The sequence below is a fragment of the Mangifera indica genome, unplaced genomic scaffold, assembly GCF_011075055.1.
Source record: "Mangifera indica cultivar Alphonso unplaced genomic scaffold, CATAS_Mindica_2.1 Un_0030, whole genome shotgun sequence".
In the NCBI taxonomy this organism is placed as follows: domain Eukaryota; kingdom Viridiplantae; phylum Streptophyta; class Magnoliopsida; order Sapindales; family Anacardiaceae; genus Mangifera; species Mangifera indica.
This window is the reverse complement of record NW_025401122.1, coordinates 85,190-218,996: the sequence shown is the minus strand read 5'-3', so window position 1 is coordinate 218,996 and position 133,807 is coordinate 85,190. Positions and strand designations below refer to the sequence as shown.

The following is a 133,807-nucleotide window of genomic DNA, read 5'->3' as shown; positions in this document are numbered from 1 at the left end:
GAGTGCTATTTATAGCTTGTTGGAAAGATCTTTGAATCCTCTTTTCAATGATATATATCTTGTATGAATTAGAAACCGTTTGGGCTATTAAATTGTATGAAAAAGAAGGCTGCCCTGCTAAATGACTGTTTTGTGAACAGTATTTCGTAGTTTTGGGTAGGAAAGAAAGAAAGGAAAGGAAAGGAAAGGAAAGAAAGGAGAAAGAAAGAAAGAAAAAAAAAAGAAGAAAAGAAAAAGAAAGAAAAGCAAGAAAAGGAATTTGGGGCTCAAGATTTAGGGGTCGTCCTAAGAGTAATATCTGGTGAGTTATGAATAAATTTAAATGGAAGCAAAATTAGTAAGATATAAGACCCGCATGCATGCTATAAACTATGAGAGGACACTTTACACTACACCGCCCGTAGTAAGGCACGTCCGCAGTATGATACATCCGTAATCGGACATAGACCCCTAGTAGGGTCCGCTCGCAGTAGAGCATGCTCGCAGTAGAGCTTACTTCATATTCAGAAATAGTGTAGTGAAAGAAAGAGAGCTCGAGCTTAGAAAAGTGTCAAATCCCTATAGTTAACTTCCAGAAAGTATCAAATAGACACCAGATGGGACAAAGTATGACCTAAATAGTAAAGAATGAACTAGATTACTCTCTTAATCTCTTATAGAGGTTAGGATGTGAGGTTGAGTCCCGAAAGTGAGTTAGGACAGGAAAAGAGATAATTTACTTGATTCTTTCCCCTTACTGAGTGTTCTTATCACTCACTCCCTTTTCTTTCTTGATTGTAGGTACAGGTGATCGAGGTAGCTGCGAGGCAGGGTCAGATCAATGCAGGTAGATCCGGCTGAAGCAGGTTATTTCTAGTTTATATTATATGCATACAGTGGCATGTTCTTGTCGACTTTGGACTTTTTGAGATTATGGAACAGTTGCATATGATTACTCCCTGTTTTCAGATGCTTTCAAATGAGTTTTCATATGAGTATATATATCTTTTATTCACTTTCAGATTTTCAATTTTCTTGGAATACTTCCTAAACACTTTTAATGATGCGTTTATTTTAAAGTATTTTTAAAAAGAAAAAAAATAGACGCTCCGAATATTAATTCGTAACATTTCTCCTTCGGTGGGTAGTACTTCTAGGGAGGGATGTTACATTTGGTTTGACTATGACTAGAATTTGAGTTGATAATTATGATACCCTTGAGCAAATTTCACATCAGTAGAGTATGAGGAAGATGCTAAGTTTGTTTATACTCTGTTTATATATCTCACATTAGTTAGGAATGAAAGGATTTAATTAGTTAAATAGTCTGCGAGTTCCTTAAACAGTTAAAATACGTTTTGAGTTGCAAAACCCATAAACAAAATCATGTTGAATTGTGTTCAAAAGTATACAATATCTTGACAGTAGATCAGACTATTGGATCAGAGATGTTACAAATAGTATCAGAGTGACTTTATGTGTCCTTTTGAACGATAGTAGGGCAAACCTCAGCGAGGACGTTGAGTCCCCTTTCATTGAGTCCTGTAAGGGGGGTAATCTATCTATGTATCCTATATTGGATAGGGATGAGAGAATTGGATTGATTAAATAGCTTATGAACTCCTTAAACTATCAAGATGCAAAGCGCAAAACCCAAAAACAAAATTATGATAAATTATGTGTCCAAAATAGATAATATCTTAATAGTAGATTATACTATTATACTAAAGATGTTACAATAATATGAATTGATGACGAGTGTTGTGGCTGAGATAATGACTTGGTTTTGTTTAGATGGTGATGTAGTGTATTTTATGTGTATGAATTTAATATGATAAGAATTGGTGATAATATTTGGAAAATTGATCAGTAATGTAAGTTTTGGATGTTATGAGAGGTTATTTTCTATCCTAAAATGTGTAGGTATGATCCCAGTTAGTATATATGGAAATAGAAAAAAAAATGGTTTGTGAATTATATATGTATAATACGATGAATAATAAAAAATACGTGTATAAAAAACAGTTCTTAAAATTTGCAAATGGGAAAAAATATGAAATGTGTACATACGGTATTAATACGGTATATCATCAATAATATGTTTTTAAAAATATAATAATATAATAATAATTTTAGTACTTTTCACGAATCTCTAATTGAAAATTGATATAACAATTCAAATTTAAAGTATTTAATTAAATATTATACTTAATATAACATAATACATAATCAAAATTCTTTGTATCATAAGTAACGTACCAATCAATTAGAAAAAAACAAACAAATTAATTAGTTTAAATTTCATATTTTAGATCAGAGTGAATCTTTGTATACACTATAGAGAAAGAAAAACGTAAAATTAGGGTTGTGAGTTAAAAAATAAATGTTGTTGGGTTTTTTAAAATGGAAGTGGCATTTTTGTAAATAATTGAAAATAAAAAAGACAATTTTGTATTTTAAATTAAGCAAAAAATTTAAAAATATAGTAAAAACATGATAAATGTACAATACGGCATAATTCGTGTTTAAAACAGGAAAAATATAAAATATGTATTAAATATATTTTAGATTAAAAAATTATTTTAAATATATTTAATACATAAATAATATAAAAATATAAATAATACATATATTTACTATCTTAAGGTACGTAAGTGATTGAAATTTAGTTATTTGGCTTATTATTTCAGGTTTTTGGATCGATATCATAACAGATTTTACCCAACATTGGGAAGAATGTCAATAATCTAACACAAAAATCTATATGTTGTGGCACAAGTCACCCAGCATTTTGTTGAATAACTATTAGACATAGTCGACAACTATATCTACATATTTGACACAGTGTTTTCCTATAGGCATGCAAGGCACATATTAGATTGATTCCCCATATTGGAAATGGCCATGAACAAGTTATTATGTTTAGCTCTTGAGGCCCTAGGCAGTAAATATGGGAACAAGAAAAAGGAGAAATTATATTAAATACCCATTTTACCTTTTTATTAAGCAAAAATGTCAATTTTTTCTATTCTTAAGTAAAAGTGCTCATTTTTCCTATTTCTAAGCAAAAATACTCTAATTTTTTTTTTAAAATACCAAAATTACCCTTCACCACACTATATAAACTTTTTCACTCTCACTTTCATTACATACACTTTTCATATCACTTAAACACTTACTTTTACTCTCATTTTTACTTAATATCAATTACTACGGATTTATTTGGAAGAAAAAAGTTCGTATTTCTTAATTTGAATAAAAAAATCGATTTGTGTAAAAAAATATTTATATGAATCTTAACTCAGAATTTTATTTATTTATTAAATCTAGTTTGTATGTCATGTAAAGGTGGTATTTAGATATTTGATAATAATTTAAGGGTTAAATAAAATGTTAGATAATTATAGGGGGTTAAATGAAAAAATATGAGTTGACATATCATAAACCGACAAATATTGAAAAACGGAAATGAAATTTATAATTTACACGTAAAAATAACCTAAAATGTGATAAACCAAAAATCACTGAAAAATATGAAAAGAACGAGTTGAAATATACTAGAATAATAAGAATCGAAAAATGTCAATAATAAAAAAATACTCAAAAATCACTCAAAAATGGATATGAATTTTGAAAACTACACGTTCAAATAGCTTAGAACTAGAAAACTGAAAAATCGATCTAAAATTTCGTAATTGTATTATAAAACGTGTCTAAAAAAACACAAAACTAAAGAGACATATGTCAAATTTGAAAACTATTATCAAAAAAGTCTAGCCCATTCATAAACCAACTCAAAATTATAAAAACCAAAAATCCTAAATTTGGTAAAACAAAAAAATTGTGTAATTCATATTGAAACAGTTTTATTTGGGCCTCCAAATTGGGCATAATCGGCAAAGTTGATTGTTGTTATAGAGCTCGAAATGAGCTTCGCGTTGATATATTACAGGCCCCGTAACTCTTCCCAGATCAAAAGTTCTGACCGTTCAAAGTCTGTATGCGCATAGGTCCAATATTTTTCCTTTGCCCCTTATCAATGTTCTAATCTCTTACAGACTCTATAGTTTAAAAAAAGTCAATTTCCACCCAACCCACGGTTTTCATGGACTGCCCCACAATTCAGTGTAAAATTTCTCATGGACCACCGTGGAGATCTAACCCATTTTTCGTTGATATATTACAGGCTCCCGTGAGAGATTACCGTAGCACTGGTAGATCTAACCCATTTTCCGACAAAAAATCGTTATTTCAGCCTCCAATTTCAACACAAATCAAATTTACACATCCAATAACACAAAACCCCTCAAGAAATTTAAGTAAAACAACCAATAATCAAAATATTTTATGCATTGTTCAAAATCGACTAAAAATTCAAACCTCAAAATCCCTCTAAAATCTCAATACTTCTAACAATAAATTGATTCAAACAAAAAGTGGAATCATGTATTATCCTTATTTTTCATTTTCGGTTACCGAAAAATACGAAAAGTCAATGAAAAAGACGAAAACCCGTTGCACTGTGGGAGATCCGAATTTTTTATGAATTTTAATAGTAAATCCATGGGAAATATGAGGTTTATATATATGGGTAATTTGATTATTTCCCAAATTGAGCGCATTTTTGCTTAATCCTTAGAGTTTTGGATAATTTTCTTAACACCTTTTAGTTGTAGGCATTTATTATAATTTCCCAAGACAAAAAAGGTAGGGAAATCATATATGTATAACAAGGTAAATGGTAAAAAATGCGTTTGAAAAAAAATAATCATAAAATTTGGATATAAAAAAATACGAAACGTATATATAGGGATTTAATATGGGATATCGTTAATAATACATTTTTTAAAATACAACAATACCAAACATAATTTCAATATTTTTGATGGATTTTTTGGTTAACAATTTAAATGTAAAATATATAATTAATTATTAAACTAATATAACATAATATATAATCAAGATTTAATCATCATAAAAATTTTTGGATGAGATTAAGGATTTAAATGACAAAAAATTGAGTTTTTTATTTTATATAGTTATGGTATTACGGTAATTAATTAAAAATATAAGAGATATTTTTGTACTTTAAAAAATTCATAAAAAAACAGAAAACATAAAAAAGACAAAATATGTGTTTTATACGGAAACATATAAAACACGCATTTAATACATTTTAGGTTCAAAAATTTAGAACGACGTGTTTAAAATTTCAAACATATGACATTGTTATAGATGGATGGTCAGCTATGTAGCGCAAAAACGAAATTGTAGAAAAGTCAAAATGCGAAAATGAAAACATCAAAATGTATTTTTTTTAAAATGTAGGAAACGGAAACATAGGGAACATACAAATATTAAAAATATAGAAGTTATTTTATAAATACCAGTTTTTTTAAGAAAAAAAATATAATAACATATATTTTAAAAAAAAATACAAGAATGACATACTTTTTCCACTTCTAAGAATTATTTACAAACCTAAATTAATTTAAATAAAATTCAAATCAATTAACATTACAAAATATATTCAACTTTTAAATTAAAAAATAAAAATACATTGCTTCAAATTAAATAAATAAAATTATAAGCCTAAATTGAGTTCCCTGTCTAAGTGAATATAACGGCCAACACCAAATCATAGATACCGATCCCAAAGAATATAAACAAAATATACGATAAGAAAAAAGAGAAACAAATAGAATCAATAGTTTATGCTCATGAAGCAAACAGTAAGGTAATGCACGTCAAACTTATGAATGCACAGTAAGGAAGAATTGATGAAGCCGTCCAAGATGAACAAGACAGGATTTGAGAACTAATGAAGCCGTTGATGCACTAATGAAGCCGAAGACGCGTTCGTCAAGACTTCAAGACACTGGGGACAATCAGAATTTGAGATGCTGGCGGCGGAGAGATTCGTGACAGCAATGGAAAGGAGATGGTTAAGTTAAGAGTTATGTACTATCTGATTTCTGCATAAAAGGAGAACGAAATTTTGTTCCCTTATTATAGTAAGAAAAGTGTTTCTGCAACAAAAACGTTTTTCTTATTTTTTATAAATTACTGAAATGGCCCAAAATGTTTTGTTCCGATTTCAAACTGTTTCGGAAATGTTTTGCCATTTCAAAAACGAAGACATTTTCGAAACATGGAAATGCACCATGCTGTAAGTTTCCGTGCTTCCTAGATGGCCAGTATTATCCTTGGTGGATGGATTTTTTCGCTAGAAATTGCCCCCAACATGACTTTCCACATATTCCTTTGTGGAACTTACAAAGGATATAGATTGTTTCATTACTGTCAACACATTGTAATAACAGAGAGTTGTAGCCTTACTTTTACAATCTATAGTTGGTTAGTGTGTAACGGCAAAACTTAGTACAAGGAGTTCTACTTTTTGTATCAGGAAGTGTTCCATCTTCGAGTTATAAGGCTATATGATCCATCCAAAAGGACTAATAAATAACCAGTAAGGCATCTGGGGTGGAAGCCGCAATGTTGGGTGCCTCTAGGTATTTTACAGGAACATCATTAAGGATCTTTGCATCTTTGGCGGATGCTAAACTTGCTTGGGTATCAATGGACCCAAGCCCAACCCTATATATATTAGGTCGGGTGATGGGCTTTATGAATTTTGTGGGCTAACCCAACCCGAAAACTTATTATTATACAGACCTTAGACCAGGCCCAGCGCATCAGCTCAGTCGGCTGGGCCAGTCTACCCTAGTGTGAACCCTTTAAAAATACGTGCGCATGTGTTACGCTCATTGCATTTCTATGTATAAAAAACACTGTAAAGCCAAATTATATGCAGGCTCCCAGCTAAGCAATAAGTTCTATGGTATTTAAGGCGCTGCAAACTGAGAATGACAACTAAAATTGTAGAAATGGCATACAACACTGGCACCAAAAAATTAATAGTTTTACAGAATCACAAACCTCCGGTAAGGTACTACCCTATGGGCAGCTCAAAATTAGGCTTATCTTTCCCAATTCTAATTACCCTAGACCCTACTTATAAATGGTGTAAGGCACACTGACTAGCAAAAAATATTTAAAAAAAAAGAACAACACAGCACATCTGGCTGTTCGGGATTCTCATACATTATTAAGTTGAAATGGAAATATATAAAATCAACAAATCACGGATGGTTCTCGTGGAACTTGAACCCGGGATTCTTGTGCATCATGAAGTTGTAATGGAATATATAAAACCTGCAAATTACTGATGGTTCTGGTGGAACATGAACCCACAGGATAATTGTGTGGGAAAATAATAGCTCATAAAACAATAGAAATGTGAAGAGACCAGGAACTTCTATATCTTGGCATTCTGGCTTTGTTTCTCGCGATTTTCCTCCACAAGTTTTTGAAACTCTTTCTCACTTGTGGCAATTAAACGTTTAACAATGTCAAAGGTAGTGAGCCTAATGCTGAAGTAAGAAAGGGAATAAACAGTGTATTAGGGTAATGGGAGTAAAAGTAACAACAATGAAACTGGAAATAGAAAAGGAGAAATCAGATCATTTATGCCATAAGTATGCTTGGCTCTTTCTCTGCAATGAACACTAAATTTTCACAACTTCAATAGACATCCTATGACATGCACTTACATGATTCACATAACCTGGAATGCACATACCCTCAAAGATGGAGCTATGATAAAAAATGATTACAAACACAACTTAACTTATAAGCTAATTATATGACATGATATAACCAATGTGAAAAGAGAATCACAGAGCAAAGCACAAAATGATTGAACATGCATGTCTATGGAATATCTGAGTTTGGCATCAATAATAATTACTTCCCCATCTTATGATTAAAATAGACCTAAATCAACATGTTTTAGAGGAAGTCATGCAAGGCATTCTTAACTGCAACCAAGAGACCAAAAAATAAATAAATAAAAATTGGCTTGGAGATTACCTAATTTTAAATAGAAGGGTTATTACAAAGAAGGATTTGATGGGTATCAAAATTAAAATAATGCAACGGAATGAATGTGAACCTGCTGTTTGGTAGGGTTTTTAATGCATTTGGCAAAAAACCCCTGTACAGGCCAATAACTCCATCTCGTGCAATAATACCTTCATAAATAAGAAAAAGTTAGATACGAATGAATAATCTAGGCATAAAACTATTAATCTCCCACAAAGAAATGTGAAATGGAGGACAAGGCACCAAAAAGTTCAACAAATTATTGATGATTATAACATATATTCTTGAATGAAATCCAAGCAATAACCCCTCTATCATGCCTGAGTTTTGGCATACATCTTACAAAAGCTAGGATTACATGTAAAATTGGGAGGGGAATTTTCAGGATAAAACAACATGCAGCAGCCCATTTGGTTGCTCAAGGACTGAACAAGAAACAAACAACATAAATAAAACAAATATTCAGTGACAAGACAGCACAAAAATTATAATTTGAAAAGCTTGATCTCAAATCCATAAGATCAAACTGACTAAAAAAGTGGTATCCATTCAGCACGTTATGAGGAATAAAGAACAGTAAGACTCATTGACTCATCTTCATTTTAACCTAATCTTTGCTAACTATTAATATAAGTTTACAGAGTCATGCCTAACCATTTGCCTTTACCATACAATTGCATTCTAAGTGGCAAATCCAATTTCACATTTACCATTTGACTCTGCTAATTTCTAGCCAAAAATGTATCCCACGGAAAAGAGTTAGATTCCAGTGTCCCTAATAAAAGAATTAGCTTCAATTCCAAAGCTAAACCATTATACGTCATTAGAAAGAAATAAAAAACTACAATCTGTGGGTCCTGTCCATTGCTCTCAAAACAATATTTTAGAACTTTTGATAGTAAACACACTTATTGATCTCTAACGCCTATATGATGTTGCTGGTTTCATATTTGAGACAATGACAATAATGAAAACGCCATTAACTGACCTGTAAAAGCATCCAAAACGGACTTGTAAGGTGTACCCTTCATTTGCATCTGTCTTCTAATTGTGTCCAAAGGATAGCATGTGAGTGTGGCAACACCAGCTGAAACAACAGCAGTTAGTAGGGATGATTGAGCCTTTTGTTGGTATTTCTCAGGCAAAGCCTTCTTCACCCTGTCATTTACAAAAAGATAGAATACACATTATTATAGCTGTAGATCGTCTTGTTTGTATCACCTTCAGTAATATGCCTTAGGAAACAGTTATTATTGAACTCACAAGTCAAAAATGCAGAAGTTCACAGCAATGTATGGGGCTATTCCAATAAGAGCAGGTCCAAGCCCATAATAGAATGATGCAAATCCTTCCTCTCGCAACATGTTCAAGGCTACCTGGAAGTAATAAATTCTTATCCATTTTCTTATTAATGAGGTAATGAGGATCAAAATATAAACAATGCAAGCAGGTCCAGTATACCTCAGACATAGTTCGATACCCTGGCTCTACTGCTAAACGCAATCTCAAGACATCTAAGGGATATGTTACCTAGGCAGAGACAAACAGACATCAATGTCAAGGTTACAAGAGCAAATGACTAAGCATGAGAAAAGAGTGCTATGAAAGACAAATCCCGAGAAAAGGGAAATAAGTACTCTCAGAAGATTTTAGAAGCAGAATGCCCCTTATGTTTGAAAAGAAGATCTTTTTTTTATTCAAAAAATTATTAGGAGAAACAAGTAAATTCCAATAAGAAGCAATTTTATGGACTACAATCAAGCAAGACCTTATACAACATTATTACTCACAAAAGTGGATGTCATGCCTGCACAAGCACCTGCTGCAAGCCTCCCAATCACAGAGAGCTGACCATCCTTATCCTTAAAAAGTTTCTGAAAATGAAGTGTGAAACATCAAAGTAAAATCATATTGCATAAAGAGAATTAAATAAAACATGTAAAACTGTAAAAAATTTCTTTAAGCCATTGTCACTATTACCTTGTAAGTTTCATAAGCAAAGAGCTGAACTGCACTATAAGGTATAATTCGTATAATCTGAACCATCATAGTAAAATTCTACCTTAAAACTCAAGAAAATCGTCAATACATAATTAAACAAAAAATGACATAGGTGAAGGACCTGAGGGAGGTTTCCTTTCCAGTATCCTTTAATTCCTTCTTCCTTTGCTATCAAAACTATGGCCTGCAGCCATTTTAAAACCATCATTATAATAAATAACCAGAAGACATCAAATCGTTTACATCTCATGCAATACCTCCGACCAATATGCATTGAATCTCTCATACTTATGAAACACTCTCAATGCAGCCAAGAATATTCCATCTCCATGGCCATACATACCTCAATGAAACCAATCGCCTTCTTAGCACCTTCTTGCCCGGCTCTTACCCCATGAGTCTGTAAAAAACTAATTACATATAAGCAGTTATCAAAATTTCCATTGAACTAGTAAACACATTATGAGACCTGACAATTCTGGCATGAAATTATCTCACTTTGCAGGAATAAAAGACCTAACAGAAGTCACATAATAAGACCAGACAGCGCCGTTTCGAGCGAAATTCTAATTGCAAGAAATGTAAGAAACACGTGAAAAAGCTCAAAAGTAATAAACATAAATAAGACCTGCATAAGTAGCTTGATACGGTCAAGCGGAGCCGTGACGGTTTTGGCGGCAGCTCCAGCGACGGCACCAGCCGCAAAAATCGCGACGTCTCTCGGCACGTAAGCGAGTGAAGCTAGAGGATGCTTGGCGAGCTGAGCTGGAGTAGGCTCGCACTCCTTTCGACTTTGCTTCTCCGCCAGTGCAAGACAAGCAAAATTATCAACCCTAACTTTACCTCCACCACCACAACCAGCTCTACCAGCATGATTGACTGTCCAAATAAGCCGGGCGTCGGTTCTCCACAACGGTTTATACTCCGGCGTCGTATCGATCCAGCTAAACTGACAGACTTTGAGGTTCGGGATGCTACGGAATGTTACAACGGCTGGCTCTTCTCTCATGGCTTAAGCGGAATTTTGAAATTTAGGAAGGGGCACGGAGGAGATAAGGTGTTCAGGTCGTTACAGGGAGACAAAGAGAGCGAAACGGAAAGAAAAAGGGGATCTTTCAATTTTCTTACACTTAAGCCCTGAATCTTTTCTGATCTTGTGTGTATCGGTCCATGCCAAAGAAACTGAGTGTCGGTTATGCTGCGTGGATTTTTTAGATTTCTCCGCAGAGTTTCTTTATTTGTGTATGTTACTTAGAGATAGAAATTTCGGTCCAATTTTAAGGGTTTTGACCTTTTTCTGACTTTAATAAGAAAGAAATTCTCCGATAGAAAGAGAAAAAAGGTCAAGACAAAGATAAAAAAATCTTTATAATCAAAGATAAGGATACATATGTTCATTCCCCGTCCTACCCCCTTCTTGCCTTGCCCCAATCTCTCTCGCTTATATTAATATATTTACTGAAAATGTTAATATATTTGTATAGTTTTAAATTATTTATATTTTTAAAATTTATTTAAGTTTTTATTATATAATATATTATATTTGTGATATTTGAAATAGTAGATTGATTTTAATTTTATGTAATTTTGTTATTTAATATATTTATATTGTGTTTCAAATATATAATAAGAGGATTTTTCCTTACAAATATATAAAGGGGATTTTTTCCATAAGAATAGGGAAAATTTTTTTCTTTATAAGATAAGACGGGGAATCATTTTTATTCCTGCAACGAAAAAGTGGATGGGAATTGAGATCCCCAATCCCTTGCCAGACTGTCCCCATTGCCATCCTTAATAGATGTTGACTTATTAGATCAGATTTATATTGAAAAGTAGCATTATATGTATATATATGTATATGTATATATATGTATATATATATATATATACACACACAAAAGATAAATTTTATTTACAAGCAATAATATATTATTATTATTATTATTTTATCTTTTAATATAAAATCAATTAATTATATAGAAAAATATCATCATTTTTATATATAAATTTATATATATACATTTATTAATATTAGAAAGACTAAAATTATATATACCTAGAAAAAAATATTAATTTATCTATTAAAAATAATAATACGTAAATTAATAATAATGTGTGGGTGAATGGTATATTTAATTTAAAATTATTTATATAAAAATTTATTTTTGGAATTTAGTATATAAATTAATGATAATTATTACACAAAGTAATGTTTACACAAAACTTTGTTAGTTACAACTGAATTGTAACATCTTTTTCTAGAAATACTATTATTCGAAAAAGAAATATTAGGAATTGATATCTGGAATGATTATTTTAAAGTAAATTTTTAAAATGAATTTGTCATTAAAAGTGTTCAAAAATTATTCTAAGAAAACTAATCAAATTTAATTCAAAAATTATTCTAAGAAAACTAATCAAATTTAATCAAAATGGAATACGTTTAACACTCCGCCACAATTATAGTAAGAGCTTTTAAAGTCATAATTAGAGATAGAAGTTGATAAGTCAATTGCATCAAGAGAGAGAGTGTCGAAGAGAAACGCTAGGTTAATGTTGCTAGCCACAAGTAAACGTTAGCTCAACATTTCTCTTTGAGGTGTTCTATCTCCTGATGCAATAGACTTCTTAGCTTTTGTCTCCAATTATAGCTTCAAGAGCTCCCACTATAATTGCGAAGGAGTGTTAAACATATTTTTATTTGATTTTATTCAAATGATATTTGATTTTGATTTGTTATTTATTATTTTTTGTAACACCCCTCTTTGGAAACATATCCCTAACGGAGATTATCCCAAAAGGATGTGTCACGTGTAGACAAAAACTTAAATTAAAACATTCATTTAATGTAGATGAATGAGTAATACCATATATTTATTAAAATTAAATTAGCGTGCCAAAATATATCTAAAAAATGAGTTTAACAATTACAAATAAAATTATTTTTCTCAGTGTGCATAAATATTAATTAAGAAAATGAAATAACAATAGCCAAATTTGTAACTCAATGTGCTGATCCACCTACCTTCTCGTTTGCCCCACTGTCTCTTCTACCTGCAAAATATAGAGCAAAAAATACCATGAGTATGAAAACTTAGTAGGTTCTTATAGTTTCGATAGTATTTTTTGCTAACTTTTTCTTTTAACAGAGTCTCATTGTCAAAATGCGCCTCGAACGCAATAGTTGAACACTCATCTCAAGTCTCCTTTTACGGGCATCCGTCTCATATGCATACCAAGTTTAGCACCCATCTCAGGTATTTTATGTAACCATAACTAAGATGGGTATCCATCTTAGATGCTACTTATCTCCCTATATCATAATGAATCATTTCTATTTCATTTTTCAAAATTAAGACATCTTATCAATCAATCCGTGTATTTTTAATGTCATGACGTTTTATCAATTAGCATTTGACACGATTTACCCATGATTATACAAAACTATACCCACGTTTTCAGATCCAATCTACTGCAATCCCTTACAAACTGTACACTTGTTCCCATTAAAAAAACATATTTCATGTAGTGACCGTACACTTGTTCCCTCAGTAGCACGGAAACGTATTTTCTTAAAAAAGTAGAAAACATAAACGTGGAGAAACATGTAAATATAAAAAATATAAGGTTTTTTTTTATAAATATGAAATTTTTATAAAAAATACAATAACCTATATTTTAATTAAAAATATACAACAATTGATTTTTTCCAACCAATTTAAAAGAACATATAACAAAATAATTTTATACCAAAAATAAATTACAAATTCAAGTTCTTGAAACATTTATGTATAAATTAAATCAATACTTATATATTCATCTTTTAAAATGGAAAATAAACATGTATATAAATCAATATATTTTATCAAAATATAAATAAATCAACCTACAAATTCAATATTATTTCATCAAAATAATAATTTCCAAGGGTCAATATCAAAGTCATCAAATAAAATATAATGAAAAAAATTTTAAAAATAGTAAAATATTTATTGTATTTTCTCTTTTAGAATTAAAATTTTCCTTACCAGTAACATAATCCATTAATAATTAACTCAAATTTAGTATCACCAACAATTTGCTAGAATTTATCAAAAAAATCAACCAAATCACATAAATCACCGATTATTCTTCTTGACAGCTTACTACACAACTGAAATAAAAACACAAATTGAAAACATAAATAAATTAATTTAATTATAGGAAAACTTTTATCTATAAATAATATTCAAATCAAACAAGAATAACTAAATTACAGACTATAAAATTATTCAATTAAATTATATAAAATCAAATATTCAATAATTATTAATAAAATAAATTATGGATTATAATTACAAATTATATTCATGATATATATATATATATTGCAAAAATTAACCAAATTGCATTGATATAATATACATACATATATATATATATATATATATATATATATATATATATATATAAAAGGGGGAATAGAGCATATAAAATAATTTAATATTTTAAAATATATTTTATAATAAATTAGAATTCAAACATTGATACATTTAGAAGAAAATATGTATTGACTGAGATATGTAAAATCTTCGAGCAAACGACAGGTTAATAGAGTATATATATAATAATTTAATATATATATTATAATAAAATAAAAGTCTTGGAAAAAATCTTGGAAAGCTAACAAATGTACTTGCCGCCCTGTATTCGTCATGTTTATAAAATCCCATTAGCCTGACAAATCTTGTCAAGATATGAAATCTTAGAAAACTAACAAATCTGGAAGAGACATGCAGAATTATAATCTTGCGGATAGAGATGCATTAAATTAAAATTTATATAAACTAATTTATGTCATAGCAAGGTAAGAAAACGCACACTTTTTTCATAGAATTTTCTTTCTTCCAATCACTGTTTAGAGAAGAAGAAGACGCCAGGAGATTGACAGTAAAAAAGAGAAGAAGATGCCTAGTAGATTGACGGCAAAAGAGATTGATAGCAAAGAAGAGAAGACGCCCAGAAGACTATTAAGCACAAAAAACTATTTTTGTTATTTATTTTCAAAATCCTTTCAGAATGCAGGTATGTATAGGAAACTCTTTCTGTTAAAGAAACGCGTTTCCTTTTTATCTAAAATTACCGAAACAACCTCAAAATGTTTCGTACCAGTTTCGAACTGTTTCGAAAACCGAAACATTTCGGATTCGTGGAAACGCACCGTGCTTCTTAGCTTGTTCCGTATTTCACGTGGTGCAGGTGCACCTTAAGTAAGGTGGGTGCGCTTGCACCTTTTTAATAGAAAATGCTTTGTGGTGCAGGTGCACCGTAGCTTACATGGGTGAACCTGCACCCTACATATTAGTAGGTGCACATGGCACGCCACTTTTCAAAACAGAAGCGTCGCATGCCCGACAGCTTCCTAGCTGGCGGTCAAGCACGCCGCGCTCGGTGGTGGGGCGGGCACCGGCGAGGGCGCAAGACGTCTGGCGTGCACGCAACACACTTAGAGTGCCCACTGCACATTTCGACGTGCATGTTGTGCGTCGTCCGACGTGGGCGGCACGTCTGGAGGCTCTTCACAGCGCTGAAGGGTGTTTCACTCATGCCACCGCCACACCTCTCCAACGCTCGATAGCTCAACATGAAAGAGCCGCGAAACACCGCCATAAATTTTCACAGTATATATATACATACCAACCACGTTACACTATGCAAACATCTCCCCTTTTTATTCAATCAACAGCTTACGTGCACATTACAGCAATACACAGGCAATTTATACAATCCAAACCACACACACACACACATATATATCTAAACCAGATTAAAATAGTGCAAAGAATTGGGGGTTTATTTGCCTACCTCTCTTCCGACGATGTTGATGATCTTCGCGTGACAACGATTTCTCTGACGACTTCCTTCCGTGGCCGGTGTACTGAAGGCTCCGCCCTCTTTCCTTCTGCGTGAATGGGTGCCAAAGTATTACAAGTCTGGAAAAAAAAATAAGTATTTTAAAGTTCCGCGAATGGTTTGCTAATTTTGGCTCTCTGGAAGTTGTGTGAAAGGTAAATGGTTTTGCGGAAATGGGGTCTCAATGTTGGCCAAAACGTGATGGGCACCAGCAGCTCCCCTAATATGTCTCTCTGGTTTCTTTTAAAATCTCCTTTGGCTTTGGAAGGAAGGAGATAATTTCACAGATGTGCCAGCTCCTTGCATGGCTAATGGATGTATCCTAGTGAATTATTATTATTATTTTTCCTTCTTTTCCTATGCAGTTTCCTGTCTTGGCCGCAGTTTTTTATACATACATACATACATACATACATACATACATACACATATATATAGAACGCACGACATACACAATTTCTCTTAAGACGGGCACATGCACATATTTAAACTAAGATTTGAGCAAATACACGTAGCATTGAATAATAGGAAATCGATCAGAATACCCTTTACATTCATGTAGGGATATTACATTTTTTCTATTTCATATTATAAGGATTCTAATTTAGATTACCTTATAATACTATATATTATACAATGTTTCATCAATAATATTAATTCTGCTTATAATTCAATTCATAATTCTACAAGAAGAAAGCAAAGAGACAGTGAAGGGATCACAGAAGTTATTGTCATGGTGGCCTAAAAAAGTCCTCTTATGATCAGAGAGAAGATTTCAGAGCTTCCATGGTTGAAATGATATTGGCAAACCGGATTGAAGAAGCCAAAGATCTTCGAAGCCTGTTGAATAATTATACGTTTATGAATTCCCAAGATTTTTTAGTTTGTATAACCTAAAAAACGTTTTAACAATTTAAAAAGTTCACAAATTATTAAAATAGTCTTATATAAATATCTCAAAGATGTGAGATGCCCATACTACATACTTAACATATCTTTCGTATTTTTTCATTGTAAGATTTTCATGGGATGTTACAACATGAACCAGTTTTGCAAAAATTTAAAAAACCATTTATTTCTAATTCGTGTTATTATAAGTTATCAATTATTTTTTATCTTTATTATACTTTTATCATCATTTATCTTATATATACTTTCAATCATATATATTTATATTATTTTTTACAATTAGAATTGACAACTACTTTGTCTATGAATCACGATTTATAAGGATCCTTAATATATAAACATATTATTCATTTACCACCTTTGTTTTATTTATGACTTTGTGCTCATTGAGAAAAAGTTATAATATTTTTCCCAATGACTATATAAATGTATTAGCTTTATCTTTATCAAGGATTAAGCATATCAACTGCTTCACTATTAAAATATTGTAATTGTACCTTTTAATTAGACACATAATCTATCATAGTTTAGCTTTTAAGCTTTAAGATCCAAAATATATTTTGATAACTGAAAAACTCATAAACTAATATATCAGTCTTATTTTAGTTTCTCAAAAAATATGTGATGTTTATAAATATCCAATATATCTCTCATATTTTGTTAATGAGAGATTTGTTCTGGGATATTATAACGTAACCCAATTTTTGGTAAATCCAAATAACTATTTATTTTTAATTCATTTGATTTTAAGTTATTAATCTTCCATTATTATTATTATACTTTCATCATAGTATAATAAGAATTAACTTATTTTTTATTATATTTTTCCTATTAGAACAATGAGTTTTATCAATTATTTAAACAAAGTAGCGATGCATCTTCATTTTCATTTACAAGAATAGACCTAGTTCCTAAAATATAAAAATACATATAATGCTTTAATTTTATTTTACTTAAAGAGCAGAATTTTTATTTATTTATTTATTGAAAAAATTAAACTTTTAGATTTTTCTATATAATAGACTAAACTTTCAATCTTTTTTTATTAAATATACCAAATAAATAGAATTAATATTATTTGTTTTGTTTTAAAATTAAGATGATTAGTTCAAAAATTTCAATAGAAAAAAGTTTTACACACACACAAATATAAATATAAATATATATATAATCAGATAGAGGCAACTAATAATGATATATTAAATCATTTTTTTATTGAAAATATTAAACTTTTAAATTATTTTATTATTAAAATAGTTAAACATTTACTATTTTATATTGAATATATTAAATTAATTATTTTGTTTTTAAAACAAAACAAAAGAAAAAATACTAATTATGTTTCTTCAGTACCTTTAGTAAGATATACTAAAAATTTGATTATTTTAATAGAAAAATCTAAATGTTGGGCTTCTTCAATAGGAAAATCTAATATTTCAATCTTTTTGAATTAAAAAAGTGATACATGAATACTTATAAATATTACAATTAAACTATGTGCACTTGATTTTAAAACTCTAATTACCTAAAATAATGTACCTATTCGCATGATTATAAGTTATCAATAACCTTTTATTTTTATTATACTTTCATAATCATTTATCTTATATATACTTTCAATCATATATATCATATATATATATATATATATATATATATATATATATATATATATATATATATATATATTGCTTTTTATAATTAGAATTGGTGACTACTTGGTTTATAAAACACGATGTATGAGGATCCTTAATATATAAACACATTATTCATTTACCACCTTTGCTTTATTTATGAGTTTGTGTTCACTGTCTCAAATACTTGGATAAAAAGTTATGTCTTTCCCAATGAGTATACGTACTTTAGCTTTATCTTTATCAACAATTAAACATATCAACTGATTCACTATTAAAATATTGTAATTTTACTCTTTAATTAGACACATAATCTATCATAGTTTAACTTTTAACTTTTATAATTTAAAACACGTTTTGATAATTAAATAACTTATAAACTAATAAATCAGTCTTATTTTAATTTTTCAAGTAATATGTGATGTTTATACATATCTAATATATCTCTTATACTTTGTCAATGGAAGATTTGTTTGAGAACAATATTACATAGCCCAATTTTAGTTAAAACTAAATAATTATTTATTTCTAATTTATTTAATTATAAATTATCAATATTCTTTTATCTTTATTATAATTTTATCATAGTAAAATAAGAATTAACTTTATCTTTACTATATTCTTATCATTAGTACAATAAGCTTTACAAATTATTTAAGCAAAGTAATGATCTTTCTTCATTTACAAGGATTGAACTAGTTCCTTTGTATATCCTTCTTCATCTTTATTTAAGTAAAGTAATTATCCTTCTTCATCTTCATTTATAAGGACAGAACTAGTTCATTTATCCAATAATAAGCAAAATAATATCACTTTAACAATTATTTGATATGACTCAAATTCAACTTAGTTTTTGAAACAAAGTGACACTCCCAACTTAAGTTCAGATTAAATTTAACTAAATGAATTTAAATCAAACAGAACAAAACCGACTTTTAAGACAAAACTAGTTTGGTTGACATCTCAACAAATGATTAAGGATTAACTCAAGACTAGAGTCTATTCAAGGTGGACAAATAGAGACTAATATGCATTGAAAACAATTTAATTACAATACTAAGATATTGTAATTGTACCATTTAATTAGACAAATAATCTATCATAGTTTAGCTTTTAAGTTTTATAATTCAAAATATGTTTTAACAATTAAATAATCTCATTTTAGTTTCTCAAGTAATATGTGATGTTTATACATATCTAATATATCTCTTATGCTATGTCAATGAGAGATTTGTTTTAGGATAATATAACATAGCCCAATTTTAGTTAAAACTAAATAATTATTTATTTCTAATTCATTTAATTATAAGTTATCAATATTCTTTTATCTTTATTATAATTTTATCATAGTATAATAAGAATTAACTTTATCTTTATTATATTCTTATCATTAGTACAATGAGCTTTACAAATTATTTAAACAAATTAATGATACTTCTTTATCTTCGTTTGTAAGAATAGAACTAGTTTCTTTGTATGCCAAAACACATCTAACGTTTTAATTTTAATTTATTAAAGAATCGAACTTTTTTTTTTTATTAAAAGAAACAAACTTTTAGATTTTTTTTATATAATGAACTAAATTTTTAATATTTTATATTGAATATACCAAATAAACAGAATCAATATTATTTGTTTTGTTTTAAAATTAAGATGATTAGTTTGGAAATTTTAATAGAAAAAAGAATATACATATATATATATATATATATATATATATATATAAAGATCACTTAGAGGCACCTAATAATGATATATTAAATTATTTTTTTATTGAAAGCACTAAACTCATATATTTTTTTCTCAAAATGGTTGACCATTCAGAATTTATTATTAAAATGATTAAACATTTATGATTTTCTATTGAATGTATCAAACTAATTACTTTATTTACGAAACAAAACAAAATAAAGAATATTAATTATATTTGTTCAATATTTTCAATAAGATATTTTGAAAGTTTAATCATTTTAATAGGAAAATCTAAATGTTGGGCTTCCCAATGTGTGATGTATATATATGCCCACTATATTTCTCATATTTTGTCAATGAGAGATTTGTTTTGGGATATTATAACGTTACCCAATTTTAAGTAAATCCAAATAACTATTTATTTTTAATTTATTTAATTATAAATTATAAATTTTCTTTTATCATTATTGTACTTTTAACATGGAAAAATAAAAATTATCTTTATCTTTATTTTATTCTTACTATTAGTACTCTGAGCTTTATCAATTATTTAAGCAAATTAATGATACTTCTTCATTTTCAATTATAAGAACAAGACTGATTCCTTTATATATAAGAACACATCTAACACTTCATATATATATATATATATATATATATATATATATATATATATATATATATATATATATATATATATATATTATATTCCTACTATTAGTACACTGAGCTTTATCAATTATTTAAGCAAAGTAATGATATTTCTTCGTTTTCAGTTATAAGAATAAGACTGATTCCTTTATATATAAGAACACATTTAACACTTTGTGTGTGTATATATATATATATATATATATATATATATATATATATATATATATATATATATATATATATTGCAAATCCTATCATTTATATTAGTTAGGGATATCCCACATGTACTTCTTCACCCATTAATCTTGTTTTTCTTTCATTACATTGTGCAAATCCTACAGCCTACAGTCCAAGCATTCATCATTTTCTATTCCATTATCACTCATTCACTCCATAATTCCATTCAACAAAAAAGTTTTCCTCATTCAAATCAACAGTGTTTCGGTAATCTGCATCACAGTCGGTATTCTTACTATTGTTGTGGAAGTTTGTTAGCAATTAACCATACTTTTCTTAGAGCTCTTATCTCTCATTATTTTATAAATTCATATAGTTATCATAATTTATAAGAATATAAAATAATACTTATAGTCATAATTATTAAATATTTTATCATACGTTTGAGTATATATTTGTATAAATACTTAAACAACTTTGTGCATAAGAGACTCAAAATCTAAATGCAACAACAATTTTGTTAATACCATTACTATTAACTTGAATTAAAGCAATTTTATTTGATAAAATATGGTTTTATATCAAAATATTTTGTATGCATCTTAATTTGGTATGTCTATATTTTTGTGTATTATTTTATAATAAATTGTGTTATTTCTTAACATTTGATAAAATGTATTGTTTTACTATAAATCATATTGTTGTATGTTGTGTTTTGATAGAATTTTACTTGTTACATAGTTTGGGTTATTTCAGGCCGCACTACAATAAAAATTCAATTTAGGGACAATTTTAATTTTGTCCCAAAATATTATTTTTAGGGACAAAATTAAGATTTCGTCCCTAAATGATTATTTTAGGGGATGAAATTTTAATGTCATCCGTAATATATTAAAATTTATTTTTAAAGACATTTTTAATATTGTTCCAAAATGATAATTTTAGAGATGATTTTATTTTTGTTCTAGAATAATAATTCTAGACATTTTTAAATGAGTTTTGTAGCTTTAAAACCTATTTGAACTGTCGGTTCATGATCTAGTTGGTCTAACCAACCGGTCCAGTCCGACTGTAAACCATGCTTATAAATATGATAATTAAACTTTGTATACTTAATTTTGAGACTTTAATAATCTAAAATTATGTATCATTATGTGATTAAATAATTTTAATATTATTTATTCCTATAATAACATAAAACACTCGATTAAATACTAAAAAATGAATATTATGAATGATTTTAATATTATTTATTCACATAATAATATAAAATACTCCATTAAATACTAAAAAATGAATACTGGGAAATTACATGCGCATAATACTTAGAAATATTATTATCTCTCTATATGATAATTAAACTTTGTATACTTGATTTTGAGACTTTAATAATCTAAAATTATGTATTATTATGTGATTAAATAATTTTAATATTATTTATTCCTATAATAACATAAAACACTCGATTAAATACTAAAAAATGAATATTATGAATGATTTTAATATTATTTATTCAAATAATAATATAAAATACTCCATTAAATACTAAAAAATGAATACTGGGAAATTACATGCGCATAATACTTAGAAATATTATTATCTCTCTATATCTACTTAATTTTGTTGAAATATTATTAACATAGTATCCAATGCTAAAACTCTTTTTTATAAGACAAAATTTAAAGCTATTTTTGGTAATCTCAGCGAATCTTTCATTAATTTTGCTTTTCCTGCATCTACGGGAGCAATTGAACGGAGAAGACGAGATGGGCAGTAAAACTGATTTATTCGATCTTTATCGGGCAGCCCTGCAGCTCGATTGGGAATTTCTGCAGCGTTTCTACATGAAAAATGTTGATTTGCTGGTACGTCCTCTAACGGCCGCCAGGGACAATGCATTTCACTTAGCAGTGTTCAGCAAAACAGAAGAACCGCTTCAATCTCTACTTAATTTATCCGAAAAAGATCCTAAGGTGAAATATGGGTTTTTAGAGCAGAATGGCTGCGGGAACACACCTCTTCATGAGGCTGCAGCCAATGGGAACCTGGAGGCCGTAAAGGCCTCGGTCGAATATTATAGTAAGCTCCCCAAGGAAGATATTAATGTATATAAAACTGAGGATGTGCGCCCCGGGGAAGTTGAAAAAGATCAAAATAAGAATGAGCTCCTTGAGGCTGTGAACATGAAAGCTGAAACCCCGCTGTTTAAAGCTGCTGCATTTGGGAGAATAGAAGTGGTGAAGTTTTTAGCTTCAAAATCATTAGAAAATATAGAACAAGGAGTAGAACGGAAAGGAGTAACAAAGCTTAAAAGCGTTCACTACCAAAATCAACTCATTGCATTTGGTGCCACCGAAGGAAAAACATTTGTGAAAGTGCCTGATGCCTCCATTCTGCACGTTGCCATCACAGGACGCCACTTTGGTCTGTGTCTCTGCCCACCTAGCCTCTTTACTTTTGCTTTGACATGATATATTCAACTGATATTTGATGTGCTAAGTTCTTTCCAAATTTTCTCAGATACGGCTCTATTTTTACTGAAACTGGATGAATCGTTAGCAACACTCAAGGACCTAAATGGCAGGACCTCTCTTCGCCTACTAGCAACCATGCCCTGAGCTTTCAAAAGTGAATATCGATGGGAGACATGGATCCACGGTGTCTTGTATTTCTGTAAGTATGTTTTCCACCTTTCTATAATTCTATTATAGAAAATGTATGCATAAGGATATGTTAAAAAGGACCTTTTAATTTGTATATATCTTATTGATTGATTCCTATGTTGGAAATTTCCTAATGTGGGCTAACATTAATTGTGGTTTTGGTTTAATAAAACCTGGTAATTGAATAATTCAATGTCAGTTTACAAATGAGCTCAAGTAATCAATAAAGATACCCCTAATACACTTAAAAGTTATGATCTAGGTGGACAATATAAATGTGGGTATTGAGGTTTATTAGACTTTGATAGAGATAAATTAACCTACTATAAATTGGCAAGGTCCTTGGTCCAAAACCTAATACAACATGAATGCGGTATAGCTTATCTATACAACGTTGTCATTCATGGAGGTTTATGGAGTAGAAAACCAAGTCATGATCTAGATAGGTAATTCAGGTGATTTCCAAAGGTTTTTCATTTCAAATTGTATAGAGATTCATGTATTTCTAAAACTCTAAAATTTAATTCAGTATTTTATAATCTATGTGTAGATCTTAAAATTATAGTTGTTTGATTTATTTTATTTTATTCAATTTATGCAAAATAAATCTTATATGTGGTATCAAAACAATACGCATTAGGGTATGAAATCTGAATTTGGGAATTAAACTCTGAAATTATATTTTGAAAACCCTAAAGCTAGTGTTTTAAATGTTTTTTTGCCTACCTCTCTTCCGACACTGTCGACGATCTTCACGTGACAACAATTTCTCTGACGACTTCCTTCCCTGGCCGGTGTACTGAAGGCTCCGTCCTCTTTCCTTCTGCGTGAATGGGTGCCAAGGTATTACAAGTCTGGAAAAAAAATAAGTATTTTAAAGTTCCACGAATGGTTTGTCAATTTTGGCTCTCTGGAAGTTGTGTGAAAGGTAAATGGTTTTGCGGAAATGGGATCTCAATGTTGGCCAAAACGTGATGGGCACCAGCAGCTCCCCTAATATGTCTCTCTGGTTTCTTTTAAAATCTCCTTTGGCTTTGGAAGGAAGGAGATAATTTTACAGATGTGCCAGCCCCTTGCATGGCTAATGGATATATCCTAGTCAATTATTATTATTATTTTTCCTTCTTTTCCTACGCAGTTTCCTCTCTTGGCCGCAGTTATATATATATATCTCCAAACGCACGACATACAGAATTTCTCTTAATACGGGCACATGCACATATTTAAACTAAGATTTGAGCAAATTCACGTAGCATTGAATAATAGGAAATCGATCAAAATACCCTTTACATTTACGTAGAGATATTACATTTTTCCTATTTCATAGGATTAGAATTCTAGTTTAGACTACCTTGTAATACTATATATTATACAATGTTTCATCAATAATATTAATTCTGCTTATAATTCAATTCATAATTCTATAAGAAGAAAGCAAAGAGACAGTGAAGGGATCACAGAAGTTATTGTCATGGTAGCCATGAAAAAGTCCTCTTATGATTAGAGAGAAGATTTCAGAGCTTCCATGGTTGAGATGATATTGGCAAACCGGATTGAAGAAGCCAAAGAACTTCGAAGCCTGTTGAATAATTATACGTTTATGAATTCCAAGGATTATCATGGGATTACACTTGAGGCTTTTTATGAGGTTTGTAGTAGTTTGTTTTCATATTGTAAATACCATTGAGAATATTTTTGAAATTAGTTTAGAAATTATAGCCTTATTATTCAATAAGAATGCATGATTGTGAGAATATTATTACCAATCTTCTAATTATAGCTCAAAGAATGACCTTATGTATAGTTTCAATCCAATTTGTACTAATTTGCCTTCTATAATAAGAATAGATGACTACTTTGTTTATAAAGCACGACACATAGAGATCCCAAACCTGTGAGCAAGTAAGATAAGAATTTTAACATATGTGAGCATATTACTCATTTACCACCCTTGCTTTGCTTAGGGTTTGTGTTCACGGTGGTCTCATAGAAGTTATAACACATTTCCCAAAAAATGTGTAGTTTAGTGTTATCTTTGTTAAGGAATGAAGCATATTTACAACCTCACTCTTAAGAGTTTTTCCATTTTAGATATATAATCCATCACAATTTTATTTTTAGTTTGTATAACCTAAAAAACATCTTAACAATTTAAAAAGTTCACAAATTATTGAAACAGTCTTATATTAACATCTCAAACTGATGTGAGATGTCCATACTACATACTCAACATATCTTTCGTATTTTTTCATTGTAAGATTTTTCATGGGATGTTACAACATAAACCAGTTTTGCAAAAATTTGAAAAACCGTTTATTTCTAATTCGTGTTATTATAAGTTATCAATCATTTTTTTTATCTTTATTATACTTTTATCATCATTTATCTGATATATACTTTCATATATATATATATATATATATATATATATATATATATATATATATATATATATATATATATATATATTTATTTATTTATATTATTTTTTACAATTAGAATTGGTGACTATTTTGTCTATGAATTACGATTTATAAGGATCCTTAATATATAAACATATTATTCATTTATCACCTTTGCGTTATTTATGACTTTGTGCTCACTGTCTCAAATACTTGGAGAAAAAGCTATAATATTTTTCCCGATGACTATATAAATGTGTTAGCTTTATCTTTATCAGGGATTAAACATATCAACTGATTCACTATTAAGATATTGTAATTATACCTTTTAATTAGACATATAATCTATCATAGTTTAGCTTTTCAGCTTTAAGATCCAAAGTATATTTTGACAACTGAAAAATTTATAAACTAATAAATCAGTTTTATTTTAGTTTCTCAAACCATATGTGATGTTTATATATACCCAATATATCTCTCATGTTTTGTCAATGGGAGATTTGTTTTGGGATGATATAATGTAACCCAATTTTTGGTAAATCCAAATAACTATTTATTTCTAATTCATTTGATTTTAAACTATTAATCTTCCATTATCATTATTATACTTTTATCATAGTAAAATAAGAATTAATGTTATTTTTATTATATTTTTCCTATTAGTACAATGTGTTTTATCAATTATTTAAGTAAAGTAGCGATACATCTTTATTTTTATTTACAAGAATAGAACTAGTTCCTAAAATATAAAAATATATTTAACGCTTTAATTTTATTTTACTAAAAGAGCAGAATTTTCATTTATTTTTTTATTGAAAAAATTAAAATTTTAGATTTTTCTATATAATAGACTAATCTTTCAATATATTCTATTAAATATATTAAATAAATAGAATTAATATTATTTGTTTTGTTTTAAAATTAAGATGATTAGTTCAAAAATTTCAATAGAAAAAAGTTTTACACACACACATACATACATACATACATACATACATACATACATACATACATACATACATATACATATATATATAATATCGGTTAGAGGAACTTAATAATGATATATTAAATCATTTTTTTATTGAAAATGCTAAACTTTTAAATTATTTTATTAAAATAGTCGAACTGTCCGATTTTATTATTAAAATAGTTAAACATTTACAATTTTAAATTGAATGTATTAAATTAATTATTTTGTTTTTAAAACAAAATAAAATAAAGAATACTAATTATGTTTCTTCAGTACCTTTAATAAGATATACTAAAAGTTTGATCATTTTAATAGAAAAATCTAAATGTTGGGCTTCTTCAATATGAAAATCTAATATTTCAATCTTTTTGAATTAAAAAAGTGATACGTGAATACTTATAAATATTACAATTAAACTATATGCACTTGATTTTAAAACTCTAATTATCTAAAATAATGTGTTATAATATGATTAAGTGATTTTAGTATTACCTATTCGCACGATTATAAGTTATCAATAATCTTTTATTTTTATTATACTTTCATCACCATTTATCTTATATATACTTTCAATCATATATATCAAATATATTTATATTGCTTTCATTCACATGAGTGAGTGACTACTTGGTTTATAAAACACGGTGTATGAGGATCCTTAATATATAAACACATTATTCACTTACAACCTTTGCTTTATTTATGAGTTTGTGTTCACTGTCTCAAATACTTGGATACAAAGTTATAATGTCTTTCCCAATGAATATATGTACTTTAGCTTTATCTTTATCGGTGATTAAATATATCAACTGATTCACTATTAAAATATTGTAATTTTACCCTTTAATTAGACACATAATCTATCATAGTTTAACTTTTAAGTTTTATAATTCAAAATATGATTTAACAATTAAATAACTCATAAACTAATAAATTAGTCTTATTTTAGTTTCTCGAGTAATGTGTGATGTTTATATATATCCAATACATCTCTTATACTTTGTCCATGAGAGATTTGTTTTAGGATAACATAATATAGCCCAATTTTAGTTAAATCTAAATAACTATTTATTTATAATGTATTTGATTATAAGTGATCAATATTCTTTTATCATTATTATAACTTTATCATAGTAAAAGAGAAATTAACTTTATCTTTATTATATTCTTACTATTAGTACAATGAGTTTTACAAATTATTTAAGCAAAGTGATGATACTTATTCATCTTCATTTATAAGAATAGAACTAGTTTCTTTGTATATCAGAGTACATCTAACGTTTTAATTTTATATTATTAAAAGAATCGAACTTCTATTTTTTTATTAAAAAAACAAACTTTTAGATTTTTTTTTATAGAATAAATTAAATTTTCAATATATTCTATTGAATATACCAAACAAACATAATTAATATTATTTGTTTTGTTTTAAAATTAAGATGAGTAGTTTGGAAATGTATACATATATAAAATCAATTAGAGACACCTAATAATGATATATTAAATTGTTTTTTCAATCGAAAGCACTAAACTTATAATTTTTTTTATTAAAATGGTCAAACATTCCGAATTTATTATTAAAATGATTAAACATTTGTTATTTTCTATTGAATGTATCAAACTAATTACTTTATTTATAAAACAAAACAAAATAAAGAATACTAATTATGTTTGTTCAATACTTTCAATAAGATATATTGAAAGTTTGATTATTTTAATAGAAAAATTTAAATGTTGGGCTTCCCAATATGTAATGTATATACATACCTAATATATTTCTCATACTTTATTGATGAGAGATTTGTTTTGAGATAATATAACATAACCCAATTTTAGGTAAATTCAAATAACTATTTATTTCTAATTCATTTGATTATAAGTTATCAATCTTCTTTTATTATTATTATACTTTTAATATGGTAAAATAAAAATAAATTTTATCTTTATTATATTCTTTCTATTAGTATAATGAGTTTTATTAATTATATAAGTAAAGTAATGATACCTTTTTTTCTTCATTTATAAGTATGGAACGCATCTAATACTTTACACACACATACACACACACACACACGTATATGTAGAGCAAATCCTATAATTTATGTTAGAGATATCCCACATGTACTTGACCCATTAATCTTCTTTTTCTTTCATTACATTGTACAAATCCTACAGCCTACAGTCCGTACAAATCCCACATACATTATTAATTTTTTTAATCGTTATTGTACTTTTAACATGAAAAAACAAAAATCAACTTTCTCTTTATTATATTCTTATTATTAATATATTAAGCTTTATTAATTATTTAAACAAAGTAATGATACTTCTTCACCTTTAATTACAAGGATAGAATTAATTCTTTCATATATAAAAACACATCTAACACTTCATATATATATATATATATATATATATATATAATGCAAATCCTATAATTTATATTAGAGATATCCCACATGTACTTCAGCTATTAATCTTCTTTTTCTTTCATTACATTGTGCAAGTCCTACAGCCTACAGTCCAAGCATTCATCATTTTCTATTCCATTATCACTAATTCACTCCACAATTCCACTCAACAAAAAGGTTTCCCTCGTTCGAATCAGCACCAAAATCGACGCCAATAAATCGATTTTACCAACACATTGTTTCGGTAAGCTGCATCATAATCAGGTTGGTTTTAGTATATGATTTATTATTATTATGATTATTGAAAATTTGAGTTCAATTAATTTGCTATGCACATTTGGTTTACATATACTGTTGTGAAAGTTTGTTTGCACTTGGCCTTTCTTTTCTTGGAGCTGTTATCTCTCATTATTTTACAAATTCATATAGTTATCGTAATTTAGAAGAATATAAAATAATAATCATAGTTGTAATTATTAAATATTTGATCATACTTTCACGTATATATTCATATAGATATTGAATATTTTACTCATCCTAATTCGTTATACAAAATTATTGAATATTTTATTCTAATTCAACATGTATGTTTATGAAGATATTTTTATAACTATCTTTTTGGCATGTTAAACTAATTTTTAGTTCATTAAATATTTAATTAATTGTTTCTTCTTGATTTGTATAATATATATTCACGTGCATATGGTAATGATTATAGATAAAACTTATTTTTATTTTTAATTAAAGCATTTCAACCTCGTATTCTTTTTTAATACTTCTACAACTTTGTGCATATAAGTCTTGTTATGGTTACCAAGACTTCCAAAGTACTTCATTTTTTTCTTTTCTTATTTTGTCTTCCAAAACTCCTTCAATTCCTTTCTTTTTCTTCATAAAACAAAATAAAACACCCTGAAAAAGGCTGACTTTTGGAATGGACGGGAGAAGATGATGGAAAAGGCATAAATTCTCCTTTTTGTCTTTTCTCTCTTTAGATATATATAAACTTTTTAATTAATTAATTAATATATATATATATATATATATATATATATATATATATATATATATATATATACACACACACACACACATACACATGTGAACATATATATTTAAAACTAGAAATATCTTAAAATAAGGCCAAAAAATATAAATGCCTATAGAATGTATCTAGGGGTATTACATGAATTCAATCTAAAGAAATTTAAGTTTAATAAGATATACTGAAAGTTTGATTATTTTAATAGAGCAATCTAAATGTTGGGCTTTCCAATGTGTGATGTATATATATACCCAATATATTTCTCATGTTTTGTCAACGAGAGATTTGTTTTGGGATGTTATAACATTACCCAATTTTTAGTAAATCCAAATAACTATTTATTTCTAATTCATTTGATTATAAGTTATTAATCTTCTTTTATCATTATTATACTTTTATCATAGTAAAATAAGAATTAACTTTATCTTTATTATATTCTTACCATTATTACAATGAGTTTTATCGGTTATATAAGTAAAGTAATGATGCTTCTTCATCTTTATTTATAAGGATCGAACTAATTTATTTTTATATAAAAACACATCAACACTTCATATATATATATATATATATATATATATATATATATATATATATATATATATATATATATTGTCAATCCTATCATTTATATTAGAGATCCTGTCATTATCTCTGTGTTTTAGTGTTTTAGTTTTTGCTAAAATCTTCTATATTTCAATGCTTAATTTCTGTCCACTAATAGTTGAAGTCTGTTCTTTAAGCTCTGAGCAATCTAGTGTCAGCATATGTGTCCACTAATAGTTAAGTTCTGAGTAATCTAGATTTCAATGTTTAATTATTTGTACTAATTTTAGTCAGTCTCAACCAATTACTTTCACATTTTTTATGAACAACTTGCCAAGTAAAGAATTTTTTCGCTGAACTGACTAGTAGCCCAAAATTTGTATTAGGCAGTACCTAATGGAATGAAGGGACAACACATAATTCTCTCTGTTTATCTAATTGACATATTAACAGTAGTTAAATATTATCTCCTTAAGCTAAGACATCTACCATCTTCGATTTGGTTTGGCCTTTATATATCGATCATACAGCAACCTAAGAGAGTTTCTTGCTATATCATTTTTTTACAATATCTTGTGTGGTTGTAAGCGTATCTTGCTATATCATTTTTTTAGAATAAGCAAGGTGATATGTTAATTCATTTTTTGTTATTTTACTTTGCAGGGATAAGGTCTTCAAACAATAAAAGATTCTTAGGTGAGTTCTTATTCTGATGATCCAGTTGCAACATGCAGAAAGGTTTGCTTGAATTATTCTATTGAGTTGATTATGACAGATTAGCTTGTCCGTTTTATTCAGTTTTAACATATATGACCTATATCAAAATATCATTGTTGAATCCAGTGTCTGTATTTTATGTCATATTGCTCACCTCCAATTTACCATTTTGGTTTTTAATTTCTTCCATGACCTTTAGGTTGTTTCTCTGATTTTAACATCTCTGCTTCAGCAAATTATGAGGGAACTTTGAAACTAAAGACACTGAACCAAATTGCAATAATTATTTATGGTGATGTGTTTTTCTTGGTATTTTGAATTTGAGGTTAGGTGATTGATTTATAATGTTTTAGGAACAAATATTTTTGAAAGCAATCAAATTAAGCTTTGTCTGCTGTTTGACTGATTCTATGTTAACCAATTTGAATCTTGGTTTTTTTTTTTTTTTTCTCTCTTCCTCCTATTGAAGAACATGGCAACCTTTTAAAGCATGAAATGAAGATACACCGTTTCCCGAGTTTCTATGGGTGCTTTGTTACAGAGTTTTGTTGTCAGTTTAACATTTATGTTGCTACCTCAGAAATTGATATGCTAATGTTACTTATACCAGGAATATTTTTATGGCCTCACTAACAATCTCTCCCCATATGCTAATGTTGCAAATTTCAGTGATTTGCTTGTCTACAAAATTGGTGGCGGACCACAGGCACCTAGTTCAGCTCTACCAGCTGGTGCAGATCCTGTTGCCAACCCTCTGATATTAGTGCTTGTGAATATTGACCAGGATTCGTTGCATTCAGTTCTTGCTATTTCTAATGCCAAAGAACCTGATCAACTTCCCTTAAGGTACTTGCTGCATAGTGGAATGGTAAATCCCTCTAGGTATTATAGTAATTGCCCTGACCAGGATATAAGAAAAAGAAACATTTTGGTATCTATTATCTTTTGTTCTATGTTCATAATGAGATAATGTGCATAATTACTGTGCAATTACTAAGCCTACAATGAATTGGCGCATAAAAGAAAAGTTAATACTATGGTTATTCTCAGCTTATTTGGTATTCTTTTATAATGGTAAAAACAAACTTTGCTGATATGAAGAATGGAATAATTTACCATGTCCTTTTACTGTTTTGTTTTAACTTCTTAACATGTGATTGCTTATATGCCACGGGCTGAACATGTTAGAGCTGAAAGGGATTTGCTTGCTGAATGTGGCAGTCACTGCATTGTGAAACACTTTTATTCCTTTATAGATGCTGAGTACTTGTATTAATTATGGAATATCTGCCTGGTGGGGACATTGATGATTTTGCTGATGAGAGAAGAGACCTTGATTGAAACTGTGGCTAGATTTTACATTGGTCAGAGTGTGCTGGCCATAGAATCTATTCATAAGCACAATTACCATCGCAGGCCTGTATTTTCCTGTGGTAATACAAGATAGTGATATAATTAGACATTTATAAAGTTATATTATTTTGCTAGTAGAAATTAATTAATTTTTTTAATACAATTGTAATACTAACCATTTACAATGTTATTAGTTGATCTATAATAGTAATGATTTGATATGATTAATAATTTTTAATTGAATTGTTCAATTTCAAGGATTAATATAATTATTAATTTTAATTTATAATTGAAATTCTCATCAAATTCACAATATAAACAAGAACGGAAATTCTTGATCGTGATTTACAATATAATCAAAGATGAAATTTTTTATCCATGGTTTATAACACAGTTAGGGACATACAAAAATGTCCTCAATTCACCATTTAATTAAGGGCAAAAAATTTTGTTTCTAGTTCATCATACAATTATGGACAAAAAAAAATTGTCCCAAATTCTTTACACAATTAAAGGCAAAAAATTTGGTCACTAGTTCATTATACAATTAAAGATGAAAAATTTTGTTTCTAATTAATTGCACAATCAAAGACAAAAAATTTTGTCCCCAATTCACTGTACAATCAAAGATAAAATTTTGACTCTAATTCATTATACACTCAAAGAAGAAAAAAATTGTCCCAATTCAATGCATAGTCAATAACTAAAAATTTTGTCCAATTCATTGTACAATCAAGGTAGAACAATTTTGTCCCTAAATGTGTGTTTTTTGGGATAAAAGTTAATTCATTTATGGACAAAAAAATTTGTCCTAAAATATGTATAATTTTATGATGAAATATCATTTCATTCTTAATGATGGTTATTAAAGACTATTTCTTTTTTCATGAGTCTTACTTTTTGGTAATGCACATTTTTTGACGATTTGATCTTTTGTCTCAATTAATTTTTTGGGATGAATTTATGACTTTATGGTACAAAAATTTTTGTCATGTTTTATGAAATTTATTGTAGTGTTGGGTCAAGTCAACATAAAAATATTTTAGTTCAGTTTAAGGTTGAAGTTTTTTTATATGATTTTATTTCTAATTGGGTTAGGGCTTAAGGTCTTTAATTCGAAACCTGAATTGACATGATATGAATACGATCAGATGATATGAATTGTAAGGTCTATTCAATATCTTTAATAAGATATACTGAAAGTTTAATCATTTTAATAGGAAAATCTAAATGTTGGGCATCTTTAATAGGCAAATCTAATATTTCAGTCATTTTGAATTAAAAAAGTGATTTATGAATACTTATAAACAAGGGTTTAAAAACCAGATCAAATGATGAATCGTTTTGAGGTCTGGTTTTGATTGAATCGGTCAAACTATTTTAACCAATCGATCGAATTGGATTTTTAATTTTGTATAAGAATCTGAAAAATTCACAATATATAATAATAATAGTATGTGTTATAAATCTAATTAAACAATATGAAAGATAATTGAAGTAAAAGAAAAAATTGAGAGAAAGGTGAACAATTGAGAGGAGAGGAAGAGATTTTATATATTCAGGATGAAGAGAATATGTAATACAAATGAAGAAAGGTAGGGGCGTATTTATAGGAAATGAGTCATTGCCCTTAGCCCATGTTTTGGACTCTCGCTATTTTACATTAAATGCTTTCACACTCTTTAGACCAAAATTTCTTCTCACGTGGTGGAAAATTCACCTTCTGTAACACTCTTCTTTGGATTTCTATCACTTACAAATAATTATATTAACCTTGCTAAGAAAAAATCTAATGGATAAAAACCAAAGTAAAGGAACATAAATATTTAATATTCTGTAAGTTAGTGTTGGATATTTTTAAACTGCCTCGTTAAAAACCTTACTAGCAAAACCCAGTGAGACAAAAACTAGTGAAGAAAAAAAGAGTACAGTACACATTTTGTCCAAAATATGATAAACTTAAAAAATTTGCCTCATGAATGCTCCCCCTTTTTGTAGTGAGATTAATTTGGTTGTTTGTTGAGTTGTCACATACCGATGTTATATACTAACTTCTCAAATGTTGATGTCAGTAGTGTCTTGGTGAACAAGTCTATAAGATTTTTACTGGATCTTATTTGTTTGACATTAATTTTTCTGCTCTATTGGAGTTCATGGGTATAAAGAACTTCGGTGAGATATGTTTAGTTCTATCTCCTTTGATGTATCCACCTCTAATTTAGGTAATACATGCTACATTGTCTTCATATAATATGGAAATAGTGTCTGTTATAGAAGGAAGACTACATGCATTCTGGATATGATGAATGATAGACTGTAACTATATACGTTCTCGATTGGCTTCAGGAGAGCTAAGATCTTTGAATGATTTGAAGACGCTGCAACTAAGGTTTGTTTCTTAGAGCACCATGGTATTGCAGTGTCATTATAGGTAAAAACATATCTCATTTGTGAACGAGCGTTATGAGGGTCAGAAAGATAACCAGTATTTGCATATCCAATCAAACTAGGATTTTTAGGAGATTTGATAAAATAAAATAATCTCAAATCTCTAATTCCACATAAGTAACAGAGTATATATTTGATTCTGTTCTAGTGGTGACGGGTTGGTGTAGAGTTAAATCGGACCAATAAATTAACTATAAAGGATATATCTGGTCTAGTGTATTGGGCCAAATATAATAAGACTTCAACGGTATTAAGATACGATACTTTAGAACCGAGTATCTTTTCATCTTTTTCTATAGGACGAAATGGGTCTTTTTTCAAATTGAGAGACCAAACAACTATTAGGATACTCAAAGGATAAGCCTTATCCATATTAAAACGTTTTAATAATTTTTTGATATATATTGATTGATGGATAAATATTTCATTTGAATTATGCTCGATCTGTAAGCCAAGACAATATTTTGTTTTCTTCCAAATCCTTCATCTCAAATTATTTTTTCAGGTATTCAGTAATTTTTGAAAGTTCTTCAGGAGTCCCAATTAAATTTATGTCATTAATATAAACTGTTATAATGACATATCCCAGTTCTGACATTTTGATAAAGACACATAAACATATAGGGTTATTCATAAAGCCTTTTTTTTAAATATTCACAGAGGTGATTGTACCACATACGTCCGAATTGTTTTAATCCGTATAATGATCTTTGTAATTTAATTAAGTACATGCATTTTAAATTGACCCTTTTTGCTTTAGACAATTATATCCTTTAGGGAGTCTCATATAAATTTGAGTGTCCAAATTTTTATACAAATAAATAGTAACTATGTCCATTAGACGCATATCTAGTTCTTCAGAGACTATTAAACTAATTAAATATCTTAATGTGATTATATCTATCATAGGTATATATGTTTCATTAAAGTCTTATATCGGACCTTGGAAAAAGCCTTGGCTACAAGTTTGATTTTATTTTTTGCATTTCTTTTTTTCATAAATACTCATTTATATCAAACGAGTTATATGTCTTGACGTGTTGGAACTACAAACCTAAACACTTAACGTTTTGCTAGAGAAGTTAATTTTGCTCGAATTGTTTCTTCTCATTTAGGCCAATAATCTCTTTGTTTGTACTTAACCATAATACGCGGTTTAAAATCATCATCATTCAGTATTTCAGTAGCTACTACAAATGAAAATATATCATCAATTATAACTGTTTCATAATTCCATATCTCTCGTGTATGTGCATAATTTAAAGATATTTCAATATTCTTATTTTCCTGCTCTTTAGGATTTTTTACCACTTTAGAGGTTTGTGTTACTTCAGGGGCTTAAGTTTCTTCAGGGATCATAACCTCTTCTGGAGGAACATTAGAGAGTGTGAATTTTTTATTTATTTTAGGATCATCATGATTGATATTAGTTTGATTATTTATCTTTCTTTTTTAAGGAACAGTGTTCTTCGATTTAACATATCTACCACGCTTCTAGAATGTAGTAGAATGATCAGTCACAACTCGAATGAACTGTTTAACAGTCACATATTAGCAGCTGAAACATGTGATCTTATTACTTTTATCGTATTTATAAATACATCAGGTATTTGGTTGGCAAAAATTTGTAAATGTACTTTTAGATGTGTTGCACTTCAGTTTCACTTTTAGATGTGCGAGGATCTAAATAAGACATGGTAGATACATACTAAGTAAATTCATGTTTAACTTCAGGAGACGTTTTCTTTTTCTCTTAAAGATGAGAATATTGTCTCATCAAAGTGACAATCTATAAATTGTGCAGTAAAAAGATCACCTGTTAATGGTTTCAGATAACTGATAACGGATGGTCAATTATATCCAACATTAATTCTCAAACGACATTGGGATCCTATTTTTATATATTGAGAAGACATAATAGATACATATACAACATAACCAAATATTCTCAAATGAGATATATTAGGTTGGTGATAAAAAGAAGGTCACAAGCGAATTAATATTGCAGTATGTAATATATCATGTCCCCACATAGAAATAAGTAATTGACTTTTTAGTAACAAAATACGTGCAATTGCCTAGAGTCATTTGATAAGAGACTCAACTAATCTAATTTATGTGGACATACAACACTGGATATTCAACCTCAATCTTCAAAGACATGCAATAATCATCAAATATTTTGAATGTAAATTCACCAACATTATCTAGCCGTATTGATTGGGCCAAATAACCAGTGAAATATACCTTTAATTTGATAATTTACGCCAACAGTTTAGTAAATACAACATTTCGAGTAGACAATAAACAAACATAAGATCATCGTGCAAATGCATTAATTAAAACCATAAAATATCGAAATAATCCACTTGGTCGATGAATAGGTCCACATATGCCCCCTTGAATATTTTGTAGAAATGATTAAATTCAACTTCAATTTTGGAAGGAGATAGTTTTATTACTAATTTGCCTTGAAAACAAGTAGTGCATAGTTTTTCATTAGACAATAAAATTTTATGATTTTTTAATGTATGTCTATGTGAATTTTTAATAATCCTATATATCATTATAGATATTGGGTGACCTAAATGATCATGTCGAAACATAAATGCTTTTGGATCAAAGAATTGTTGATTCGATATAACGTAGGTTTCAATTGCCTTTATAATTGTAAAATATGATTCAGATGATATAGCAGACAATTTTTCTAGTATAAGCCTTCTTCCGAAGGCATTATTTGTTATACAGATGAATTTTATATCATTTTCATTCATGAGTTCAAGATGATATCATTTTTTTATATCTTTAAAACTAAATAGATTTTTTCTGGATCTATTTGAATATAATGCATCATTGATGCTAATTTAGTCTCATTTTTCAACATAATTATGGCTTTTTTAAAGCCTTTAATCAGATTGATTAATCCTGATATAATATTTACTTTAGCTTCAATCAATGCTAAAATTAAGAAAAATTTCTGTTTTTTGAGAATTATGTGCATTGTTGTACTATCCACCAAACACATTCTCCCTCATCAACTTTTAAAGTCAACGCTTCAATTTTGGGGTCCATTTCCTTTCATTTAAAAATTACGTTAGTCATAACGTACACAAAATATTGAAAGGAAGAAGAATATAATTATACAATACAAAATAATATTCATGACTCTAAAATAACTATATATGATGAATTTTAATTACAAAAATCTTGAACATCCCTATCACTATTCAAGTAACCCATATTTTTATTCTTTGAAAGAGGATTTGAAACATCAAAATTTATTAGATTAACAAGATCTAACTTATCAAAAAGTAAATTCTTATGGGTGCTTAATATAGATCTACTTAATGTTTGTTTGTACTACAGGTACACAACCAATGACATTTATAACCACACCTATTGTTTTGTGGTTTACTCTGCATTATAGTTTATTTCTTTTTTAGTTTTAGTCCACTTCTGGTGGTGTAACTGATATCTTCTATTATAATCATCTTTGAATAAAAAATTATTTCTCACATTCATAATAACTACTTTTGGTAGTTGCATCACTTCAGGGAATGATACAATACTTGTGAGGATAATCTTAGTCATACCCATGATAATTATTTCTAATAGTTATGTTCACTTAAGAAAATGATGTAACATTTATGGGGTAAGTTTGATGGTTTTTCATTAATGAAAAAAACATTAATTCAGAATTTTTTTTCTCGATTTTGCTACTATAGGAGCATAAAATAAAATGTGGAGAATATTTTATCTTCCACATTTAGGAAAAGATTCTGAACATTACAGAGTTATACTAAATTACAGAGTCATTGGGAGTATTACTGACATCTGATGTTCAAATCGATCTTTTAAATTTCTCCACAAATTTAATGGATTTATTATTATATCTATATTTCTACTTGTAATCCTTCAAGGATATGACGCCAAAAAATAATAGTCTTGTATTTGTCCTTTTGAGATATTTTATTTAATCAATTTTTCAAGACTCATAAATTGTAGGTGGAGAATTATGTAAAAAACCGATTTAATATTATCCATCCAATTTTAGGAACTTCAGGTTCAAATATTGTAATATTTATAAAACTTCTAGTTTTATAGACAATATATATAAGCTAATTTTTGAAACTTTAAGTGCAAATATTATCTCATATTTATAAAATAACTGATTTTGTATGAGAAATATTATGATTAATTTTTAGAAACTTCAGATTCATATATTATCTCATATTTACAAAGCTTCTGGTTTTGTAATTAGTATTCATAATATTATAATATGTATTATGATTATATTTTGGACTTCAAGTTCATATTTTTCACAATTTATGCAAATTTTAGGTTGTCAAGGTGATATAATTATTCTGAAATAATTATTATATTTTGAGACTTCAGACCCATATATATATTCTCACGATTTTACAAACTTCAGGTTGTAAATCAAATATAATTATTATAATAAAAATAAAGATTCAAATAAATAAAGATTCACATAAATAAATATTCAAATAAATTGAATACAATTACTATAATAAAAATAAATATTCAAATAATATTCATGACTTTTGACCTAGATTCATAGTTTTTGTAAACTTCAGGTTACAAATGAAATTTATGACTTCAAATTCAAATTTATGATTTTGTAAACTTTAGGTTACAAATGATATTCAGAATTTTAGATAAAAATTCATGATATTCAAGACTTCAAGTATAAATTCATAATATTATAAACTTCAGGTTACAAATAATATTTAGGAGTTCGGATCCATATTTATGATATTCTAAACTTTAGGTCTAGATTCAAGAGTTTCAGAACTCTAGGTCAAGATTTATACTTTTGTGAACTTTGGATTGTAAATAGGATACAATTATAACTAAAACATTAAATAAAAGTATAACAGAAATTAAAAGATGATTAAGAGATATTATAATTGAGATATCTGTATTTACAATATATAAACAACACAATAATATAATAAAAAGATTATGATATATTTGAGTTGACCATACTAATAAATTATTATAAATCTAACTAAATAATATAAAAGATGATTGAAGTGAAAGAAAGAACTAAGAGAAAGGTGAATAATTGACGGAGAGGAAGAGATTTTATATATTCCGGATGAAGAGAATATGTAATACAGATGAAGAAAGGAGGGGGATATTCATGGGAAATGAGCCGCTGCCTTTGGCCCATATTTTTTACTCTCACTATTTTGCATTAAATGCTTTCACACTTTTTTGGCCAAAATTTTTTCTCACGTGGTGGAAAATCCACCTTCTGCAGCAGTATATTTATTTTAGTTTACAAATTTATAAATTTACAAATTCAAAATATAAAAATTAACAGTGGAGTCCAGTTTATTAGTTTACAAAATAGAAGTTATAGACATATATAAAATATACATTCAGATTACATAAAATTACAACTTTTAATAATTAAATCAACAAAGTATTAGGTTTTGACTTTGATTTCATTTCCAAGTCAATATATGACCAAAAATGTATTATCTCATCATTAAAATAAAACGTGAATATGTGGCTAAATATTTGCCAAATGTCTTCAAATCTGACTGATTGGACAAGAGCAGTTGGATCACCAAAATAATGAAAGCAAACGGCAATAAAAGGGGCCAAGCAGGTGGAATAGGCAAAGGGATTTAGCCATTGAATGTGAAGGCTTATTAGATGCTCCATCAGCAACGCCGCCAATCCTTTCATGAGAAGGGCACATGCCGGCGATTGCACTAGTTTAAAAACTTTGAGATCTGAAAGCTCTTTCTGCAGACAGAGCCGAAGTTGAAGAAGAAGCAACGCATAAGATTCTTAGTACTTCCCAAACCTAACAATTAACTCGTCTCCTTTGACTAATACTTCAATATCAATGTCATGCACCATATTTTAGTCATTGATTGACGTCGAAAGAACAAAATGTAAACAATATCAAGCCAGATCCATTCATTTCAGTGTGGATTTTATTTTTGGTTTTTTGTCTTGTGTCAAAAGTCTGAGCTCTTGAATATTCCTTCCAGATCATGCATGTATCAGAAAGGAAATCCACATTCTCACTTATCATCATTGTAACCACCATAAATAATGCATTGAGATCTTCTAGTGAAAAACCTATAAGCATTCCTGATCTGGTATTCTACTCAAGTCAATATAGTCATAAAATGCTGCAAATTGTGCAATGCCAAAGTCTTACCTAAATGATGCATTTCGTCTATGAAAGCGGTCCATAATATTAGATTTTGAAAATTGTTGAATAAATAGTTTTCAAATATTACCGACTCTATATATGTACACACCCTATTGATAAATTAAATCTTAGACGACTTCATCTGTTGTTGGTTATACAATGAACTTTGCATAGTTGCATATTTTTAAGCATTAATGGACGAAAAATGTATTGTCTCATGATTAAAGTAAAACGTGAATATGTGGCTAAATATTTGCCAAATGTCTTCAAATCTGACTGATTGGATAAGAGCCGTTGGATCACCAAAATAATGAAAGCAAACAACAATAAAAGGGGCCAAGCAGGTGGAATAGGCAAAGGGATTTAGCCATTGAATGTGAAGGTTTATTAGATGCTCCATCAGCAACGCCGCCAATCCTTTCACAAGGAGGGCACATGCCGGCGATTGCCGGCATGTGAAGAAGAAGTTGAAGTTGAAGAAGAAGCAACGCATGAGAAGAACGTCGGCAGTGCAGAGGAAAAGGCGGGAGAAAGAGGTGTTTTTGGTTTTGGGTTTTATTTTTCAATTTATAATTTTTTATTATAATGGACCGGATCAGGATGATCCGGATTGGACGGTGAACCGGAAACAAATCTCCCGTCCAACCGCGGTTTAGTCTGAAAACATGTATTAAATGAGTTTTGTAGATTTAAAACCCGTTTGAACTGTTGATTTACGGTTCGGTCGGTCTAATCAGCCCGTCCGGTCTGGCTGTAAACCATGCTTATAAATATGATAATTAAATTTTGTGCACTTGATTTGGAGACTTGATTCATCTAAAATCATATGTTATTATGTAATTAAGTGATTTTAATATTACTTATTTTTTGTAATAACATAAAATATTCAATTAAATACTACAAAATTAATATTGTGAATGATTTTAATATTATTTATTTATATAATAATATAAGATATTCAATTAAATATTAAAAAATGAATATTGAAAATTACATGCGCATAATACTAGAAATATTATTTTCTCTCGATATCTACTTAATTTTGTTGAAGTATTATTAACATGGTATCCAATGCTAAAACTCTTTTTTATAAGGCAAAATTTCCTGCATCTACGGGAAGCAATTGAACGGAGGAGACGACATGGACAGTAAATCTGATTTGTTCGAGCCTTATCGGGCAGCCCTGCAGGGCGATTGGGAATTTCTGCGGCATTTCTACATGAAAAATGCTGGTTTGCTGGTATCTCCTCTAACAGCCGCCAGGGACAATGCATTTCACTTAGCAGTGTTCAGCAAAACAAAAGAACCGCTTCAATCTCTGCTTAATTTATCCGAAAAAGATCGTAAGGTGAAATATGGGTTTTTAGAGCAGAATGGCTACGGGAACACACCTCTTCATGAGGCTGCAGCCAATGGGAACCTGGAGGCCGTAAAGGCCTTGGTCGATCATTATAGTAAGCTCCCCAAGGAAGATATTAATGTAAATAAACCTGAGGATGTGCGCCCCGGGGAAGTTGAAAAAGATCAAAATAAGAACGAGCTCCTTGAGGCTGTGAACCATAAAGCTGAAACCCCGCTGTTTAAAGCTGCTGCATTTGGGAGAATAGAAGTGGTGAAGTTTTTAGCTTCAAAATCATTAGAAAATATAGAACAAGGAGTAGAACGGAAAGGGGTAACAAAGCTTAAAAGCGTTCACTACCAAAATCAACGCATTCTGCTTGATGCCACTGAGGGGAAAACATTCGAGAAAAAGCCTGATGCCTCCATTCTGCACGTTGCCATCACAGGACACCACTTTGGTCTCTGTCTCTGCCCACCTAGCTTCTTTACTTTTGCTTTGACATGATATATTCAACAGATAGTTGATGTGCTAAGTTCTTTTCAAATTTTCTCAGATACGGCTCTATTTTTACTGGAACAGGATGAATCGTTAGCAACACTCAAGGACGTAAATGGCAGGACCTCTCTTCACCTACTAGCAACCATGCCCTCAGCTTTCAAAAGTGAATATCGATGGGGCACATGGATCCACAGTGTCTTGTATTTTTGCATGTATGTTTTCCACCTTTCTATAATTCTATTATAGAAAATGTATGCATAAGGATACGTTAAAAAGACCTTTCAATTTGTATATATCTTATTGATTAATTCCTATGTTAGAAATTTTCTAATGTGGGCTAACATTAATTATGAGTTTGGTTTAATAAAAATGGGTAATTGAATAGTCCAATGTCAGTTTACAGATGGACTTAAGTGATCAATAAAAATAAGTTCAATACACTTAAAATTTATAATCTGGGTGGATAGCATAAATATAGGTTTTGAGGTTTATTAAACCTTGATAAGAGGTCAATTAACCTACTATAAGTTGGCTAGGTCTTTGCTTCAAAACCTAATGCAAGCTTACCCATACAAAACTATTATTTAGGGAGGTTTATGAAGTAGAAAACCAAGTTGTGATCTCGACAAGTAATTCATGTGATTTTTAAAGGTTTTTTAGTTTCAAATTGCATGAAAATTCATATATTTCTAAAACTCTAAAGTTTAATTTAGTATTTTATAATCTATGTGTAGATTTTGGAATTATAGTTGTTTGATTTATTTTATTTAATTTATACAAAATAAATCTTACATCCTAAAATTTACAAGTCTTCCATTCAGTGATGATGCAGATTATGATGAAAATGCTACTACGATAATTTTTAAAAGTAATTTTCTTTTGATCGATTAAGGGATATTCTACATGATTTTTCTCTTCATCACCATTGCTCATTGTGCACCTTCTTTTCTGCTAAACATGCATAGGGTGGCTTATATTACTGGGCAAAAACTGTGCACTAGCAATGAGAAACATGTGGAAGAGAAGAGAAAGCGTGAACTTGCTTTGAAACTAGTGGAGAAACTAATAGAAAAAGATTCTTCTTGGGACGAAACCATTAATAAGGAAGTGATGATTTATGAAGACCAGGGTATAGGAATTCCTATCCAAGCCGAAGGAAATTATACGACAATCCCGTTATTGCTGGCGACTGAAAGAGGAATAGTAGAGATCGTGAAGAAGATACTAGGAGTACATCCTCCTCTAGTTGAGCATGAAAACGATCTGAATCAGAACATACTGCATGTGGCAATTAAGCACCGTCAATATGAGATCTTTAATATTGTGAAAACTATGAAAATATCAATGACAAGGTTAGTCCGAAAGGTTGACAGAAATGGCTACACCATTTTACACCATGCTGCAGACATGGAGGAAAAGACTACAAAAATAATTCATCCTGCAGGACCCGTATACCAACTCCAAGAAGAGATGAAGTGGTACAAAGTAAGCCCCCTCTTTCTCTTACAAGATTTTTATCTAATAAATGTGCTTATATGTGCGTTATATTTCCATCTATGCAGCGTGTAAAGGAGATAATGCCCTCCCACTACGCCGACTTGCGCGATATGGAGCATGGCAAGACTTGCGAAGAGCTATTCAAAATGAAGCACGATGGACTTCTCAAGCAAGCACAGGACTGGATAAAAGATACTTCTCAGTCTTGCTCTGCAGTGGCTGTTCTCGTTGCTACACTGGTCTTCGCAGCTGCCTACACTGTGCCTGGAGGTTCCAATGAAAAGGGGTATCCAGTTTTCCTCAACAGCACTCTCTTCTACGTTTTCATAATCATGGATTGTATTGCTTTAGCCTGCTCCTTGACCTCCGTTGTAATGTTCTTGTCCATCCTCATAACGCCTTATACGTATGATGAATTCCTCCACAATATCCCAAGCAAACTCACAGCAGGTTTCTGCTCGCTCTACATTTCGTTGGTTACAACAATGATTGCATTCATCGCAACATTATTGCTCATAATTCGTTTGGAAAAAGCACATCGGATCACCACTCTCATTTATACTGCTGCTTTTTTACCAGTCAGCCTATTTGCACTCGTGAATTTTCATTTGTATACTGTGTTTGAGAAAACCTTTTTGTTGCCTGCGTATGAGAAAACTTTGCTCAAGTTGTATCATAGATTGTCTAAAAGTTGGTGTGTCACAAAGCCTTCACAGCCTAAGAAGCAAGCTGCCGGACAGGGTTCCATTGCAGACCAAGCAGCTCCTAAAAATCCAATCGCATACAGAGCAACTTCAGAACGACAGTCAATTGTCTAAGAAGAATGTTAATGATAATAAGCCTAAGCTCCCAGACTGAGATTTGATGCTGACAAGTCTCTGAGATATTAAGTCTAAGTCTGTTTTCATTACATTGGTTTTCACTTGAGTTAAGAGTAAGTGTCAAATAAGAGAGTATTTTACTCTGTTCTATATGCAAGTAGTCAGTGTTTTTTAAGAGTTATATTGAGTTCATAAATTCAAAACATTTGATGTATTTTTATCATATTTCAATAAGATTCTTATTTTCTAAATACCGTCTCCATATATTTTAAGAGTTATAAGGTAAGTGAACTTATTGGGCAGTTCATGGCGTCAAGAGAGAGCTTCCTTCCTTGATGAGCACAAACACACTGCCAGGTATGTTTTTAGTAACCAGGTATGTTTTTAGTAACCAAGACTGCGCATTGCTATTTGAGATTGGGAATTTTAGTGGCGGTTGGCTAGAAATGGTCCCTGCAACAAATGAAGTTGTGTCTTGGACTGAAGTGAACAAGCCTTTCAATTGGGAAAGGTCGATCTTTTGTCCCAGAAATTCGACATTGTGTGGTAAAACTATGGAGTCTGTTATCTGAGGAGTCCCAATGATGCCTTCTTCAAACTTGATCTAAACAAAGAGCAAATGAAATGGCTAATTAGAGATAACTCAAACTTAAAAATCTCGAATGCATTCAGCAATGGAAAAGGCTAAACCTGTGTGCGCTTGGGACTTCAGACTTCATATTTGGCATTGGTACTAATGGAGGTTGTAGCCAATGGCCCAAGAAAAGGGATAGAGTTCTGGACATTGAAGCTCTTTTAGTCAATTGTCTGTGATATCCCTTCCACTCTCGCCAATGGCAATGAACCCCTTGACAATAAGGGGAGCAAACCAGAAAATGAAGTGTACCTGCATGGCCACACATAACATAATCCAAAGTCAGTTTCTGAGAAGGGTTAAATTCAATCTGAGTCAAGCTTGGATACCTCCCTACTCAGGTTCGATATGAATGAAATATGATACAGCTTGAGTTTATGAAACCAAAGTTAATGGGAATTTGAATTTTGCTCAGTCCCTAAATTTGAGGCTAGTCAGCTCAAATTCATGGGTCTAGCTCACGTCTCATTGACAAAACAAAATTGTTTTGTTCAATAATAAGCAAAATGATATCATTTTAACAATTATTTGACATGACTCAAATTTAACTTGGTATTTGAAACAAAATGACACTCCCAACTTAAGATCAGATTAAATTTAACTAAATGAATTTAAACCAAATAGAACAAAACTTACTTTTAAGACAAAACTAGTTTGGTTGACATCTTCGTTTTACAAATTATTTAAGCAAAGTAACGATATTTTTTCATCTTCGTTTGTAAGAATAGAATTAGTTTCTTTGTATGTTAAAAGACATCTAATGCTTTAATTTTAATTTATTAAAGAATCGAACTTTTATTTATTTTTTATTGAAAGAAACAAACTTTTAGATTTTTTTTATATAATGAACTAAATTTTTAATATTTTATATTAAATATACCAAATAAACAGAATCAATATTATTTTTTTGTTTTAAAATTAAGATGATTAGTTTGGAAATTTTAATAGAAAAAGTGTATATACATACATACATACATACATACATATATATATATATATATATATATATATATATATATAAAATCACTTAGAGGTACCTAATAATGATATATTAAATTATTTTTTTATTGAAAGCACTAAACTTATATTTTTTTTTCTTAAAATGGTCTATCATTCATCATTTTCTATTCCATTATCACTCATTCACTCCATAATTCCACTCAACAAAAAGGTTTTCCTCGTTCGAATCAGCACCAAAATTGACGGACAATATGGAAAAATAAAAATTAACTTTCTCTTTATTATATTCTTATTATTACTATATTAAGCTTTATTAATTATTTAAGCAAAGTAATGATATTTCTTCGTTTTCAGTTACAAGGATAAATCTAATTTTTTTTATATATAAGAACACATCTAACACTTCGTTATCCCATATTTACTTCACCCATTAATCTTGTTTTTCTTTCATTACACTGTGCAAATCCTACAGCCTACAGTCCAAGCATTCATCATTTTCTATTCCCTTATCACTCATTCACTCCATAATTCCACTCAACAAAAAGGTTTTCCTCGTTCGAATCAGCACCAAAATCGACGGACAATAAATCGATTTTACTAACACATTGTTTCGGTAAGCTGCATCATAATCAGGTTGGTTTTAGTATATGATATTATTATTATTATTATTGAAAATTTGAATTCAATTAATTTGCTATGCACATTTGGTTTACATATATTGTTGTGAAAGTTTGTTAGCAGTTAACCATGTCTTTCTTAGAGCTCTTATCTCTCATTATTTTATAAATTCATATAGTTATCATAATTTATAAGAATATAAAATAATACTTATAGTCGTAATTATTAAATATTTTATCATACGTTTGAGTATATATTTGTATAGATATTGAATATTTTACTTAGGACTGGATTCAAGCTTGGTTCGATTGACATATAGTTGAGCTCGAGCTCATGAAAGCTGAACTCAAACTCTATTCAAATTTGATTGGACTTATTTTTCGTTATTAAAACGATATCGTTTTAATACATATTGATTAAAATGACGTCGTTTTATATCAAAATTTTAATTAAAAAATAAGATGAATAACTCGAGCTTGGCTAGGGCTGGTTTGTTTTGGGCTCATTCAACCCGAGCTCGAGCTCGAGCTCAAGCTGATTCGGTTCGATTCTAACCCTAATTTTACTCATCCTAATTCATTATACAAAATTATTGAATATTTTATTCTAATTCAATATGTATGTTTATGAAGATATTTTTATAACTATCTTTTTGGCATGTTAAACTAATTTTCAGTTCATTACATATTTAACTAATTGTTTATTCTTGATTTGTATAATATATATTTATGTGTATATGTTAATGATTATAGATAAAACTCAATTTTATTTTTAATTAAAGCATTTCAACCTCGTAATCTTTTTCAATACTTGTACAATTTTGTGCATCAAAGACTCAAAATCTCAATACAACAACAATTTTGTATTGAGATTTTCATAATATTAGGATTCTAATTTAGATTACCTTATAATACTATATATTATACAATGTTTCGTCAATAATATTGATTCGGCTTATAATTCAATTCATAATTCTACAAAAAGAAAGCAAAAAGACAGTGAAGGGATCACAGAAGTTATTGTCATGATAGCCATGAAAAAGTCCTCTTATGATCAAAGAGAAGATTTTAGAGCTTCCATAGTTGAGATGATATTGGCAAACCGGATTGATAATTATATGTTTATGAATTCCAAAGATTATCATGGGATTATACTTGAGGCTTTTTATGGGGTTTGTAGTAGTTTGTTTTCATGTTGTAAATGCCACTGAGAATATTTTTGAAATTAGTTTAGAAATTATAGCCTTATTATTCAATAAGCATGCATGATTGTGAGAATATTATTACCAATCTTATAATTATAGCTCAAACAATGATCTTATGTATACTTTCAATCCAATTTGTACTAATTTGCTTTTTATAATAAGAATAGGTGACTACTTTGTTTATAAAGCACAACACAAAGATTTCAAACCTGTGAGCAAGTAAGATAAGAATTTTAACATATGAACATATTACTCATTTACCACCCTTGCTTTGCTTAGGGTAGGGCTGGATTTGAACTGAGCCGAGCTCGGGCTCGGCTTTATTTAGGGTCGGCTCGAGTTCGGCTCGAGCTCGACTCGAGCTGAACTCGGCTCAGCTCGAGTTCGGCTCGTTTTTAGCTCGGCTCGTTTTTCATATCAAAACGACATCGTTTTGTGTATATATATGGATCAAAATGACGTCGTTTTGTATAAAAAAAATTTTTAAAAATTTTTAAAAAAATCTGCCCTGCCAAGCCGAGCCAGCTCGAGCTCGATCGAGCCGAGCCGAGCCCGAGCTCGAGCTGGGCTCATTTCGGGCTCGAACCGAGCCGAGCCAAGCCCGAGCTCGAGCTGGCTCGGCTCGAATCCAGCCCTAGCTTAGGGTTTGTGTTCACGATGGTCTCATAGAAGTTATAACACATTTCCCAAAGAATATGTGTAGTTTAGTGTTATCTTTATTAAGAGATTAAGCATATTTACAATCTCACTCTTAAGACTTTTTCCATTTTAGATATATAATCTATCACAATTTTGTTTTTAGTTTGTATAACTTAAAAAATGTCTTAACAATTTAGAAAGTTTCATTATTTTAATAGAAAAATCTAATTGTTGGGCTTCTTCAATAGGAAAATTTAATATTTCAATCTTTTTGAATTAAAAAAGTGATACATAAATACTTATAAATATTACAATTAAACTATGTGCATTTGATTTTAAAACTCTAATTATCTAAAATAATATGTCATAATATGATTGAGTAATTTTAATATTACCTATTCGCACGATTATAAGTTATCAATAATCTTTTATTTTTATTATACTTTCATCATCATTTATCTTATATATACTTTCAAATCAAATATATTTATATTGCTTTTTATAATTTGAATTGGTGACTACTTTGTCTATAATGAGAATCCTTAATATATAAACACATTATTCATTTACCACATTTGCTTTATTTATGAGTTTATGCTCACTGTCTCAAATACTTGGATAAAAAGTTATAATGTCTTTTCCAATGAATATATGTACCTTAGCTTTATCTTTATCAGTGATTAAATATATCAACCGATTCACTATTAAGATATTATAATTGTACCCTTTAATTAGACATATAATCTATCATAGTTTGGTTTTTAAGTTTTATAATTTAAAATATGCTCTAACAATTAAATAACTCATAAACTAATAAATTAGTCTTATTTTAGTTTCTTGAGTAATGTGTGATTTTATACATACCCAATACATCTTTTATACTTTGTCGATGAGAGATTTATTTTAAGATAATATAACATAGCCTAATTTTAGTTAAATCTAAATAACTATTTATTTCTAATTTATTTGATTATAAGTTATCAATATTCTTTTATCATTATTATAACTTTATCATAGTAAAATAAGAATTAACTTTATCTTTATTATATTCTTACTATTAGTACAATGAGCTTTACAAATTATTTAAGTAAAGTTATGATACTTCTTCATTTTCATTTATAAGGATAGAACTAGTTCTTTTGTATATTAGAGTACATCTAACGTTTTAATTTTATATTACTAAAAGAATTGAACTTCTATTTTTTTATTAAAAGAAACAAACTTTTAGATTTTTTTTTATAAAATAAATTAAAATTTCTATATGTTCTATTGAATATACCAAACAAATATAATTAATATTATTTGTTTTGTTTTAAAATTAAGATGAGTAGTTTGGAAATTTATATATATATAAAATCACTTAGAGGCACCTAATAATGATATATTAAATTGTTTTTTTCAATTGAAAGCACTAAACTTATAAATTTTTATTATTAAAATGATTAAACATTTTCTATTTTCTATTGAATGTATTAAACTAATTACTTTATTTATAAAACAAAATAAAGAATACTAATTATGTTTGTTCAATACCTTCAATAAGATATATTGAAAATTTGATTATTTTATAGGAAAATTTAAATGTTGGGCTTCCTAATGTGTGATATATATACATACATAATATATTTCTCATACTTTATCGATGAGAGATTTGTTTTGAGATAATATAACGTAACCCAATTTTAGGTAAATTCAAATAACTATTTATTTATAATTCATTTGATTATAAGTTATCAATCTTCTTTTATCATTATTATATTTTTAACATAGTAAAATGAGAATAAATTTTATCTTTATTATATTCTTACTATTAGTATAATAAGCTTTATCAATTATTTAAGTAAAATAATGATACTTTTCCGTCTTTAGTTATAAGGATAGAATTAGTTCCTTTATATATAAGAACACAACACTTCATTTGACTATAAGTTATCAATATTCTTTTATCATAGTAAAATAAAAATTAACTTTATCTTTATTATATTCTTTCTATTAGTACAATGAGTTTTATCAGTTATATAAATAAAGTAATGATATCTCTTAATCTCCATTTATAAGGATAAAATTAGTTCTTTTATATATAAAAATACATCTAACACTTTATATATATATATATTGCCAATCCTGTCATTTATATTAGAGATCCTGTCATTATCTCTGTGTTTTAGTGTTTTAGTTTTTGCTAAAATCTTCTAGATTTCAATGCTTAATTTCTGTCCACTAATAGTTGAAGTCTGAGTAATCTAGATTTCAATGTTTAATTATTTGTATTAATTTTAGTCAGTCTCAGCCAATTACTTCCACATTTTTTATGAACAACTTGCTAAGTAAAGAATTTTTTTGCTGAACTGACTAGTAGCCCAAAATTTGTATTAAGCAGTACCTAACGGAATGAAGGGTCTGAACGCATAATTCTCTCTGTTTATCCAATTGACATATTAACAGTTGTTAAATATTATCTCCTTTAGGTTGTTTCTCCGATTTTAACATCTCTGCTTCAGCAAATTATGAGGGAACTTTGAAACTAAAGACACTGAACCAAATTGCAATAATTATTTATGGTGATGTGTTTTTCTTAGTATTTTGAATTTGAGGTTAGGTGATTGATTTATAATGTTTTAGGAACAAATATTTTTGAAAGCAATCAAATTTAGCTTTGTCTGCTGTTTGACTGATTCTATGTTTAACCAATTTGAATCTTGTTTTTTTTTTTTTTTTTTCTCTCTTCCTTCTGTTGAAGAACATGGCAACCTTTTAAAGCATGAAATGAAGATACACCGTTTCCCGAGTTTCTATGGGTGCTTTGTTACAGAGTTTTGTTGTCAGTTTAACATTTATGTTGCTACCTCAGAAATTGATATGCTAATGTTACTTATACCAGGAATACTTTTATGGCCTCACTAACAATCTCTCCCCATATGCTAATGTTGCAAATTTCAGTGATTTGCTTGTCTACAAAATTGGTGGCGGAACACAGGCACCTAGATCAGCTCTACCAGCAGGTGCAGATCCTGTTGCCAACCCTCTGAGATTAGTGCCTGTGAATATTGACCAGGATTCGTTGCATTCAGTTCTTGCCATTTCTTATGCCAAAGAACCTGATCGACTTCCACGATTTTACAAACTTTAGGTTATAAATCAGACATAATTATTATAATAAAAATAAATATTCAAATAAATAAAGTTTCACATGAATAAATATTCAAATAAATTGAATATAATTATTATAATAAAAATAAATATTCAAATAATATTCAGGATTTTTGATCCAGATTCATGATTTTTGTAAACTTTAGGTTACAAATAAGATTTATGACTTCAAATCCAAATTTATGATTTTGCAAATTTCAGATTACAAATAATATTCAAGATTTTAAATTCAGATTCATGATATTCAAAACTTCAGGTTCAGATTCATAATATTATAAATTTCAGTTTACAAATGATACTCAAGATTTTGGGTCCATATTTATGATATTTCAAACTTTAGATCTAGATTTAAGAGTTTCAGGACTCTAAGTCCAAATTTATACTTTTACGAACTTTGGATTGCAAATAGGATACAATTATAACTGAAATATTAAATAAAAGCATAATAAAAATTAAAAGATAATTGAGGGATATCACAATTGAAATATCTGTATTTATAATATATAAACAACATAACGATATAATAAAAAGATTATGATATATCTAAGTTGATCGTATTGATAAAATGTTATAAATCTAATTAAACAATATGAAAGATAATTGAAGTGGAAAAAAGAATTAAGAGAAAGGTGAATAATTGAGAGGAGAGGAAGAGATTTTATATATTCTGGATGAGGAGAATATGTAATGCAAATGAAGAAAGGAAGGGGGTATTTATGGGAAATGAGCCGCTGCTTTTAGCCCATATTTTTTACTCTCACTATCTTTCATTAAATGCTTTCACATTTTTTTGGCCAAAATTTCTTCTCACGTGGTGGAAAATCCATTTTCTGTAACAGTATGTTTATTTTATTTTACAAATTTACAAATTCAAAATATATAAATTAACAGTGGAGTCCACTTTATTAGTTTACAAAATAAAAGTTATAGACATATATAAAATATACATTCAGATTACATAAAATTACAATTTTTTAATAATTAAATCAATGCAGTATTAGATTTTAATTTTGATTTCATTTCTAAGTCAATGTAGACCAAATGTATTATTTCATGATTAAAATAAAACGTGAATATGTGGCTAAACATTTGCCAAATGTCTTCAAATCTGACTGATTGGATAAGACAAGTTGGATCACCAAAATAATGAATGCAAACAACAATATAAGGGGCCAAGTAGGTGGAATAGGCAAAGGGTTTTAGCCATTGAATGTGGAGGCTTATTAGATGCTCCATCAGCAACGCCGCCAATCCTTTCACAAGAAGGGCACATGCTGGCGATTGCACTAGTTTCAAAACTTTGAGACCTGAAATCTCTTTCCGCAGACAGGGCCGAAGTTGAAGAAGAAGCAACGCATGAGAAGAACGTCGGCAGTGCAGAGGAAAAGGCTGGAGAAGAGGTGTTTTTGGTTTTATTTTTCAATTTATAATTTTTTATTATAGAGGACCGGATCAGGATGGACCGGATTGGACCGTGAACTAGAAACGAACCAACCGTCCAACCGCGGTTTAGTCCGAAAACATGTATTAAATGAGTTTTATAATTTTAAAGCTAGTTTGAACTGTCGGTTTTTGGGTTGATTGGTTTAACTAGCCGATTCGGTCCGATTATAAACCATGCTTATAAATATGACAATTAAACTTTGTGCACTTGATTTTAAGACTTTAATAATCTAAAATTATATATTATTATATGATTGAATAATTTTAATATTATTTATTTTTATAATAACATAAAATATTAATTAAATACTAAACCATGAATACTTTGAATGATTTTTATATTATTTATTCACATAATAATATAAAATATACAATTAAATATTAAAAAAAATATATTAAAAATTACATGCGCATAATACTTGAAATATTTTTATCTCTCTATAATTTTGTTGAAGTATTATTGACACAGTATCCAATGCTAAAACTATTTTTTATAAGACAAAATTTAAAGCTATTTTTTGTAATCTCAGCGAATCTTTCATTAATTTTTCTTTTCCTGCATCTACGGGAAGCAATTGAACGGAAGAGACGAGATGGACAGTAAAACTGATTTGTTCGAGCCATATCGGGCAGCCCTGCAGGGCGATTGGGAATTTCTGCAGCATTTCTACATGAAAAATGATGATAATGTTGATTTGCTGGTATCTCCTCTAACGGCCGCCAGGGACAATGCATTTCACTTAGCAGTGTTCAGCAAAACAAAAGAACCACTTCAATCTCTACTTAATTTATCCGAAAAAGATCCTAAGGTGAAATATGGGTTTTTAGAGCAGAATGGCTACGGGAACACACCTCTTCATGAGGCTGCAGCCAATGGGAACATGGAGGCCGTAAAGGCCTTGGTCGATCATTATAGTAAGCTCCCCAAGGAAGATATTAATGTAAATAAAACTGAGGATGTGCGCCCCGGGAAAGTTGAAAAAGATCAAAATAAGAATGAGCTCCTTGAGGCTGTGAAACATAAAGCTGAAACCCCGCTGTTTAAAGCTGCTGCATTTGGGAGAATAGAAGTGGTGAAGTTTTTAGCTTCAAAATCATTAGAAAATATAGAACAAGGACTAGAACGGAAAAAAGTAACAAAGCTTAAAAGCGTTCACTACCAAAATCAACGCATTCTGCCTTGTGCCACCGAAGGGAAAACATTCGTGAAAAAGCCTGATGCCTCCATTCTGCACGTTGCCATCACGGGACACCACTTTGGTCTCTGTCTCTGCCCACCTAGCTTCTTTACTTTTGCTTTGACATGATATATTCAACGGATAGTTGATGTGCTAAGTTCTTTTCAAATTTTCTCAGATACGGCTCTATTTTTACTGAAAAAGGATGAATCGTTAGCAACACTCAAGGACGTAGATGGCAGGACCTCTCTTCACCTACTAGCAACCATGCCCTCAGCTTTCAAAAGTGAATATCGATGGGGCACATGGATCCACAGTGTCTTGTATTTCTGTAAGTATGTTTTCCACCTTTCTATAATTCTATTATAGAAAATATATGCATAAGGATACGTTAAAAGACCCTTTTAATTTGTATATATCTATTGATTAATTCCTATATTAGAAATTTTTTAATGTGTGCTACTATTAATTATGGTTTTGATTTAATAAAAATGGGTAATTGAATAGTTCAATGTCAGTTTACAGATGAGCTTAAGTGATCAATAAAGATACGTTCAATACACTTAAAAAGTTATAATCTAAATGAATAATATAAATGTAGGGTTTAAGGTTTATTAGACCTTGATGAGAAGTCAATTAACCTACTATAAGTTGGCTAAGTTCCTGTTCCAAAACCTAATGCAAGCTTACCCATACAAAACTATCATTTAAGGAGGTTTATGGAGTAGAAACCCAAATCGTGATCTCGATTGGTAATTCATGTGATTTTTAAAGGTTTTTTTTGTTTCAAATTGCATGGAGATTCATATATTTCTAAAACCCTAAAGTTTAATTTAGTATTTTATAATTTATGTGTAAATTTTGGGATTTTAGTTATTTGATTTATTTTATTTAATTTATGTAAAATAAATCTCACGTCCTAAAATTTACAGGCCTTCCATTCAGTGATGATGCAGATTATGATGAAAATGCTACTACGATAATTTTTAAAAATAATTTTCTTTTGATCGATTCAGGGATATTCTACATGATTTTTCTCTTCATCACCATTGCTCAGTGTGCACCTTCTTTTCTGCTAAACATGAATAGGGTGGCTTATATTACTGGGCAAAAACTGTGCACTAGCAATGAGAAACATGTTGGAACAGAAGAGAAAGCGTGAACTTGCTTTGAAACTAGTGGAGAAACTAATAGAAAAAGATTCTTCTTGGGACGAAACCATTAATAAGGAAGTGATGATTTATGAAGACCAGGGTATAGGAATTCCTATCCAAGCCGAAGGAAATTATACGACAATCCCGTTATTGCTGGCGACTGAAAGAGGAATAGTAGAGATTGTGAAGAAGATACTAGGAGTATATCCTCCTCTAGTTGAGCATGAAAACGATCTGAATCAGAACATACTGCATGTGGCAATTAAGCACCGTCATTATGAGATCTTTAATATTGTGAAAAATATGAAAATACCAATGGCAAGGTTAGTCCGAAAGGTTGACAGAAATGGCTACACCATTTTACACCATGCTGCATACATGGAGGAAAAGACTACAAAAATAATTCAACCTGGAGGACCTGTATACCGACTCCAAGAAGAGATGGAGTGGTACAGAGTAAGCCCCCTCTTTCTCTTACAAGACTTTTACCTAATAAATGAGCTTATATGTGTGTTATATTTCCATATATGCAGCGTGTAAAGGAGATAATGCCCTCCCACTACGCCGACTTGCGCGATATGGAGCATGGCAAGACTTGCGAAGAGCTATTCAAAATGAAGCACGATGGACTTCTCAAGCAAGCACAGGACTGGATAAAAGAAACTTCTCAGTCTTGCTCTGCAGTGGCTGTTCTCGTTGCTACACTGGTCTTCGCAGCTGCCTACACTGTGCCTGGAGGTTCCAATGAAAAGGGGTATCCAGTTTTCCTCAACAGCACTCCCTTCTTGGTTTTTATAATCATGGATTGTATTGCTTTAGCCTGCTCCTTGACCTCCGTTGCAATGTTCTTGTCCATCCTCATAACGCCTTATACGTATTATGAATTCCACCACAATATCCCAAGAAAACTCACAACAGGTTTCTGCTTGCTCTACATTTCATTGGTTACAACAATGATTACATTCGTGGCAACATTAGTGCTCATAATTCGTTTGGAAAAAGCACATCAGATCACCACTCTCATTTATACTGCTGCTTTTTTACCGGTCAGCGTATTTGCACTCGTGAATTCTCATTTGTATGCTGTGTTTGAGAAAACTTTTTTGTTACCTGCGTATGAGAAAACTTTGCTCAAGTTGTATCATAGATTGTCTAAAAGTTGGTGTGTCACAAAGCCTTCACAGCCTAAGAAGCAAGCTGCCGGACAGGGTTCCATTGCAGACCAAGCAGCTCCTGAAAATCCAATCGCATACAGAGCAACTTCAGAACGACAGTCAATTGTCTAAGAAGAATGTTAATGATAATAAGCCTGAGCTCCCAGTCTGAGATTTGATGCTGACAAGTCTCTGAGATATTAAGTCTGTTTTCATTATATTGGTTTTCACTTGAGTTAAGAGTAAGTGTCAAATAAGAGAGTATTTTACTCTGTTCTATACGCAAGTAGTGAGTGTTTTTTAACAGTTATATTAAGTTCATAAATTCAAAACATTTGATGTATTTTTATCATATTTCAATAAGATTCTTATTTTCTAAATACCGTCTCTATATATTTTTAGAGTTATAAGGTAAGTGAACTTAGTGGGCAGTTCATGGCGTCAAGAGAGAGCTTCCTTCCTTGATGAGCACAAACACACTGCTGGCGTTTCCCCTGGAAATACGAAACTCTTCATCCAGGTATGTTTTTAGTAACCATGACTGCGCATTGCTATTTGAGATTGGGAATTTTAATGGTGGTTGGCTAGAAATGGTCCTTGCAACAGATGAAGTTGTGTCTTGGACTGAAGTGAACAAGCCTTTCAATGGGGAAAGGTTGTTTGCTTGTCCCAGAAATTCGACATTCTCCGGTAAAACTATGGAGTCTGTTATCTAAGGAGTTCCATTGATGCCTTCTTCAAACTTGATCTAAACAGAGAGCAAATGAAATGGCTAATTAGAGATAACTCAAACTTAAAAATCTCGAATGCATTCAGTGATGGAAAAGGCTAAATCTGCACGCGCTTGAGACCTTGGACTTCATATTTGGCATCGGTACTAATGGAGGTTATAGCCAATGGCCCAGGAAAACGGATAGAGTTCTAAACAGTGAAGCTCTCTGAGTCAATTGCCTGTGATATCTCTTCCACTCGCCGACGGCAATGAACCCCTTGACAATAAGGGGAACAAACCAGAAAATGATGTGTACTTGCGTGGCCACACATAACATAATCCAAAGTCAGTTTTTGAGAAGGGCTAAATTCAATCAGAGTCAAGATTAGACACCTTTTGACTCAAGTTTAATTTGAATAAAACATGATACAATTTGAGTTTATGGAATGATAATTTGAATTTTACTCGGTCTCCAAGTTTGAAACTAGAAATTCAGCTCAAATTCATAGCTCTAGCTTATGTCTCATTGACAATACAAAATTATTTTATCTAATAATAAACAAAATGATATCATTTTAACAATTATTTAACATGACTCAAATTCAACTTGATTTTTGAAACAAAGTGACACTCCCAACTTAAGTTTGGATAAAATTTAATTAAATGAATTTAAATCAAATAGAACAAAACTGACTTTTAAAACAAAACCAATTTGGTTGAAATCCAGATCAACTCAAGATTGGAGTCTATTCAAGTGGACAAATAGAGACTAATATGCATTGAAAACAATTTAACTTTGATTCAGTCTAAACTAACTCAAACTCGAACTCAAGTTAAGCTACCAATTTGTAACTTAATCCGAACTCAAGTTCGAAAAGCCCAAAAAATTGAAGCATCAACTACTTCAACTGAAGCAAGTACCTAGAATGGAACTGCATCTTCTACAAGGCGTGCATGTGAAGCCAGCTGACCAGAATTTTCTAATCTGTCACTCTTTCGCATGAGATTTTAATCATAAGGCTAATTCGTGGACTCCATGTTTACTTTCCAAATAAGCTCGTCTTTGAAAAGAATGCCACCCAATGATTATTATTATAGCTCAATTAACAATACAAATGTTCCCTCATTGGCTTCAAATCTTCTTCCTCCAACGTACCTAATCTCTTGAGGATGTGTACTTGTGCTTTTAAACTCAAGACGTAATCATATTTGAACTGACCCACTTGCCAAATTTTATCACCGATTATTTTGCCACAAATTTTTCTTCAAAGCCCCAGGTATACCCTCCAGAGAATACTACAAGAAGCAGAAACTTAAGGGAGGCAAAGCCTTGTGTTGCAGTTGCGGGCTTAGAATTTATTCCTCGGAGGAAACCGAAAGCTCAAGTTCCGATCAGTTCCCATCGATGTCGAGCCTCGCACACGCCATGGTTCTGTAGAATTTCGGGTATAATGATTAAATCTACAACAATCACTACATCTTTGACCTAACTTTTACCAAATCATCATTGATCTCGTCCAACTGTTTGCAAGTCCCGCTTGAGCACACCAAGCTCTTCTACATGGCCCGCATAACATCCAGCTCCGCATTCATCGCGTCAATTACATGAACTTTCGCATCTAACCTCAACGACTTCTCCTAAACCTCACGCAGTTTGGCGTCTCTCAAGCTTTTACATTTGCGGCAGATGATAAGTGGCGAAGCTTTTGTTGTGCGAAGGAGAGCTCTTGTTTGAGGGCCATGTGTGTGGCAGCCAGCCGTTGATTTCCTTGGTGGAGGGATTGGATTGGATCTCCTTCTGCTGAATGGCGATGCGGTCTTCAAGGTGATGAAGAGAAGAGAGATGTCGATGACTGGCTAACAGCAGTTCCCAGAGTTTCATTACTTTTGGCGGTAGGATGACGTTTCTTCTGGCCATCGGACGGTGTGGCTCAGGTCTCTTACTGTTACTCTAACAGTCTTCACTGCCTTCAGTTTAATCTTTCTCTTTAATTCTCTAACAGCCGTTTGATTATAAGTTTTAAAGATTTATTTAGTAATCTATCTTTTATTCTCTTATTTGGTTTGTTAATAATAAAAAATTATAGTAATTTTTTATTACCTATACTGATGTGACAGGTAATATAGGTGGTACTCTGATTACCATCTTTACCTTAAGTATTTAAAGATTACTAAAGTAATCTTGATTTTATTATAATTATATTAGTATTTATTAATTTTTTGAAACAAGAATAAATTTATTTTTAATTAATATGATAAATAATATAAAAAATATTTAAAAATAATTATATTCAAGATATTTAAGTAAAATAATTTATTAGTAATTTTTTATTACCTTTAATCAAACACAATAATTATTTATACTTATTAAATTTTATCAAACATAATAATCATTTATATCCAGTAATCTTTTAAACAATCTATCTTTAAGATAATTTTTCTATTTTGATAATAAAATATTACCTAAATCAAACACCTCCTAAATATAATTGCTCATGTGCTAGTGGGAGGTATCCGGGTTGGAGTCAAGCTCACTATTGCTCCTTTGCAAGCACGGGTATCAAGGGTATAATAAATACTATTGAGTTTGACTTTGGTTAAAGATTATAGTCAAATTTTAGCCCCATTCAAGTTTAATTCTCGTTAAATCTAATTAAACCCGAGAAAAAGATATTCATTGAACTTAAGTTTAAATTCGAGTTTAACTTTTTAAAATTAAATTGAATTTAAATTAATCCAAACTCAAATTTGTCTAACTTAAACTCGAACTTTAATTTACTTTATAGGATATTTTGATTAAAATCAAGCTTATTATTACTCTTTCACGAGCTCAAGTATGAAGGGTATAACACTATTGAATTTAAGTTTGGTTTGCGATTATAGTCAAACTTTGACTATATTCAAATTTAACTTTATTCAAATATAATTAAATTCGAGTTTAATTTAAAGGGTATTCGTTGAATTTTAAGTTCAAGTTTACCTTATTCAAATAAAATCTTAAATTCGGTTTGACCCAACATCCAAAAAGATATAGACAAGGATTACGGATCAATGCATTCAGCAAAATTCAAAAGCTCCACGAGTCAGAAAGCAAGACGCATCAGTTTTGATAATAACTGAAGCAATTTGAAGCATTGTCAAAGAAGAAACGCGAGCGGGGAAAGGAGCGTTAGGGGGCTGAGTCGTTCTAACTGTAGTATGGCCTCGTTTTATTGATATGTAAATAAGTTAGGCGGTGTCGTTTTAATTAGTTAGACGTCGCCGTTTCGGTTTAAAGGAAATAAGTGGAATGTTGTCGTTTTTTGATAGGACAAAGGATTCAAAGAAACATTTGATTTGAAAATATTTTATTATTAAAACTAAAATATTATCTTAAAAATAGATTACTTTAAAGATTATTAATTATAAATTATTATTATGTTTGATAAAATTAGATAGATATAAATAATTATTGTGTTTGATTAGAAGTATATAAGAATACTAATATATTATTTTACTTAAATACTCTTGAGTATAATTATTCTAAAATATTTTTATATTATTTATTATATTAATTGAAAATGAGATTATTTTTATCCTAAAAAAATTTAATAAATAAGAATATAATTATAATAATATGAAGATTCTCTTAGTAATCTTTTAATAACTAAGATGAAGATGGTAATCAGTTTACTCATAATATTACATATCACATCATCATTGATAATAAAATATTATCGAAATATTTTATTATTTACATACCAAATAAAGTTCTTTTTCAAATATTTTCCTTCTAATCAACGCCAAACGACTATTTCCCACCCAAGGTTTGATGTTTTCTCAAGTTTCCACCCTTTAACTATGGAAACACCAAACACCTATCCATGACCGGTTAGATTTAACAAAACCCTAACAGTGGTAAATTTAATCTCATTTCCCCCCCTAAAAGTTTAAAAACTAATATTTTTTCCCTAAGCTAAGTTTGAAAAAATCGCATTTTCCCCCCTAGGGTTTATTTCCAAACCCTTTCACTTTCTTCGGCGCCATCACCAGTCGTCTTCCCCTCCCGACGGTTTCTCTTCCACCTCTGACCCCCCTTAACTCTTGCACTACGCATCCGATGCAGAGAGAAGTCGAGATCGATCGATGCATCCGACAACTGGGAGAAAATTTCTTTGTTTGGGAGAAGACGATCGATTGACGCATCCGACGACTGGGAGAAAATTTCTTCGTCTGGTAGAAGACGATCGATCGACACATCCGACGATTGGGAGAAGACAATTGATCGATGCATACGAGGAACTCTTGCACTACGGAAGATGAAGAACTTCGTCTTCCACGGCTTCTCCGACTCTGATCGGGAGTCCAAATGGGAGGAAAGAGATCGTCGGAAGGAGAGGATGCTTCGGGAGGGAGAGGTCATCGGTAATGGAGCAGGAGATGTCGTCGGAGATTTCAAAACGAAACTCTAGGGTGAAACTGTGATTTTTTAAAACTTAGGCTGGGAGAAAATTTTAGTTTTTAAAGTTTAGGGGGGCAAAATAGATTCTATTTTAGTTTATTTTTAAAATTATAAAGAAAATTACGATTTTACCCTTATCACCGTTAGAGTTTTGTTAAATCTAATCGGTCATAGGTGGGTGTTTGGTGTTTCCATAGTTAAAGGGTTGAAACTTGAGAAAACATTAAACCTTGGGTGGGAAATAGTCATTTGGCCTCTAATCAATTATGTGGAATATTTTTTTGGAAGAGAACAAACTCAAACAACAACAAATTCAATTTTATTGATGACTGGAATACATTTTTTCCACTGCTAAATGGACAAATACAGCAAACTCTCACTCAGTTACACTAAAAAACAACATCCTGAGAGATTATTTATATATAAACTGACAAATATTACTATGACCTGCCTGCCTTCATCGGGCTTCAATGGAACCCATTCACTCTGAAGAAAATTCATCCATCTCAACTTTCAAATGAAAGAATAACAAATGCATATTCTTCTTCTTATCTTCAACTTTCCATCTTCAATCCCTTTAAAGAGATTCATGTAAATACATACCTAGAGGTCTTTGAGATACAAAAAAACATGCTCCAATGACAATGTAGCAAAGCAGAAGAACCAATCCCTTCAAGTAATGAGAATTCCCATCCTGAGAAATTAAGAAGATTTTTTCATTATCATTAGCTATGAACAGATGTATAAATGTTTGTAGAATTAAAATGAGTAGTTGAATTATACCTGTTAGAAATTTTTTTTAATGTAAACTAATATTAATTATAATTTTAGTTAAATTGGGTAATTAAATGGTTTAATAATGATTAATAAATTAGCTCAGGTGATCAATAAAGATAAATTAAATATTTTTAAAGCTTACAATCTGAGTAGATAGTAGGGGTCTAATAATTGGTTAGATTTCTTTTTTGAAACTTATACAATATAATTTTTTTTTATTAGAACTGTCGTTTAAGAAGGTATAAAGAGTAGAAGAACAATTATGCCAATACAGGTTATTTTGGGGGCATTACAGTTTCAAATTGTATAGTGTTCCCAAGTATTCCTATAGCTTATGAATTAGGATGGTATGATTTTATTTAATTTATACAAAATAAATTTTGGAATACCTGCAAACTGAAGGCTGTGGCGATAATTGAAAGAGCAAGAGCACCAGTCTCAAGGGGATTAAAGTTGAGATCCATCTTAATCCCCATCATCCAAGCAGCAATCACATTCAGTGGAACCTATTCCACTCAAAATGGGAAAATGTTTAGAGTCTTAACAATTTTTGCTAAGAATAATGGTTTTATACACACACACACACACACACACACACACATGTATATACTTACCACAAATAAAGCAATCTGAGTTGCAGAACCCAAGGCAACTCCCAAGGTAATATCCTGCATTTGTGCACAGAATTGTTATATTTAGCCTGCCAAATCATGTTTTGATGAAGGAGGACATGAAAATGAAGGCTGTTATGTTCCTCACCAGCTTGTTTTTAAAGGCAAATATGACAGCTCCAGCATGCTCAGCTGCATTTCCAACTATGGGTAGCAAGATGATGCTAATGAAGCTGACAGAGATTCCCCAAGATTCAGAAGCATCCTCAATAGTGCCCACAACATATTCGGATAATACAGCAATGACAACAGTCATCCCAATCAGCCAGGCAAATCCACTCCAAAATCCTATCACAGGCGCTTCTTCACCATCATCATCCGAGCCCTGATCAATTTTGACAAACAATGGCTTTTATAATTACCACCACAGTAACATTCCCAGTAAAATTATAAATAAAACTATGTATATCTAGTTTTGAGTTACATTCCTCTAAAATTATATACTAAAAAATTCTTTTTGCCTATAGTTTTACCTCCTGAGCTTCAAAAAATTGCCTGTGTGTCCATAGTTGGAAGATAATGTACACAACATAAGCAATCAACATTAAAATGCTGGCGGCTCTCGACAACTTCAGTGTTGGGTCCGCCGTGAGAGCAGCTGAGGCACCAGCATATCTAAACAGCAGCGGCAGCAAGTAGCACAACAATGCCAGGAACAGCAGCAGTGAGTTCACATCAGCTTGTCTCTGTTAGTGCAATGAGAAATTTAATTAAAAGAATTTTCCTGGGCAGATTTTAAGAAAGTTGATAAGATGATGCTTACTCTATCATATTTTTGTTCCCTTTTGAGGTTGGCCAAGCCTCCACAGAAGAGAGAGGAGCCAAGAACTAGAAGGAGGTTCGAAAGAATGGAACCTAGAAGAGAATACTTGACCACATCTATTTTATGCTCAGCTAGAGCAAAGATTGCTATTATGAGCTCCGTAGCATTGCCACAAGTTGCGTTCAAGAGTCCCCCCACTGTAAAACCAAAGAGATTATCGCATTACAGAACCTATTTGGCATCTGAAAACCAATTAACAATGGCAAACTTCAAAGAATTTTTTACTATTAAAGGAAGTATTAGGGCAAAAAGCTCAACTCTTCTTAGTCCATTTTGCAAACAGAATGAAACAATTTACCTGTTGGGCCAGTGTAGTAAGCAATTTGCCTGCACAACAAAAGAAATTGAATAAAAAATGAATCAGTCCCAGTTCTGAATATATATAAAATGACCAGAAAACAACAATAAATCATTAAAACTATGTGTAATGTTATGTGTCCCCATTTTAAGTATACATATCATCATGCGATTAGATATTATTTTATTTTAATTTAAAATTATTTAATTACTTGATGACATACATAAAAAAAATATATACTTATTTATATTTTAAAAATAGATAAACATAATTTTATTATAAAAGTATGTACTTACTCGGTCAGAAAGCTAACACGTTCGGCTAAAGGAGTAAGTCCCAATAAGCTGAGAACGAAAACCCATGGCTGTTTGCAGAAAATCACGAGAAAACTTTTATTCAAACTATGTATAAATGACTTAAATATCATCATTATTTTAGGTCTATAGCATTTGAAAAATGAATTATATAAGAGGCATGCACTCACTTTTCCAAAGCCATAACAGTAAGCGATTATGGCAAATGGTATTGCAGGAAAGAGAATAGAAAGTTTGGTCCCCAAAATGACCTCTTGGAGATTAGCAAGCAATTGTCTAAGGCAATTACAAGGAACTTTTGATACAAGCGTGAGATCAGACTTCTTCCTCAAGGATGAAGACGACATGTTGTGGGCAGTTCTCCCATGTCGATTCTCCTTGCTCAGCCCTTTGAGGTTGCCATTTTCCAAAAGCCATGGTTCATGTGAAGCCATGTTGTTTGCAACAAAAGTTTGTATTTTTTTTGACCGTTAAGAGAATCGATGATGTTGAAGGAGTTGGTAATGTTAATTTCTGGGTGGAAATTAGAGTCGGATAGATACTGTATAAATAGGAGTTCGGTTTGTCAGGCCATGGATATTGAATCTTCCGGGAACTTTCATTTTTACCAAAAAGACCCCAAGGTATACTGAAATACCAACTCCCATTCTCTAACTTTCAAAAATCCAAATACCCACTCATAAATTAAAATCTATTAAATTTTTCAGTTAGAGTTAAAGGTAAAATTATTATTTAACACTAATATTTAAAGTTTATATCATTTTACCCCTTTAATTTGAAAACTAATAATTTCTCGTAAAATTAAGTTCTGAAAAATAACATATTCCCCCTATCTAGGGTTTCCAATTTCGTCAATGAATTTCTAGCTAACGATGGTCTATCTCTTTCCTTCTCAGTGTTGTCTCTCCCTTTGGTGCTCAATATCGGACTGATGATACCTGGATTCGATGGAATCAACTCTTCGTTTAGATCTTCACCATCTAGACAAAGAGTTTCGACTCTTCATCTAGATTTCGTCTTGATTTTGTTGAATGCAGACATCTTCGGTTTGATATTTAGCACCAGAGAGAGAGATGACACTGGGAGGGAGAGAGATCGGTCATCGTTGGTTGAAAATTTACTGGTGAAATTGAAAACTCTAAGTAGGGGGAAAATGTCACTTTTTAAAACGTAATTTTAAGAGAAATTGTTAGTTTTTTAAATTAAGAAGGTAAAATGATATAAACTTTAAATATTATTGTTAAATAATGATTTTACTTTTAGTCATAACTAAAAAATTTAACAAATTTTAATTCATAAATAGATATTTGAGTTTTTAAAAATTAGAATGTGGAAGTTTGAGATTTCAGTATACCTTAAGTGGGAACGAACGTTTTGGCCTTTTATTTTTTGGTTTCATGTTGTGGGTGGGTAGGCATGCCACATGGCAAACATAATGTATTTTATCTATATTTTGATATCAGTATTGTAGGGGTTTTCATTTTGGATTTGATTTCTTGATTTAAAAAAAAAGAAGTGAATTTCAAAACATAATAAAGATAAATCGGGTTACAAATAATCTATTATTTATTATATGAATAAAATTATTCGTACAATCAATAATAAACAAGTTAGCAAAACTTAATGAATTTAATGTAATAATCATAAATTTAATCATTATTTTTCAAGTTTATTTGTATGATAAAATTGAACAAAGTCCCATAAAAGAAAAATAATAAACAAATTAGAGTTAGATCAGTCTAGATTATTTTAAAACAAACATTTGGGACAACTATGATTGATTTCATATCAACTATCAATTTAAATATGATTTAATTTAGTTTCAAATTAATCTAAATACAATTTAAAATAATATTGTGCATAAAAAATTAAACTTTAACCTGATTTTTTCTTATCATGTTAGATCATCAGATTGTATATAAATTTGTCAAACTCTACTCCATATAACAAAAAAGTATACATATATAATTTCATTTCTTTGAAAAGCCCATTCATAATTTTTTTTAATTGAATTTGTGAAACTAAAACTAAATAATAAAATAATATGAATATATTTTTTATATATAATTTAGATATTTTAAATTAAAAATAAATGATAATATTTAAATTATTCCCCAGAAAATAAGTATTAAGTAAGTTTATTTTATTTTTTAATTTTTAGCAAGTGTTGTTGTTGACTTGTTGTGTGGAAGATATTTGACTGCTCCCCGTTCTACATTGAATTCCCCGTACGGGTAGTGCTTTGAAGACAATGATAAGCGACGAGTAAAAATTAATTCGTAACACGACCAAATGGAATTTTGTCAATGAAGACTAAAACAACAAACAAGGCTTAATCTGGTCATTGAATGAAGCGTGGGAGAGACAAATCCCAGTTTCTCAAGGCATTAATGAACGTCGAGTCAAAAACTGTAATTACAAACCGAACTCTCTGTCAACATTTACATGATTGAAAGCCCGAAGGAGCCAAAGAACAAAAGTACTGCCTTTTGGAGGAGTCTAAGAGTGGCAACAAAAAGGTTTTCATTAATATTTATATTTAATTTTTTAATTTATTTAATATAATAATTATGTTTGAGATTTAATATATTTAATATGATTAATTTAACCATTAAAAAAATAATCTAATTCAAGTAAGATTTTTTATGATAAAAAATTAACAATACTTGAAATTATCTACTAATAACGTATGTGCATAAAAGAATTTTTATCAATAATTGATATATTTAATTTATAGTTTTTTTTTTTTTTTTATAGATATGGTATTATAAGGATGTTAAGGATATAACAATGAACCCTTTTAATCTATTACGATGGTATAAAATAAATATGTAAAAAAAGTTGAATGTATAATATTTTTTTTTGGTTACTCCAGGGAATTTTTGCGGTAAACCTTGGAAGCTCAAAGCCACTTAAATCTGTAATTACAGACCAAACAAATTAAGAGTAAATTTTATTGTCATATATCACACTGAGATCATTCGAACTCTGAACATAATAAATTTGTTCAAAGATGATTACTTTTCAAATGGAGGATCATGGATAGGGAGAGGGTATATATGTATAAAACTTGAAGAGACCACATTTCAAAAGTAAACTATTAAGTTGGGAAAGTCCAAAGTTATATAAACTCTATATTAAAAGCTCATACTTTCCAATATAACATACCTTCACGTTTTACTTCCAAACTCTCTGTTTGCCTCAGGCAAACATTACAATATTAACGTTACCACTTATGCATACAATTATAGATAAGAGATATAATAATAATTTTGATATAAAATAATATAAATTTTAGAAAAATCACATCTCAAAAGCCAAAGTTCATATCTCTGTGTGGATTATTGCTTCCACAAATAATTACCTTTTCGAGTGGAGGCTCACAAATAAGGACAGGGAATCGCCATAATATATATCTGTTTGTGTGCGTATGTGTTGGCGTAAGGTGTTATTTTATTTTTATTTTTTAATCATTAGATTATCTGCTAATTATACATTATTAATTCGAAACCAATCACTAAGATTGCCTGTTCTAAATGCCAACGATAACTGACCTACTTGAGGTGAAATGAAGAAAGCAAAACCCTAGAAATTTAGACGCAAATGAAAACAACGTTTTTGAAATATGAGATGCTGATTAGAACCAGATATTTATTTTCACTGACTTGCCGTTCCGTGACCTGCTTCTTCTCTTCAGTGTTTTGTCACCATCAAAATCCCTAGACAAGAGACGTACATCTGCCTGTACCTGCACAGGAACCTTCCATGAAGCTTCTCTCTTAATTAAAGGATCAAGAACAAGCAATAAAGACTTAATTTTGTTTTCAATGTTTGTTCATGCCAAATGTTTTATGTTAATTACGCTATATCAGTTCTTTTTTCTACGTTGAGGAGACTTACTCCTTCACTTGTATATTATAAATTAGAGTTAAAAGCCACTGTGATCCAGATTGAGATAAATCCGTTCGACTCAAACTTTAATTGAAATTATAATGCCCATCTTAAACTCATTTAAATTAGTATATGGTGTCATTTAAGACCATCAATGGAGAGGCGGATAATATTATGTGTGAATATATGAAATAAATATTACTATCGAATTAACAAGCAAGTTAGTTTTAAACTGAACTAGAACTTTAATTTCAAATTAACTTATTTAAGTTGAATTATAGATACAATTCGAACCCATTTGAATGAGATCCACCCCTCGTATCAACAAAAAGAGAGCAACCAGCAAAAATAATAATAATAATAAAAAAGGGGATTACTTTATAGAATAAGCTCAGTAGTTTTTTCGAAGATAAGTATATTGTATATAGATGTAAATGTGTAAATAGGATTAGATTTAAACTGAGTCATATTTGAGTTTGCCTAAATTCGAATTCAGCTTTATTTGCATGGAATCAAATTGGAACTTGGTTCATTTCAAAAGAGTGAAACTCTAGTTTGAGCTCAAATTAAACTTTGAGTTCGGCTCATTATTAATACGATATTATTTTAATGTATATAAGTAAAAAAGATATTGTTTTGTATCAAATTTTTTAAGTTTATGAGCTTGACAAATCAACCACTTTTAAACCTTGAACTTAAACTTAAACTAAAAAATATTAAAATTTTAGGCACAAATTCAAATAAATTCAGTTTGAATTCAGCTCTATATATAAGACTTCCAGGTATACACTTATGCAAGAGTTAAAATTTTGTTTTGGACGTAGATAGGGTTTGCATGCATATGTTTAAACGAGAAAGAACAGTGGTGTTTGGCCTTAGTTTCGCTTAGTGTCAAATGGCGAAAGTGAAGAGAAATTTCGTTGTTACTGTTTTTAACCTTTTAGAGCTAGAAAAGGCCAATGTACTGCCAATATATATACAAGTTTTTCTAAGCCAAAAGCTGCAGTCAAAATTTATAGATGAATTTCGGCTACGAAGAGTTTTATCTGTTTCACTTTCATGGGAATTTGCTGTCTACCCCGCTAAGCTGCCACAACAGTCTTTTGCAGTTAGGTCTGGATTCAAGCCAAACTTTTGATCGAAAATGAGTTCTACTCAAATGAGTCTGAAATAAGTTCGGTTCAAACAAATTCAAGCTTGAATTTTATTATGAGGGTGAAATGTTTTCAAGCTTGAAACTTAGAGGTTGTTCGGCGTTTGTCAAACTGATAAGCTTGAGCAATTTCAATATTAATCCACTAAAGCGATGTTGTTTCATTTTAGTTATTTTTTGTTCGGTTGCAATAGTGAATTGAGTTTGAACAATTTTGAGGACAGCTCAAAAATAACCAAACTCGAAATGCTCTTTAGCGATGTTGGAAGGGCGCCTATATTTAAGGCAAATTAAGAGAGAAACGGTATGACGTGCTGTCTTCATCATTATTTGCCAATCTTGAACCGTCCAATAATGGCCTCTTCGAATAGCGCCAATCCAATGTTTGGTTCTGAAAGAGCAACGCCATCCACATCCATGTGTATTCAAAGGCCTCAACACCTTCCACGAAATTTCCCCCTTCAGATCTTCTCAATTTACGACAAGACAATTTCATTTCAAGATTTTTTTATGTATTTTGGCTTGCTTCCAAATCCTCACGCCCATCCATAAGGACGCAGACAAGTCGAGCCGTTTGTCAGTTGCTTGTGGTTGAATTCAATTATTGTTGAATCAAAAAATTGCAATCAAATTATTTTAAACCATTATAACTTATAATGGTTTAAAATAAATTTTGAGTTAAACTTGAATTAATTGTTTCTATCTCGAGTTCAAGCCAAAAACCTCCAACTTCAATAAGCTTGAGTTTTACTATACAATACTTAGATTGCAATCCAACGTCCATCACAAATTCTTAAAAATGAGTAGTTTACGCATTAGAGCTATATATATATTTTTTTAAATTAGAGATTCCGTTCGTATTGGTTAGATGAATAAACCTAAAATATAGTAATTAGACTTATAATCATTATGCTAAATAAGTTAAGATTTTACAAATATGAAAGTGACTCATACCTAAATCTTCTCCTTGGCGTGCTAGAGTAGAGCTATATTTGTTTGTATAGAAATTAAAAGAGAGGCTGGAGGAATTTCTCCTTTCATTTTCCAAGTTTTAGACAGATGAATACGTAAGACATTGCATGAGTAGTGATTTTTTGTGGTGGAAAAGGCAATGCTGTGAAAATGGTCAGGGGCATGAGAAGTTTCGCAGAACTTTCCTGGTAGGGTTGAGAAGATAAGCAGAGCCATACTTGTCCGTTGTTTAGATTTTGAGAATCAGTTTGCATGTCATTATTGGCTGATATTGTAGAGTAAATTTCACTGAGTGTGGTCCTTAAATTACTACCACATATGCCATAAATTAATTGGCTAAACTTCCGCATTTGTACTCACCATCTCTGACAAGGTCGGTGAGCCCGATAAGGGCTTGCGCAGACAGTGTACGAGCATGGATGTTGGTTTCCTATGTGCACTGTTTGTAAAGAAAGATTCACCCACATGGCATGTACAGTGGAGTCCAGAGGCAATGATGAACAGGGATTAAGGCACTACGTATAAATTGACTTTCGAAAACCAATAAAACCAATAAGTTTAAAATAAAATAAAACCAATAACCTTAAATTATAACATGAATATATATAAAAATGATTTTCGAAAAGGCAATATTAGGCATGTCATGCGAGCAATTAAAAAAGGTTAACCCGTGAAATTATACGGTTTTAAAATTTGTGAGATGTGTTGTTGTTCAAGTATTATATAATCGATATACATATATTTACATTGGACCTTGTCCCTTCTCTACGATAATTCTTATTAAATACACGAGTTTAAAGCTAATTAAGGTTGGATTTGAATCCAAATATGAATTAACTCAAATTTAATTCGAATCTAAAATAGTTAATTTGAATTAGTTGAAAGATATTATTGAAAGGTCATCGGTAAAATAAATAGTCTCATAGATTGATAAATAGTATTATCGACAAAATAAACAATATCGTTAGAGAGAGATTTAACCAAATTCAAGTTAAACTACCGAACCAAAACTTTAGTTGGAATTCGATTTAAATTGCATTAAACACCAAATAGAACCAATTATTTAATCAAACTAAAGCCAAACCCTCTAAACCATTCTAATAATGTCATGAGATTTATTAAATTCATTAAACTTAATCATGTCGACCATATTAAAGTTCAAAAATTATTGATCAAAGAAAAGTTATGAATAATTGCCATGTCTGAGAATTGGAGAGAGGTGTCAAACTCTCAAATGAGCGCATCGGGTTGGACGGGCCGAAGATGGGCCTTTTTGTGTTGTTAGGGCCATTTAGCCCATGTAGGTGAGGCCATTTCCAAACGGGCTTCCATGGTTTAAATCGAGTACGTTCGGGCCTGGGCCATTGTAGGAGACAAGTCCAATGTGGCCAGTGAACTGGGCCTGTTGGGTACTTCCCTTTGCAGGAAGAATTAAATTCGCCCATAATTTTTCATATCAAAATAACATATAATGTTCTCGATAAAATTTTGTAAATCTATTTTAAATATATGAATAAATATATATTTAATATATAATTAAATAATTATAAATTAATAATAAAATAATACTCAATCATGTAATAATACACATAAATATATATTTATTTATATATTCAAAGTAGATATATGTAATATTACTGTAATGTTATTTATTTTACGTTGGGCAACTTATAATTGGATATGAACTTAAACTGAAATGAGTTTGAACAAGCACTTCAGTTTGAATTTTAACTTGATTTGCTTAAGTTAGTGTATAGTGATGTCAAAAAATAAAAAAGGCAATGACATAATTTGCCCAACAACACTAATGAGATGTTGATATCAAGTTCATCAAATTGATTTTTTTTAATTTGAATTAAACTCGTTTTAGTCTAATTATGTCGCATATCCTAGAGAGAATGACTATTTCACAAGGAACTATGCCAAAACGACAAATTAACACCCTTAAAATGAAAAAATGACATTTTTTCAACTTTTGTGAAAAGTTAAATGCTAGTTAAATGATCAAGAGATAATTTTTTTTAATTCATAAAATATACAAATATTACATGATTGATATTCCAATCAGTCTCAAATTCATAATTGTACCAATTACAATTAAAATTAAAGTTAAAATTGCATCAGAGTTGTATCGATATATGTGTTTTTGTCAAAATATCACTATTCTAGGGCAAATCAGTAAAAAAAATTATACTGATACGATTTTAGTTTGATTTACACTATTTCGATGCGATCCTAGTTGACATCACATTGGCATGCCTTATGAGATTTCAATTAGAATCGAATCAAAATAGTGCAATTCTCAATTTAATAATTAATTAATTTTATTAATATTATTTGACATTAGTTGAAAAATTACCGTTTAATATTATTATTTTGATATAATTTGATAAGAATAATTAAAAATTAAAAATTAAAAATTATTTAATTATATGATAATAAATTATTATTTTTATATAAAATTATACATGTAGGGTCACTGATAAATACAAATGGCTCATTGACAAAAAATCAAAAGTACTCAAAGGCGTTAAAAGAGAGGGCAATTATAGTAAACCACGTAGATTCATGTTAGGCGTCGATCTTTGAACAAGCAGTTAAATCATGATCGTCCATATCACTAACCGCCGTGTAGAAATCAATATATAAAGCCTGCGTTTTCAATTATCCTTCTCTTCTCTGTGTTTCTTCTGAGATATTCGATCTCCATGGTTCGTTCCTCCAAGAGCACGGCTTCGTCCTTCTCCAGAAATCTTCATCACCGTAAGTTTCAACTTCATCAACCATCTGGTTCTGCGTTTATTGTTTCCGCTTAAGGTTCGCTAATATAAAGATCCGTACTTTTTTCTAATTCTTGCGCGTATTATTTCCGCTGTGACTTGATTCTACTACGTTCTTTATTACTGAGAATAATATACAGGAAGATCGTGCGCTAAGGGATTATGTCTCTGAGATTGACGTCACGTTTCACGAACGAAGAGATCTTGATCTTCTTTCTTTAACAAGACTTCACAGAATCTTCTTTCTTTGCGCTTCATACATGCAAGGTATTTTTTTTTCTTAACTCTTCCTATTATATAATGTTAAACAATTTATTTGACGACTTAGTAGTTTTCTTTTTGTCTGATTTCGGAGAACATTTACCTTGATAAATCAATTTTCTAATCATGACACCAATCTTGTATGAAAATATCAGGATATTAAATCATGATATTTTCCTCGATTATTCATTAAGCTTTTGAATTTATTCCTAATTAGAGTTTTTTTTTGGGATGATTCCATGAATGACCTTTATCTTCTCGATGCAGTCTCGATTTCAGTTGCAAATTTTTTTTCTTTCTAAATAGTATTTAAGTTTTAATCTTTTTGTGCATCCGAGACTTTTTGGACATATTTTGGTTAAAATTTTGTTCCTTCAGGTTTTAGCTGCCTGGGGAGTCTCCATGGAGGCAGTGGTTGATGGTTATTCTTCAAGTCAGTGGTGGCAGATAATCTGGTTGTGTAATCTATTGTAACCAGGACCGAAATGGGATATAATTGTGATGATAGATGAGTGAAATGAACTGGGATAAAGAAGCCCTTATGCAGGGGGTTTGAGTCCCGGTTTTGTCATCCGACCTTTGCCATGACAGGTGCGCTTGCATGGCAGGTCACACAAATCTTAATAAAATTTCTCTTTTGGTGGTTTTGAGGGGAGTTCGCACGGGATAGTCCGGGTTCTCCCCTCTGTGTGTGGTCTGCTCTCCTTTACATTGCCTCTATCTCTTTTCATTAAATTTGCTACTATCGTCCTAATGCACCCCCGTGCATGTGCTTGGATTCATGAACTTGTTACTATCTGCCCCCATGCACCATATTGGTTGGATTCATAAACCTGATACTATTTCTGGATGCACCTGAGTGTTGGATTCATAAGCATTTCGGCTGGATAAGGCCTTAAACCCATTCTACAATCAGATCCTGCTGCATTAACGCGTTCTACAGTTCTACTCGAAAGACCTGGAGGTAAATTTCTTCCAAATTTTAACCTTTATATAGAGTACTTTGTCCAACTATGGAAAAATATGGGCATACGACATATATTAGATCCAATTTTAACGTTCTTACATGTATTTGCTGGCCTTTCGATTAACATGAGGTTTTCATAACAACTATCCATGCATGCCAAGACGTTCATATTCGTACAATATTCTCCAACGATTTTGTCATCACTATATTAAACCTAATAGATAAGCTTTTGTGCTATGTAGAACTGCTTGTTAAAAACTAGTCTTGATGGAAAACGCCGGAATTTTTATTATCTCAGCTCAGTTAAATTTGAATTCATTGTGTGAATGTTGCACCATTGTGATTGTAGTTTATGGTTCTTGATTACATGTGGTCTACCCATGAAAATGTAGCTTTTAGCATTCTGCTCTTGGTTACTTTTTTGGGATATAAATCAACTATATTGCGGCTTCATATTATTGGCTGAATTTCCGTTGGAGCTTGATAGGTACCTGAATATGGTGGCTAGCAAACCTCCAATTCTGATGGCTTCCAGAGGCTCAATGAACTACCATTAGTTGGTCCCTTTCTAGGTCGAGTTTACGATCAAACCAGCCCACAGCAAACTACAGCAGCAACTCGCAAACAAACAGAAAGGAAAATGAGTAAAACAGCAGCAATTGGTTCACCCTTGATACTCTTAAGAACTTCACAATTCATGAACACAAGGAATATAGACGCAAAAGAAGAAAACGACATCATATTGCATTCAAAGAGCTTTGGAAATAATAGTCATTACACTGGCCATCAGAGTATGTAATTGTAACTGAAAATGGAAACAACTGAAGGAAAAGGAAAAATAGCTAAAGCTGGGTGTAATATAAAATATTGATTCAATAAAATGATTTCTTTCTTCATTACTCTCTCTGCCCACTAACACTTCCTTTATATACTGATTATTCTTTTGAGAGGGAGGATTAACACACAAATGGCATATGCATCATGGTTGGAACACTGTTCTTTTGAGAGGGAGCATTATTCTTTTCCTTAAACTATGTCCAAGTTGCGCACATTACCACAATATTGTAACTGAAAAATTTTTTAGTACGGCTAATTGAGTGCTTAAGAGAGTAGATAGCTTTTGTCTGGATGTTGTTTTGATAAATATATTGTTTTTCTTCTTCTCTGCTAAAGTTAGAAGAAAGAATATTTGTAGAATCCAGATTCTCTTTTGGAAACGAGAAATAAAATTATGTTGGTCTAGTGATTTAGAGAATTGATTGGTTGTTAACATCAAAACTGAATTTTTTATTACAACCACTGGACTTCAGTTTAAAGTTGATCGTAATACCAAACACAGTTCCTCAAATTACAAAAATAACTTAAATAAATATTTGATTTATTAAATAAATAAATAAAATCATATTTTATTTATAAATTAGAAAAATGGAAATAAGATTAATTGTTATCACACCAAATGTTGTAAGCTTCCACTTTATAACTAGCGTCTCACTTTCATCCTGATCATAGGTTTTTCAGAACCCATATCGTGTTTAACACTAGTTTTACAGAAATCCACTTCATAGCTATTTTTACGCTTAACACCCTCATGCATTCTACTCTCAATTGATTCAGCTCCTAGATTTCTTGGGATATCTCCATACATTCTCCTCTTAGACTTGCGATGATAAATTTTGGTGTTGGGCCTCCATCAATACCCCCCAAGACTCTCACCTCGTCCTCAAGGTGAAACTGGGAGAAGTGTTCATTGATATCCTCTTAATCCTCTTGTGAATTTTCAAATTTAGGCAGTAGGCTCCATTTAATTAGAATCTCAAAGTGACAAGTCTTAGAGAATCTGGCACCCAACAAAATTTTTGGTTACAACTACAATTCCAAATCATTAGATAGACAATTAGGGAGAGGTTGAGGCTGAACCAAAGTGTCAAATGCTTTTTTTAACTGGAGACATGAAATACGAGATGAATATTACTATTAGGAGGCAAGGTAAGGCAAGACAATAAGCAACCGAATTGATTTTCTCTGTGATCTCGTAGGACATATAAAAGTGCGGACTCAATTTTTTGTTAGGTCTTTTGACCAATTTCTTAAAGTGGTATGGATGTAGTTTGAGTAACACCATATCACCAATTTCAATGTGGGTTTCTCTCCTCTTTAAGTTGGCTTGCCTTCTCATTCACTCATTTGCACAATTGAGTTGTTTTTTTTTAAATTTGATCAAGATAACATCTCTCTATTATAGGAGGGCATTGACTTCATCAATTTAAAATGACTCGGATCAAATACACTCAACCATATGTACTAGAGAGAACAACTATTTCTCATCTTAACTATGTCAAAAGAACAAGTCTAACATTCTTTTAACAATCAAGGGGTAATCTCTTCCGTTTATTAAATATACAAATATTATACCATTAACATTACTTACAACCCTAAAGTACAAATAAATTATATTTTTTCACCAACTTTTAAATTTATTACTTAGACCCTTATCTATAGTTAAAAAAAATAAATACACAAACCTTAGTCCAACCAATCCCAAATCTGTAATCACACTGATTATAATTAAAATTAAGGTTGAAACTACATCAGAATCGCATCATATCAATGCGATTTTGGTTGGATTTGCACCATTCTAGTATGATTCTAGTTGAAATCACAATGGCATATCTAATGCAACTTTAATTAGAATTAAATTGGAGGAACACAATTTTGGTTGAATCATACTATTTTAATGCAATTTCATCATTAGCTAGCATCGACACGGTTCATCCTGTTGATTCACTTGCATAGCAAGACCTATGACATGAACTTGAGTCGTGTGTTCGCAAATAATGAACTATACTGAAATGGCTTATGCCTTGTGCACTATACCAAAAATGGGATTTAGACTAAGTTGTGGGCCTATGACCCTTACCATGTCTAGTGGAAAATAGTATTTTTACCATTTTCCTAAATTAACTAGGCCAAAAGACTTATTCCCACCCAAGGTTTAGTCCATTTCCAAATTCATACCTATAGAGTTTCAAAAACCCAAATACCCACCTATCATCCAACTTCGATTAAAATTTTTAGTTATATCTAATGGTGCATATTCATCCAAACATGCAACAAGAAACCAAAAATCAAAAACTGTTTTCATTATTCATGTGGTATGAGCAATTTTTTTGTTCTTACAGTTCAACTAACCAAATCAACTCCAAATCTAACCGAATTCATTTCATCATAATCACAACACAAAGAACTTTCTTGCAAGCTATGGACGTACATAATTGGTATAAAATAAGACAATCAAATTAAAAGTAGAATGCAGTGGCAAAAATAATAATTATGCTGCAACTCTCTGCCATAGGATTGAAAACCCTTCACATGCATGCAATTTGGATTCTAAGGAACATACTAGTGAAAACCAAGGCATAAAGGAAAAAGATCCACCAACCTTGGGGTCTTCCACCACCAATCTTCCACCAAGATGATTGGATAAAGGAAAATGAGGAAAAAGCTTCAATGCTTTAATTCAAGTTTCATTCAAATGTCAACCAAAAAATTACAAATGAAGGCTTACTCCTTTATATAGGAGGCATGGATGGCAATGATACACTTTGGTCAACAAATTAATATAAAATCAACTAAAGTCCCTAATGTATACTAAGCCATCCATGTTAAACTAAACCCATACCCAAATAAATGAATACAAGACAAAATAATACACCTTTTCCTTAAATGTAAGAAACTTGTTTCCTAACTAAGGCAACTATCTTCTCTTCTAGTTCAAAACCAAGTAAAGACATACTTTGAGTTCTTTGGGCTTAAAAAAGGAGTCTTAGACGTTTGTGCCAATAGTGGGCTTCAAAAGTTACACTTTTGGATCAATTGGAGCAAACTATTCACTTGGACCTTGGGTGCATGTAATGAGATTATAACCAAAAGTGGTTTTGGGCCAAAAATGAAGAAGGTTGACATCCTTAGGCTGATGCATTGCCGGAAATTCATGCTCCTTAGCTTTTTGTGTGGTAAGTAGGCTTGGGGTAGGTTTGGAGGTCGAAAGTGAAAAGGTAGTCGAATATGCATCATAAAGGTAAAACTATCATTTTATAGTAATTTTAAAATAAATAAAATTATATCTTATTTTGCCCCCTAGATTTTGAAAACTAACAATTTTACCACTACCTAAAAAATTTGAAAAGTTGCATTTTCCCCTGTTAGAGTTTATTTTGTTTCTCTCATTTTACGATCACTTTCTTTGTCTCCAGTCAATCACCCATGCCCAGTCTATCTTCCTCTAGGTGATGTCTCACTCAACCCTATCATACATTAAAAATGGAAAGTCAATTAATCAAACGTTTGTCCAAAACAAAGAAGAGGAATCATCCATCGGTGCTTCGTTTTCGACTGATGATTCACTCATCTTCATCGGTGCTTCCTGAAGATGGGTTAGCATTGTAGTTGTCTTCTTGTCAGCTCTTTGTTGTTGTCAATTGATGATGATGAATGGACGACCAAGTTTGACGAATGAGATTAAGTGGATTTAGCCGATTTCATCAAGTCTTCTATCGTCGGAAGAGAAGACGGACGAAGAGGTCATTGGAAAAGAAGGTCATCTGTAGAGAAGGCATCCGAAGAGGAGAAGCTAGTCAAAAAATGTATGAAAAACTCTTAGGGAAAAAAATTACTTTTCAAAACTGAAAAAATTTAAACATGGATAAAGTTATTAATTTTTAAAATCTGAGAAGAAAATAAGATAAATTATATATTTTTTAATATTACTATTAAAATAATAATTTTATCCTTATATATAAACAAAAGTTTGATACTAAATGGATATTAATTTTTAAAATCTGAGAAGAAAATAAGATTTTTGAAAATTTGCAAGAGTAATTTTAGAGATTGACTAGACCTTGGATTGGAAAGTCTTTTGGCCAGTTAACTGTTAAGACAAAAAGTCAACCGAAAGGCGTAAATCCAAAGCGGTCAAAAAATCCAGCAATTATAGTAAACCACGTAGATGCATATCAGGCGTCGATCTTTGAATAAGCCGTTAAATCATGATCGTCCATATCACTAACCGCCGTGTAGAAATCAATATAAAAAGCCTGCGTTTTCAAGTATTCTTCTGTCATCTAAAAGTCCTCTTCGCTCTGTTTCTTCAGAGCTATTCGATCTTCATGGTTCGTTCTTCCAAGAGCACGGCTTCGTCCTTCTCCAGAAATCTTCATCACCGTAAGATTCAACCTCATCATCCATCTGGTTCTGCGTTTATTATTTACGCTCAAGGTTCGCTAATATAAAGATCCGTACTTTTTCTAATTCTTGCACGTATTATTTCAGCTATGGCTTGATTCTTCTACGTTCTTTATTATTGAGAATAATATATGGGAAGATCGTGCGCTAAGGGATTATGTCTCTGAGATTGACGCCATGTTTCATGGTCGAAGTGATCAAGACTCTTCTTTTTTTACCAAGACTTCACAGAATGTTCTTTCTTTGCGCTTCATACGTGCAAGGTATTTCTCTCTCTGTCTCTCTCGCTTTTTTTTTTTAAAAAAACTCTTCCTATCATATAATGCTAAACAATTTCTTTAACAAATTAGTAGTTTTCTTTTTGTTTGATTTCGGAGAATATTTACATTGATAAATCATGACACCAATCTTGTATGAAAAGATCAGGATGTTAAATCGTGATATTTTCCTCGATTATTCATTAAGCTTTTGAATTTATTCCTAGATAGGGTATTTTTTTGAGATGATTTTATAAATGATCTTTTATCATCTCGATGCAGTCTTTTTGTAAGTTGCAAACTCTTTTTCTCACTAAATGTTTTTTTTTTTTTTTGTGCATCCGAGACTTTTTGGACATATTTTGGTTAAATTTTTGTTCCTTTAGGTTTTAGCTGCCTGGGGAGTCTCCATGGAGGCAGTGGTTGATGGGTATTCTTCAAGTCAGTGGTGGCAGATAATCTGGCTGTGTAATCTATTGTAACCAGGACCGAAATGGGATATAATTGTGATGATAGATGAGTGAAATGTACTGGGATAAAGAAGCCCTTATGCAGGGGGTTTGAGTCCTGGTTTTGTCATCCGACCTTTGCCATGACAGGTGCGCTTGCATGGCAGGTCACACAAATCTTAATAAAATTTCTCTTTTGGTGGTTTTGAGGGGAGTTCGCACGGGATAGTCCGGGTTCTCCCCTCTGTGTGTGGTGTGTCTGCTCTCCTTTTCATTGCCTCTATCTCTTTTCATTAAATCTGCTACGATCGTCCTAATTCACCCCTGTGCATGTGCTTGGATTCATGAACTTGTTACAATCTACCCCCATGCACCATATCGGTTGGATTCATAAACCTGATACTATTTCCGGATGCACTTGAGTGTTGGATTCATAAGCATCTCAGCTGGATAAGGCCTTAAACCCATTCTACAATCAGATCCTGTTGCACTAACGCATTCTGCACTTCTACTCGAAAGATCGGGAGGTAAATTTTTGCCAAATTTTAACCTTTATATAGAGTACTTTGTCCAACTATGGAAAAAGATGGGCATACGGCATATATTAGATCCTATTTTAACGTTCTTATCTGTATTTGCTGGCCTTCCGATTAGCATGAGGTTTTCATAACAACTATCCCCCACTACAGTTATGTATGCCAAGACATTCATATTCACACAATATTCTCCAACAAATTGATCATCTCAAATATTGGTCAACACTAAATTAAACCTAATAGATAAGCTTTTGTGCTACATAGAACTGCTTGTTACAAACTAATCTTCATGGAAAATGCCCGAATTGGTATTATCTCAGCTCATTTAAATTGGGATTCATGTTGCACCATTGTGATTGTAGTTTATGGTTCTTGATTACATGTGGTGTACCCATGAAAATGTAGCTTGTAACATTGTTAGCATTCTGCTCTCAAGTCATTGGTTACTTTTTTGGAATATATATCAACTATATTGCCGCTTCATATTATTGGCTGAATTTCCGATGGAGCTTGATAGGTACCTGAATATGGTGGTTAGCAAACCTTCAATTCTGATGGGTTCCAGAGGCTCAAGCAACTCCCCTCAGTTGGTCCCAGGTTTGGCTCCTCACTAGATCAACATTACGATCAAACCAGCACTCAGCAGCCTACAGCAAACTACAGCAGCAATTGGTTCACCCTTGATACTCTTAAGAACTTCACAATTCATGAACACAAGGAATATAGACGCAGAAGAAGAAAACAACATCGCATTGCAATCAAAGAGCTTTAGAAATAATAGTCATTACAGTAGCCATCAGAGTATGTAATTGTAACTGAAAATGGAAACAACTGAAGTAAAAGGAAAAATAGCTAAGCTGGGTTTCGAGAGCCAGCCCTCACCAAGTGTAATATAAAATATTGATTCAATAAAATGATTTCTTTCTTCTTTACTCTCTCTGCCCACTAACACTTCCTTTATATACTGAATATTCTTATAACAGAATAGTGGTCCCATACTGTTGATTAACCAAACGCTAGACCAGCTACTGAATTTCCCAAAGCTTCTATCTCACAGGCTGATCCCTTTAACGTGCAAGAATGATACCTTGTTCTTTCATTGTGTTTGTAGATGTATTAATTCCTTGTTAAAATGGTGGAGATGAATGCGTTATATTAGCACAGATTAACACACATATGGTATATATATCATAGTTGAAACACTATTCTTTTGACAGGGAGGATTATTCTTCTCCTGTAAACTTTGTCCAAGTTGCCACATTACCAAAATATTGTAACTGAAAAATTTTTTAGTACAGCTAATTGAGTGCCTAAGAGAGTAGATAGCTTTTGTCTTGATGTTGTTTTGATAAATATATTAATTTTTCTTCTTCTCTGCTAAAGGTAGAAGAAAGAATATTTGTAGAATCCAGATGCCCTTTTGGAAACGAGAAATTAAATTATGTTGGTCCAGTGATTTAGAGACTTGATTGGCTGTTAACATCAAATCTGAATTTTTTATTGCAATCATTGGACTTCAGTTATAAAGTTGACGGGAATATCAAACATAGTTCCTCAAATTACAAAAATAACTTAAATAAATATTTGATTTATTAAATGAATAAATAAAATCATATTTTATTTATTAATTAGAAAATTGGAAATAAGATTAATTGTTGTCACACCAAATGTTGTAAGCCTTCACCTTATAACTAGCGTCTCCCTTTCACCTTGATCAGTAGGTTTTTCTAAACCCACTTCGCGTTTAACACTAGCTTTACCGAAATCCACTTCAGAGCTATTCTTATGTTTAACGCTCTCAAGCATTCTGCTCTCAGTTGATTCAGCTGTTGGATTTCTTGGGATGTCTTTATGCATTCTCCTCTTGGACCTGTGATAATAAAATTTGGTGATTCGGCCTCCATCAATACCCCCCAAGACTCTCACCTCGTCCTTAAGGTGAAAATGGGGAAAGTGCTCATTGATATCCACTTAATCCTTCTGTGAATTTCGAAGCCAGGCAATAGGCTCTATTTAATTAAAATCTCAAAGTGACCAGTTTTAAAGAATCTGGTATCCAACAAAGTTTCTGGTTACAACTACAATTCCAAATCATTAGATAGACAATTAGGGAGAGGTTGTGGCTGAACCGTAGTGTCAAACGTTTTCTTTAATAAGGAGACATAAAATACAAGGTGAATCTTACTATTAAGAGGCAAGGTAAGGCAAGACAATAAATAACCAAGTCAATTTTCTCTATGATCATGTGAGACATATAAAAGTGTTGGCTCAATTTTTTGGTGGAACTTTTGGCCAATTTCTTAAAGCAATATGATTGTAGCTTGAGAAACACGATATCACCAATTTCAATGAGGGTTTCTCTCTTCTTTAAGATGTCTTGCCTTTTCATTCGCTCATTTGCATAGTTGAGTTGCTTTTTTAATTGAATCAAGACACCATCTCTTTATTGGAGGAGGGCATCAACCTCATCAATCTAAATTGATTCAGATCAAATACACTCAACCATATGTATTAGACAGAACAACTATTTCATGTCTTAACTATGTCAAAACAACAAGTCTAGCATTCTTTTAGTGATCAAGGGATAATTTCATCAATTTATCAAATATACAAATATTATACCATTAACATTACTTAAAACCCTAGAGTACAAATAAATTACATTTTTTCACCAACTTTAAAATTTATTACTTTGACCCTTATCTATAATTAAAAAAAATAAAAACACAAACCCTAATCCAACCAATCCTAAATCTGTAATCACATTGATTATAATTAAAATTAAAGTTGAAACTACATCGGAATCACATTAAAAATGGTGTGTTTTGTCAAAATATCATAATTCTGATGTAATTCTATAAAAATACACCATATCAAATGCAATTTTGGTTGGATTTGCACCATTCTAATATAATTTTAGTTGAAATCAAAATGACATATTTAATACAATTTTAATTAGAATTAAATTGGAGTAATACGATTATGATTGAATTATACTATTTTAATATAATTTCAACCCTTTCATCATTGGCTAGCTTCGACATAGTCTGTCCTATTGATTCGCTTGCATAGCAAGATCTATGACATGACCCTTAATCATGTCTTCGCAAATAACGAATTGTACTAAAGTGGCTTATGTCTTGTGGATCATACCAAAAATGGGATTTAGGCTAGGCTGTGGGCCTGCGGCCCTTGCCATCTCCAGTGGAAAATAGTCTTTTTCTGTTATCCTTAATTAACTAGGCCGAAAGACTTATTCCCACCCAAGGTTTAGTCTATTTCCAATTTCATACCCATGGATTTTCAAAAACCCAAATACCTACTTATCATCCAATTTTCGATCAATGACCTATGCCTAATCTCTCTCCCTCCAAGTGATCTCTCACTCGGCCCTATCATACGTCAAAAAAGGAAAGCCAGTCAAATGAATGTTCATCCAAAACGAAGAAGAGGAATCGTCCATCGATGCTTCATTTTTGACTGATGACTCACCCATCTTCATCGGTGCTTCATGAAGATGGGTTGGCATTCTGGTTGTCTTCTCGTCAACTCTTCGTTGTTGTTGAGTGATAATGACGAACGAAAAACGAAATTCGACTAATGAGATTAAGTGGATTTAGCTGATTTCACCAGATCATCTCTCGTTTGAAGACAAGAGGGACAGAAAGGTCATTGGGAAAGAAGGTCGTTAGTAGAGAAGGCATTTGACGAGGAGAAGCTAGCCAAAAAATGTATGAAAAAAAATCCTAGGGGAAAAAAGTCACTTTCAAAATTAAAAAATTTAGACAAGGTTAAAGTTGTTAATTTTTAAAATTTGGAGGAAAAATTAAAAAAAATTATATATTTTTTAATATTATTATTAAAATGGGTTATATTTTTGAAATTTTGTTGGTGAAAGTTTAGAATTTGACTAAGGGTAATTAATTAAAATAAACAAAATTTTAAATGTTTATACGTTTTTAGGTTATCCTAGACAAGTTTTATCAAAATAAACAAATTATATTTTTTTTACCCTTTTTACCCTTATGTTAAAAAATCAAGTAAAAATATTTTTTCTGAGAATGTGTGTCGGTTTATAGTGGTTAAGATGGTGGCTAGAGATTTTACAGTGAAACCCTAAATATGTCGAATTATGTATATGGATGTTTTTGAATGTTTCGAATGCTTAAAATGATGTAGTTTCGATGTTAATAGATGTCTGGAAGTGTAGTCGTTGAGAGACAAAAGCGCGCAAATTTACAGTGCCGCGCAAACTATGCAAATCGCGCAAACATTGTTCACACCGCGTAAACACTGTTTACACTACGCAAACACTGTTCAAACTACGTAAACCGCTTGCAAAATCCTGTTCACAAACTATGATATCTACTTTTTCGGATTGTGAACAGTATTTGCGTAATGTGAAGTGTTTGCGTGGTGTGAACAGTGTTTACGCAACACTGTAAATTTGTGCAGTTTGCGCGGCACTGTAAATTTGCGCACTTTTGTCTCTCAACGACTACACTTCCAGACATCTATTAACATCGAAACTACATCATTTTAAGCATTCGAAACATTCAAAAACATCCATATACATAATTCGACATATTTAGGGTTTCACTGTAAAATCTCTAGCCACCATCTTAACCACTATAAACCGACACACATTCTCAGAAAAAATATTTTTACTTGATTTTTTAACATAAGGGTAAAAAGGGTAAAAAAAATATAATTTGTTTATTTTGATAAAACTTGTCTAGGATAACCTAAAAACGTATAAACATTTAAAATTTTGTTTATTTTAATTAATTTTCCTTTCACTAAACATTGGAGTAAGACAAAAAGTCAACAGTAGTGAAAGCGTAAATCCAATGCGATCAAAAAAGCCAGCAATCATAGTAAATCACGTAGATGAATATTCGGCGTCGATCTTTGAAAAAGCCGTTAAATCATGATCGTCCATATCACTAACCGCCGTGTAGAAATCAATATATAAAGCCTGCGTCTTCAATTAATCTTCTCTCATCTGAAAGTCCCCTTCTCTCTGTTTCTGCAGAGCTATTCGATCTTCTTGGTTCGTTCTTCCAAGAACACGGCTTCGTCCTTCTCCGGAAATCTTCATCACCGTAAGATTCAACTTCAACATCCATCTGGTTCTGCGTTTATCATTTGCGCTCAAGGTTCGCTAATATAAAGATCCGTACTTTTTCTAATTCTTGCACGTATTATTTCAGCTGTGAGTTGATTCTTCTACGTTCTTTATTATTGAGAATAATATATAGGAAGATCGTGCGCTAAGGGATTATGTCTCTGAGATTGACGTCATGTTTCACGGACGAAGAGATCAAGACTCTTCCTTTTTTACCAAGACGTCACAGAATGTTCTTTCTTTGCGCTTCATACGTGCAAGGTATTATCTCTCTCTGTCTCTCTCGCTTTTTTTTTTTTTTAAAACTCTTCCTATCATATAATGCTAAACAATTTATTTAACGAATTAGTAGTTTTCTTTTTGTTTGATTTCGGAGAATATTTACACTGATAAATCATGACACCAATCTTGTATGAAAAGATCAGGATGTTAAATCGTGATATTTTCCTCGAATATTCATTAAGCTTTTGAATTTATTCCTAGATCTTTTATCATCTCGATGCAGTCTTTTCGTAAGTTGCAAACTCTTTTTCTTTCTAAATAGTATTTAAGGTTTTTTTTTTTTTGGTGCATCCGAGAGTTTTTGGACATATTTTGGTTAAATTTTTGTTCCTTTAGGTTTTAGCTGCCTGGGGAGTCTACATGGAGGCAGTGGTTGATGGGTATTCTTCAAGTCAGTGGTGGCAGATAATCTGGTTGTGTAATCTATTGTAACCAGGACCGAAATGGGATATAATTGTGATGATAGATGAGTGAAATGTACTGGGATAAAGAAGCCCTTATGCAGGGGGTTTGAGCCCCGGTTTTGTCATCCGACCTTTGCCATGACAGGTGCGCTTGCATGGCAGGTCACACAAATCTTAATAAAATTTCTCTTTTGGTGGTTTTGAGGGGAGTTCGCACGGGATAGTCCGGGTTCTCCCCTCTGTGTGTGGTGCGTCTGCTCTCCTTTTCATTGCTTCTATCTCTTTTCATTAAATCTGCTACGATCGTCCTAATGCACCCCTGTGCATGTGCTTGGATTCATGAACTTGTTACTATCTACCCCCATGCACCATATCGGTTGGATTCATAAACCTGATACTATTTCCGGATGCACTTGAGTGTTGGATTCGTAACCATCTCAGCTGGATAAGGCCTTAAATCCATTCCATAATCAGATCTTGTTGCACTAACGCATTCTGCACTTCTACTTGAAAGATCTGGAGGTAAATTTCTGCCAAATTTTAACCTTTATATAGAGTACTTTGTCCAACTATGGAAAAAAATGGGCATACGGCATATATTAGATCCTATTTTAACGTTTTTATCTGTATTTGTTGGCCTTTTGATTAGCATGAGGTTTTCTTAACAACTATCCCCCACTACAGTTATGTATGCCAAGACATTCATATTCACACAATATTCTCCAACAAATTGATCATCTCAAATATTGGTCAACACTAAATTAAACCTAATAGATAAGCTTTTGTGCTTTATAGAACTGCTTGTTACAAACTAATCTTCACGGAAAACGCCCGATTTGGTATTATCTCAGCTCATTTAAATTTGGATTCATTGTGTGAATGTTGCACCATTGTGATTGTAGTTTATGGTTCTTGATTACATGTGGTCTACCCATGAAAATGTAGCTTGTAACATTGTAAGCATTCTGCTCTTAAGTCATTGGTTACTTTTATGGGATATAAATCAACTATATTGCGGCTTCATATTATTGGTTGAATTTCCGTTGGAGCTTGATAGGTACCTGAATATGGTGGCTAGCAAACCTCCAATTCCGATGGCTTCCAGAGGCTCAATGAACTCCCCTCAGCTGGTCCCAGGTTTTAGCATTCTGCTCTTGGTTACTTTTTTGGGATATAAATCAACTATATTGCGGCTTCATATTATTGGCTGAATTTCCGTTGGAGCTTGATAGGTACCTGAATATGGTGGCTAGCAAACCTCCAATTCTGATGGCTTCCAGAGGCTCAATGAACTACCATTAGTTGGTCCCTTTCTAGGTCGAGTTTACGATCAAACCAGCCCACAGCAAACTACAGCAGCAACTCACAAACAAACAGAAAGGAAAATGAGTAAAACAGCGGCAATTGGTTCAGCCTTGATACTCGAAGAACTTCACAATTTATGAACACAAGGAATATTGACGCAAAAGAAGAAAACAACATCATATTGCATTCAAAGAGCTTTAGAAATAATAGCCGTTACAGTAGCCATCAGAGTATGTAATTGTAACTGAAAATGGAAACAACTGAAGGAAAAGGAAAAATAGCTAAGCTGGGTGTAATATAAAATATTGATTCAATAAAATGATTTCTTTCTTCATTACTCTCTCTGCCCACTAACACTTCCTTTATATACTGATTATTCTTTTGAGAGGGAGGATTAACACACATACGGCATATGCATCATGGTTGGAACACTGTTCTTTTGAGAGGGAGCATTATTCTTTTCCTTAAACTATGTCCAAGTTGCGCACATTACCACAATATTGTAACTGAAATTTTTTTTCGTACGGCTAATTGAGTGCTTAAGAGAGTAGATACATATATTATTTTTCTTCTTCTCTGCTAAAGGTAGAAGAAAGAATATTTGTAGAATCCAGATTCTCTTTTGGAAACGAGAAATTAAATTATGTTGGTCTAGTGATTTAGAGAATTGATTGGTTGTTAACATCAAAACTGAATTTTTTATTACAATCACTGGACTTCAGTTTAAAGTTGATCGGAATACCAAACACAGTTCCTCAAATTACAAAAATAATTTAAATAAGTATTTGATTTATTAAATGAATAAATAAAATCATATTTTATTTATAAATTAAAAAAATGGAAATAAGATTAATTGTTATCATACCAAATGTTGTAAGCTTCCACCTTATAACTAGCGTCTCACTTTCACCCTGATCACAGGTTTTTCAGAACCCGCATTGTGTTTAACACCAATTTCGTAGAAATCCACTTCAGAGCTATTTTTGCGCTTAACACCCTCATGCATTTTACTTTCAATTGATTCAGCTCCTAGATTTCTGGGGATGTCTCCTTGCATTCTCCTCTTAGACCTGCGATGATAAATTTTGGTGATTGGGCCTCCATCAATACCCCCCAAGACTCTCACCTCGTCCTCAAGGTGAAAATGGGAGAAGTGCTCATTAATATCCTCTTAATCCTCCTGTGAAATTTCAAATTCAGGTAGTAGGCTCCATTTAATTAGAATCTCTAAGTGACCAGTCTTAGAGAATCTGGTACCCAACAAAATTTTTGGTTACAAATTCAAATCATTAGATAGACAATTAGGGAGAGGTTGAGGCTGGACCGTAGTGTCAAACGCCTTTTTTAATTGAGAGACATGAAAAACAAGATGAATCTTACTATTAGGAGGCAAGGTAAGGCAAGACAATAAGCAATCGAATTGATTTTCTTTGTGATATCATAGGACATAAAAACGCTGGCTAAATATTTTGTTAGGTCTTTTGGCCAATTTCTTAAAGAGGCATGGATGTAGTTTGAGTAACACCATATCACCAATTTCAATGTGGGTTTCTCTCCTCTTTAAGTTGGCTTGCCTTTTTATTCGCTCATTTGCACAATTGAGTTGCTTTTTTAATTTGATCAAGATAACATCTCTCTATTATAGGAGGGCATTGACTTCATCAATTTAAAATAACTTGGATCAAATACACTCAACCATATGTACTAGAGAGAACAACTATTTCACATCTTAATTATGTCAAAACAACAAGTCTAGCATTCTTTTAACGATCAAGGGGTAATTTCAAGGGGTAATTTCTTCCATTTATTAAATATACAAATATTGTACCATTAATATTACTTACAACCCTAAAGTACAAATAAATTACATTTTTTTCACCAACTTTAAAATTTATTAAAAAAATAAATACACAAACCTTAGTCCAACCAATCCCAAATCTGTAATCACACTGATTATAATTAAAATTAAGGTTGAAACTACATTAGAATCGCATCATGTTGATGCGATTTTGGTTGGATTTGCACCATTCTAGTATGATTCTAGTTGAAATCACAAAGGCATATCTAATGCAATTTTAATTAGAATTAAATTGGAGGAACATGATTTTGGTTGAATCGTACTATTTTAATGCAATTTCATCATTAGCTAGCTTCGACACGGTTCATCCTATTGATTTGCTTGCATAGTAAGACCTATGACATGACCTTGAGTCGTGTCTTCGCAAATAATGAAGTATATTGAAATGGCTTATGCCTTGTGGACTATACCAAAAATGGGATTTAGACTAAGTCGTGGGCTTGTGGCCCTTACCATGTCTAGTGGAAAATAGTATTTTCCCGTTATCCTAAATTAACTAGGCCAAAAGACTTATTCCCACCTATGGTTTAGTCCATTTGCAAATTCAAACCTATAAAGTTTCAAAAACCCAAATACCCATCTATCATCCAACTTCGATTAAAATTTTCAGTTATATCTAAAGATAAAACTATCATTTTAATAATAATTTTAAAATAAATAAAATTATATCTTAATTTGCCCTTTAGATTTTTAAAATTAACAACTTCACCATTACCTAAAAAGTTTGAAAAGTTTCATTTCCCTCTACTAGAGTTTACTTTTCTTTCTCTCATTTTACGACCATCTTCTTTGTCTCCTGTCAATAACCCATGCCTAGTCTCTCTTCCTCTAGGTAGGGTTAGACTCGAGCCGAGCCAGCTCGAGCTCGAGCTCGGCTCGGTTCGGTTCGAGCCCGAAACGAGCCGGGCTCTGCTCGGCTTGATCTAGCTTGAGCCAAGCTCGAGCTGGCTCGAGTTGGCTCGGTAGATTTTTTTTAAAAATTTTTTATACAAAACAACGTCGTTTTAATCAATATATATTAAAAACGATGTCGTTTTGATAATGAAAAACAAGCCGAACCGAGCTGAGCCGAGCCGAGCCGAACCGAGCCTAGCCAAGCCGAACCGAAAATGAGCCGAACTCGAGTCGAGCTCGAGCTGAACTCGAGCCGCCCATATATAAACCGAGCCAAGCTCGAGCTGGCTGCGAGCCGAGCTGAGCTCGGCTCGAATCCAACCCTACCTCTAGGTGATGTCTCACTCGACCCTATCATACGTCGAAAATGGAAAGTTAATTAATCAAACGTTTGTCCAAAACAAAGAAGAGGAATCATCCATCAGCACTTCGTTTTCAACTGACGATTCACTCATCTTCATCAGTGCTTCATGAAGATAGGTTAGCATTCTAGTTGTCTTCTTGTCAGCTCTTTGTTGTTGTTGACTGATGATGACGAATGGAAAACCTTTGACGAATGAAATTAAGTGGATTTAGCTGATTCCATCAGGTCTTCTGTTGTTGGAAAAGAAGACGAATGAAGAGGTCATTGGGAAAAAAGGTCGTTAGTAGAGCAGGCATTCGACGAGGAGAAGCTAGCCAAAAGATGTATGAAAAATCTTAGGGGAAAAAAATTACTTTTCAAAACTGAAAAAGTTTAAACATAGATAAAGTTCTTAATTTTTAAAATCTGAAAAGAAAATAAGATAAATTATATTTTTTTTTAATAAATAAAAGTTTGATACTATGTGAATATTGTTATGCATTTAATACACAAATATAAAATGATTAAAGAAGAATTGAGAAGGAGAGAAAACAACTGAGAGAATAATTTTATATCAGATCCGGATGAAGAGAAGAAGAAGAAGAGTCTGTTTTCGAAGTGAGGAGAGGGGGGGTTATTTATACAAATATTGGCCACCCCTTCTGACAAGCATATGTTATTTTCAAATTAAAATTTCTAAGGCCATTAATGTTTTAACATTGCTTTGGCCAATTTTTCTTCTCACATAGCCATTTTATTCTCCTGCGTCAGCCTTTCCAGTTTCTTCTCCTGCGTCAGCCTCTCCATTTTCTTCTTGCAACAATAAATGTTTTCCTACCACTTTTCTTGACTTGCTTTGGTGGAAAGCCACCTATATTTGTACATACCAAGAAAGCTCATGCCTAACTTCAGGAGGCATTTTCTTTTCTCCTAAAGATGGGAAAGTTGTCTCATCAAAGTGACAATCTGTAAATCGTGCAGTAAAAAGATCACCTGTTAATGGTTCCAAGTACCTAATAATGGATAGTGAATTATATCCAACATATATTCCTAAGTGATGTTGGGGTCCCATTTTTGTGCGTTAAGGAGACGCAATAGGGACATATACAGCACAACCAAATATTCTCAAATGAGATACATCAGGTTGGTAACCAAGGACCAATTGTAGGGGAGAATATTGATGATAAGAAGAAGGTCGTAAGCGAATTAACGTTGTAGCATGTAATATAGCATGTCCCCACATAGAAGTAGGTAATTGACTTTTTAATAATAAAGTACGTGCAATTACCTGGAGTCGTTTGATAAGAGACTCAGCTAATCCATTCTGTGTGTGGACATGCGGGACTGGATGTTCAACCTCAATCCCCATAGACATGCAATAATCATCAAATGTTTTGGATGTAAATTCACCAGCATTATCTAGCCGTATTGACTTAATCGAATAATCTGCGAAATGTGCCTTTAATTTGATAATTTGTGCTAACAGTTTAGCAAATGCAACATTTCGAGTAGGCAATAAACAAACATGAGACCATCTTGCAGATGTATCAATTAAAACCATAAAATAATGAAATGACCCACTTAATGGATGAATGGGTCCACATATATCTCCTTGAATCCTTTGCAGGAATGATGGGGATTCACCTCCAATTTTGGAGAGAGATGGTCTTATTACTAATTTGCCTTGAAAACAGGCGGTGCAGAATTGTTCACTGGACAATAAAATTTTATGATTTTGTAATGTATGTCCATGTAAATTTTCAATAATCCTACGCATCATTGTAGATCCTGGGTGGCCTAAACGATCATGCCAAAGTATAAATGCTTTTGGATCAACGAACTTCTGGTTTGATATTGTGTAGGTTTCAATTGCCTTTATGATTGTATAATACAATCCAGATGATAAAGCAGACAATTTTTCTAGTATAAGCCTTCTTCCGGAGGCATTACTAGTTATACAAATGAATTCTACACCATTTTCACTCATGGTTTCAATATGATAACCATTATTTCTTATATCTTTAAAACTGAGTAGATTTCTTCTGGATCTACTTGAATGTAATGCATCATTGATGTTTAATTTGGTCTCATTGTTTAACATAATTGTAGCTCTTCCGGAGCCTTCAATCAGATTGATTGATCCTGATATAGTATTTACTTTAGCCTCTATTGGTGATAAAGTTAAGAAAAATTTCTTTTCTTTTAATATAGTGTGGGTGGTTGCACTATCGACCAAACACAGGTTTCCATCACCAGCTTTTGAAGTTAACGCTTCAAGTTTGGAGTCCATTTCCTTCATTTTAAAATTTACATTAGTTATTACAAAATTTGAAAGAAAGAAACATATAATAATAATTACACACTATAATATACATATTTTTCTAGTTTTGAAGAAATTCTGAAAGATCAAAGTTTGCCAAATCAACAAGGTCTGGATTCTCAACACAATTTGATTCGATCTTCTGGTCTACATTTTTAATAGATGCTTGATATAAATCTACCAGATGTCTTGGCGTATGACAGGTACGTGACCAATGACCTTTAGAACCACATCTATAACATTTATTTTCATGGTTCTGTGGTTTATTCTGCATCATTTTCCCTTTATCCTGTTTTGCTTCATCTCTGGTCCTTTGAAAGTGGAAAGATTTTCTATTATGACCACCTCTGGATCGAAACTTATTTCGTCTAGGATCTCGTCTACGCCCACGATTACTACTAGTAGTTGCGTTCACTTCAGGGAATGGTGCAGTACCAGTGGGGCGAGTCTGATGGTTTTTTAATAATAATTCATTATTTTGTTCAGCCACCAGTAAACAGGATATCAGTTCAGAATATTTTTTAAAACTTTTTTCCCTATATTGCTGTTGCAGGAGCATATTTGAGGGATGAAATGTGGAGAATGTTTTTTCTAACATATTTTCTTCAGTTATTTTTTCTCCACATAGTCTCATTCGGGAGACAATTCTGAACATAACAGAGTTATATTCACTTACAGATTTAAAATCTTGTAAGCGTAAATGAGTCTATTCATATTGGGCCATTGGTAATGTAATTGATTTATGATGATCAAATCTTTCTTTCAGATTTCTCCATAATTCTAGTAGATCCATAATATCCACGTATTCTGCTCGTAGCCCTTCGTGGATATGATGACGAAGGAAAATAGTAGTTTTAGATTTATCCTGCTGGGATACATTATTTCCTTCATTTAATGTTTCTCCAAGGTTCATTGATTGTAGATGGAGAACTGTGTCCAATGCCCATTCAGAATAATTTTCTCCATCCAATCGAAGGGCAACATATTGAAGTTTGATAAGATTTGTCATTTTCACCAACTGCAGGTTGATGAAAGAAATAACAGTTAGTGATATAATAAAGAGAAATTATGTGTGAACTTCAGGTTCTTATTTATCATATATTCACAAAACTTCTGGTTTTATGATTTATATTCATAATTTTATATTATGTAAAACTTACATAATATTTTATATTTCTATTTCATTATTTTCATCACTTATGCAATCTTCAGGTTGCAAGTGAGATATAGCTATAATAAATATTTTAGTGAAATATAGGGCTTCTGGCCTATATATATTTTCTCATGATTTTATAATCTTTAGGTTACAAATCATATACCGTAATCATATTTAGGACTTCAGGTCCATGTTTATAATTTTTATAACTTCAGGTTATAAATGATGTTCAGAACTTCGGGTCCAAATTTATAATATTTTGCAAACTTCGGATTGCAAATAGGGTATCATTATAATAGAAAATTAAACAGAAACATAACAGAAATTAAAAGTTAATTAGGACATCATTATGATATCCGTATTTATAATATATAAGCAGCATAACAACATAATGAAATAAATATAATATACCTGAACAGATGGTGCTGATAACGTGTTATGAATTTAATACACAAATATAAAATGATTAAAGAAGAATTGAGAAGGAGAGAAAACAACTGAGAGAATAATTTTATATCAGATCCGGATGAAGAGAAGAAGAAGAAGAGTCTGTTTTCGAAGTGAGGAGAGGGGGGGTTATTTATACAAATATTGGCCACCCCTTCTGACAAGCATATGTTATTTTCAAATTAAAATTTCTAAGGCCATTAATGTTTTAACATTGCTTTGGCCAATTTTTCTTCTCACATAGCCATTTTATTCTCCTGCGTCAGCCTTTCCAGTTTCTTCTCCTGCGTCAGCCTCTCCATTTTCTTCTTGCAACAATAAATGTTTTCCCACCACTTTTCTTGACTTGCTTTGGTGGAAAGCCACCTATATTTGTAACAAATATTTAGATTTTTAAAATTTTGCTGTGTAATTTAGAGATTGACTAGACCTTAGATTGGAAAGTCTTTTGGCCAGTTAACTATTAGGGAAATTGAAATTTTTAGCATTTTTTTATTCCGTGTATACAAAATTGCCACCTATCCTAAAACTTTCACAAATATCCACAACAGTATTCACTTTCCCCAAAATACCCCTTTTTAATCTTTCATGCATAAATTCTCTCTCCTCTTCTCTGCAACTTTTTTTTCTCTTCTTCCTCTTCTTCCAAAGTTATAAAGAAATCACTCTCTCTTCTCCCTCATCTTCAAAAACAAAAACAGGAAGGAAACAACCAAATTCTTCAAATTAAGAATTCTTCAAAGTAAGGATTTTTAAAAAAAAAAAGGGAAAAAAAAGAGCAACCTACAAGATAAAAAATGACCATCGAGGAAATGACCATGTAAGATGATCATGTAACAGTATTTAACTGGAAAAAGAAAAAAAAATTGCTATTTAAGGATTTAAGTGAAACAAAAAAAACTGGGCATTTAACTTAAAAAATAAAAAGGTTGGCGTGAAAGTTGTTGTGTAACGCCAACCCTTAATATATGTATATAATATTAAATAATATTATTATATTAATATAATATATTATATACTATAATATTATAATATATTATAATTTATATAATTAAATTATAATATTTTATAATATAATATTACATATATAATATAAAATATATTATATATAATATATATAATTATTACAGGGGTTGGCGATGCCGCCAACCCCTGGTAATATATATTATATATATAATAATAATATTATATTAAAATATTATAATTATATATTAATATAATATTATTATATTAATATAATATATAAAATATTATAATTTATATAATTAATTTTTAATATTATTATAATATTTTATAATATAATATTATATAATATATATAATATATTTTATAATATTATATATTTTATAATTATATATTATTATAATATATTACATATTTTATATAATAAAATTTATATTTTATAAAATATATGTAAAAGCAGTCTGGGTTGGCGATAAGGAAAATTGGCCTGTAACATTAATGTAGGGTGGGACCACCTTTTATAAAGCAAAACATGATTTATATATATATATAATTATTTAATTTTATATATATATATAATTATATTATATACTATAATATTATCATATAATAATATATTAATATAATATATAATATATTATAATTTAAATAATATTATTATAATATAATATTACATATATAATATAATATATATAAAATATATTATATATAATTATTACCAGGGGTTGGCGGCATCGCCAACCCTTGGCGTCGCCAACCCCTGATTATATATATTATATATATAATATATAATATTATATTATAATATAATTTTATATTTTATAAAATATATGTAAAAGGAGTTTGGGTTGACGATAAGGGAAAATTTGCCTATAGCATTAATGTAGGGTGGGCCCACCATTTATAAAGCAAAGCATGATTTATATTATATATATAATTATTTAATTCTATATATATATATAATTATATTATATATTAATATATGATATATTATATTATATTTTAATTAGAATATTATAATTATATATTATTATAATTATTATTTTATTATAATAGTATATTAATATTAAAATATATTATTATATATTATTATAATATTAAAGATATTCTAGTATTAATAATTATATATTATAATATATAATATTATATTAATATATTTTTTTGCCAGGGTTGGCGGAATCGCCAACCCTTGGCGTACGCCAAAGGTTGGCGATTCCGCCAACCCATGACTTTTATATATATAATTAAATAATTATATATATATAATTATATTATATATTAATATATAATATATTATATTTAATATATATATTATATTATAGATAATGTAATATATTATATATAATATATTATATTATCTTATTTATATTATATTTTTAATTAAAATATTATAATTATTTTATTATAATTATTTTATATATTAATATATAATAAATTTTCTTTAATATATGTATAAGGGTTGGAGTTGCCAACGCCAACCCTTATATGTATATATTATTATTATATTAATATTATATTATAATTATAATATATAATAATAAATAATATTATTATTTAATTTTATATATAATATAATATATATATATAATAAGTTATTATATATTATATATAATGTGAAGAATTCTTATTATTATATAATATTATATAATAATATATATTATTATATTTTTAATTGGAATATTAAATTATATTTTAGTATAATTAAATGATTGATGCTCCTGAAGTGACCCATGCAGAGAATCTCTGTAATATGAGGAAGGAATCCCAGCAGCATGAAACTAAAATATTAGTATTAATGGTAGGAAGAAGACATGTGATTGAATAATAAAACCTGTGATAATCCATTATAAAAGATTCAAAATGGATATAAGGGAGGGAGAGACGAATATTGCTAAATTTATTAAGAGAATAAACACCTGCTGCAAAAAATTCATAGCAAAGTCATCCACGTCCAGGTTAGTGTTGACTTAACCTTGTATGTTATTTGTTTTCTTTATAAATAGCTGAAAATTAAATAATTATGGTGTTTTCATGTTCATGTAAAATTTAATTTTATTATGATTTCATGTTGTTAGATTGTTTAATGTTATTATTTCATGTTGTTTCTATTGTTTAAAGTTGTTATTATTGTTTAATGTTGTTGTGATAGTTATAAAAAACCAAAATACAGCTGAAAAAAAATTCCAATTTAATGATGAACAGGTTGGCGGAATTCCGCCAACCTGTTCATCCCCACTTAATTTATTTAATTTTTCCCTGTTTTCGTCTATTGCACGTAATTTCTTTACTTTTTATGCTTGTTTTTTCCTGTCTTCTTTTATTGCATGATGTGTTGTTTTCCTTGTATTGACAGAGAGTTAGAAAATATATTACAAAATTGCCACCAAATATGCCCCACTGAATTTATTTAATTTTTCCTGTTTTCTTCTATTGTAAGCAATTTCTTTATTTTTTATGCTTGTTTTTTCCTGTTTTCTTCTATTGCATGATGTGTTGTTTTCCTTGTATTGACACGGAGTTAGATAATATATTACGAAATTGCCACTGTCTATTTTTTCATGTTTTGCCTTGATACATTTTTGTGCATCAGTTGATGATATGATAGTTAAATATGTATATATGAAGTTTGATGCCATTAGTACTGCATTTGGGGCTTAATTTGAAAAAATGGAAGCATAGTGTAATTTAGAGTTTTTATGTTTTTTAGGTTTATTTTTAGTTAGGATGGAAAAAGCTACATTTAAGATTCGATATAGAGGCCAATGGGTTGAAGGTGATGATAATGTCACAAGATATGTTGGTGGGAATGAGAGAGGGATTTGTATTGACTCAAATGTTGATTTTGATGGATTCATTGGAAAAATCAGCTCTCGTCTAAGACTCGATCAAAGACAGTCAATTGTGCGTGTATTTACAGTAGGTGATATAGGTCCAATGGAGATTATAGACGATGATGATGTGGAGTTTTTTATGGTTGTAGCAAGAAGTTCACAAGGTTACACAAAACTTTTTGTTACCGAGAGTCAAATTGACGGAAGGGTCAATCAACAAGGCGAAGATGTTCATGATGAAGAACGGTCAAATCAACCGACAGATGAGTGGGCACATCCACAAAGTTTTCAAGAGTTTGGAGGGAATTATGGTGTTGATGATGATAATGACGAGAACATGGATGAGGATTATGATGTAGCAGGTAATGAAGAGGAAGGGGAGGAGGAGGAGGAGGAGGATGATGATGATGAAGATGAAGAATTCTCGAGGTTTGGTGACGACATATACGGTGTTCCGAGCCAAGACGCTGGCAGAAGTCAAAGTCATCCTTGCTACAATGAGGCTGAATGTAGCACAAGACGTCATGGCTTTATGAATATTGGAGCATATTCAAGTAACATCCATAATCCAAATCCATTTGAATGGGTTCCTGAGCCTGCTATTGATGTTGAGAATACAGGTATTACTAACCGGCAACACAAAGGGGCAATCATTTGCAAATAATGGGTTTTTATAACTCCAAGGCTGAATTGAGAGCACTATTTCGAACGTATGCCTTGGAGACAGGAATTCAGTGGAAGGTTGGTCACTCCGATAACATACGGTACGAGCTTGAGTGCGTACACCCACAATGTAAATGGTGGGCACGAGCGACGAGAGAGCAAGACGGAGACTATTGGGTCTTACGACGTATGGATGAGACCCACACTTGTCCGCGAGATCAAATATTGCCACATCACAGACAAGCAGGTGCCGAATCGTTAGGTAACATACTTAAGTCCATGTTCGTGGTTGATCGTATTTATCGACCAAAGGAAATTATTTCAGACATAGCAGATAGGTATCGGATTGACATATCGTACACGCAAGCATGGCGTGCCAAAACATATGCAATAAATGCATTACGAGGATCTCTAGAAGAGTCTTTCGGTATATTACGTGAGTACTGTCATAATTTAGAGCTTAAGAACCCAGGAACTATGACACGTATTGATGTCGATCTGCAAAATAGGTTCAAGTTTTTTTTCATGTGTATGGGGTGTTCTATACGAGGGTTCCAACAATTCTGTCGTCCGGTGATATGCATTGATGCTTCACACTTAAAAGGAAAGTATCTTGGGTCTTTTTTCATTGTTGTTGCCAAGGACGGTAATAATCAAATTTACCCACTTGCATTCGGTATTGGGCACAAAGAGGGACTAGATACATGGACGTCGTTTTTGACATACCTTCGCATGTGCATTGGTGATTTGCCGGATTTGGCTATTATTTCTGATCGTCATCATTCAATAATTGCGGCGGTCGCGAACGTAATGCCTCACGCTCGTCATGGGTTTTGTAATTTCCATATCAAGGGTAACATGCGTTCGCAGTTCAAAAATACTAAACATATTGAAGGACTATTTTGGAGAGCTGCTAAGGCATATCGTCTCACGGACTTTCAAGCCGCTATAAATAGAATTGCTAGAGTAAATCCCGCTGTAGCAACCTATTTGACCGACATTGGGTATGACAGATGAGCACGTGCATTGATGTTGTCCGGTGATATGCATTGATGCTTCACACTTAAAAGGAAAGTATCTTGGGTCTTTTTTCATTGTTGTTGCCAAGGACGGTAATAATCAAATTTACCCACTTGCATTCGGTATTGGGCACAAAGAGGGACTAGATACATGGACGTCGTTTTTGACATACCTTCGCATGTGCATTGGTGATTTGCCGGATTTGGCTATTATTTCTGATCGTCATCATTCAATAATTGCGGCGGTCGCGAACGTAATGCCTCACGCTCGTCATGGGTTTTGTAATTTCCATATCAAGGGTAACATGCGTTCGCAGTTCAAAAATACTAAACATATTGAAGGACTATTTTGGAGAGCTGCTAAGGCATATCGTCTCACGGACTTTCAAGCCGCTATAAATAGAATTGCTAGAGTAAATCCCGCTGTAGCAACCTATTTGACCGACATTGGGTATGACAGATGCGCACGTGCACACTTTGGAGGATGGCGGTACAATATTATGACGACCAATATTGCTGAGTCCTTCAATGCTTTAACACGGACTGCTCGCGCTTTGCCTATCACTATATTGGTAGAGTTTCTTCGAAGCACGCTACAACATTGGTTTTTCAATAGGCGAAACATGGCTAGTGCGTATGACTCAAATTTATTATGATGTTTCCGTTTTTTCACCCCATTTATTTTAGTTGTTTTTTTGCAGGTGAGAGATCTCACCCGTTAACACCATGGGCTGAGGACAAGCTTGCTCGGCATGTGTTCAAATATGCCAACATGATTGTTAAACCAATCAACATGCAACAATACAAAGTTCATGACTCACGCCAATAAGTTTTCATCGTGAATCTTCTATATCGAACGTGTGATTGTGGAAAATTTCAACGATCCCAGATTCCATGTGCACACACTGTTGCTATCGCAAGGTATAATAACCTATCAGACTGTGTAGGCTGGGTCAGTACATACTACTCTACTGAATATTTACGTAGGGTATACGAGGAAGATATTAATCCACTAGGGGATCAATCAACTTGGGCACCATCAAATTTGCCTGTGATTTTTCCTCCAGTGATAGAGCAACGAAGGTCCGGTCGCCCTTCCAGTCATGCAAGAAGACCTTCACAAGGAGAAGAAGTTCGCCAACAATACTATAATCGATGTCACCAACCTGGTCATACTCGTTTGAGATGTCCGAGTCCAGCACCAGTGCTGTGGTTAGCTCATCCCGCACACCCAATAACACACGAACTCGAGGTCGTCGTACTGATGGTGCAACCCATACGGTCGACTAGGTCGACTAGGTTACCATGTTAGATCTTCTATTGGGTTTTGTACATGTATACGATGGCAATGGACTTTAATATATTGCATGTTTAATTTAATGTAATTTATCTATTACGGTCTATACAATTTTTAATGTCTTGCATTTTATTATCGTTTTTGTTAGCCTATCATTTTTTATTATTGGTGTGATAATCTGTTTATATATATATAATTATGAAAGACCATCATGGGTTTGTTTCCTTTATAACAATCAAATATATTTATTTATAAAATAACAATTTATTGGATTTGCTTTTATATAACAATCATTGCGAGAAAGGATACTATAATGAAATGAAATTTCTGTAAATGTAAAATATATTTTGATATAATTAAATATTATATCATTTTCTTTTGATATTCCTATTCTCATTCTCTACTCTCTACATGTAATAAGAGATAAAGGATATAAACTAAAGATTAAAAAAAATATATTATGATATAATTAAATATTATTTTATAAGTAATTTAAAATATATTATTACTAGAAAAAAAATGAAAACACTTGCACACATATATATCCAATAAAGCAAAAATATTCTACGGAATTTAGTTGAATTACTGAGGGAACTGGAGTGAATTATTGATGCAAATAATTCAGCTATGTCAGGAATGAATTTAGTCGATATCCATGGGGAACACTGACATGGAATAAAACATTCGACTCGATACGGAAAGGTATACATAAGAAATATCAATATTGTGTTGACCATTACCCGTCGTACACAAGTCCGCTCCCACTTCTCAGTTACAGTATTTTGGGATACCCGATTGCTTTTCAAGTAAGTATAATATAATAGATAAAGTTTACATACTTAATGTCTATTATCAATACTAATAATTTTTGTTGTACATTGTGTAGTATTGGATTTATGAGACGATTCAGAATCTATCGCCTTATATCCGTATGGAAGCAAATGATCGAATCCCTCGTATCCTAAAATGGAAAACAATTGTACTACCTTCATGGGATGACATATTGATACTTTGGGACACTTCTCCGGTATGTTGCTCATTTATATTTTATTATTCTGTTTTGTATTTCAATAATCATGAAAAATTTCTTTCATGTTGTAGGAGGAGATTACAACTGCATTACATCCGACCGAGATTGAGCGTTACTCTGAGTGGTATATTCGAGCATTGGAGTTTATGGGAGAACACGCACCATTTATGCATTCAGATGATGATGATGCCACCTAGTCGAACCCTCTTGCTGCCTTTCAGACAGTCCCTACAGGGTCTTCTACGTCTTCAACTGCTTCCAGGCGAAGACCGTCATCACGAGGTGTCAGACCCATGGTTCCTAGGACGTCTCCTATTGCACGTACATCCCCTCCACAGGTGTCATCCTCCTGAGGGTCATATAGGGCCACACCTAATGTACCTGCTTCCCCACCACGAAGGTCCACTTCACGCGCCTCACATTCTCGTGAGCATCCGGTACACGAGCCTGCAAGACACTCGGTCCATGGGACGTCATACAGTGGTGTTTCATACGACCGTCTTCAACAAATATTAATGGAACATGAAAGAGGCATCAACTCTCAGATGCAACAACAATTGGACCAACACGGTGCAATGATGCGCGCGGAGTGGGAGCGACAATCGGCATCGTTTCATGAGGATATGCAGTCGTATTGGCAACAACAAGCATCGACGTTTCGGGGGGAGATGCAAGACCAATGGCAACAACAACAATCGACGTTTCGGGGGGAGTTGCAGGACTAATGGCAACAACAACAATCGACGTTTCGGGGGGAATGGCAGGACCTATGGCAACAACAAGCATCGATGTTTCGGGAGGAGTTACAAGAGCAATGGCAACAACAAACATCGATGTTTCGAGGGGAGTTACAGGACCAATGGCAACAACAAGCATCGATGTTTCGGGGGGAGATGCAAGACCAATGGCAACAACAATCGACGATGCTTCAAGGGGAGATGCAGGAAAAAATGCAATCATTAAATAATCGAATTACAGGACTTGAGGGTTCTTATGTTCAAGCATCTGAATCAGTACAGGTTATTATCCACCATACTTAATTTTATTTTTCAATTAGTTTTATTATTTAATTTCTTTTTTCAATTGCTTAATTATAAAGTTATGATAAACATTTTTTTTTTTTACTTTTTTCTAGTTAGACGAATCATCTGACGAGGAAGTCCAATAACAAATTCAGGACCAACCAACAACTGCTCAGAAGCCGACAACAACTAAAAAAGTGTCAGCTTTCGATCGTGTACTGCGAAAAGGGAAACAGTTGGTTAGTCCATTCACAAATCCAATAAAGGAAAAAAAAAACAAACAACCAGTAATTAAGGGTATTGATTTTGACCCCAAGTTGGCTGGGTGCTATTCAGAGTTCACAATATGGTATGATCAAGCCTCTGATAATGACAGTCGACGCCTCTTCCTCGGGGGACCAGCCGGAACGACCGCCCGTATGCCCAAACCATGGTGGACCCAAATTGTAACACTAGGGCAATGGTTGGAAAACACGGTATGTACCCTTCCTTTGTATTTGTTTCTATTACTTATCATGTTCAAAGTATGATGTGATTAATCCCTGAACACAGTATATTGAAGCTTTTATGGGTATACTTCGTAAATCTTATACGGACGGTAACTGGACTACTGTTTCCACCCAATTTGTTGCACTTCTCCCTCAGTGTTACAGTGAGTTTAAACAATTGGGTGCAAATATGGAGTGGCCTACGTTTTTTCTAGATCAAATCAATGGAATCTCGCTTCGGACAAAAGAATTCTTTCGCCCATGGAGTAGTGTTGACAAGGTGGTATACAATTGTAAGTTGTTTACGGTAAGATTGATTATTGATACTTATTTCATCTTCATTGGTCGACAGGTATTCTTTCCGATCAACTTCGACAACCAACATTGGGTGTGTGGCGTATTGGATATAAATGAATGGAGGATGTATATATACGACTCTGCCCAATATACGGAAAGCATAGAGAGAGTGAAGAAGTTATTGATGCCATTTAGGACACTAACACACCTAATGAAGGCGAGTAACTTCTATATATCAAAGGGAATTCCATCACCAGATCCTCTACCGACATTACAATATAAATGTGTTCGTGATGTCCCAAAACAGGATGTTGGAAGTGGAGACTGTGGCATTTTTTTACTCATGTTTATGGAATACCTTGCCCGAGATCACCCATTTAAGTTTACATCAGCACATTCCAAGAGGTTAAGAAAGCGCGTGGCTACAACCATATTCCAAGGAAGGGCCCTCAGTAAGTATTAACTGTTTATGAGTTTATTTGTATGTCAGCAAAGTTTACTAAATTGATTGTCTTTATTCAATTCAATTGGAATGTGACAATGCAGGTTTCGAGGATTTCTAAACAGGCATGGATGGACGGGCATGCATACGAATTGGATGTCATTTTATTATTGCTTGAAAGATTTATTTTATTATTGATTGAAAGGTGTATTTTATTATTTTTTGAATGATGTCATTTTTATTGTTTGTATAGTGTATTTGACACATTGTTTTATTGAAACACGGTATGGGCTACATTGAAAAATAATAAATCAAATTGTTTTATTAATTTTACTATTCTTCTTATATAAAAATATTAATTAACTGCCAAAATCCTAATAATTTTTTTTGTCAATTTGATTTTAGGTCAATTTTGATCCACCTTTAAAAACAATCCTCTTTAGCTATTATATTGGCAGCGTTTCAATAATATTTAACATATTGATAATAGTATAAGTACAAATATAAATAATATTAATAATATATTTTATAATAATAATATATAATATAATATATTATATTATAATAATATATATAATATATTTTATGTATAATATAATATAATATATATATTAATATTATTAATAATATATATTATAATATAATATATATAATATTTTATATTATAATATGTTATATATTATAATATTATATATATATAAATAATATATATATATATTAATATTACAGGGGTTGGCGGCATCGCCACCAAGGGTTGGCGACGCCGCCAACCTTTGGTAATTATATATTATATATTATATATAATATATAATATTAATATATATTAATAATATAATATTATTTATTATGATATTATATAATATATATATAATATTATATAAATATTATATATTATAATATATTAAATATAATATATTATATATTAATATATAATATAATTATATATATATAATTATTTAATTATATATATAAAAGTCATGGGTTGGCGGAATCACCAACCTTTGGCGTACGCCAAGGGTTGGCGATTCCGCCAACCCTGGCAAAAAAATATATTAATATAATATTATATATATTATATTAATATATATAATATTATATATTATAATATATAATTATTAATACTAGAATATCTTTAATATTATAATAATATATTTTAATATTAATATACTATTATAATAAAATAATAATTATAATAATATATAATTATAATATTCTAATTATAATATAATATAATATATCATATATTAATATATAATATAATTATATATATATATATATATAATTAAATAATTATATATATAATATAAATCATGCTTTGCTTTATAAAAGGTGGGCCCATCCTACATTAATGCTACAGGCCAATTTCCCCTTATCGCCAACCCAGACTCTTTTTACATATATTTTATAAAATATAATATTATATTATAATATAATATTATATATTATATATATAATATATATAATCAGGGGTTGGCGATGCCGCCAACCCCTGGTAATAATTATATATAATATATTTTATATATATTATATTATATATGTAATATTATATTATAATATTATTATTTAAATTATAATATATTATATATTATATTATTATATGATAATATTATAGTATATAATATATTATAATATATAATTATATAATATAATTATAATATTCTAATTAAAATATAATATAATATATTATATATTAATATATAATATAATTATATATATAATTAAATAATTATATATATATAAAAATCATGTTTTGTTTTATAAAAGGTGGGTCTACCCTACATTAATGCTACAGCCCAATTTCCCTTATCGTCAACCCAGACTGTTTTTACATATATTTTATAAAATATAAAATTATATTATAATGTAATATTTATAATTATATAAATTTTATTATATAAAATATGTAATATATTATAATAATATATAATTATAAAATATTATATATTATATATAATATAATATATTTTATATATTATATAATATTATATTATAAAATATTATAATAATATTAAAAATTAATTATATAAATTATAATATTTTATATATTATATTAATATAATAATATTATATTAATATATAATTATAATATTTTAATATAATAATATTATTATATATATAATATATATTACCAGGGGTTGGCGGCCGCCAACCCCTGTAATAATTATATATATTATATATAATATATTTTATATTATATATGTAATATTATATTATAAAATATTATAATTTAATTATATAAATTATAATATATTATAATATTATAGTATATAATATATTATATTAATATAATAATATTATTTAATATTATATACATATATTAAGGGTTGGCGTTACACAGCAACTTTCACACCAACCTTTTTTTTTTTTAAGTTAAATGCCCAGATTTTTTGGTTTCACTTAAATCCTTAAATAGCAATTTTTTTTCTTTTTCCAGTTAAATACTGTTACATGATCATCTTACATGCTCATTTCCTCGATGGGCATTTTTTATCTTGTAGGTTGCTCTTTTTTTCCCTTTTTTTTTAAAAAATCCTTACTTTGAAGAATTCTTAATTTGAAGAATTTGGTTGTTTCCTTCCTGTTTTTGTTTTTGAAGATGAGGGAGAAGAGAGAGTGATTTCTTTAAAACTTTGGAAGAAGAGGAAGAAGAGAAAAAAAAGTTGCAGAGAAGAAGAGAGAGAATTTATGCATGAAAGATTGAAGAGGAGTATTTTGGAGAAGGTGAGTACTGTTGTGATATATTTGTGAAAGCTTTAGGATAGGTGACAATTTTGTATACACGGAATAAAAAAGTGCTAAAAATTTCAATTTTCCTAACTATTAAGACAAAAAGTCAACTGAAAGGCGTAAATCCAAAGCGGTCAAAAACTCCAGCAATTATAGTAAACCACGTAGATGCATATTAGGCGTCGATCTTTGGATAAGCCGTTAAATCATGATCGTCCATATCACTAACCGCCTTGTAGAAATCAATATATAAGGCCTGCGTTTTCAATTATTCTTCTGTCATCTAAAAGTTCGCTTCGCTCTGTTTCTTCAGAGCTATTCGATCTTCATAGTTCGTTCTTCCAAGAGCACGGCTTCGTCCTTCTCCAGAAATCTTCATCACCGTAAGATTTAACCTCATCATCCATCTGGTTCTGCGTTTATTATATACGCTTAAGGTTCGCTAATATAAAGATCCGTTCTTTTTCTAATTCTTGCACGTATTATTTCAGCTGTGGCTTGATTCTTCTACGTTCTTTATTATTGAGAATAATATATGGGAAAATCGTTCGCTAAGGGATTATGTCTCTGAGATTGACGTCATGTTTCATGGTCGAAGTGATCAAGACTCTTCTTTTTTTACCGAGACTTCACAGAATGTTCTTTCTTTGCGCTTCATACGTGCAAGGTATTTCTCTCTCTGTCTCTCTCGCTTTTTTTTTTAAAACTCTTCCTATCATATAATGCTAAACAATTTATTTAACGAATTAGTAGTTTTCTTTTTGTTTGATTTCGGAGAATATTTACATTGATAAATCATGAGACCAATCTTCTATGAAAAGATCAGGATGTTAAATCGTGATATTTTCCTCGACTATTCATTAAGCTTTTGAATTTATTCCTAGATCTTTTATCATCTCGATGCAGTCTTTTCGGAAGTTGCAAACTCTTTTTCTTTCTAAATAGTATTTAAGGTTTCTTTTTTTTTTTGGTGCATCCGAGAGTTTTGGACATATTTTGGTTAAATTTTTGTTCCTTCAGGTTTTAGCTGCCTGGGGAGTCTCCATGGAGGCAGTGGTTGATGGGTATTCTTCAAATCAGTGGTGGCAGATAACCTGGTTGTGTAATCTATTGTAACCAGGACCGAAATGGGATATAACTGTGATGATAGATGAGTGAAATGTACTGGGATAAAGAAGCCCTTATGCAGGGGGTTTGAGTCCTGGTTTTGTCATCCGACCTTTGCCATGACAGGTGCGCTTGCATGGCAGGTCACACAAATCTTAATAAAATTTCTCTTTTGGTGGTTTTGAGGGGAGTTCGCACGGGATAGTCCGGGTTCTCCCCTCTGTGTGTGGTGTGTCTGCTCTCCTTTTCATTGCCTCTATCTCTTTTCATTAAATCTGCTACGATCGTCCTAATTCACCCCTGTGCATGTGCTTGGATTCATGAACTTGTTACAATCTACCCCCATGCACCATATCGGTTGGATTCATAAACCTGATACTATTTCCGGATGCACTTGAGTGTTGGATTCATAAGCATCTCAGCTGGATAAGGCCTTAAACCCATTCTACAATCAGATCCTGTTGCACTAACGCATTCTGCACTTCTACTCGAAAGATCGGGAGGTAAATTTTTGCCAAATTTTAACCTTTATATAGAGTACTTTGTCCAACTATGGAAAAAGATGGGCATACGGCATATATTAGATCCTATTTTAACGTTCTTATCTGTATTTGCTGGCCTTCCGATTAGCATGAGGTTTTCATAACAACTATCCCCCACTACAGTTATGTATGCCAAGACATTCATATTCACACAATATTCTCCAACAAATTGATCATCTCAAATATTTGTCAACACTAAATTAAACCTAATAGATAAGCTTTTGTGCTACATAGAACTGCTTGTTACAAACTAATCTTCATGGAAAATGCCCGAATTGGTATTATCTCAGCTCATTTAAATTGGGATTCATGTTGCACCATTGTGATTGTAGTTTATGGTTCTTGATTACATGTGGTGTACCCATGAAAATGTAGCTTGTAACATTGTTAGCATTCTGCTCTTAAGTCATTGGTTACTTTTTTGGAATATATATCAACTATATTGCCGCTTCATATTATTGGCTGAATTTCCGATGGAGCTTGATAGGTACCTGAATATGGTGGTTAGCAAACCTTCAATTCTGATGGGTTCCAGAGGCTCAAGCAACTCCCCTCAGTTGGTCCCAGGTTTGGCTCCTCTCTAGATCAAGTTTACGATCAAACCAGCACTCAGCAGCCTACAGCAAACTACAGCAGCAACTCACAAACAAACAGAAGGGAAAATGAGTAAAACAGCAGCAATTGGTTCACCCTTGATACTCTTAAGAACTTCACAATTCATGAACACAAGGAATATAGACGCAGAAAAAGAAAACAACATAGCATTGCATTCAAAGAACTTTAGAAATAATAGTCATTACAGTAGCCATCAGCGTATGTAATTGTAACTGAAAATGGAAACAACTGAAGTAAAAGGAAAAATAGCTAAGCTGGGTTTCAAGAGCCAGCCCTCACCAAGTGTAATATAAAATATTGATTCAATAAAATGATTTCTTTCTTCTTTACTCTCTTTGCCCACTAACACTTCCTTTATATACTGAATTTTCTTATATCAGAATGGTGGTCCCATACTTTTGATTCAACAAACGCTAGACCAGCTACTGAATTTCCCAAAGCTTCTATCTCACAGGCTGATCCCTTTAACGTGCAAGAATGATACCTTATTCTTTCATTGTGTTTGTAGATGTATTAATTCTTTGTTAAAATGGTGGAGATGAATGCGTTATATTAGCACAGATTAACACACATATGGTATATATATCATAGTTGGAACACTATTCTTTTGAGAGAGAGGATTATTCTTCTCCTGTAAACTTTGTCCAAGTTGCCACATTACCACAATATTGTAACTCAAAAATTTTTTAGTACAGCTAATTGAGTGCTTAAGAGAGTAGATAGCTTTTGTCTTGATGTTGTTTTGATAAATATATTATTTTTCTTCTTCTCTGCTAAAGGTAGAAGAAAGAATATTTGTAGAATCCAGATTCCCTTTTGGAAACGAGAAATTAAATTATGTTGGTCCAGTGATTTAGAGACTTGATTGGCTGTTAACATCAAATCTGAATTTTTTATTGCAATCACTGGACTTCAGTTTAAAGTTGACCGGAATATCAAACATAGTTCCTCAAATTACAAAAATAACTTAAATAAATATTTGATTTATTAAATGAATAAATAAAACCATATTTTATTTATAAATTAGAAAAATGGAAATAAGATTAATTGTTGTCACACCAAATGTTATAAGCTTTCACCTTATAACTAACGTTGCTCTTTCACCCTGATCAGTAGGTATTTCTGAACCCACTTCGCGTTTAACACCAATTTCGCCGAAATCCACTTCAGAGCTACTCTTATATTTAACGCTCTTATGCATTCTGCTCTTAGTTGATTCAGCTGTTGGATTTCTTGGGATGTCTTTATGCATTCTCCTCTTGGACCTGCGATAATAAAATTTGGTGATTTGGCCTCCATCAATACCCCACAAGACTCTCACCTCGTCCTCAAGGTAAAAATGGGGAAAGTGCTCATTGATATCTACTTAATCCTCCTGTGAATTTTGAAGCCAGGCAGTAGACTCCATTTAATTAGAATCTCAAAGTGACCAGTTTTAGCGAATCTGGTATCCAACAAAGTTTCTGGTTACAACTACAATTCCAAATCATTAGATAGACAATTAGGGAGAGGTTGTGGTTGAACCGTAGTGTCAAACGCTTTCTTTAATAGGGAGACATGAAATACAAGGTGAATCTTACTATTAAGAGGCAAGGTAAGGCAAGACAATAAATAACCAAGTTAATTTTCTCTATGATCTTGTAAGATATATAAAAGTGTAGGCTCAATTTTTTGTTGGAACTTTTGGCCAATTTCTTAAAACAGTATGATTGTAGCTTGAGAAACACGATATCGCCAATTTCAATGAGGGTTTCTCTCCTCTTCGAGTTGTCTTGCCTTTTCATTCGCTCATTTGCATAGTTGAGTTGCTTTTTTAATTGAATCAAGACAACATCTTTTTATTGGAGGAGGGCATCAACCTCATCAATCTAAATTGATTCGGATCAAATACACTCAATCATATGTATTAGAGAGAATAACTATTTCATGTCTTATCTATGTCAAAACAACAAGTCTAGCATTCTTTTAGTGATCAAGGGATAATTTCTTTAATTGATCAAATATACAAATATTATACCATTAACATTACTTACAACCCTAAAGTACAAATAAATTACATTTTTTCATCAACTTTAAAATTTATTACTTAGACCCTTATCTATAATTAAAAAAAATAAAAACACAAACCCAAATCCAACCAATCCCAAATCTGTAATCACATTGATTATCATTAAATTTAAAGTTGAAACTGCATCAGAATCGCAATGAAAATGGTGTGTTTTGTCAAAATATCACAATTCTGATGCAATTCCATAAAAATACACCATATCAAATGCAATTTTGATTGGATTTGCACCATTCTAGTATGATTTTAGTTGAAGTCAAAATGGCATATCTAATGCAATTCTAATTAGAATTAAACTGGAGTAATACTATACCTGGCCACAGTTCATGAACTGATGGTTTCGGTTTGAAACCGCTAGTTCATAGTTTGAAAAAATAAGGACTCTGAACCGAAACCGTAATAGGACGGTTTGTAACCGGTTCGAAACTAACGGTTTCAGTTCATGACCCCGATTCAGAACCGATATTGAACCGTCAATTCTAATACATGATCTTGATTTAATTTTTAAATTATTAATTATAATAATTGAAAATTAAAAGAAAGACTTGGACTTAATTTTTCAATTAAGCTTCCTACGTATCTTCTTGAGGTTTAGAAGAATCAAAGTTTACGTAGTTCTCTTACCTTTGCATATCTAATAGCTGGCAGTACCCCCTTACCTTATCATTTACCTCCACTATCTTGACTATTATTTTCCGTCATCGAACTATCCATAGTTAAATCAAACGATTCTTCATTGAAGTCCACTTTTATATTTTGTTGGCATAATTCGGCTCTTATCCAATCGTCCACGCATACTTGGGCTTCAATAGATTCGGGAGCCAAACTTGATCGCCTCTCATCCAATATATTACCCCCTTGACTAAAAGTTTGTTCTACTGCGACAGTTGATACTGGTGTTGTCATGACTTGTTTAGCAATAGTTGCTAATGTTGGAAAGTTTGATATATGTCGACTCTACCATTCTAGAACTGGAAAATCTTTACCTATATTATTGTCACTAAACTCAAAAATAGTAATTAAATAAATATCAAGCTCCGAGATGGAGCCTAATGTTCTTCTTGGTCTTTCGCCCCTTTGCATCATAATACGATCACCATAACTCATATTTTGAGTTGATGATGGGGCAATAGGTGGTAGAGAGGAAGAAGAACCCCTTGGTTACTATAAATTAATGAATATTCAACATAAATTTCTTTAATTAAATTCATAATGTTAATTATAGTTAATGGAATATTAACTTCATCTTCACAATCTAATTGCAAACATTCATAATATAATGTTAAGTAATCTGTGACACCATCTAATTTAAATCTAGGATAAAAAAAACAAGCAACAAGAAAAATTTATGGAATTATTTTATAGTAAGTTAACAATTTTGTTTTCATTAAAAAAATAGCTTCTTGTAGAATAATATCTTGTTCGTCTTCTTGTAAACCCTAATAATATTAACGGCTTCATTTAAAAATAAATGAGATGTGGGATAATAAACTTCACTTAAAGTATAAGTTGCATTATTAAAATTTCTTAATACATTTAAAATAGTTTTGCAAATATCCCAATGTTGGGGATATAATGTAACTTGTGGTACATTTTGTGAAATAAATGAGCATAATAAATCTCTATAATCAAAAGACTCGTTCAGTAATTCATATGTTGAATTCCAACAAGTCAACATGTCTTTAGGAAATCTTTTTTGTCTTCTATTATGTTGTTTACAAAATTTACCCTATTCTTTCATAATTTGGAGATGAGTCCATAAAAATAAAATTGTTGTTTTTATTGGACTAATATAATTATTAAGACAATGTAAATCATCATGTACACATAAATTTAATACATGACATGCATATCTAATATGAAAAAATCTACCACCTAAATTAGGCTTGCAAATTGTAATTAAGTTATTTATTGAGGCAGTATTTGAACGTGCATTATCAAATGAAATTAAAAAAAATTTATAAACTAATTTATATTATTCTAATATTCTTTTAATTATTCTATAAATATTATCGGTCGTATGTCGATTATTAAACACCCTAAATGCTAAAATTCTTTTTTGTAATTGAAAATTATCATCTATCTAATGATAAGTTATACTCATATAAGAGTGAACTTGTCAATGGTTACTCTAAATATTACTACATATAGATACACACCCATCAAAATTTGTAAAAAATTGAATTAATTCTCTTTTTTATTTTTTATATAAACTAAATAATGTTCTTTTTAATGTGTTTCTTGAAATAGTTTTATGTGCAGAGTTTAATACAGTTTTATAATAATTATTAAAAGCTAAATTTTCACCAAAACTAAATGCTAAATGATTTATTGCTACCATTTTTGTAAATTCTTCTTTACTTTTATTATCACTATAAATAAATAAATATTTGTGTGTAGAACCATACCCGATTATTTGTGTTTAGCCTCGACTTTGCCCCTTTTTTTCGGATGCTTTGACTCCAAGTGCCTTTTGAACGTCCCATATCCACCTCCTTGTTTGAATTTATAAATTTGCTTACAATAATTGCAAACAACATCAAAATTACCATCTTCCTTTTGTATTTTCTTGAAATGAATCTTGAAAATATCGGATGTGAGAATTTTTTTAGAGTGTTGTTTCATCTCCATCTGTTGTTGATGTTGTTGTTGTTGTTCCACCTCTACATGTTGGCTTTCACTTTCTTGTGTTGAAAAATCATCTATAAATTAATTTTCATTCATATTTGATATATGTGAATGTAGATCAAATCTCCTATTACCAGAAGAATTTTCACTACTTGTCATTTTTTGATAATAAATAAAATTAATTATATAAATAAATTATATAATTAATTATGAAAGATAATAAAAAAATAATAAATAAAATTAATTATAGAAATAAATTTTATAATTAACTATGAATTGTATAATAGAAATAAAAATTGGAATTAATTAAAAATAAATAAAGAATTTAATTAAATTTAAGAAAATTTGATTGAAAGATTGAGAGAGTATTAAGAATTGAAAGAATGAGAATGAGAGTTTGAAGGATTGAGTGAAAGAGTTGAGAGATTGAAATTTGGATGGGTATATATATAGGAAAAAAATTTTAAAAATAGGGGGGGAAAATGAGATTAAGAACTTTTACAGGGGACCAACGGTCCCCTGTAATTTTCAAATGTGCAAGGGACCATTGTCCCCTGCACTTGCAGTGAACCAACGATTCCTTGCACAGGGAACCGTTGGTTCCTTCAATAAATTTTAAAAAATAAAAAAAATTCAAAAAAATTTAAAATTTTCGGTTCAGTACAGTAAACCGTCGGTTTACACGTTGGTTTACACATCGGTTCATAAACCGGATGTGAACCGACGATTTTACGGTTCAAAATTAGGTAAACCGAAACTAAACCGTTAAAATCCGGTTTTGATTTTGGTTCAGTCCGGTTCTGGGTTTACCGGTTTTGGGTCCGATTTTATCTAGGCCAAATCGGCCCGTGGCCAGGTCTAAGTAATACGATTCTAGTTGAATAGTACTATTTTAATGCAATTTCAACCATTTCATCATTAGCTAGCTTCGACACAATCCATCCTATTGATTCACTTGCATAGCAAGATCTATGACATAACCCTTAATCTGTCTTCACAACTAACGAATTGTACTGAAATGGCTTATGCCTTGTGGATTGTACCAAAAATGGGATTTAGGCTAGGCTGTGGGCCTGCGGCCCTTGCCATGTCCATTGGAAAATTGTTTTTTTCTGTTATCCTAAATTAACTAGGCCAAAAGACTTATTCCCACCCAAGGTTTAGTGCATTGCCCGATTTCATACCCATGGATTTTCAAAAACTCAAATACACACTTATCACCCAATTTTCGATCGATGACCCATGCCCAATCTCTCTCCCTCCAAGTGATCTCTCACTCGGCCCTATCATACATAAAAAACGGAAAGCCAATCAAATGAATGTTCATCCAGAACGAAGAAGAGGAATCGTCCATCGACGCTTCGTTTTTTACTGATGATTCACCCATCTTCATTGGTGCTTCATGAAGATGGGTTGGCATTCTGGTTGTCTTCTCGTCGGCTCTTCGTTGTTGTTGAGTGGTAAGGATGAACGAAAAACCAAGTTCAACTAATGAGATTAAGTGGATTTAGCCAATTCCACCAAATCATCTCTTGTTTGAAGAGAAGAGGGACGGAAAGGTCATTGGTAAAGAAGGTCGTCGGTAGAGAAGGCGTTTGAAAAAAAACCCTTAGGGGAAAAAAGTCATTTTCAAAATTGAAAAAATTTAGATAAGGTTAAAGTTGTTAATTTTTAAAATTTGGAAAAAAATTAAATAAAATTATATATTTTTTAATATTACTATTAAAATAATGATTTTACTTTTATATATAAATAGAAGTTTGATAATAAGTAGATATTTAGGTTTTTGAAATTTTGTAGGTGTAAGTTTAGAATTGGACTAAACCTTGGAGTAAGACAAAAAGTCAACAGTACTGAAAGCGTAAATCCAATACGATCAAAAAAGTCAGCAATTATAGTAAATCACGTAGATGCATATTAGGCGTCGATCTTTGAATAAGCCGTTAAATCATGATCGTCCATATCACTAACCGCTGTGTAGAGATCAATATATAAGGCCTGCGTTTTCAATTATTCTTCTGTCATCTGAAAGTCCTCTTCTCTCTGTTTCTGCAGAGCTATTCGGTCTTCTTGGTTCGTTCTTCCAAGAGCACGGCTTCGTCCATCTCCAGAAATCTTCATCACCGTAAGACTCAACTTCATCATCCATCTGGTTCTGCGTTTATCATTTACGCTCAAGGTTCGCTAATATAAAGATCCGTACTTTTTCTAATTCTTGCACGTATTATTTCAGCTGTGACTTGATTCTTCTACGTTCTTTATTATTGAGAATAATAAATAGGAAGATCGTGCGCTAAGGGATTATGTCTCTGAGATTGACGTCATGTTTCATGGACGAAGAGATCAAGACTCTTCTTTTTTTACCAAGACTTCACAGAATGTTCTTTCTTTGCGCTTCATACGTGAAAGGTATTTCTCTCTCTGTCTCTCTCCTTTTTTTTTTTAACTCTTCCTATCATATAATGTTAAACAATTTATTTAACGAATTAGTAGTTTTCTTTTTGGTCTGATTTCCAAGAATATTTACATTGATAAATATTGACACCAATCTTGTATGAAAAGATCAGAATGTTAAATCGTGATATTTTCCTCGATTATTCATTAAGCTTTTGAATTTATTCCCAAATAGAGTGTTTTTTTTTTTGGGATGATTTTATAAATGATCTTTATCACCTCGATGCAGTCTTTTTGTAAGTTGCAAATTCTTTTTCTTTCTAAATAGTAGTTAAGGTTTTTTTTTTTGTGCATCCGAGAGTCTTTGGACATATTTTGGTTAAATTTTTTATCCTTTAGGTTTTAGCTGCCTGGGGAGTCTACATGGAGGCAGTGGTTGATGGGTATTCTTCAAGTCAGTGGTGGCAGATAATCTGTTTGTGTAATCTATTGAAACCAGGAGCGAAATGGGATATTGTTGTGATGATGGATGAATGAAATGTACTGAGATAAAGAAGCCCTTATGCTGGGGGTTTGACTCCAGGTTTTGTCATCCGACCTTTGCCATGACAGGTGCGCTTGCATGGCAGGTCACACAAATCTTAATAAAATTTCTCTTTTGGTGGTTTTGAGGGGAGTTCGCACGGGATAGTCCGGGTTCTCCCCTCTGTGTGTGGTGTGTATGCTCTCCTTTTCATTGCCTCTATCTCTTTTCATTAAATTTGCTACTATAGCCTTAATGCACTCCTGTGCATGTGCTTGGATTCATGAATTTGTTATTTTCTGCCCCCATGCACCATATCGGTTGGATTCATAAACCTGATACTATTTCCGGATGCACCTGAGTGTTGGATTCATCAGCATCTCAGATGGAAAAGGCCTTAAACCTATTCTACAATCAGATTCTGTTGCACTAACGTGTTCTACACTTCTACTCGAAAGATTTGGAGGTAAATTTCTATCAAATTTTAACCTTTATATAAAGTACTTTGTCCAACTATGAAAAAAGATGGGCATATGACACATATTAAATCCTATTTTAACTTCTTACATGTTTAACATATTTAACGTCGATAAATATGACACAATGATACAAAGGCTCCTTTCCATGAACATGAGGTTTTCATAACAACTATCCTCCATTATAGTTTATTATGTATGCCAAGACATTCATATTCATACAATATTCTCCAACAAATTCATCATCTCAACTATTCTCCAACGATTTTGTCAACACTAAATTAAACCTAATAGATAGGCTTTGTGCTATATAGAACTGCTTGTTACAAACTAATTTTCATGGAAACACCCGAATTGGTATTATCTCAGCTCAGTTAAATTTGGATTCATTGTGTGAATGTTGCACCATTGTGATTGTAGTTTATGGTTCTTGATTAATAGAAATCATCACACATTCAACACATGAAAAAACCAACTTAGCATTCTGCTCTTAAGTCATTGGTTACTTTTTGGAATATATATCAACTATATTGCCGCTTCATATTATTGGCTGAATTTCCGTTGGGGCTTGACAGGTACCTGAATGCGGTGGCTAGCAAACCTCCAATTCTGAAGGGTTCCAGAGGCTTCAGCAACTCCCTCCGTCCCAGGTTTGGCTTCTCTCTAGATCAAGTCTAGGATCAAACCAGCACTCAGCAGCGCACAGCAAAATACAGCAGCAATTCACAAACAAACAGAAAGGAAAATGAGTAAAACAGCAGCAATTGGTTCACCCTTAATACTCTAACTTCATGAACACAAGGAATATAGACGGAAAAGAAGAAAACAACATCATATTGCATTCAAAGAGCTTTAGAAATAATAGTCATTACAGTAGTCGAGTATGTAATTGTAACCGAAAATGGGTTTCGAGAGTCAACCCTCTCCAAGTGTAATACAAAATATTGATTCAATAAAATGATTTCTTTCTTCTTTACTCGCTCTGCCCACTAACATTTCCTTTATGTACTGAATATTCATTTCTCTGTTGATCATGTGCTGGTACCCGTATCTTCTGGAGGCATTGATTCAACAAACTCTAGACCAGCTACTGAATTTCGCGAAGTGTCCTCATGTATTCTGCTCTTAATTGATTCGGCCGGTGGATTTCCTGGGCTGTCTCCATGCATTTTCTTCTTGGACCTACGATAATAAATTTCGGTGATTAGGCCTCCAATACCCCTAAAGACTCTCACCTTGTACTCAAGATGAAAATGGGAAAACTGCTCATTGATCTCTGCATATCCTCCTATGAATTTTCATTGTCAGGCAGTAGGCTCCACTTAATCAGGATCTCCAAGCGACCAATTTTAGAGAATCTAGTATCCAACGAAGTTTTTGGTTGCAACTGCAATTCCAAATCATCAGATAGACAATCAAGGAGAGGTTGTGGTTGTTACGTAGTATCAAACACTGTCTTTAACTAGAAGACATGAAATACAAAGTGAATCTTACTATTAGGAGGCAAGGCAAGATAATAAACATCGGAGCCTATTTTCTCCGTAACCTCGTAAGGCCTATAAAAATGCGAGCTCAATTTTTCATTGGGTCATTCATCCAGTTTCTTAAAATGGTATGATTGTAGTTTGAGAAACACCGTATCACAAATTTCAAAGTAGGTTTCTCTTCTCTCAAGTCATGTTGCCTTTTTCATTCGCTCTTGTGCACGATTAAGTTGCTCTATTAATTCGGTCAAGATAACATCTCTCTGTTGGAGGAGGGCATTGACCTTATCAATCTAAATTGACTCGATCAAATACATCCAACTATATGTATTAGAGAGAATAACTATTTCACATCTAAATTATGTCAAAACAATAAGTTTAACGATCTTTTAATAGTAAAAAAAAGAGGTAATTTCTTCAATTTATTAAATACATCATACCATTAACATCACTTACAACCCTAAAGTACAAATAAATTACATTTTCTCCCCCAACTTTAAAATTTATTACTTGACCTTATCTATAATTTAAAAAAAAAAAAGCACAAACCCTAGTCCAACCAAGCTCAAATTTATAATTACACTGATTATAGTTAAAATTAAGGTTGAAATTATATTTGCATCAAAATGGTGTGTTTTGTCAAAATATCCCCATTCTGGTGCATATCCGTAAAAATACAATATATCAATGCGATTTTGGTTGCATTTGCACTGTTCTAGTATGATTTTAGTCGAAATCACCATGGTATGTCCAATGCGGTTTTAATTAGAATCAAATTAGAGTAATGCGATTCTAGTTGAATCATACTATTTCAATACAATTCCAGCCATTTCATCGTTAGCTAGATTCGACATGGCTTGTCATATTGATCCACTTGCATAGCAAGACCTATGACATAACCCTAGGTTGTATCTTCACAAATAACGAACTGTATTGAAACGGCTTATGCCCTATGGATTACACAAAAATTGGGATTTGTACTAGGTTGTAGGCTCATAGTCTTGTCATGTCCAATGGAAAATAGTCTTTTTCCATTGTCCTAAATTAACTAGGCCAAAAAATTTATTCCCACCCAAGGCTTAGTCCATTTTGAAATTTATACCCACGGAGTATTAAAAACCCACATACTTACATACTTATCATCTAACTTTTGTTTAAATTTTCAATTATATGTAAGGGTAAAATCGTTATTTTAATAGTAATTTTAAAAATAAATAAAATTTATCTCATTTTGCTCAAAATTTGAAAACTAATAACTTCACTATTATTTAAAAAGTTGTATTTTTTCCCTGCTATAGTTTACTTTTTCTTCTCCCATTTTTCGATCACTCTCTCTATCTCCGACCAACGACTCATGCCGACTCTCTCTCTTAACCAATTGGACGGATTGTCCGTCCAAAACAAAAATAAGGAATTGTTTGTCAATGCTTTATTTTTGACAAACAATTTACCTATCTTCATTGATGCTTCGTGAAAATGGGTTGGCATTCTAGTTATCTTCTCATATACTCTTCATTGTCACTGGGTGGCGAGAATGAATGGATGAAGATAGATAATTAGATTTTTAAAATTTCACAAATATAAATTTGAAAATAGACTTAACGTTGGAGGAGAATAAGTCCATTGGCCGATTAACTACTAAAACAAAAAGTCAGCAGTACTAAAGGCGTAAATCCAAAGCGATAAGAAAATCGAGCAATTATAGTAAACCACGTAGATGCATATTGGGCGTCGATCTTTGAATAAGTCGTTAAATCATGAACGTCTATATCACTAACCGCCGTGTGGAAATCAATATATAAAGCCTTCGGTTTCAATGATTATTCTGTCATCTAGAAGTCCCCTTCTCTTTGTTTCGTCAGAGCTCAGATTCGATCTTCATGGCTCGTTCTTCCAAGAACACGGCTTCGTCCTTTTCCAGAAATCTTCTTCATCGTAAGATTCAACTTCATCATCCATCCGGTTCTGAGTTTATTATTTCCTTTCAAGGTTCGCTAATATAAAGATCCGTACTTTTTTCTGATTCTTCCGCGTAGGCTTGTATCTGTTAAGACGTGGTGGATGTAAACACAACTGATGTATGGTATTATTTCAATTTTCAGCTGTGACTTGATTCTTATACGTTCTTTATTATTGAGAATAATATATAGGAAGATCGTGCGCTAAAGGATTAGTTCTTTGAGATTGACGTCACGATTCATGGACGAAGAGGCCAAGAATCTTCTTTCTTTGCGCATTTTACATACAAGGTATTTCTCTCTCTGTCTCTCTCTTTTTTAATCTTCCTATAATAGAATGTTAACATTTTATTTAATAAATTAGTAGTTTTTTTTTTCTGATTTCGGAGAATATTTACATTGATAAATCAATTTTCGATTATGAAAATATAAGGATATTATAGCATGATACATTTTTCGATTATTCATTAAGCTTATGAATTTTCTTCCTAAATCGACTGCTTTTTAGGAAACTTTTCACAAATGATCTTCCTAAATGCAGTCTCGTTTTAAGTCGCAAGTTCTTTTTCTTTCTAAATAGTATATATGTTTTATTTTATTTTTTTTAGCGAATCAGAGTTTTTTTGGACATATTTTGGTTAAATTTTCGCTCCTTTAGGTTTTATCTGCCTGGGGAGGCTCCATGGAGGCAGTGGTTGATGGGTATTCTTCAAGTCAGTGGTGGCAGATAATCTGGTTGTGTAATCTATTGAAACCAGGAGCGAAATGGGATAAAGTTGTGATGTTGGATGAATGAAATGTAATGGGATAAAGAGACCCTTGCACAGTGGGTTGAGTCCTTGTTTTGTCATCCGACCTTTGCCATGACAGGTGCGCTTGTATGGCAGGTCACACAAATCTTAATAAAATTTCTCTTTTGGTGGTTTTGAGGGGAGTTCGCACGGGATAGTCCGGGTTCTCCCCTCTGTGTGTGGTGTGTCTGCTCTGCTTTTCATTGCCTCTATCTCTTTTCATTGAATTTGCTATTATCGTCCTAATGCACCCCTGTGCATGCGCTTGGATTCGTGAATATGTTTCTACCCGGCCCTATGCACCATATCACTTGGATTCATAAACCTGATACTATTTCCGGATGCACCTGAGTGTTGGAATCATAAGCATCTCAGCGGGATAAGGTTTTAAACCCATTCAACAATCAGATCCTGTTGCACTAATACATTCTACTCAAAAGATTTGGAGGTAAATTTCTTCCAAATTTCAACCTTATTAGAGTACTTTGTTCAACTATGGAAACAAATGGGCATATGGCATATATTAGATCCTATTTTAATGTTCTTACATGTATTGGCTGGCCTTTCAATTAACATGAGGTTTTCATAACAACCATCTCCCATTACACTTTACCATGTGTGCCAAGACATTCATATTCATACAACATTTTCCAGGAAATTCATGCTCTTAAATATTCTCCAATCATTTTGTTAACTGCTAATTTGCACCCAGGAATTCATGTTACTTTTGTTCTTGTTTTTTCACTTGGGTGGCACAGTATACATTATAGTACCTTTGTCATTGGATAACTGGATGATAAGATAGAACCTTAGGTTTTTGAGGTATGTGGAGGTAATGTAAACCATGCATGTCCTTAGAGTTTCTAACTACAAGTTACTATATTTAGTTTAAACTGAATTAAACCTAATAGATAAGCTTTTGTGTTATATAGAACAGCTTGTTACAAACTAATCTGGAAAATGCCCAAATTGGTATTATTTCAGCTCAACTAAAAGTGGAATTTTATAGTGTTAATGTTGCACCATTGTGATTTTAGTTTATAGTTCTTGATTCCATGTGGCCTACCCATGAAAATGCAGCTTGTAAAATTGTTAGCATCCTGCTTATATGTAATTGATTACTCTTTTGGAATGTAAATCAATTATGTTTGCTGCTTCATATTATTGCCTGAGTTTTCGTTGGAGTCTTTGTTCCCCATTTAATGATGGAAGAAGTACGGGATGTGTGAGAAAAAGTTAAATAGAAGATCTCTCTCATTTGCTGGGGAAGCTGATTTTTGGCATGAGGTTTGTGTTGGAGAATAAATAAAGTCCTACAATTACAGATCTTTCAATTTGCTTGGGAGCTACTGAGTTTTCTGATCAAAACTATTCATTCTTTTAAGTTATTCGGGGCCCTTTCAACAGTTACATCTTTTTTTCTTACGTGAAGGTTCTTTGGGGCAAGTTTATGGATATTGCAATTCATAATTAATTTTAAAAAAAGATTATTTTACCCATTTAATCTTTCATAGCGAAATGGAATTTTTTTTTTTCACTCTTTTTATCTGTCTCTTTCTTCTCTTGAGAATTATGATTTAATAGTAATCTCTTCTCCCCTCGAAAACTCCATTATCATGAATTATTGAATAATTTTCTCTCTACCAATCTGATAGGTACCGGAATATGGTGGCTAGCAAACCTCCAATTCTGATAGGTTCCAGCAACTCCCCTCGGTCCCAGGTTTGGCTCCTCTCCAGTTCAGTTCCGATCAAACCAGCACTCAGCAACCCACAGCAAAATACAGCGGCAACTCTCAAACAAACAGAAATGAAAATGAGCAAAACTGCAGCAATTGGTTCACCCTAAATATTCCAGCAACACCACTATCCATGAACACAAGAATATAAATGGAAAAGAAGAAAACAGCATCATATTGCATTCAAAGAGCTCTAGAAATAATAGTCATTACAGTAGCCATCAGAGTATGTAATTGTAGCTGAAAATGGAAACAACTGAAGAAAAAGGAAAAATATGTAAGCTGGGTTTCCAGAGCCAACCCACTCTAACTGTAATACAATAAATCAAACTCAATAAAAGGATTTATTCTTCTCTACCCTTCTTTGCCTACTATTATTTCCTTTATTTACTGGATATTCTCATATCAGAATGGTGGTCCCGCACTCCTCATGTGCTGCTACCCATATCTCTTGGAGGCGTTAATTCAACAAACTCTAGACCAGCAACTGAATTTCTCTACTGATTTAGCTGTTGGATTTCTTGGACCGTCTCTACAAAATTTTACTTTAAATTAAATTACTAAAACAAAACTGGAATCTGCTATTGTTTCTGCTTTTATTGGATTATAAACAATATTTCTGAAATATTTCTTGGCTGAACTTAAATATTTATATTACAATCTCTCTTATTAATTTTAGTCTGTGGATTAATTTGCATGCCCGACAACATTGTTTATGAAATATTTCTGAAATTAAAAACATATTATCAGCCCACTACACCATAATTTGTTACAGGAGAAAAGTAGTTGGAAATTAAAAACATATTATCAGCCCACTGCACAGTGGGTTCAGTCCTTGTTTTGTCATCCGACCTTTGCCATGACAGGTGCGCTTGCATGGCAGGTCACACAGATCTTAATAAAACTTCTCTTTTGGTGGTTTTGAGGGGAGTTCGCACGGGCTAGTCCGGGTTCTCCCCTGTGTGTGTGGTGTGTCTGCTCTGCTTTTCATTGCCTCTATCTCTTTTCATTGAATTTGCTATTATCGTCCTAATGCACCCCTGTGCATGTGCTTGGATTCGTGAATTTGTTTCTACCCGGGCCCATGCACCATATCAGTTGGATTCATAAACTTGATACTATTTTCGGATGCACTTGAGTGTTGGATTCATCAGCATCTCAGCTGGATAAGGCCTTAAACCTATTCTACAATCAGATCCTGTTGCACTAACGCGTTCTACACTTTTACTCAAAAGATCTTGAGGTAAATTTCTATCAAATTTTAACCTTTATATGAAGTAGTTTGTCTAACTATGGAAAAAGATGGGCATATGGCATATATTAGATCCTATTTTAACTTCTTACACGTATTGGCTGGCCTTTCAATGAACATGAGGTTTTCATGACAACTGTCCCCAATTATAGTTTACTATTTATGCCAAGACATCCATATTCATACAATATTCTCCAACAAATTCATCATCTCAAATATTTGTCAACACTAAATTAAACCTAATAGATAAGCTTTTGTGCCATATAGAACTGCTTGTTACAAAGTCTTCATGAAAAACGCCGGAATTGGTATTATCTCAGCTCATTTAAATTTGGATTCATTGTGCGAATGTTGCACCGTTGTGATTACAGTTTATGGTTCTTGATTACATGTGTTCTACCCATGAAAATGTAGCTTGTAACATTGTTAGCATTCTGCTCTTAAATCATTGGTTACTTTTTTGGGATATAAATCAACAATATTGCGGCGTCATATTATTGGCTGAATTTCAGTTGGAGCTTGATAGGTACCTGAATATGGTGGCTAGCAAACCTGATGGCCTCCAGAGGCTCAATGAACTCCCCTCAGTTGGTCCCAGGCTTGGCTCCTCTCTCGATCAAGTTTACGATCAAACCAGCACTCAGCAGCCCACAGCAAACTATAGCAGCAACTCACAAACAAACAGAAAGGCAAATGAGTAAAGCAGCAGCAATTGGTTCCACCTTGATACTTTTAAGAACTTCACAATTCATAAACACAAGGAATATAGATGTATTAATTCTTTGTTAAAATGGTGGAGATGAATGCATTATATTAGCACAGATTAACACACATATGGTGTATATATCATAGTTGGAAAACTATTCTTTTGAGAGGGAGGATTATTCTTTTCCTTAAACTATGTCCAAGTTGCCCACATTACCACAATATTGTAACTGAAAAATTTTTTAGTACGGCTAATTGAGTGCTTAAGAGACTAGATAGCTTTTGCCTTGATGTTGTTTTGAAGAATATTTGTAGAATCCAGATTCTCTATTGGAAACGAGAAATTAAATTATGTTGGTCTAGTGATTGAGAGAATTGATTGGTTGTTAACATCAAAACTGAATTTTTTATTACAATCACTGGACTTCAGTTTAAAGTTGATCGGAATACCAAACACAGTTCCTCAAATTACAAAAATAACTTAAGTAAATATTTGATTTATTAAATGAATAAATAAAATCATATTTTATTTATAAATTAGAATAATGGAAATAAGATTAATTGTTATCACACCAAATGTTGTAAGCTTCCACCTTATAACTAGCGTCTCACTTTCATCCTGATTATAGGTTTTTCAGAACCCACATCGTGTTTAACACCAGTTTCGTAGAAATCCACTTCAAAGCTATTTTTGCGCTTAACACGCTCATGCATTCTACTCTCAATTGATTCAACTCCTAGATTTCTTGGGATGTCCCCATGCATTCCCCTCTTAGACTTGCGAAGATAAATTTTGGTGATTGGGCCTCCATCAATACACCCCAAGACTTTCACCTCGTCCTCAAGGTGAAAATGGGAGAAGTGCTCATTGATATCCTCTTAATCCTCCTGTGAATTTTCAAATTCAGGCAGTAGACTCCATTTAATTAGAATCTTAAAGCGACCAGTCTTAGAGAATCTGTTACCTAACAAAATTTTTGGTTACAACTACAATTCCAAATCATTAGATAGACAATTAGGGAGAGATTGAGACTGAACCGTAGTGTCAAACGGCTTTTTTAACTAGGAGACATGAAATACAAGATGAATATTACTATTAAGAGGCAAGGTAAGACAAGACAATAAGCAACTAAATTGATTTTCTCTGTGATCTAATAGGACATATAAAAGTGTGGCTCAATTTTTTTTTAGGTCTTTTGGCCAATTTCTTAAAGTGGTATGGATGTAGTTTGAGTAACACCATATCACCAATTTCGATGTGGGTTTCTCTCCTCTTTAAGTTGGCTTACCTTCTCATTTGCTCATTTGCACAATTGAGTTATTTTTTTTAATTTTTTCTCAAGATAACATTTCTCTATTATAGGAGGGCATTGACTTTATCAATTTAAAATGACTCGGATCAAATACACTCAACCATATGTACTAGAGAGAACAACTATTTCACATCTTAACTATGTCAAAACAACAAGTCTAGCATTCTTTTAATGATCAAGAGGTAATTTCTTCCATTTATTAAATATACAAATATTATACCATTAACATTACTTACAACCCTAAAGTATAAATAAACTACCTTTTTTCACCAACTTTAAAATTTATTACTTAGACCCTTATATATAGTTAAAAAAAATAAAAACACAAACCTTAGTCCAACCAATCTCAAATCTGTAATCACACTGATTATAGTTAAAATTAAGGTTGAAACTACATCATAATCACATCATGTCAATGCAATTTTGGTTGGATTTGCACCATTCTAGTATGATTCTAGTTGAAATCACAATGGCATATCTAATGCAATTTTAATTAGAATTAAATTGGAGGAACACGATTTTGGTTGAATCATACTATTTTAATGCAATTTCATCATTAGCTAGCTTCAACACGGTTCATCTTGTTGATTTGCTTGCATAGCAAGACCTATGACATGAACTTGAGTCGTGTGTTCGCAAATAATGAACTATACTGAAATGGCTTATGCCTTGTGCACTATACCAAAAATGGGATTTAGACTAAGTTGTGGGCCTATGACCCTTACCATGTCTAGTGGAAAATAGTATTTTTACCATTTTCCTAAATTAACTAGGCCAAAAGACTTATTCCCACCCAAGGTTTAGTCAATTTCCAAATTCATACTTATAGAGTTTCAAAAACTTAAATACCCACCTATCATCCAACTTCGATTAAAATTTTTAGTTATATCTAAAGGTAAAACTATCATTATAATAATAATTTTAAAATAAATAAAATTATATCTTATTTTGCCCTCTAGATTTTAAAAACTAACAACTTCACTACTACCTAAAAAGTTTGAAAAGTTGCATTTTCCCTTACTAGAGTTTACTTTTCTTTCTCTCATTTTACGACCACTTTCTTTGTCTTAAATCAATAACCCATGTGCAGTCTCTCTTCCTCTAGGTAATGTCTCACTCGAACGTATCATACATTGAAAATGGAAAGTCAATTAATCAAACGTTTGTCCAAAACAAAGAAGAGGAATAATCCATCGACGCTTCTTTTTCGACTGATGATTCACTCATCTTCATCGGTGCTTCGTCAAGATGGGTTAGCATTCTAGTTATCTTCTTGTTAGCTCTTGGTTGGTGTCGACTGATGATGACGAGTGGAAGACCTTTGACAAATGAGATTAAGTGGATTTAGCTAATTCCACCAAGTCTTTTGTCATCGGAAAAGAAGACGAACGAAGAGGTTATTGGGAAAGAAGGTCGTTGGTAAAGAAGGCATCTGACAAGGAGAAGCTAGCCAAAAAATGAATGAAAAAATCTTATAAGAAAAAAATTACTTTTTAAAACTGAAAAAGTTTAAACATAAATAAAGTTGTTAATTTTCAAAATCTGAGGAGAAAATAAGATAAATTATATATTTTTTTAATATTATTATTAAAAAAATAATTTTACCCTTATATATAAAGAGAAGTTTGATACTAGATGGATATTTAGATTTTTGAAAATTTGCGGGTGTAATTTTAAAGATTGACTAGACCTTGGATTGAAAAGTCCTTTAGCCAGTTAACTATTAGGGAAATTATTAAAAATGGCCAAAATACCCTCCCACTAAGCAAAATTGCCCAAAGTTACTATTTTTAACCAAAAATACCCAAATTCACTATTTCTAAGCAAAAATACCCATGACTTTTTCTAAAATGCCAAAATTATTCTTCTTCTCATTTATATAAACCTCCTCACTCACTATAAGGGTTTAAATGAAATTTTATTAAAATTAGGGGTATTTTGATATTAAACATTATAAGAGCATTATAAATTTCTAAATGAAATTTTAGGAATAAATAATTGAGGGGTCAAATGAAATGTTATTAAAATTTGGGGGGTATTTTGATATTAAACATTGTAAGAGCATTATAAATGAAATTTTAGGTTTTTTCGAATTTCATCGTTTTACGATATATCGACTCGTATTTTTCAGATTTCTATGGAATTTTTCGATTGTTGTCATTCTAGGGTATTGCAACTTTTAAAATTCGAATTTCAGTTCCATTTTATCGAATTTCACCGTTTTACGAGATATCGATTCGTATTTTTCAGATTTCCAAAGAATTTTTCGATTATTGCCATTCTAGCGTATTTCAACTTTTAGAATTCGAATTTCAGTTCCGTTTTTATGAATTTTATCGTTTTACGATATATCGACTCGTATTTTTTAGATTTTCGAAGAATTTTTTTATTATTGCCATTCTAGGGTATTTCAACTTTTAGAATTCGAATTTCAGTTCCGTTTTTCTGAATTTTACCGTTTTACGATATACGACTTGTATTTTTCAGATTTGTGAAGAATTTTTCGATTATTGTCATTCTAAGGTATTTCAACTTTTAGAATTCGAATTTCAATTCCGTTCTTTCGAATTTCACAATGTTACGAGATATCGACTCGTATTTTTTAGATTTCTAAAGAATTTTTTTATTATTGTCATTTTAAGGTATTTCAACTTTTAGAATTCGAATTTCAGTTTCGTTTTTCTGAATTTTACTGTTTTACGGTATATCGACTCATATTTTTTAGATTTCTGAAGAATTTTTCGATTATTGTCATTCTAGGATATTTCAACTTTTAGAATTCGAATTTCAGTTCCGTTTTTCTGAATTTTACCGTTTTACGATATATCGACTCATATTTTTTAGATTTCTGAAAAAAATTTCGATTATTGCCATTCTAGGATATTTCAACTTTTAGAATTCGAATTTCAGTTCCGTTTTTTGAATTTCACCGTTTTATGAGATATCGACTCGTGTTTTTCAGATTTCTGAAGAATTTTTCGATTATTGCCATTCTAGGGTATTTCAACTTTTAGAATTCGAATTTCAGTTTCGTTTTTTTGAATTTTACCGTTTTACGATATATCGACTCGTATTTTTTAGATTTCTGAAGAATTTTTTTATTATTGTCATTCTAGGGTATTTAAACTTTTAGAATTCGAATTTCAGTTTCGTTTTTTTGAATTTCACCGTTTTACGAGATATCGACTTGTTTTTTCAGATTTCTGAAGAATTTTTTGATTATTGCTATTCTAGGGTATTTCAACTTTTAGAATTCGAATTTCAGTTTGTTTTTTCAAATTTCACCGTTTTACGATATATCAACTCGTATTTTTCAAATTTTCGAAGAATTTTTCAATTGTTGTCATTCTAGGGTATTTCAACTTTTAGAATTCGAATTTCAGTTCTATTTTTTTGAATTTCATCGTTTTACGAGATATTGACTTATATTTTTCAGATTTCCAAAGAATTTTTTTATTGTTTCCATTCTAGGGTATTTCAACTTTTAGAATTCAAATTTTAGTTTCGTTTTTTCGAATTTCATCATTTTACGAGATATCGACTCGTATTTTTCAGATTTCTGAAGAATTTTTTTATTATTGTCATTCTAGGGTATTTCAACTTTTAGAATTCGAATTTTAGTTTTGTTTTTTCAAATTTTACCATTTTACGAGATATCGACTCGTATTTTTCAGATTTCTGAAGAATTTTTCGATTATTGTTATTCTAGGGTATTTCAACTTTTAGAATTTGAATTTTAATTCCGTTTTTCTAAATTTTACCATTATACGATATATCGATTCGTATTTTTCAGATTTTTGAAGAATTTTTTGATTGTTACTATTCTAGGGTATTTCAACTTCTAGAATTCGAATCTCAGTTTTGTTTTTTTGAATTTTATCATTTTATGATATATCGATTGATTTTTAAATTTTTGAAATAAAAAAATTTTTGTTTTTTTGAATTTCATCGTTTTAAGATATATCAACTCATGTTTGATAGTAACATCACTCAAATCACATCTAAAATGAAATCAAATATATATCTATATATAATGACAAATAAAGCACATCGTACACATACAAACATGTGAAGAACAATAAATAAACAATGAGCTAACTAAATATACATCCGTGAGCTACTCGATATAATGAAAATACAATTGCAACGCTAAACGTCGACGCATAGAGGTAGACGACTCTCAGGGAAAATCGACGCTCCGTGACAATGTCAAACACTCAAAAAATCATAATATAAACACGCCACAGTCACCGGAGCCCAATCCCTACTGAGGGACATTCGTCGCTCGATGCAAAGTGAGGGAATCACGTCATGGAGTCCTCCCAGAAGCTATCCAAAAACTCGGCACCTCTAATAACGTGGGAATGAATGTCATATACGGTCGCATGTGCTGCTCAAGAGAACCCACATTCCCTGAATATGATACCTCTGAATCGTATACCGTAATCGCTTACTCACGAAAATCTATAACTTCCACGACCCAATGTGCGTTGTCGAAGTTTATAGGGATGTAAACCTAGAAACAGTGACAAATTTTAGTTAATTATTGTTGTCGTCAACCAATTCAATGTAATAGAAATATATATATACTATACCTGATCGACCATCCCTCATGGTTTGCACAACAATCCCAAGGTGTACGCTGCATCAACCATCCTCGTGAAGAGCCCCGAAAACTCAAACTCGTCAATCGGTGTAGTCTGTCAACTCTTTCAAGCCATCCCAATATGGCCTCCGAAGAATGTGTGGGCAGTCGTCCAACGCTGAAAAACAGTGGCACGGTGCTCGTCCTGTTGCCAACGTAATAAAGCAAAAAAAGA

General features: G+C 31.4%; 6 protein-coding genes, 5 long non-coding RNA genes and 1 pseudogene across 22 annotated transcripts; 9 read left to right on the top strand and 3 right to left on the bottom strand.

The window, feature by feature from the left end:
* Positions 1 to 6,849: 6,849 nt before the first annotated feature.
* Positions 6,850 to 11,124, bottom strand: LOC123206254 (probable envelope ADP,ATP carrier protein, chloroplastic). Its single transcript, XM_044623408.1, has 10 exons — positions 10,556 to 11,124; positions 10,271 to 10,327; positions 10,049 to 10,111; positions 9,907 to 9,963; positions 9,717 to 9,800; positions 9,388 to 9,456; positions 9,190 to 9,302; positions 8,915 to 9,084; positions 7,997 to 8,075; positions 6,850 to 7,415 (listed from the first exon to the last, which is right to left on the bottom strand). The coding sequence occupies exons 1-10, from the start codon at positions 10,934 to 10,936 to the stop codon at positions 7,301 to 7,303; spliced, it is 1,188 nt and encodes a 395-aa protein (XP_044479343.1). The 5' UTR covers positions 10,937 to 11,124; the 3' UTR covers positions 6,850 to 7,300.
* A 31,662-nt stretch (positions 11,125 to 42,786) lies between these two features.
* LOC123206269 (ankyrin repeat-containing protein NPR4-like) lies at positions 42,787 to 45,800 on the top strand. The gene is made up of 4 exons (XM_044623430.1): positions 42,787 to 43,444; positions 43,541 to 43,685; positions 44,451 to 44,970; positions 45,048 to 45,800. Exons 1-4 carry the CDS (start codon positions 42,787 to 42,789, stop codon positions 45,798 to 45,800), a joined length of 2,076 nt encoding a protein of 691 aa, XP_044479365.1.
* Positions 45,801 to 46,107: 307 nt separating this feature from the next.
* LOC123206268 lies at positions 46,108 to 47,914 on the bottom strand (annotated as a pseudogene).
* Positions 47,915 to 54,196: 6,282 nt separating this feature from the next.
* Positions 54,197 to 58,317, top strand: LOC123206261 (ankyrin repeat-containing protein ITN1-like). 3 transcript variants are annotated; one of them, XM_044623424.1, is made up of 5 exons: positions 54,197 to 54,408; positions 55,024 to 55,711; positions 55,808 to 55,960; positions 56,719 to 57,239; positions 57,317 to 58,317. In XM_044623424.1, exons 2-5 carry the CDS (start codon positions 55,045 to 55,047, stop codon positions 58,067 to 58,069), a joined length of 2,094 nt encoding a protein of 697 aa, XP_044479359.1. In that variant the 5' UTR covers positions 54,197 to 54,408; positions 55,024 to 55,044; the 3' UTR covers positions 58,070 to 58,317. The 3 variants fall into 3 exon arrangements, with proteins under 3 accessions (XP_044479359.1, XP_044479360.1, XP_044479358.1); XM_044623425.1 differs by having other exon boundaries at positions 54,982 to 55,711; XM_044623423.1 differs by lacking the exon at positions 54,197 to 54,408 and having other exon boundaries at positions 54,865 to 55,711.
* A 5,070-nt stretch (positions 58,318 to 63,387) lies between these two features.
* Positions 63,388 to 66,502, bottom strand: LOC123206259 (vacuolar cation/proton exchanger 3-like). Its single transcript, XM_044623421.1, has 9 exons — positions 66,144 to 66,502; positions 65,956 to 66,023; positions 65,660 to 65,688; positions 65,302 to 65,498; positions 65,012 to 65,224; positions 64,627 to 64,863; positions 64,482 to 64,535; positions 64,257 to 64,373; positions 63,388 to 63,784 (listed from the first exon to the last, which is right to left on the bottom strand). Exons 1-9 carry the CDS (start codon positions 66,405 to 66,407, stop codon positions 63,668 to 63,670), a joined length of 1,296 nt encoding a protein of 431 aa, XP_044479356.1. The 5' UTR covers positions 66,408 to 66,502; the 3' UTR covers positions 63,388 to 63,667.
* Positions 66,503 to 74,670: 8,168 nt separating this feature from the next.
* LOC123206283 lies at positions 74,671 to 76,846 on the top strand. 2 transcript variants are annotated; one of them, XR_006499982.1, is made up of 4 exons: positions 74,671 to 74,752; positions 74,910 to 75,036; positions 75,409 to 75,994; positions 76,485 to 76,846. It is a non-coding gene; the product is annotated as an uncharacterized LOC123206283 (long non-coding RNA). The 2 variants fall into 2 exon arrangements; XR_006499983.1 differs by having other exon boundaries at positions 74,690 to 74,806.
* A 4,258-nt stretch (positions 76,847 to 81,104) lies between these two features.
* On the top strand, positions 81,105 to 83,412 carry LOC123206265. The gene is made up of 4 exons (XR_006499963.1): positions 81,105 to 81,217; positions 81,326 to 81,501; positions 81,882 to 82,471; positions 82,998 to 83,412. It is a non-coding gene; the product is annotated as an uncharacterized LOC123206265 (long non-coding RNA).
* A 4,089-nt stretch (positions 83,413 to 87,501) lies between these two features.
* Positions 87,502 to 89,933, top strand: LOC123206264. 2 transcript variants are annotated; one of them, XR_006499962.1, is made up of 4 exons: positions 87,502 to 87,639; positions 87,742 to 87,869; positions 88,227 to 88,816; positions 89,352 to 89,933. It is a non-coding gene; the product is annotated as an uncharacterized LOC123206264 (long non-coding RNA). The 2 variants fall into 2 exon arrangements; XR_006499961.1 differs by having other exon boundaries at positions 88,227 to 89,933.
* Positions 89,934 to 100,748: 10,815 nt separating this feature from the next.
* On the top strand, positions 100,749 to 102,091 carry LOC123206267 (protein FAR1-RELATED SEQUENCE 5-like). The gene is made up of 2 exons (XM_044623429.1): positions 100,749 to 101,031; positions 101,139 to 102,091. Exons 1-2 carry the CDS (start codon positions 100,749 to 100,751, stop codon positions 102,089 to 102,091), a joined length of 1,236 nt encoding a protein of 411 aa, XP_044479364.1.
* Positions 102,092 to 106,050: 3,959 nt separating this feature from the next.
* LOC123206255 (ubiquitin-like-specific protease 1) lies at positions 106,051 to 106,849 on the top strand. The gene is made up of 3 exons (XM_044623409.1): positions 106,051 to 106,210; positions 106,283 to 106,679; positions 106,774 to 106,849. The coding sequence occupies exons 1-3, from the start codon at positions 106,121 to 106,123 to the stop codon at positions 106,788 to 106,790; spliced, it is 504 nt and encodes a 167-aa protein (XP_044479344.1). The 5' UTR covers positions 106,051 to 106,120; the 3' UTR covers positions 106,791 to 106,849.
* A 2,689-nt stretch (positions 106,850 to 109,538) lies between these two features.
* On the top strand, positions 109,539 to 119,439 carry LOC123206277. 2 transcript variants are annotated; one of them, XR_006499979.1, is made up of 4 exons: positions 109,578 to 109,779; positions 109,888 to 110,063; positions 110,417 to 111,006; positions 111,533 to 111,989. It is a non-coding gene; the product is annotated as an uncharacterized LOC123206277 (long non-coding RNA). The 2 variants fall into 2 exon arrangements; XR_006499978.1 differs by lacking the exons at positions 110,417 to 111,006; positions 111,533 to 111,989 and adding an exon at positions 119,147 to 119,439 and having other exon boundaries at positions 109,539 to 109,779.
* Positions 119,440 to 123,057: 3,618 nt separating this feature from the next.
* On the top strand, positions 123,058 to 126,074 carry LOC123206274. 7 transcript variants are annotated; one of them, XR_006499968.1, is made up of 5 exons: positions 123,071 to 123,165; positions 123,267 to 123,308; positions 123,381 to 123,479; positions 123,847 to 124,427; positions 125,635 to 126,074. It is a non-coding gene; the product is annotated as an uncharacterized LOC123206274 (long non-coding RNA). The 7 variants fall into 7 exon arrangements; XR_006499972.1 differs by having other exon boundaries at positions 123,267 to 123,313; XR_006499971.1 differs by lacking the exon at positions 123,267 to 123,308 and having other exon boundaries at positions 123,058 to 123,165.
* The last annotated feature ends 7,733 nt before the right edge of the window (positions 126,075 to 133,807 follow it).

What these genes read in the sequence shown, in the direction of transcription:
- LOC123206254 (XM_044623408.1), bottom strand. Translation starts at nt 10,936, where the DNA reads ATGAGAGAAGAGCCAGCCGTTGTAACATTCCGTAGCATCCCGAACCTC. An exon ending in GGAAAGGAAACCTCCCTCAG is followed by an intron (nt 9,964 to 10,048) that starts GTCCTTCACCTA and finishes ATGATGGTTCAG; the next exon opens with ATTATACGAATTATACCTTA. An exon ending in CAGGCATGACATCCACTTTT is followed by an intron (nt 9,457 to 9,716) that starts GTGAGTAATAAT and finishes GTCTCTGCCTAG; the next exon opens with GTAACATATCCCTTAGATGT.
- LOC123206269 (XM_044623430.1), top strand. Translation starts at nt 42,787, where the DNA reads ATGGACAGTAAATCTGATTTGTTCGAGCCTTATCGGGCAGCCCTGCAG. An exon ending in ACATGGATCCACAGTGTCTT is followed by an intron (nt 43,686 to 44,450) that starts GTATTTTTGCAT and finishes AAACATGCATAG; the next exon opens with GGTGGCTTATATTACTGGGC. An exon ending in AAGAGATGAAGTGGTACAAA is followed by an intron (nt 44,971 to 45,047) that starts GTAAGCCCCCTC and finishes CCATCTATGCAG; the next exon opens with CGTGTAAAGGAGATAATGCC.
- LOC123206261 (XM_044623424.1), top strand. Translation starts at nt 55,045, where the DNA reads ATGGACAGTAAAACTGATTTGTTCGAGCCATATCGGGCAGCCCTGCAG. An exon ending in CATCACGGGACACCACTTTG is followed by an intron (nt 55,712 to 55,807) that starts GTCTCTGTCTCT and finishes AAATTTTCTCAG; the next exon opens with ATACGGCTCTATTTTTACTG. An exon ending in CCACAGTGTCTTGTATTTCT is followed by an intron (nt 55,961 to 56,718) that starts GTAAGTATGTTT and finishes AAACATGAATAG; the next exon opens with GGTGGCTTATATTACTGGGC.
- LOC123206259 (XM_044623421.1), bottom strand. Translation starts at nt 66,407, where the DNA reads ATGGCTTCACATGAACCATGGCTTTTGGAAAATGGCAACCTCAAAGGG. An exon ending in TTGCCTTTAAAAACAAGCTG is followed by an intron (nt 64,536 to 64,626) that starts GTGAGGAACATA and finishes GCACAAATGCAG; the next exon opens with GATATTACCTTGGGAGTTGC. An exon ending in CTCAGATTGCTTTATTTGTG is followed by an intron (nt 64,374 to 64,481) that starts GTAAGTATATAC and finishes TGAGTGGAATAG; the next exon opens with GTTCCACTGAATGTGATTGC.
- LOC123206267 (XM_044623429.1), top strand. Translation starts at nt 100,749, where the DNA reads ATGGATGAGGATTATGATGTAGCAGGTAATGAAGAGGAAGGGGAGGAG. An exon ending in TATTGATGTTGAGAATACAG is followed by an intron (nt 101,032 to 101,138) that starts GTATTACTAACC and finishes CCTTGGAGACAG; the next exon opens with GAATTCAGTGGAAGGTTGGT.
- LOC123206255 (XM_044623409.1), top strand. Translation starts at nt 106,121, where the DNA reads ATGGAGTGGCCTACGTTTTTTCTAGATCAAATCAATGGAATCTCGCTT. An exon ending in CATGGAGTAGTGTTGACAAG is followed by an intron (nt 106,211 to 106,282) that starts GTGGTATACAAT and finishes ATTGGTCGACAG; the next exon opens with GTATTCTTTCCGATCAACTT.